General features: G+C 48.5%; 7 protein-coding genes across 12 annotated transcripts; 4 read left to right on the plus strand and 3 right to left on the minus strand.

Annotated features, from left to right (window-relative positions):
• Positions 1-17116: 17116 nt before the first annotated feature.
• Positions 17117-18817, plus strand: LOC122389161 (piggyBac transposable element-derived protein 3-like). Its single transcript, XM_043380900.1, has one exon. The coding sequence runs from the start codon at positions 17117-17119 to the stop codon at positions 18815-18817; it is 1701 nt and encodes a 566-aa protein (XP_043236835.1).
• Positions 18818-27389: 8572 nt separating this feature from the next.
• On the plus strand, positions 27390-34833 carry LOC122389174 (metaxin-1-like). 3 transcript variants are annotated; one of them, XM_043380934.1, is made up of 8 exons: positions 27390-27606; positions 30511-30609; positions 31722-31868; positions 32191-32294; positions 32824-32989; positions 33136-33373; positions 33691-33860; positions 34215-34833. In XM_043380934.1, the coding sequence occupies exons 2-8, from the start codon at positions 30541-30543 to the stop codon at positions 34266-34268; spliced, it is 948 nt and encodes a 315-aa protein (XP_043236869.1). In that variant the 5' UTR covers positions 27390-27606; positions 30511-30540; the 3' UTR covers positions 34269-34833. The 3 variants fall into 3 exon arrangements, with proteins under 3 accessions (XP_043236869.1, XP_043236870.1, XP_043236868.1); XM_043380935.1 differs by having other exon boundaries at positions 27390-27602; XM_043380933.1 differs by lacking the exon at positions 27390-27606 and adding an exon at positions 27724-27760.
• Positions 34834-37422: 2589 nt separating this feature from the next.
• On the minus strand, positions 37423-41577 carry LOC122389162 (translation initiation factor IF-2-like). Its single transcript, XM_043380901.1, has 3 exons — positions 41573-41577; positions 39717-40897; positions 37423-37562 (listed from the first exon to the last, which is right to left on the minus strand). Exons 1-3 carry the CDS (start codon positions 41575-41577, stop codon positions 37423-37425), a joined length of 1326 nt encoding a protein of 441 aa, XP_043236836.1.
• Positions 41578-49537: 7960 nt separating this feature from the next.
• LOC122389176 (2',3'-cyclic-nucleotide 3'-phosphodiesterase-like) lies at positions 49538-54643 on the minus strand. The gene is made up of 5 exons (XM_043380936.1): positions 54335-54643; positions 52479-53206; positions 51876-52133; positions 51294-51469; positions 49538-51100 (listed from the first exon to the last, which is right to left on the minus strand). Exons 2-5 carry the CDS (start codon positions 53075-53077, stop codon positions 50508-50510), a joined length of 1626 nt encoding a protein of 541 aa, XP_043236871.1. The 5' UTR covers positions 53078-53206; positions 54335-54643; the 3' UTR covers positions 49538-50507.
• A 9577-nt stretch (positions 54644-64220) lies between these two features.
• On the plus strand, positions 64221-84909 carry LOC122389177 (ribosomal RNA processing protein 36 homolog). 4 transcript variants are annotated; one of them, XM_043380938.1, is made up of 2 exons: positions 64221-64237; positions 83676-84909. In XM_043380938.1, the coding sequence occupies exon 2, from the start codon at positions 83684-83686 to the stop codon at positions 84434-84436; it is 753 nt and encodes a 250-aa protein (XP_043236873.1). In that variant the 5' UTR covers positions 64221-64237; positions 83676-83683; the 3' UTR covers positions 84437-84909. The 4 variants fall into 4 exon arrangements, with proteins under 4 accessions (XP_043236873.1, XP_043236876.1, XP_043236872.1 ...); XM_043380941.1 differs by having other exon boundaries at positions 64226-64277; XM_043380937.1 differs by lacking the exon at positions 64221-64237 and adding an exon at positions 64302-64319.
• LOC122389163 lies at positions 67653-69314 on the minus strand. Its single transcript, XM_043380903.1, has one exon. It carries the CDS (start codon positions 69312-69314, stop codon positions 67653-67655), a length of 1662 nt encoding a protein of 553 aa, XP_043236838.1.
• Positions 84910-93535: 8626 nt separating the features above from the next.
• LOC122389178 lies at positions 93536-100047 on the plus strand. The gene is made up of 4 exons (XM_043380942.1): positions 93536-93683; positions 98180-98303; positions 99451-99578; positions 99647-100047. The coding sequence occupies exons 1-3, from the start codon at positions 93584-93586 to the stop codon at positions 99575-99577; spliced, it is 351 nt and encodes a 116-aa protein (XP_043236877.1). The 5' UTR covers positions 93536-93583; the 3' UTR covers position 99578; positions 99647-100047.
• The last annotated feature ends 20176 nt before the right edge of the window (positions 100048-120223 follow it).

A 120223-nucleotide genomic window follows, 5' to 3' on the forward strand; every position in this document is an offset into this window, starting at 1 on the left:
GCCACCGAGTACCTAAAGCCGTGATATTCCCCCACAAAAACTTCTTTTAAATAACCGGGGATAGGTATATACAAGAGCAGAGTAAATGCTATTACGAACGCCTATCACAATGCTGAGCGAATAGGAAAATCCATAGATGGAGAATTGTGCCGCGTTACGGGTGCTCGGGCGCAGCCAATCCACCGTTACCCCAGCGGTGACCTTGACCCGCATCGTCTGTCTCGGCTCCAAAGCCAAACCGGCGTGGAATTGGGAGCGTTCGAGCACTCATGGTCCAGCGCAATTCTTCACCTAAATCCATTCCTGATACACATTTGCTTGCTCATAGTCATGTAACCCCGGTAAATTCACCCAACTTTCATATTGGTCGCTCCATAGACAGATGGCCACAGAGATCAACTTAAAAGGCCATTGTTGCATTCATTTAGTGGAGATCATTAAAGAGCCGTGACAGGCCACAAGTCGCGTGACATCATACGTGTAACGACCAATGACGTCGGCCTGCAAAACCCAATGGAAGCGGCTAGCAGCGTGCAATAAAACAGGGCGCTGCTTTCTAAATGTCTGTCGTGCGCCATAAATGAATATATTCTTTGTAGCCTGGCAACTCAGTATCTTTTTTTTAACTATTGTACTAGTATTTAATAATTTCATAATTTTATAATTGTGCTTACGCTTTATGTTGATATTAGTGATAATCCTTAGATAAAGTAAATCGATGTGATATTTAATAGAAAAATAGCAAACTAACGCACCATTCATTCGAAAGCTGGGGAACCTACTAAAAAGAACTACTAAAATTCCTGAGGAACTAAAGGATTAAATGGGGATTAAATAGATGCCTGCTATTCCGTCGTGAAAACGGCCAGTGTAGAGCAGAAAAACTAACTTGGGGGTGGCAACCCTCCCCCAGGTGCGGGCTAGGGTTAACCCTCACACTTTCTGGGGTCGGTTAGATTCCTTGCGCAATGCTGTGCCGTTAATTTTTTTTTATAATAAAGGCTTTTTGTTTTATTGTCGAAAGTGAAAAAGCCAGAAATTTTCGTCGATTTCGGTCGACGCGGGGGATATTTACATACAATGTCATCCTGCTGGCCTGGATCCATGAGTAAGGTCAGGTTACCTACCATTTCTTTATTAATATTAAAAAAAATCATGGCATCCGGGCTGTGACAAAAAATAAGTGGCCTAAATCCAATGAGAAAACTGGATTTCGGGGTACCCTAGGTTTGGCTTCTGAGCCTCTGGTCCCCAGTGAAAATTTCTTAGAGGAGGCCCTGACGTGGTTCGTAAATTACCGCTTCCGCAATTGGAGGCCCCTAATTACTTGGAGGCCCCCACTAAATGGAGGCCCCCTTGGACGTTTGGGACCCCAATGGTGATGTCAAAGTTTCACCCATGAGTCAGCTGGAGGTACCCCGTCGTAGTTTCACACGTGCAAGGCTCACCCTCTCGCTCGCTCCGTTAGTCGCCCCAAAAGGCGTTATACTGGTTGACTACAGTAAGATGTAGGTAAAAGTCGATAACCTGGCCATTTTTTGAAGACCTCACTCTGATGTCATTCCCGGCCCACCTATGGTAGCTGCGATTTTTTCCCCACATGAGGTGTAAACTGTAAAATGGATGTATCCATTCCGAAGGCAGGTACTGAAAGTTTCGTATTAAATATTAATGCATTTATCGGCTTGGAAGATATTGCGGAGAAAGGGGAGGAGGTTCTATAGAGCCACCCACCCCGTCATGCGCGGGCTAAGATTTACCATATATGATATATATTCACATTGCCTACACATCTGAATAAGAATAAGCTTCAAATAATATCCCTCGCCCGTAAACGGTGTTTTGCCACCTTCGCCCATGCAGGGGGGGGGGTTGGTGCGACCCCCCTGGCGTTTGAAAACGGAGCGTCGTAGAGCTTAGCGGAAAAGACCAACGGATTGCTCTCAACGAGATCTCGCGATTTGTGGTATATTTTTTGGTCCTAGGTCAACATGTGACCTACTTATGACCGGTCAAAAGTCAAATTTTCGGAAAAAAACTTTTTCAGATTTCTGCGCCGATTGCGGCAAAACGGTAAGAGATATCGACTTGAAACCTTCATTATCGTGATCCTTGATCAATTCTCTATCGTTTGGTGTGTATTTCGATGTCATAACTCTACAAATGATGCGTTGGGAGCATCGGGAGTCTGCAAGGTCATTTGTGCATTGGGTCACGTCAGACGTGTGACGTCACTGACCTGACCCTGACCTAAAATGAACTACAAGAAACAACCGACGATGCCTGGAATGGATAGCAAATTCGAATTCAGGGCATCAAAATACCCCGAAAAGGCATACAAGTGCAAGAAGTCATTACAGGTCAACCGAGGTCACTGACCTGACCTTGACCTTTAGTAACCTTGAAAAGGTCAACGGACATTGTGCCAATGTCAAATCAGCCAGTTATGATTCTAAAACAATCCATCAGTGTGTCAGGTCAGTCGGCATTTATACCAATGTGAGCAATCTCCAATTTAGCGTAAATCTGGCCGGAGGTTGTTCCCTTTATGACGTCATAACTCCGTGACCTGACATGACCTTGACAAAAAAATACCAAAAGTTGCGCAAAGGATGCCCCATAAGGTACTGAAAATTTGAGCATGGGCTATCTGAAACGGTTCGGCGTGTAGCTAAGAAAAACCTCAGGGGGGGGGGGGGGTTGCACCAACCCCTCCCCCCTACATGGGCGAGGGATATAGGCCGTACAATTGATATTTGTGACATCAGTCATGCGGGTTGTGTGTGTTCAGAGCATAACGTGAATATATGACATAACACTGAATGAAATTGTTAGTCATTAGAATAGTTCGATGAAGAACAAAAATTGACGAGACATGTTCAGAAAAAAACAATAAAAAATCAGAAACATTTTAGTCATTTATTACGCTGCGTCTATATTACATACAGCAGCATTATAGCCACATCACAAGGTAAAAAGTCAGTTGAAGAGTTTGGCTGACTGCGAATCTGGCTGCGCGGAGCGGAGGCAGATCGCTCGAGCGTCGGTAAATGTCAGCGGCGTCAGGTGACCAGATGACGACACCTCCGCACCGCTCACCGGGGGCCTCTGACAGGTCGGACGGGTGTCAGTGTCACGGCGCGGCGTCCGGGACTGGCCGCGGTCCGGCCGACACGGCGCCGGTCCGTCCCCCCCCCCCCCTAACCCCTTCACGTGTCCGTGTGCAGAGCTTGCCTGCCATTGGCGCCCACACGCACTCGTATGGGAGAAGGTCCTCTCAGGTCGATGAACGCTGCCCTGACGTTTTGCCTGCAAATAGACGGCATTGACCCTTTTTTATTCCAGTTTGTAGCAGATTGGCCTTTTCCGGTCGGCACTATTCTTACGAAATCGGAACGCAACGGGAGTAACTCACGTTTTACCGCTTGTTGGTGTTCATATTTCGAGGCAACGTAAAATAGCTCCAATGGACAATGGTGTGCATAAATTAGTCGCTCGCTGAACAGAAAGCATGACAGAAAGATGGTCTCTTTGTTCAGTGCTATTGATCCCTGTACCTAGTGTTTGGCAGTTTTAGCCCAACTTTGACACAACTATCCCTCTGCTTGGCAACAAAAATAAATACCTTGTTTGTTCAAATGGCGAAATAATCGTATGGGTAGGTAGGTATATTTGTTATTTTGTGCATGGGTAGCTCAAGGCGAGGTCTTTCGCGTGCCCGCCTGTCCATTATGTTTACTAGCCCAGTGCAGGTACTGCTTATACTGCTTTTTGAGCGCCAGATATTATAAGAAACACCAAGGGCTCTGCCACGTACTTTTGGTTGGGGGGACGGTGTGTTCTTCGCCCATCGGCCTAGTGTTTCCTTTAACCCGCGCCCCACGGGGGGGGGGGCTATTCATAGCCACCCAAATCGCTTGACGTATCGACGCCAAACTTTCAGTACCTTCGGCTGTATCAATTTGACACCTTGTGTCCTAATATGAACTTCGTAGCTCCAATAGGTCGGCCGGAAATGACGTCAGAGTGACGTTAAGTTTGGCCGATTTCGACGCAAAACATTGAACCACGGCAATCGCTCCCAAGAGCTCAGTTTTTAACCCGCGCACCGACGGGGGGGGCGGATATCCGCCCCCCCCTGAGGTTTTTCGCGAATAGCGGGAAAACCGCGGCGCGTAGCGCCGCGAAATTTGGTATGACTATTCCCTTATCAATTTTACACATGGTGTGTAAGTTTGAACCTCCTACCTTTCAAGGTCAGGTCACCAGGTCACTTTGAATGACCCAACCTCAAGTCACTTTTTTGCAACTTTGTCACCGTGCCAGAGCTACAGTAGATGTCGGAGGCCTTTGAAAGTCGCAGGATGTTATTAGGTCATTAGTAGCTACAATTTGTATATCTCGGAATTTTGATATCGGTGACCTAAGGTCAGGTCAATTTCGCGACCTCCCCATTATAAGTCAATGGGGGAAAAATCAACTCCCTGTTTTTACCACTAAAACGGGTCGGAATGGCCCCATATACCATACATGACTTCATATACGATCAACCTTCACTACCTTGAGGTCTGTTTTGCTGTTGGGCAGCTGTGAGGTCATGTGACGTCATCAAAGGTCACCAAAGGTTTTTGGCCAATAACTCCGTACAGGAACAAGATACAGACGCGTGGATGGTCTCATTGTGTTCAGCTCGTCAAGACGCATCGAATGATATACATGATGACCTCGAGGTCACGTGACCTGAGGTCGACCTTTGACCTTGACCTTTCGAGGTCAACATATATATCATTCGATGCGGATTGACGAGAGGATCACGATGATGCCCTTAGTTTGTTCCTATCTTGACTAATTCGAAAGTTATTCGAGAAAAACTCTCTCCATATTTAACGCCGCCATTTTGACTTTTTCGACCCCTGTGACGTCATCATTGACCTGACCTGAAAATGACCTTTGTAAAAATTGTAGATCTTGACCGTGCGTATCCGATGCCGTTTACCGCTTGTCGCTATCTTGCTTCGTTCTCGAGATCTCAGGGGGGGGGGGCGTATGGGCTAATTCAGGCAATCGATATTCGCTACTCTATTTCTAGCTCTGACCATTTCCCTATGACTGCTGAGCTCAGGATCCCCAGTGGGGTTTCAGTAACGCCAGATGACCTAGACAGAGAGAATTTCAAATGGGTTGTTGACTGGTCAACGGTCGATCGTGCACGTCTTGAACTGTACACTGCGGGTGTGAATGAAAGGCTAAACGAGATAAATGCTCCTCTTAATGTTCTAAATTGTAACGATACGCACTGTGTTGATCACTGTTCAGATATTGATAGATATTATAGTGAAATAATATCTTGCTTGCATGAATCATCTCGCCACAGTATAGCTAGAGAGGTGCGCGGCGGACATAAGCCGGTGCCGGGCTGGAGTGAGTTTGTACAGAAGGCTCACTCGACGCTTGGTGACATATATTGTCTGTGGGCTATTGTCGGAAAGCCCAAGACCGGCTACATCCATGATCAGCTGCGTTTAGCAAAGGCTCGTTTCAAATACTCCCTGCGATGTTGCGTTCGCAATGATAAGGATCTTCGGGCTAGGAACTTAGCTGATAAGCTCGCAAGGTACCCACGTGATCCCGCTTCCTTTTGGAAGGAGGTCAGAAATCTGAATAGCTCCCCTCCTCTTGCTACAACAGTGAATTCTGTGAGCGGGACGAAAGACATTGCACACATGTGGAAAGACCATTTTTCTGGTATACTTAATTCAGTTTGTGATGATACGTTAAAGGGATCTGTACTTCATCGAGTGAGAGAGAACATGGGTGTTGTGCATAACATTTCTGTGCAGGAAGTGTCTAACTCTTTGCGAGACCTGGCGTCAGGACGGAGCAGTGGTCATGATGGCTTAAGTGCAGAGCACTTTAAGCATGCTGGTCATATGTGTCTCACCCACTTGTCCTTGTGTTTCACCATGATGTTAAAACATGGCTACCTGCCCAAAAGTTTGACCAAAGTTGTGATTGTTCCCATAGTGAAGGACAAAACTGGGAATATTTCTGATAAGGATAATTACCGACCGATTGCCTTAGCGAGTGTCAGCTCCAAAGTGCTGGAGTCAATCGTTTTAAATCGTAGCCGTGACGTCTTTTGTACCAGTGACCATCAGTTTGGATTTAAGCCGTCACACTCTACTGACATGGCCATATATGCTGTAAAGGAATTATCTGAGTACTACTTGCGAAACAATAGCCCAGTGTTCTTGTGCTTTCTTGATGCTAAAAAGGCGTTTGATCGAGTGAATCATTGGAAATTGTTTGACAAGCTTTTGTTTAGGGGAATGGATGCTTGCCTTGTAAATCTTCTCGTGGAATGGTATGGTACACAATCATTTCATACGCAATGGGGACAGTACGTTACAAGTGGCTTCACTGTTTGCAATGGGGTCAGACAGGGGGGCATTCTTTCACCATTTTTGTTTAATCTGTATGTTGATTCTTTGTCTGTGAGCCTTGATAACACTGGTGTTGGCTGTCGCTACCTAGGTAGTATGAACCACATAGCATATGCTGATGATATGATTCTTTTGTCACCCACGCCGTTTGGCCTTCAGGTCCTACTAAACACATGTGAAAAATATGCGAATGAACATGACATTGTTTATAATACGAAAAAGACTGTGTGTATGTGCTTGCGCCCAAAAATGTTCAAGAATATGTGTTTGCCACAGCTTACACTTTGCGGTGAAACTCTGAAATATGTGAATAGCTATAAATATTTAGGTTTTAATATTTGTGAAGACTCAACTGACAATCTGGAAATCCAGCAGCAATATCGTTTACTGTGCTGTCGAACGAACTCGCTGATTCGGAAATTCTCGATGTGCTCGTATCAGGTAAAGAAGTGTCTGTATATGTCCTATTGTGCCACTGTATATTGCCTTCACCTTTGGCACGTGTTCAATGTGTCTGTTATCAACAAGTTTAAGGTTTGCCTGAATAATGCTGCTCGAATGTTTTTTGGCTACGAGAGATTCTGTAGTGCTTCTGCAATGCATGTTCGCGAAGGCATTGATAGCTTTGATGTTATGTTCAGAAAGTCATCATGGATATTTCTCCGAAGGCTCGGTTTGACCAAAAACACTGTTTTGAGCGCTCTTGTGATCAGTGATGTGAGCATACGCTCTAGATATAGGGCTGTGTGGAATCGGGCACTGTTGGCAGTGTAAAGTGGTTCTGTCTCATTTACAATTGGACCATGAGTCCGTAAATACAGTCTCTCTCTCTCTCTCTCTCTCTCTCTCTCTCTCTAAATGGACCATAAAAAATGTGTCACGTGACCGACGCATGATATATTTCCGTGACCTGTGATGGCCTGACCCTGACCTGAAAATCAAAGTACAAGTTTGGTACCCTCAGGGTAGGGGAGAGTGGGGAAAGATACCCAGGGGTTTGCAATGTCATAAATTATTCGAAAATGACAATCGAAAAGCAAAAACTTGAAGTTTCAACGGAACCCGACATCATTTTTCTCCACAAAATAACACACTTCTGTGCTTGAAATATGATAACTTTTTTGCTATTAAAGGGACTATCCCACCTTCAAAAAAGCACCGTTTGTGATTCGGAAATGTTACTCATGATGATATCGTGACGAATTCTGCAAGTTTTTACGCGTTTTCATCGTAGGTATCTTTTTGAGATATTGCGACTTTTATATTTCATCGTGACGTCATTTAGATTGAATCTGTGACGTAATGAAGGAATTACTTCATGTCAATGTGGGGGAAAATTTGGCAGCAAATATGTTTGCTCTCAAATATGACGCGGCTCATACAGCAACAAAAGTGTCTCTGATTGGCTTATTCGTAAATCAAGTGATACTTCACTTGAATGCGTGACAGGCGTTCAAAGGGCAAATGACGTCATCAGATTGCCGTTAATGGTTAAGAGATTGGGACTTGTACAGGGAACATTTTCAAATGAAGAGAACGATTTTTTTTCAACACCACGAGGCTGCGGGGGTTGAGACCAAGATAGTTAGTGGTTTCTGAACCTCGCCGCAAACTTGGCTATCTCAACTCAAACCTAATGTAGGTAAAGGTGGGATAGTCCCTTTAATCATTTTCCTGAAGAAGTGCAAGGGGGAATCTTACCCCAGAGAGTGGAAAAGACGCCCCCTGTGGTTGGGTAAGATGCCCCTCCGCACTATAAGTGACAAAAATGGGCATGTGAATTGCCTGAACGAATCAGTTACATTCGAGTCTGCCGTAGACAATTAAACGCCATCATAAGGGCAAAAAAAGTCGTCGCAAGGGTTTTCAGAGGTCATCGTGGGGGCCATCATAGTCCAGCACGGCCAAACAAGCCTCCGTGGTGACGTTCGGAGACCGTTGTGGGGCCCTTATATAGTTCTTCATGAGACTTGAAGGCCCTCAAGACCATCGTGGGGACCTCACATGCCAGCGCGGCCCGTGGGGCCAGCGCGGGAGCTCTAAAAGTGTCGTGAGGGGCCTCGGAGCCAATAATGGGGCCCACAGACTACAGAGGCCGTCGTGAGGGCTCTCAGAGTCAGATACCGCCCAAACAGTAGGTATATGGGCCAAGAGACCGACATGGCGAGAACTGACCGTATTGGACTCTCACAGTGGCGGATCCAGGGGCGGGGGCAAAATGGGCATTTGCCCCTCCCAAACGGCATGATTTTAACATTACGCCTATGGACGAGGCATGGAAAGAATCTATAAATTGTTATGTTTTGCCCCCCCCCCCCAAAAAAAAACTCTGAGCTGGATCCGCCGCTGGACTCTCAATAACTCCAAATCGACTTTTGTCTTTCTTCACAAGTATGTACTAAATGATTCGACGAGTTCCTTGAAGGGCAGCCCACGGATTTAGGGGGGCGTCTTTCCCTATCAGGTCAGGGGGCATCTTTCCCCAAGGTACCGAATTAACATTTAAGAAAAGTAAACGCATATAAATGTATCACGACAATAGTAAGGGACTTAACTCGCGACCGCTTGGGGGGGGGGGGGGTCGGATCCGAACCCCCTCATCCGTTTTTCTTGAATAACTCATGAACCGCTTACGCTATCAAATTGAAACTTGGCATACCTTCTCCCCCATCAATTTGACGTCTCCTGTGCAGTTTCTAAGATTTTTTAAACTTTTTCAGATATATCAATTTTAGTGATGTAACTATAGGGCGTTTTCAGTCAAGAACTGGTAAATGATTAAAAAATCGCCAAAAATCGAGATTTAAAGCAAATTGCAAATTAAGGACATTAACCCGCGCGGGGCTGGGGGGTAAATTTTACCCACCCTCGCGAATTTTTGCAATAACTCAAAAACGGCAGCGCGCAGCGCCGCCAAACTTTCAGTACCTTTTCTTACATCAATTTGACACGTTCCCTGAAAATTTGAGCGAAATCCGTCGGAAAAAATTGACGTTTTAGTTACGTCATGTTCGCCATTTTCGCCTCAAAAACGGCAAAATTTCAAACGCCGCTAACATCTTCATTTTTGAAGGAATCAAGACGTAACAAAAAAGGTTATGCGTAATTCTACTTTGTCTATCAAATGGTTATCTTGGTTTTCTGAAAATTGTGGATTTTGGCCGAAAATATTGCAAAAACTGACTTTTTGGGAAAATTATTATAAAATCCAAAATTTTGAGTGTATCGAAAAAACCGGAATACATGTCAGAGATGTGGTCTATGTGCACCTATATACCAAATTTCAGAAGAATCGATTCAAAAATGTGGGAGTTATTTAAAAATTTCATGACGTCACGACACACAAAATTTTTGAAAAATGAATTGTTTGGAAGTTCTAGACCTCGCACGAAAACAACAATAGCACCATTCGATTCGCCGTGAAAACCTGCATCAGATAGATACCCTTTTAGGCCTTAACAACCAACTTCAAAATTTGACCTCACTTGACCTGACCTTGACCTGACTTCGACCTGAAATTAATCCAGATGTGGTCCATATCACCTATTGAGTGTGCCTATTGAATTCTATGAATAAAATGACCCATAAAACATGTGTCGCACATGCCCTTTTCTATAGTTTATTTTTGGTGACCTGACCTGACCTGACCTGACCTTGACCGTGACCTTTGAATGATATTGTAAGCAGCGAAAGTTGTCTTGATAGCCTAAGAACACGTTTTGGGCAATCAGTCTCAGTCCATTCTTCGGCAACTACGGTGCAAGGCCGATACTGTAGAAACTTGCAATTTGTACCCTTGACCTGACCTTGACCTTGACCTCAAGGCTCAAACTTTAAATTAAGTACATATTTTTAGTTGTTCGTGATGAGATCTTTCGATTGGCGTTTGAATTTTCCAAATCGAACCATGTTCGGGAGATAAGAGGGGGGGGGGGGTAAAATTTACCCACCCCCAGCCCCGCGCGTTCGGCTGGAGACCCCAGCCCCGCGCGGATTAACCCGGCAGGCGGTGGGCCTACCAGCCACCTTCCGCGCGGTGGGGGGGGGGGGCACTTTTTTGCCCCCCCCCTATCTCCGAAACTACTGGACGGATCCAGAAAATTCAAACGGCGTTCGATAGCCCTGTCAAATTTGTCGAGGGAAACCAAATTTCATTGACCTCGGGGTCACCGATGACGTCACAGGTCAGGTCAAAGATAAAATGTTTCACCGTTCACGGGGCTTCTAGGGAAAGCGCTATAACACCGAGTAAAACGCATTTTGTCGAAAATCAGCGATGAGGCGTCAGTTGTCTAGTACATATGTTGCTATTAGAGGTCACTGGTCATACCAGGTCAGGTCACAGGTCAGGTCACCAAAGGTCACCAAGGGTCACCACATGAGCCCAACTTTACTAGGGTTATGCGATGCATGTTTTATGGCCAGTTTTTCATTTCCAACTCAATGGTGTTGGTTATAAGACCATCAGATACGGTTTAGGTCACTTTCTGGTGGAGGTCGGGTCAAGGTCAGGTCAAAAAAGGTCAAATTTCAAAGTTGATATTTTTGCATAAAATGGGTATCTATTCGATGCAGCTCGTCACGGGGAGTCTAATGGTGGTCTTTGTTTTGCGCTACGAGGTCTATACTTGCTAAAAATTGAGTTTGAAAATTTGACGTCATCAATTTTGAACAGTTTTTTCGCTATAACTTGGCCAAAAAAAGAGGTATCGATCTCAAATTTGGTATGTAGATAGAAGGCGGTAGGGGCTATCACATATATTCCGGTTTTTTCGAAATTCAAAAACCTTTTTGGATTTTTTGGCTATTACATTCAAAAAATCTATTTTTTATTTTTGTGGGTCAAAATCCAAAAAAATCGAAAAACCGAAATAGCAGTTTGGTAGCCCTTTTAACTCCACACCTTCTATGTCAGAAACATTTTTATGTATCTCTAAAGCTGTAGGCCTGACAGCTCTTCCCGCGAAACCTTTTTTTGGGTCGAAAACGACAAAAATGACGTCACTCTGACGTCATTAGCGGCGAACCTATCATAGCCTTTGGAAAAACTTTTGGTCACCATGTGCGCTAGCTGCTCCCGGGAGGGTACTGAAAGTTTGGTGGCGATCGGCGCAGCGGTTCTCGAGATATATCGAAAAAACTAAAGAGGGGCAAAAAAATCCCCCCCCCCCACCGCCTGGAAGGTTAATAGACGCAGCTTAACCAGTTCTTTAAAATGGCTACCTCAGATTTTCCATAAAATGCGTTTTTCACCCCTAAAAATTCAAAATACTATATTTTTTTTTTCAAAAAACGGAATATATGTTATAGAGCTTTATTTAGAACATCGGATATCCCAAATTTCAACTTTCTATCTTAATTCTTTACCCCCAAATTGTAAAAAATAGCTCCAACATGCATAGGGCATGGCGACGTCATAAGCATTTTCGTGAATTAGAGGCACTTCTGAACATCGCATGTAAAAATAAATGGCACCACTAGATTCCTGGGAGAAAGGTCGTCTAGAAAAGTGCATTTTTATGTCAAAAATAAAAAGTTGAAGTTGACTTTTTCTTAGCCCCCGTTTAGTTATGTACCTATGGTATAAACGATTTTTTATGCTTTCAATGCAGACTTATCACCAGCACAGTGACTTGGGGTCACATATAACCACTGTCGTACGCCCATGTAGCAGAAAGTGGAAACCGTGACCTTTCGTGACCTGAGCTGACCTTGACTCGTACTTAGTATGACCCCTATACGCACATGGTACCTTCACTGGGTCTTTGAGGTCATTTTTGGTGAGTTTTGAGCAGCAGCTATCGATTCCGTTGTCCGTAAGCCTAATCATGCAAAACCCCAGAATTTGACCTTTGACCTGACCTTGCCGCGAAAGTTGACCTCAATTTTAAAATCTTAAAATCTTAAGGGTGCTTTGGGAAGGTCTCGTAGAGACCTTTCGAACGCCGCCTCGCGGGGCTCGATACGACCATTGGTTCTCGAGATAACAGAGGGGGGGTCGGATCCGACCCCCCCCCCCCCAGGCTGTCGTGGGTACGGAACTAGACCAGGCGGTGCCGGGTTAACCCTCGCCGGCAAGGGGGGTTGGTACGACCCCCTCCCTCGCGTTTCGCCCCTGATCGAGCTTCGCGGAAACAAACGAGCGTGTTGCCGGTCACGAGACGAAGCCGATGATACCCAACTTTAAGGTCCTAGGTCATCGGTTGACCTTCCAGGTCAGGTCAATGACCCGAAAGTCGGGAAAATGGGGACCTATTAGAACGTCGTAAAGTGTGGCTGCCATGGGGTTGTTCGGGGTGCTGATCACAAATATCATATTAGTTTTGATCACAGATGATGTCGTTAAGCGTTTAGACCCGGTCGGGTCAGGTCAGGTCAGGTCAACCGGTAGGGGTCGTGACGGGTATTCGTAGTACCTGTCATCCGCCTCTGACAGCTTCGTAACATGTTACGAAGGCACCAAAACTACTTCGTAAATGTTCAAATGGTTGCTAAATTCGAATTCAGCTCCAAAAACTAGCCTAGAAACATGTAAAACTCGAAAAAGTGAACCGAGGTCACCAAAAGTCAATGACCTGACCTGACCTTCAGGTGACCTTCACACCCATCCAAAAGCATGGGACCAACATCAAATCACATGTTTGAACGTTTGAAACCACGAAAAGCTTGCAAATGCGCGGCTAATGCGAGCCGACATACGCCGAATCGCGATTCCGGCCAAACATGGTCCCGGAAAAGAGGTCACAGGTTAAAGGTCATTTGGGTCAGGGTCATGAAATTTTTATGGTAGGTGTAAAATTGATCAATGCGAGGGTTTTGAAAGTTTCGTCGCAATCGGCCGCTTTTTACGCGAGCTATTTGCGAAAAACCTTAGGGGGGTTGCATCAACCCCCCCCCCCCTGTGCCGGCGAGGGTTATTTTTTTTTTTACAATTCCTTTGATATTCACAATACTTTGACACTAAAACATCTTTTGAAAGCAGCACATATAAAACAATCAACCACCAGCCCACCGTTGCCTAACCGAGCTTGGCAAATTTTTGTGCAGTTAACAAGGAAGGTTTCCGCTTTACGCTAAGAACATTAACCCTCGCCCTGGCAGGGCATTTTTCATAACACGGCCTGGCAGGGGGGGGGGGGGGATCGATGCGAACCCCCCCCCTCGCGATTGGCTCCTATGGCACCTAGAAACACCAAATTTGGTAGGTAGGTGGGCCCCCTGGAGTTCTCGCCCCTGTGCAAATTTGGTTGCTCTAGGTCAATATTTAGGGGGGTTTTGGGGGGTATAAATGTAAAAATTTCGCTAAAACAGGTCAAAAGTTTTTCGCTTATAACTTTTGATCTAATTAAGATAGAGCAAAACGAAAAGCACCAGTGAACTCAGCACGTCAAGGCGCGTCGAATGATATACTGTTTAGCGTGCTTAAGTGTACTTAAAGTTTTTCTTAAATTTTAAGTAAACTTAAATTAATAAATTAAGTTCAAGTTAACCGAATTGCATCATATCGCTATCATTCGATTCGGCTGATCACCAGAAATACAATGATACCATTTTTTAAGCTCTAACGTCATTATGTGCCAAGTTATTGGCAAAAACGTCATTTGACCTCCGTTGACCTCATTTGACTTGACCCATGGATAAGTACACCAAACAAAGAAGCACCAAATGACCTGCTGTTATGTACTGTGGTTTCAAAGCACAAAAGTGATAGAACGAAGCGGATATCTCCAGTATTTTCCGAATTTAGTATTTTCCCATAGGCTTAGCATTACGACGTAATGACCTCTAACCAGGGATGCGGAGCCGTGGAAATTTCAGACGGCTCCGGCTCCGGCTCCGGCTCCGGAGAAAAAAATCGGCTCCGGCTCCGGCTCCGGCTCCGGGTGAAATGTTATGGCGGCTCCGGCTCCGGCTCCGGCTCCGAGTAAAATGGTCCGGCTCCGGCGGCTCCGGCTCCGGCGGCTCCGGCTCCGACTCAGTACATCCCCTACGCAATCAATTAAATACGGGTGGAAGAAAAATTGGATTGGTTATACGCGTTACTCTTTGCCATGACCGGCTCACCGCGTCCCCGCGCAAACGCACCTCGGAGAGAACTGGCAGAACAAAGGGCTAGGAAGCGATGGCATTGGAAACGCAGTCGCCGCGAATCGGAGTTCAGTGAACCATCGTAAGCTGACACCCGTCTCGGCTGCATTGGGGGGTGAGGGGTGGGGTGTGTGTGGGATGAGACGGTGCTGGGAGTCGCAGTCCACTGCACTGGTTTGAAAACAATGGCCGTCACCTGATGACTGGTCCTCATGTTCTGGGGATGCAGTAGACGTGGGGGGGGGGGGGGGGGAGAGCAAACAGGAAGTTGTTTGCGTACTGTGGGATACTGGGGATATTCGGATTTTTTCATTCACTTGATGGCCCATGACGTAAGTACCATATGTTTTGCCTTGTACTGTCAAACCGAACTAGGTCAATTATTTTTTTTTTCCTCTTCAAAAAATAAAAAGGAGCCGGAGTCGCCCCCTTTTTTGGCGGCTCCGGCTCCGGCTCCGGCTCCGGGCTATATTGTTTCACGGCTCCGGCTCCGGCTCCGGGCAAAATATGCTGGCTCCGGCGGCTCCGGCTCCGACTCCGGCTCCGGCTCCGCATCCCTGCCTCTAACTGACCTCAGGTCAGTGACCTCAAAAAACCCGAACTATATGTCATACAACTCGGTGAACTTAGCACATCCTGAAAGTTTGAAGGAAATCAGTCCAAAACTGTGAGTTGGACAGGTGCAAAAAGAAAATTGAAATTTAACCATGACCTTGTACCGGTTTTTCTGACCTGGTGACCTGACCCAAGGTCACCCGGACCTGAAATTTTCAGGTCATGTGTAAAAAGGTTGCCCCATAGGCTTTTACGCTATCTTCGAAAAACCTTAGGGGGGTCGCATCGCCCCTCCCTGCCAGGGCGAGGGTTAATTTCCAGGCTTGATTTTTTGTTTTGCCGGTAGAGGGGATGGGGCGTCTTTCCCAAGATTACTTGTCTTTCCCACCCTGGGCATATTACTTCACTCTCCCCTATCTAAAGCATTTGTTCACGAGTGTGTTAACCCGCGCCCAGATGGGGTCTGCCGAGCAACGCGGTCTGATGGGGGGGGGCCATTTTGCCCCCCCCCCCCCCTCAGATCTCGAGAACCACGCAACATAGCGACAAGCGGTAAACGGTGTTGGATAGTCCCAACGGGGAACTACCTTGTGACCCAATTTCATTGACCTCGGTCAAACCGATGACGTCACAGGTCAGGTCAAAGGTTGAATTTTCACCGTTTACAGGCATTTCAAGAAATCACTGGCGGTCGCAGCCGCTAGCAAAAGGGGGGGGGGGCCAAAGTCACACTCGCGGGACATAACATTTATCCGTCACCTGGAGGGGGGAGGGTGATCGGCTAATTTTTTAGGTCCACGAGGTGCCGCGCAGTTGGCATTACTTATGCTTCATCCATCTGATTCTTGCGTGAAATCTTTAACCCGCGCACCGACGGGGGTCTGCGCCAACTTAGTACCGACGGGGGGGGGCGGATGACCGCCCCCCCCCTGAGATCTCGAGAACGAAGCAAGATAGCGACAAGCGGCAAACGGCATCGGATACGCACGGTCAAGATCTACAATTTTTACTAAGGTCATTTTCAGGTCAGGTCAAAGATGACGTCACAGGGGTCGAAAAAGTCAAAATGGCGGCGCTAAATATGGAGAGAGTTTTTCTCGAATAACTTTCGAATTAGTCAAGATAGGAACAAACTAAGGGCATCATCGTGATCCTCTCGTCAATCCGCATCGAATGATATATGTTGACCTCGAAGGGTCAAGGTCAAAGGTTGACCTCAGGTCACGTGACCTCGAGGTCATCATGTATATCATTCGATGCGTCTTGACGAGCTGAACACAATGAGACCATCCACGCGTCTGTATCTTGTTCCTGTACGGAGTTATTGGCCAAAAACCTTTGGTGACCTTTGATGACGTCACATGACCTCACAGCTGCCCAACAGCAAAACAGACCTCAAGGTAGTGAAGGTTGATCGTATATGAAGTCATGTATGGTATATGGGGCCATTCCGACCCGTTTTAGTGGTAAAAACAGGGAGTTGATTTTTCCCCCATTGACTTATAACCCAGGAACGCCCAACTGGACATTTTTGTCCAACCGTGTCTCTCTGCAGTGCAGGGGACCCACAGCGTGCGACAGTGGAGCCATCTTTTAACAGCGGCCGGTACAAGTCGAGAAAGATCCAGCAAAACGTTTTAGAATGATTCCGAGCTTATCGGTCCAGTTTTGAGCGACACGTCGAGCATCCAAGTCGCTCGCTGGATTTAGACCCCAAATCGCGATGACGTCACATGACGAAAGGTAAGATGTCATGGCGCTGGAGTATTAGCCAGGTAAATTAACAGTGTATTCATGTTTGGGAGACTTTGTCCCATGTTTTGATGCGCTAGCTTGTTCTCCCAGTTGCGTTGCATGATCATTAGAAAAGAAATTGCAAAAAATGGACAAAATTGTCCACGTGGGCATTGCTGTGTACAAAATAGAGCTGGCTTGCACAAATGCTTATTTGGTATTATCTGTTACAGCACTTTCAATGGCTCCATTCCTGTTTCAGACACAAGACAAAGACACTGAATGATGTCCTTGACATGGTTGAAGAAGATGCCAGCGGAGATGAAGCGGACGTCATCCTCATCCCTCCAGAAGGTGACGTATCTGACGGCTACTCCGGACCGGAGGACGAAGGCGAGGGCGACCCCGACCATCTTTCTGCCCCCATCCTGAAGTCTGAAGCTGAACTTCAGCGTCGCAGGAGTTCAAGGACTGAGACCACTCACCAGCCTACCGCGCGACGTCATCAAGCTCATCACACTGTGACGTGGATGAAGCCAGCACCTTCATCGGGAAAGCCTACCAGGCTTTTCCCTGAGGCTAGCTTCAGGCAGTTCTCGGGGATGAGTCCAAACGAACTGGTAACACTCTTCCTTGGTGAGGAGATCTTCGACCTCACTATCAAGGAGAGCACCCTCTACGCTCTTCGAAACGGACGCCAAGATCCACAGCTGAGCAGGGAAGACATCGCCATCTTCATCGGCATCCTCGTCCTCACTAGCTACCTGACAGCAGTGAACACCAGGTTCTACTGGCAAGAGGCTGCGGACACTCACAATGAGCTCATATGTCAAGCCATGACGCGCAATCGCTTTGACACGATCAAGCGGAACCTCCACTTCTGCAGCGAGGAAGATCCTGCTGACCGCTACTGGAAGCTCCGTCCGCTCATCAAAATCCTGCAGGTCAAGTATATGGAGCATTTTGTTCCGCAGCAAGCTATCTCCCACGACGAGGCCATGATCGCCTACTTTGGGCGGCACGGTCTGAAACAGGCGATCCGGAACAAACCGATCCGTTTCGGATTCAAGGCCTGGGCACAGAACACGCCAGACGGATATCTCCTGGCGTTCGACTTCTATCAAGGAAGGGGAGTCGCGGAGCACACTGACGACAACGTTCAGCTTGTTGGAAAGAGCGGCGCCACCGTGCTCGATCTGCTGGAGCACATGAAGCAGGAGTTCCGCGAGCTGCCCTTCCAGTTCTTCGTGGACAACTATTTCATGTCCATCCCCCTGGTGCAGGAGATGACGAAGAGAGGATACGACGTGACAGGCACGATCCGGGAGAACCGCATCCCTGGCACGACTGGCCTCAGTGCGACGAAGGAGTTTAGGAAGAAGGAACGAGGCATGCACCAGGCTGTCACCAGTCGGGACGGGAACGTGATTCTCGTCAGGTGGCAAGACAATGCACCCGTCACTCTGGCCTCGACATGCTACGGCGATGTTCCCCCAGGCAAGGTGCGCCGTTACAGCCGTGTGCAGAAGCGACATGTGGAAGTTGACCGCCCTCATGTTGTCGGGAAGTACAACGAGATGATGGGCGGTACTGACAGGATGGATCAAAATGTCAACCACTGCAGGATCGCCGTCAAGGGCAAGAAGTGGTGGTGGCCGATCTTCACATGGCTTGTGGACACGGCAGTCCACAACGCCTGGCATCTTTACTGCCGCGCTGGCGGCACGATGACTTATGTCCAGTTCCGTCGCGAGTACGCCTGCACCATCCTGCGACGATGGGCCAGGGGGAGCAAGCCCATGATGAACCGCAACCTTGCGGCTCCAGGATCCGAAGCCATCCGCTTCGACGGGATGGGACACATCATCATCAAGGCCCCGTCACGGGGGACCTGCCGGAATGAAGGCTGCACGGCGAAGGTGGGAACCAAGTGCGTGAAGTGTGCTGTGTTCCTGTGCGTCAACTGCTTCGCCGGCTTCCATGGCGTCGCCCAGTGAAATGATGTTCAGGCTTCCACTGGTGGACGCCCGGCGATACCCCTGCCAAGCAGCGACAGTGCTGATGGCCCCAATTTGGGTTTTGTCTCAGTTTGCTGCTTGATCTTAAATTCGTTGATTGATAATCTGGAGTGACTGGATGTCACCGGTGTGTTGACAACATGAGCATGGAGAGCAAGTTGACAAGGAGAGCATGTTGACACTCTGGTTGATTTTTTAGAAATACACTTGCTTTTTAGCTGAATGGAGTTTTTTACAGAAAACTTAAGTGGTCTGGTGTGGTTTGATCTAATCTTCCGCAAAGCACCATTTTTGTACATGGTAATGCCCATCTGGACATTTATGTCCAGTGCTATACGTCGAAAACTACAAAAGGTACAGTGATAATTTCTTCGGCTGTTTACAACACAAGTATAGGGGGGCAAACATGTGAATTTTCATTGGAATCGGAAAACTTTTTTTCTCTGGGCACTGGGGGGATAATGGGGAGGTCGCGAAATTGACCTGACCTTAGGTCACCGATATCAAAATTCCGACATATACAAATTGTAGCTACTAATGACCTAATAACATCCTGCGACTTTCAAAGGCCTCCGACATCTACTGTAGCTCTGGCACGGTGACAAAGTTGCAAAAAAGTGACTTGAGGTTGGGTCATTCAAAGTGACCTGGTGACCTGACCTTGAAAGGTAGGAGGTTCAAACTTGCACACCATGTGTAAAATTGATAAGGGAATAGTCATACCAAATTTCGCGGCGCTACGCGCCGCGGTTTTCCCGCTATTCGCGAAAAACCTCAGGGGGGGGGCGGATATCCGCCCCCCCCCCGTCGGTGCGCGGGTTAAGCTCAATTTAAGGCAAAATCACCAGTTCCATTTCCCGTCCCACGGTGCTTCCACCGGTCGGCCCACTGCACCATGACGACGGATCGGTGTAGCATAGGTATACTGGAAGGTCAGGCACGCGGATTCATGACCTTACCACTATGTATAAAACAATTCGGAAAAGTACAGATACCTCTTGCTTTGAACAAGCATGTGAAACCCAGAGAGCATTTTCAGACTATGACATTTACCCATATAGGTAACATACCTAGTTGTGTGGTGTGGCGGGAGAGAGTAGGTACACCGACCTCTGGAGACCCCCCACAGGTTCCGAGCTTTCAAAATTGGCATCTGAGGGCCGCGCGCGACTCCTGCGGGGCTTCGCAACGGCTCTATTGGGGCTCACTCAACCTGCCTAGTCTTACTGCTAAAAAGACTGGCCCTGAGCCCTAAGGACTTCATCAGTCTCTGCCAGCCCCAGGACTCACACCGGCTCATGGGGTCCCGACGTCGAAATATGAGGGAATCTGCGCGGGACCATCAGGACGTAAAGTAATCTCGATCAGGACCAACGTAAGGCTGTGCCGGAGACTGCGTGAGCCCTCTGATCTTCAGAAACCCACCCATGTATGTTTTCACGTAGAGGCCAGTTTAGGGCCCTCAGATACCAGTACAGGGCCTGCAAACTATAAAGGCCAGTAGTCTGAGACAATCAGTGACCGAGTTGGGCTCTCAGAGGCTAATGTGGGTCATTACAGGCCAACATGGGCCCTCAGAGGTCAGCGTGGGGCCCTAAAAGACCGGCATGAGCCGTCGTTGGACCCCAGAGGCCAGCAGAGGGCCCTCAAAGGCTAAGATGGGCCCTCCTCAGAGGCCAATGCAGGCCCTTAAGAGGCCGGCATCGGGTCTTCAGCAGCCAGTGCGGGGCCCTCATTGGCACCTAAAGGTTCGTCTTGGGACACCACAGACAGAAATAAGGCCACCAGAGACCGGTGTGAGACCCTCAGACGCCGGTTGGGACCCCTGAGGCCGGTTAGGGGCCCTCATAGGCCAGATGTGGGGTCTCAGAGGTTGATGTAGGCTCTTAGCGGTCAACGTGGGCGCTTGACCGCCACTGAAGTTCCCTCAGAGGTCAGTGTAGGACACTCAAAGACCGGTGTGGGAGCTATATTAATAGCTGGGCGTGGGTTTTTTGAGCCTCGTGACGATCGAATAATTGCCAGGGCCCCATACACCTATATGGGGGCCCATTGGTTGTTTGAGGTGGGGGGGGGGGCAAATGATATGATGGCCCCCTTTATTGACCTTTGGGGGGGCATGGCCCTGATGCCCCCCCCCCCGCGACTGCCACTGTGTACACATTACAGACATGCCTCTGAGATTACATACTAGCTCATGCAAACTCTATGCAGGCCCCGGAGTTCCCAAGCTAATCCTTAAGAAACCAAGCCGGCATGCGGCGTCACCACCGGGTTTCTGATGTGCACAGCACCAACCCATGAGGTCTTACTTTAGTGTCTTAGAGCCAATCTCCTTTAGCAGGGCCCACCCACCACTGCCGAAGGGGGTCTCATGCCAGCCATTGCTGGGCCTACGAGAGCCTCAAGTAAACCCACGCTGATATTCCATATAAGATCCGGCCATACTCGTGAACCGGTGCCAGCGACGCTGACCGCCAAATTGACAGAATGCGAAACTGAGCCCACTCATGAGTGAAATTTACGTCCTTTGATGGCGCAAGAAAGAAAATGAATCATACGAAAAGCTATTCTAGGACTTTTGTTCGATCTGAAAGGTGGGGCCAAAAGATAGTATGGCCCCACCTTTCAGCACCAAAGGGGGGGCCATGGCCCCCGTGGCCCCCCCCCCTGGGACCGCCAGTGCAAGAAATGCGTTGTAAAATCGTGTAAAATGCATTTCATTGAAAATCATCGATGGGGAAATGTTCTTCAAACACATATTTTGCTATTTGAGGTCACTGATACCAGGTCAGGTCACAGAGGTCAGGTCACTGGGGGGTCACAATATGAAAGTGTCGTGTGATACATGTTTTATGGTCCATTTTACATGACAAATGCGATTATGTGGGTCAGACAGACTTAAGGGCCAGCTTAGGTCACGTTTTGGTCAAGGTCAGGTCAAGGTCAGGTCATGGTCAGGTCAAATTAGGTCAAATTTCAAAGTTGATATTTTTGCATAAAATGGGTATCGATTCGATGCAACTCGTCACGGGGAGTTCAATGGTGGTCTCCGTTTTGCGCTACGAGGTCTAGAATTGCTAAAAATTGAGTTCAAAAATTTGACGTCATCAATTTTTAACAGTTTTTTTCGCTATAACTTGGCCAAAAAAAGAGGTATCGATTTAAAATTTGGTATGTATATCGAAGAGCGCAGGGACTATCACATATATTCCGTTTTTTTTTTTCGAAATTCAAAAAAAAAATAGGAAATTTTTGAGTTTTTTCTAAAAAAATCAATTTTTTTGATTTTTGGGGGTCAAAATCCAAAAATTTCGAAAATCCGAGATAGCAGTTTTGTAGCGCCGTCTTTTCTCTACACAACCACATAAAGAACTTTAAAATTGCTTGTTAACTGTAGAATTGGTGAGCGTTTCAAGATGTCATGTTTTTTGCTCATTTTTACTCGAACATGACCTCAGTTTGACCTCAATAACTCCTGACCTGAGGTGACCTGTGACTTGAAATTTTTTGTGAAGGTGTCAAATTGATGTCCGGAAAGCTACCCAAAATTTGGCGGCGCTGCGCGCCGCCATTTTCTCGCTATTTAAGAAAAACCACAGGGGGGGCCAAAATGGCCCCCCCATCAGGGCGCGGGTTAACAAAAAATGAGCCTAATCTGACTAAGGACGGCGGTCAGAGCCAAAAATGTGAACAAGCCAAAATGCTAATAGTTTTTACTTCGACCTGACCTGTGACGTCATCGATGACCTCGAGGTCAATGAAATTAGGTTTCGCTCGACAGTTTTTCCGGGGCTATCAGACGCCGTTTGAATTTCGATCGAGAGACCGGAGCACCGGACTCGCGCATAAACACCGTTTCAGCGCCTCAAAAGACTCCCTGCACTGCTCGATGAATACATAGGGCACGTTCTTGCCGAGTCTGCCCCAGCTCGTAAACGGCGGGCAGCTGCATATCGTCATCGGTCGGGTTTTGAGCTGGACCCGGATGTAACCAGCCGAGTTCGTTTCAGCAATCATGCTGGGCACCTCCAGAATCGGCTCTGGTGACTGGGAAACAATCTCGGCCAATTTCTCGGACGAGTGCCGGCCTCCCGTATTCAGCTTTACGACGACCACATACGCGTGCCTGGAGGGCAAGGCCCTAATATCATGGAGAGCACCGTCACATCTATGGGGATGCACACCGCTCGCGGGCCTTTTTACTTGCTTTTTACTTACCGTAGGTAGCGATGTTACGTACGACGCGACTGTTCTCAAGGCAAACCAAATGTATTCGGAGAGCTGAGCAAGTTGCGCCATTATCGTGTCCCGGGTTCTTTGCGTGTCCCCAAATCTTGTCCCCAGTAAAGGGAGCTCCAAATACTTTAGGGACAGTCCCTAGTAATTTTTTAAGATTTCAAAACTTCTAGGGGGGGGCATTCCACGATAGATCGACCAAAGCCGTACACCCTCATATTTTATTTTTTGCTTAAAATTGGTCTAATGGGTTGTTATGGGCGGAGAAGCCAGCTGTGCCAGGGATTTTTTTCTTCGAACACCGGTTTCCGAGATATAGCCTCAGGCAATTCCTGGAGGTCACGCTGCAACCCTATGTTTGGCGGCTTATAACTCAGAAACTATTGGTTTTCAATGATAAAAACTTTATATGGTTGAACTTGCAATCAACCAGCGAACGTTTTGGCTATCTCGGATTTTCGATTTTTGAAAATTTCGATCACGTGACATCTTGATCTTTTTTCGAAGAGTGACCTTGATATTTTCCCAACTGAAAGTCGCAATTTTGTCTGATGACGATTAAAGCCTTATCAATTGTCATTCAGATGCGACAATAAAAAAGTGGCTTTCGGCCTGCATTGACCTGAGATCAGGTCATTTTTATGACCTGTCCATAATTACGAGCGGGAGCGACAGCGAGATCTCGAGACTAAAGCAAGATAGCGACAAGTGGTAAGCGATACAGGATTCACACGGATAAGGTCTACAATTTTTACTGAGGTCATTTTCAGGTCAGGTCAAAGATGACGTCACAGGGGTAAAAAGGAAGTCAAAATAGTTTTGGCTGTACCTTTTGATCTAATAAAGAAAGAGACGTAGAATAGGCACCAATCCGTTTGCTTTCGCCTAGCACCAGTTCGCTTTGAATTTCGATACCGATGACCTGAGTTCAGGTCAATTTCTTGACCACCCCATTATAAGTCAATTGGGGAAAAATCAGCTCCCTTATTTTTACACTAAAACGCATCGGAATTGCCTAATATACCATGAGTGACTCCATATGCGACTAACTTTGACTACCTTGAGACCTTTTTTGCTCTTGGTCAACTGTGACGTTGCTCTTGGGTCATGTGACGTCATTAAAGGTCACCAAATGTTTTTTGCTAATAACTCCTTACAGGTTTGAGATACAGCCGCGCGGATAGGCTCATTGTGTTCAGCTCGTCAAGGCCCATCGAATGATATATATGATGACCTTAAGGTCACGTGACCTAAGGTCAACTTTTGACCTTGACCTTTCGAGGTCAACATACACATGTTTCGATGCGGATCGACGAGAGGATCACAATGGTGCTATTAGTTTGTTCCTAGCTGGGATACTTCGAAAGTTATTCGAGAAAAACTTCATATATATGTAGTGCCGCCATTTAGACTTTCTTTTTACCCCTGTGACGTCATCTTTGACCTGACCTGAAAATGACCGAGTGAAAATTGTAGACCTTATCCATGTGTACCCTGTGCCGTTTACCGCTTGTCGCTATCTTGCTTTGTTCTCGAGATCTCGCTGTCGCTCCCGCTCGTAATAATGGGAAGGTCATAAAAATGGCCTGACCCGAGGTCAACGCAGGCCGAAAGCCACTTTTTTATTATCGCATATGAATGACAATTGATAAGGCTTTAATCGTCATCAGACAAAATTGCGACTTTCAGTTGGGAAAATATCAAGGTCACTCTTCGAAAAAAAAGATCAAGATGTCACGTGATCAAAATTTTCAAAATTCGAAAATCCGAGATAGCCAAAACGTTTGTTGGTTGATTGCGAGTTGAACCATATCAAGTTTTTACCATAGAAAATCAATAGTTTCTGAGTTATAAGCCGCCAAACATAGGGTTGCAGCGTGACCTCCAGGAACTGCCCGAGGCTATATCTCGGAAACCGTTGTTCGAAGAAAAAAAAAATCCTTGCCACAGCTGGGTTCCCCGCCCATCACAACCCCGCAGACCAATTTTAAGCAAAAAATAAAATATGCGGGTGTAAATTTTAAGTTTGTTTGGTCGATCTATCGTGGAATGCCCCAGGGACAATGGGCCTGTTCCAGCGCCTCCAGAAACCTCCAGAAACCTCCAGAAAGCTCTAGAATCCTCCAGAGAGCGTTCCAGCGCCTCCAGAAAGCTCCAGAAAGCTCTCCCCAAAGCTCCAGAAACCTCCAGTAGCCTCCAGAGAGTTGGGAGGTCCAAATTTCTCTGGAGGCTCTGGTCTACAATTATGGCACACATGTGACAATCACGAATGTAAACAAAGAACTTTTGACTGAGAGTTTTACAACTTGAATGTAAAGAAAATTACATTGCTATAATTTTGTTAATCTTTTTTAATAAAATTGAAAACAAATTTTGCGTATCAAGAGAGAACAATTGTCATTCTTTTGGTATCTATGACGCCAACCTCCAGAAATCTCCAGATTGCGTTCCAGCGCCTCCAGTAAAACCTCTGGTAGAGCCTCCAGTCAAGAATTTCTACTGGGCCCAGTTTCACCAAGTGGGGTAATTTCGGCATGGGGTAGATTTCCATTCTGCCCCATGGGGTAAAATCCAGTTTCACCAGCTCAAACTACCCCCATGGGGTAGTTTCGGCGTCTCTTGTGAATGTTTGCTAAGCAAGCAGCATCAGCAAAACAACGGAACGTTTTGATTGGTCGAGAATTTCATTTCACGACGGCGTGAAATGAAGAACACATTTCATTTGGCTTCTTGTATTTGTCTACCAATCACCTTGGTAACGATGGCACAATGGCACCTCAGTTTCCAAGATTCACAACTTTATTGAGAAAGGAATGCAAGCAATGCACAACCGCGAATCTTGATGGATAGGTTACAGAACAATGGCATGTTTTATTATCGAATAGTATCGAATGTTTTAAAATTAATTAGTGTTTTAGTAAATTTGATGTTTATATTAGATGTTTGAATTAGATGTTTTAGATTAGAATAGATGTTTAGTATTTTATAATTAGAATGTTTTAGTAAATTAGTGCATGTTTTACTAGTATCGAATACACCTTGCTTGGTATTTTTGACGACTTTTAACTACGAATCTTTTGCACCAGATGCTTTTATTTCTAATGTGCATTACAAAATACATACAGTACCTACAGATGCACGGCACATTTAACGCAACTTTATTGAGATATGCACAACAGCGACAAAAATAAAAAAATAGATATGGAAAGTATCGAATCCACTTGGCCCGGTATTTTTAACAACTGCTTATTACGAATTACTTGCACCATATGCTTTTTATTTCTAATGAGAATTACCTAGGTATGCACGACATTCTCTTGCTGATTTAGGTACGGCATTTTTATTATGATTTCAGTTGTTAGCGTCTTGACATTTGCTGGATATTTGCACATTGACCGTAAGGCATATAGATACCTCGAATGATAATTTGAATAGATCACACAAGTTGAAGTACTATGATCATTTCAACAAGACACATCGTCAGCATGTAACCACCGTGAAGAATGTGCATTTTTATTGTTTATATTTCAAGGCTTCCTCATCCGGTATTCAAGGTCACTGTCGAAGGAAAACCTTTAATAGTTAAAAAAGTAAAAATCTTGGCATTCAGCTATGGTCGACATCTATAATGCTTCTTTTGGGTGTTGCAATGCAGATCACAAGCATAGGTGGTGCAGGCTAGTGAGGCTATACATGCAGTAAAATATTTGGATGAAACTTGAAGTATATGCTATGAATAATGCATACTCAAACATGACAGGTGATTGGACTTCAATAAAATATGTTCTTATTACTATTTTACTGTCAATTCTTGCTCACAATTCGTTTCATATTCACCGATTACCCCACGAATGTCAGCCGTAATTTTTGTCGGATATTTGGGGTAGAATTGCCGGCAAACAGCTGATTGATTGGCTTGTTCAGATGCTCACGGATCGTGAGCATCTGTTTGCATGGCAAATTTGGGGTAAAATAAGAACTGCCCCATGGGGTAGTTTGGAAGTGGCCAATCAGAACCTACCCCATTTGGTGAAACTGGTTTGGGGTAGTTTCGCCGAAACTACCCCAAACAGAGCTTGGTGAAACTGGGCCCAGGAGGCGCTGGAACAGGCCCAATGTCCCTAGTGTCCTTAGTGCCTAGTGGTGGTGACGCCCATGAATAGTGGCTCTTCGAAAAGTGCTATCCCTTACTTTTATTATAGGGCACTGACACTTTAGATGGCCTTGGCATTGACTTATCATATGTTATGTCTGCTTTTTAAGTAAGCCTAAAGTGCGGCATCAACGGCGCTAGCGCTATGATCAAGATTCTGTTCGGAAATAAAAGTGCCAAGGGTTATTGGGCACAAGTAAATAGAAGGTCATTTTGATTGGCTGGATAGACATTTATCTGCTGCCAGCAGCTGAAAATCGCCTATGTCGATCACACTGAAGGACAAAGTTTTTGTGGTGGAGGGTGGCGTGAGTCGGAACTGTGGCGTTCCCCGGGTATTCCGTGATCATTTTATATTCATCTGTTCCGAGGGTAGGTAAGTCTTAAACCTAATCTAGGCTGTTTCACAAAGGGAAGCCTGACTGATAAGGGAAGGGACTTACCTAGATTTTATAATCCGACAGACATGGGCACGGAATACGGATCCCAGACGACCAAACACGAAAATCAACATGACAACTAGATGAGTGGTCTTTAAGCGTGGAATTATTGTGGAAAACAGGGCCAATAGATGTCTCTAAACGAACCAACTACTTTGAATTCCCTCACAGTTCACAGTTTTGAGAAAATCCCTCAAGAACCATTGGATCCATGATTCATGATCATGGATCCAGGATCTGAGATGGATCTTGAAGGATTTTCTCAAAACTGAAACTCTGAGGGAATGCAAAATTAATGGTTCATTGAGAGGCTTCTGTTAGCCATGTTTTGAACCATAATTTCATGTTTGAAGACTGTCAATTTAATGGCCATCTTGATTTCTGTGATTGGCTGTCTGGGATCCGTACCCATGTGACCATGTCGGCTGTTATAATTCTTATATTTTCTAAACCAAGCTATAGCTTGATGCTGCAAAGCGTGCCAAATGCAAATTTGAGATGTCAGTGTGAACTGTGAAAGCACTTTGTCAAAATGAGGTGCTGGGCAGATTTACTTGGTGGGTTGGGTATTTAGGGGGAGGTTGCCTGATGAGGGTGCGTTTTTGAAGATCGCAACACAAATATGGACTTTTATAATAGTATAATAGTGACACTTTTTCAATAATAGTGTTAACAATTCTTGTAGCTCATAATATTTTGGATGTTGTAGGCTATCATTTTCCCAATTTTTATTATTTATTTTTTGGCAATGCAGTGATGCTCGTTGCTGTGGTTGTGAATTACGTCTGGAGGACCCCCTCTCCCGAACTGCCAGGGGCGTCGCCACGGATTTTTGACTGGGGGGGACGGATTGGCTGACTAAAAACCCAAAAGTTAGTTAGTTTACCGTACAATTTCAGGCCTATGCACTACTTGTAACGCATACACAATACACATGTTCTCATGTTCTCGCGTGGAGGAGTTATTAGTCACACTCTTTTGTACCTGTGCATGAATTGGCGGCGCGAAGCGCCGCGAAAATTGGCAAAACTCTTGGCAAAGCAGTCCCAAAACGCATAAATTTTGCATCCCGCGTAATAAGTTTGATACCAGGACAGTTGGAGTCTGGTCACCAAGTCCAGCAGCCCTGCCTCTAAAAAATCGTGTGGTCCTCTGTAAACCGCTGTCAACCATAGGTACAGCTTTTTTGCCAACTTCTGTGCAGTGTAGCTGCAGGACTGCGGGGTCGGAGTCGACTTCGGTCGTAGTCGACGGTTTTGGTCGGATACGGAGTTGGAGTCACCAAAATCGTAACAGACTTCAACTCTGAAGTCAGAGTCAAGTGTCAACGTCATCCCCGAGGATGGGTCGAGTAAGAGCTGGAGATTCTGTTGGCTGTGGTGATTGTAGGGGTCATGGTAAGACCAATGTAGGGGCATACTGAGCATTACGTCCTCCTGGGCTCTCTCAGACCAGGACGAGGTCCTCTCACCCTCAAGCATCAAGCGTTCAAAGGCCATGGTGACCTTCTGACCTTCTGCTGTCGGATGGCCTCGAACGGGAAGAGGGCCGTTTGAGAGTGAGCTGAAGGTCTTGACTATTACGAATATCCTATGTAAAATGTGTGGTCTCTGCAAGCTGTAGTCCTACTGCACTCTGAGACTTTGGGACAGGTCTTCAGCACTTGTTGGATATGGTCGCCCCTACAACTGGAGCTTTGCGCTCCCTATCGAGGACCTGGGACGGACAGTCCAGAGCTGCACCTCGTAGGCAATGTTATCTTTTAATGTGCCAAGAAACGTTCAAAGAGACAAAAGCATTACATCACATGTTTTTCACTCCGATGCGGGCCGAGGGATGCCGTGGTCGGAGATGGAGTGGGGATTCCGAGCGTTTTTTTTTTTTTTAAGCCGGAGTCGGAGTTACCAAAATCATCTACTCCGCAGCCCTGTAAGCAAGGGTACAGTGTCAGCAATTCGCAGCTTCAATTTGTATACGAGTAGGTATCCGCAAATTCATCCCAAAACGACAATACACCAATGTCGTAGGTCACTTTTTAAATCATTCATGGGGATATTTTTGCGGGGGACGTCCCCCCCGGATTCCTCGACTGGGGGGGACGCGTCCCCCCGTCCCCCCCGGTTTCGACGCCCATGCGAACTGCCACCATTTACTGTGATATGGAGCAGTGAAGCCCCACCATCAGGCCTCAAATAACACTGTGCTGAATGACTGTGCTGCCACATTGTTGTTTAAGAAAATGATGAACAGGACACATCATTGGCATGACATTGGCATCAGGCACTGAATAATGAGCATTTCATTGCAATTGCAGTTTTTCATATCAAAAGCATAGATATCTAAAAGCTGGTAAAAGTTGTAAGTTTTGTTCTGTTTATGCTGGTGCAGATTTCCAGTCTGGATGTGGATGGTGTTTGCTGGTTAGGATTTGCCACCCTGCTATCTAGCTATCTTGTCATATATTGTGTTGCCCTGCTTTACAGTGGGCCAATAATTAGAACAATTATTCTGCATATTTTATTATGCTGATTGCTGATTCCACTTTGATGATGATTGATGTTGCAAGAATAAGATGATAAACTAAGACATGGAGTTAGGAGTGAAATGTAACTGAAGAGTAAGAGTAATGTATCTACCTGTGTTTTTCCAATTGAATTATATTTTTGATTGAAAATTGGAAATTCAGAAAAGGATGATTGGAAATGTGGAACTGTTTCCTTACAGGGACATCAGCATTTCATGTATAGGCAATTATTTTACAGCTAATATTAGCGCCATGTAGCAGGTGTGAAAACTGTTCAGTAATGCCTGCTACCTATGTGTTATGCTGCTGTTTTCAGAATCAAGACCTTGCATACCTAACACTAGCCATGAATTTGGAAATCTGGCCTGGAGATTGGGGTCTGCCATCAATTGATTCCAATTGCTTGGAAGTTCTGGTAAGTAGTGAGCTGGCACCTCCTTTCCCATCTTGTCATCAGTCAAGTCAAAAGCAGTCATCTTCATTCTGGTGGGAAGGGATTCCAGTTTGTGTGTGTAATTGTGTATGTTGGTAGTTAATGCCACAGCACTTAGCTTAGCTTGTGATGCATCAATTTTGCGACCCTCATCAGAGTTCTGGCCCCATGTCACCTAAGGGCAGGGCACCAGGACTAGGTACAATGTAAGTAAGGTATCAGGACCCATGCCTCTAAAATTGTCTGATTGTGCTACAGAGTACCTATTTCAAGAAAGTTTTTAATTGGGTGTTCACTATTCATCAGTTTTTTCTTGTTCATAAAAAATGTGGGCTTCAGTTATTGCTACAAATTAACCTGCACAGTGCACTGGAGCAGTGCTTGGTACTTATACCCGCACTGGGCTGGGGATGTGTTTATTTTAAAGGGACCCTCCCACCTTAACATTAGTTTTGAGTTGAGATAGCCAAGTTTGCGGCCAGGCTCAGAAACCACCATTTATCCTGGTCGCAACCCCCGCAGCTTTATGGTGTTCAAGAAATTTCTTCCCTTTACTTGCAGGGTGGGACCAGCGTGGTCCCTATCTCTTAACCATTACGGGAATCTGATGACGTCATCAGGCTTTCGAACGTCCGTTAAATGTTTGACTAAAACGTTTTGTAGCACGCGGTGGTATATGCTGCTTTGCGCGCAACAAATGCCGCACTTTCAAATAAAGTCGCTAGGAACAGCGGAGATCCCAAAAAGTAAACAAAAGTAAAAGTCTAATATCTTTAAAACCGGTGAATATTTTTCGATGAAATTTGGTAGTTATTCGTTTTTGCTCTTTCTGAACCGAGCGACATCACTTTCATGCCAATTCATTAACTTTTTTGAAGGTGGGAGGGTCCCTTTAAGCACCCCTCCTCCGATCTGACTCGGCTCCTGAGTCACGTAGCGACGCGTGGTAGGCGACGTTCGAAAGAGCGTGAAAATCATGAACGTAGTATTTCAGTCAATCTTGAAATGTCATAGGTCAATTCACTAGAGTCTAGACTAGAGGTCATAAAGGTTACATTTCGCTATCTGATTCCTGTTGTATCCCCTCTGTGTAGACCTATTTGAAGATGTGCGGCGCCGAAGCGGAGCTGACTGCCGCCAACAACCCTCTGCGCTCCCCGAGCGGACATTTTCCCGTGCTGCGCCACGAGCAGGCTGTGATCGGCTCGCTAAATGATATCATACTGCATCTGAAACGCCAGGTGAGGGGTCGGACCGCGGCCGGGGGCTCCGCCGTTGGCCGGTGTCGCTGGGTAGTGGGTGCTGACGGGTTAGGAAGTGTCTGCTGACGGGTAGTGTGTGCTGTCAGACTGGATAGCGTTCCCTGTCAGGATGGGTACCTAGCGTCTCCTAATTGACACAGGTAGTCGTTATTGTCTGCTGTTGGGCTGGGTACTGTGTAGACTGTTTCCTGTCAGGCTGTGTAGTGTTTCCTGTCAGGCTGGGTGGTGTCTGCTGGCTGCTGGCCGGAGTGCCCACACCCCCTGAGCCCACCAGTGGACGCCCTGTGTGTGTGATCTGCAGAACTACAACCCGGATTACGCGCTGTCGGCCCGCCAGTGTGCTGACTCGCTGGCCTTCACCAATCTGCTGCGGGACCGCCTGGAGCCGGCTCTGTGGCTCTGCTGGTACGTGCCGGCCGAAACACCGCGCCGCCGCGCTGTGGGGACGCTTCCTTATCATATGATTTCGTCAAATAATCGCATTGTGCTTATTAATTTGATCGAAACCCATTTGTCAATGTTACTCAATACACTGCATTATGCTTGATCATTTCACCAGATACTGAAATTTTATGAGAACACCTCTACTCTTCAACTGTCTTTATGTTGTCTCAGTTCTGTATTTTTATTTTATTTTTTTTTATTATTCAGGCCTTCCCTCCAACGGGCTCATATACTCCCATTTACAGGAGGGCTCCTCCTCCTCCCGGCCCTTTTTCCCCACCCACCCACCTAGGCTACGGCTGAAGTGGGAGCCTACCCCACACCTGGTGACACAGCCGGGGACGACGCCCGCGGAACGGGCGGAACCGGGAATCGAACCCGAACCCGGCACCGCCCGCACCGCGGGTCGACGCCTTAACCGACTGCGCCACCAGGGCCGCTGTATTTATCGTGTCAGACGCGCTGACTCGCTGGGCGGGGTCCGCCGCAGGTGGGTGGATGCCAAGAACAGCACCGAGCTGACGCGCAAGTGGTACGCGTCACACCTGCGATTCCCGCTCAACTTCTACTACCCCTCTGTGTGGGAGGAGGCGGCGCGGCGACGGCTGGCCGCCGTCTGCGACTTCGATGCCACGCCAGAGGCCGTCGAGGCGTATGTAAGTGGAACCAACACGCGCTGCTGTGCTAGTTTAAGGACCCTCGTCGCTGCATATCGGTGGTAATTAATGACGGTTGGGATCCGACTCGTATGCATTACAAGACAGACTTGGGCCGCAGATTGCTAACGGCTGCCGTCCGGCAGGTGTGTCGCCGCGCCGACGAGTGTTTCTCGTCGCTCTCGGAGCAGCTGGGCGACCGGCACTGGTTCCTGGGCGGCAGCGCGCCCACCTCACTGGACGCGCGGGTGTTCGGCCTGCTGGCGCCTCTGCTGCGCGCGCCACTGCCCAGCCACCGACTGCAGGGCCTGCTCAAGGGATACCCCAACCTGGTCACCTTCGTCGGTCGCGTGCAGCAAAAGTTCTTCGTCAAGGAGCGGGATGGTGAGCCAGCGCATCTTTAAGAGACAAAGTTTATGAAATACCGTTGAATGGTTCGTGATTGTTCTTATGCTTTATTTGGAAGGGTCCAGTTTTTTTGTGTACTTTTTGTAATCTCATTATTCATTAACACAAATTATTATACTTGCTCTCGAATTAGTGCAGTATTTTGGTATCAGTGCTGTGAAATCCCTGCGCCACTGCTGCTGTGTGTGACTCTCTGAGTGCGAAGTGCACCAGAAGGACAGGCGGTTGGGCGCTGAAATGTTTGACCCGTATTGCGTCTGTAACGCGTGTGTGCTGCTGTGTGTGACCCCCAGAGTACGAGGCGCAACAGAAGGACAGACGGTCGGGCGAAGGCGGTGGCTCCCGGGCTGATAACTCGGCAGATGACGCAGAGTTTCCGCACAAGCGGCGTAACCAGGTGCTGGCAGGCCTGGTGGCCGCTGTCGTCATGCTGACCTTCGCGCTCACCAACGGCATTGTCAAGGTGCGGGCTACACATGCTGACGCAGGGTGGGGAGGGAAGCCCCCGCTGGGGCGGTCAGATTGTAAGACATCGACACAGGAGGCGTCCTTACCTGCCTCCGCTGAGCTAAATCGGCTCCTGAGTCACGTAGCGACAAGCTGAAAGCGAGAATGAAACATAATAGCGAATGTCCTTTATTAAATTATAGTCAAAGTCACCAGACATCGCGCTGAAGTCAAATTTTACCGGTTTCGAACTTGAAGGAAAGTTCGCTCCAAGCATGCAAACTAATGAAGCTCTCAAAGCGAGTTGGAAATAGGCGAATCGTCTAAGCGGAACTGTTGTTGTGCTGACGCAATCGGGCTTCTGTTTCAGATCGAGACTCAGGACCAGTCTGAATACGACATGTCGGAAATGGATGCCGACTAGGCGCTCGGACCGGCGGCAGACCCTATAGTTTTGCTCCGTATAGTAGGCAGAGAGCCTGTGAGGCTGTTGTGTATGCTGTGTATAACGGATGCGTGTAGGCCCGGCGGGGTTATTTTGTGAGCTGAAATTGTCGAGTCGGTATCGCTGTGACCTATTTTGATGCTGCTACTGATTTGGTGCCAGGGTGTAGCGCGGATGGCACTGCGCTGGAACTGTGGATTTGCAGTGTCCTTGTTTTGTATGGATTAGCTGGGCCGATCGTGCCGGTCATACGACTCACTAAGTAAACACATGGCTGTGTATTTTGTTGCCAGTTTATGGTCATTGATCGGCAGTGGACAGTAGGCCCAGAGAAGGACTCAAAGAACGCCGTCATTTGCGTCTCCATTCGTTTATCCAGTGCAGTTTGTGTTTACTTAGCATTTGTTAGGGTCCCATTTGTAGGTATTTAAACCGGCCTGGTTTTCGACCGTAAGCGTGTTTATTTTTGGGTAAAGATGCATTTTGTGCCATGCAGCGTTGCAAAATAGGTTGGAGTATACAATAAACCCACTTTTTATCCAAATATGCACCCCTTGTTTGGTGACACATCAGACTGTCTACCCACGACTCACGAGTGACTGCTCTCTTAGATGTGGACATTACCTAAAATGCAACTCTTTGTAACTTGTAACGCAGAAACGCGCTATATAGTGGACTCCTTGTCACGTTCGGTGAGCGTCCGCTATCCGTACGGGAAATGGTACAGTGTCCCCAGCCGTCCACAACAGTAGAGTGTGCCACCCGGCACCCAGCACTCAGCAGTCGGCAGTTGCTGAGGTCGTCAGCAGCTCTCCACAGTTGATAACCCCAAGCACTCCCGTCAGCAGTCTCCAGCGGCAGAGATTGTCAGCAGTCGGCAGCTGGCTGCTGAGGTCGTCAGCAGCTCTCCACAGTTGGTAACCCCAAGCACCCCGGTCAGCAATCTCCAGCGGCAGAGATCGTCAGCAGTCGCCAGCTGGCAGCTGAGGTCGTCAGCAGCTCTCCAAAGTTGATAACCCCAAGCACCCGGCCCGGTCAGCAGTTGCCAGCGGCTGAGGCTGCCACGGAGCTTCTGGTGGAGCTGGGTCGGGAGCAGCGCTTGTACTCTGTAGGGGTAAGCATTCCCCTGCAACAGGTCACACACGTGAATGGGACTTATTAACCCGCGCCCTGCTGGGGGGGGTGTTTGAACACCCCCCCTTGTGGTTTTTCGCGAATATCTCAAAAACTGCGGCGCGGAGCGCCGCCGTTTTTGGTACACCTTATCACACATCAATTCTACACATGTTGTGAAAATTTCAGGCCAAGGTCATTCAAGGTCAGGTCACCAGGTCACTTGAAGTGACCTCACCTCATAAAAAGTTTCAATGTCTGTCATAGCTACACCGAGTGACCGATCGCTTTGAAACTTTCAGCGATTGCTAAGAGCAATAGCATGTACAAAATGTATATCTCAGAATTTTGATATCGATGACCTAAGGTCAGGTCAATTTTGCGGCCTCCCCATTATAAGTCAATGGGAGAAAATTGAAATGCGCCTCTTTTGGACGAAAGACATTATAAACACTCCCAAACACCGCATTACAAGTGGTTTAGACACACTGAACATGAAAATGGTGTCCGTGACCCTTGCTTATGCCCTGAGGTCATCTTAGGTCACGAATGGTATCTAACAGTTTTTCGCAAATAACTTTTGATAGAGGCATGCTAGAGCGATGAAAACGCCTTAGATGTGTTCAGCTCGACGATACGGATCGACTGATATGCAACATGACCCTTTCCGGTCAGGTCATGACCTTGACCTGAGGTCAAATTTTCAAGTTGACCTTTCAAGGTCAAGTTATAGTTCATTCGATGCGTCTTGACGAGAGGAACACGATGCCGGTAAAAGTAAGCTCGTACAGGGCTTGGGTCAAAAGTTATTGCAGAAAAACTGTTTCCGAAAAAATCGGCTATTTTTGCAGTTTTTGCCCCCTGCAGGCAAAACCGTTGACGTTAGGTCAAATCTGAGAGAATTACTCAGAAAGGGCGTTAATAGGGCTATCGAATGCGCTTTTCCGCAGCGCTGTAGCTCTATTGGTTCCCGAGTTATGCGTTGGCTTCTTGGAAATTTTCGCCATTCGTCCTGGAAATCGGCGAAATTTTGCCTTCAATGACCTCTGGTGACCTGACCTTTGACCTGACCAAAAAATTGACCGATGTGATTTCGTCATTATTTTTGGCGCTCTTTCGAACGCCGCCTTCCGCGTATCGCTACGTGGCCCAGGAGCCGAGTTACAAGGGGGGGGGGTGTTCAAACACCCCCCCCCCCCAGCAGGGCGTGGAAATCCAGGACCCCCAGCCGGGCGCGGGTTAATGCATGGCGAGAGCAAAAACGTCATTTATAGTAAGCAAATTAAACAATAATTGAGACGACCAGCTAAAAGCTCACTTCAAGTTTAATTTTGGAGGTCCCACTGGATTCGAGCCTGGGCGCTTAATCAATTCAATAGGTGTGATTTATCGAGGCTTAGTAAAACTAGCATTTCTAAGGCTCTGATACCTTTTGATGACGTCATATGACACTACGACCCCGTTGCTCCTCAGTTTCTGGTAGAGCTGCCAGCACTGGTGCTCGTGTGGCTCGCTGTGCTCGTCCGGCGCGTCCTCTGGTTCCGGTGAGCGCGGCCGCAGCGAACGGCGCAGCTCAGACGGCGCCAGTGTCTGGCAGGCTGGGACCGGGTCGCCAGGAGCGAGCGTCGAGAAGTGGGTGGAGTCCCCACCGCCGGCGGGACACCTGACGGTCGGACGGCCGGGAGGAGTCAGACAGTCTGCAGGGTGAGTACAAACACAAGATGGGAGGCGTGTATGGTATTTAGTATTCACCGTGAAGCACAGGCAGGGAGACATCAAAAACCATAGCGTTGCGTGGTATTAATGGCTGGTTGTGGTACCCTAGAATTTATCAGAGTCCTACCAATGACTTTTGGCAAGTGTCGCCCGTGTACTCGACATATCAGCACCACGGTCGTATGCCAGTACAAAGACGGGGTTGACGTTACATTTAATTTGCTGGTACCGAGGCGTTTAGCACTTGGGGAGCACTGATCGTGTTATCACCAGGCGCTGAGGCCAGTGGTCGGTGCTGATGGACTCACGTGCCGGTGGCTGCCGTCGCCGGGCAGACTGCCGTAGCCGACGGACGCTCCGAGTCAGACACCGGGGCGGGGGTGGAGCGGGGCCCCGGGACTCCAGAGACGTCCCCATTCGCCGGCACCGACGCCGTCCTCTCTGCTGAAACAGACGAAAGCGCAGCCGACAGGTGCTTAAACTGGTCAAAAATATTTCAAATCTAAGTAAATATTTCATTTCAAATCAAAGTAAATATATTTCAATATTTCAAGTAAATATGTTTCATATCAAAGTACTCTTTTTCACAGAGGTACACACTTGAATCTTAGGTATGTGTAGTTAGATAACGTGTGATAACGTCACTCCTAAACCCAGTTGCCACGTCTACAGGGTGTTTCACTAAAAGTGTCAAAAAGTAAATGCCTATTAAAGTTATATAAAGTATGCAAATCACGTGGTTGCGCACGTGGATTTGTTGCAAATTTTTGGACATTTATGCTTTGTCCATTTAATATATATTTTACACGCATACGGAGCGAGGGCAGGAGGCCAAAGTTACTAGTCGTTTTTTTTTCCTTATGCAGAACAAGAACAGGTTATTTACACCGCAACAGGAGGGGTGAATTACAGTTACCTTTGGTGCCATCAGAAACATTGAAACCGTATGCCGACTTTTCAGGAAACGTTTTATTCTCTCACCTCGCTACGCTCCAGATTATAAAAGATTCAAAGGGCTTCTTGATAGGTTTAAAAGGGTTCCTTCGATGCCGGTCGCAGTCCAAAAAAGACGGGGTCCCCCACCTCTCGGCGGAAACCGTTGAAAAGGTCAGGGTCTTTCTGAGGGTCTTTGAAGATAACAAGAAGTTAATTTCAACATCAGAAATAGCCAAGGCCTTACAAGTTATCAAAAACAGCCACTATAATGGCTGTAACCACCAGGAACTGGCTGGATTAGAAGTTCCTGCGACGAAAAATCAGCTGCCTCGCCGCCCGCCCCTGGCCAGCGCAAAGCCCCGATCTGTCACCGCTTTACTTCTGGTTTTGGTCAGTAGCTCTCGCAGAGCTGAGGAAGACTCAAGTCGCATCACTTCGGGAGCTGAAGAGCACCATTCAAGGCTTTGCCGACAGTCTGGACGCTGAAGATGAAAACGGGCTGTGATCGAGGCACCTCCGGACACGTGCCGAAACGGTGTATCAAAAGAAGGGTGGATATGAAGAATAGGTTTGAGTGACGGTGCTATCGTTTTTATATATTCAAATGTCCAACAATTGCGGATGAAATGGTATGCAAATTTCCGTAGAAAACATTGTTATTATGTGCATTATGACCTTTTACTTTTTGACACTTTTAGTGAAACACCCTGTATGTGTCTGCGCGGAACATACCAACGATTTTTTCATTTAAACATCAAAGTACATAACGCCGTGTAGTGGAATTCAAACTATCAAGATGCAACAATCAAGATGCAACAGCTTTATTTCATAACTTGGCATCCAGGAAGTTCCCCTGTTCAAATTTATAAGTTTTCTGAAGTATTTATTCTTCCATTCGAACGGTGATTGTGGGAGCGAGGAACGCTGCCGTGTCGGTACAAGGCCGCAGGTCAATACCAGATAACCAATGTGGCCCCGTTCGTGATGATGGGGATGGGGAGGGGGGTGGCAGTTTAATCGATGGACGCTATCTAAACACTCCACACCGCGGGCGGCCAACTGTCACGGACAGTCGGCACGATTGGAAACGCACGCAATGGCAGCAGAGTCGATCAAATAAAACGGACGAACGGGCAGCGGACATGCTGCTTCGGAGAGGGAAGCGAGAGAATCCGAGGTCAGTTATGGCTCAAGCCGAAGGCAGTCTTTTTACGTAGTAAGTTTCACATGTTGCACGTTTTTATGGCGCAATCTGAAAATGGTTCAAGCCCTGCTCACTGAATAAACATTATAAAGTCATGCGCCGATTTTCAAATAAATATCGAAACCGGGAAATTTTGAGTTCGATGATATGTAGTTATCTGACCTTCGACATGAAAACAATTATCAAAGAACATATCCATATTCGTTATGATTTTTTTACTACCATCCTAATGCCTCTTGCGAGATTCATGAGTCGGGCTTTGGAGGGCTGAAGATTACTCCTTCCAACCCATTACTAGGAGTTTTGCGAGGCCCTCGTCACGGTCAGGGCAAGTACAATTTTCTCTTTTTGTGACGATAAATTGTTTTTAGATGGATTTTTACTTCCGTCAGAAAAAAAACGTGAAACGTTAGTGGCGTAACTGAGCGTGAAAGCTGAACAAACACCTAAGATCTCACCATTCAAATTGCGGCCATTTGTCGCCTTCTTCTGATCGGTGCTGCCATCCGCCGCCGGCTGACCGGCAGTCCCTCCTTCCGCGGCGGTCTTCTGAGCTCCACTCTCCTTGAGAGGTCGTCCGCCAGTCTCTCCAGCCGCGGCCGACTTCAGTGCACCGATTGCCCGCTGAGCGAGCACGGGTCGCCGGAACGCTGAGCGTACCTGGCTGCGGCGCGGACTGACCCGGTTGGCAACCTCTGTGGCTGGCTCGGGGTCTGGGTCGTGGTCTAGGTCATGGTCCGGGTCATGTTCCACGTCACGGTCCGGCTCGGACCCGGCACGGCTCACCTGGGTCACTACATCGCTGGCTCGCCGTGCCGTGCGCCGCCGGCCGGGTTTTGCGGCGCCCAGTGTCACCTTCTTGGTGACGGGAGCAGCTCTTGCGGCCTGGATCGAAGTGGTGTGCGGCTGGGGACCAGCGCTGTCCTGATGACCGGTCGGCTGGTCGGGCCGGGGGGCAGTTTTAGATGCCGGCGCGATGGGTGTGCGGACCACCGAGTTGGGTTGTATCAGACGACACGCGCTGAGTACGGAGCGCTCATCGTCGCTGGCTGCGTCAGTCCGGAGGTCCGGCACGCCCAGGTAGATGTTGACGTTCTTCCGCCGTCCGGACATCAGCAGGCCCCAGCTACTGATCAGTTCGGCTGGACCCTCCGACCGGGCGGTCTCGGCGGCAGGATCAGCTGGAGCCGGTACCGGCGCTAGGGCCGGAGCCGGAGCAGGAGCAGGGGCCGGAGCCGGCGGAACGACAGCCGACTCGAGCGAGCGCCGCCGGCCCGCCTGGATGAGCTGCCGCAGGGCCTGTCGGATCAGCTGCGGGGTGACCTCGACTGCGGTATCTCGCGCGGGGCGCGCTGGTCTCCCCGGCCGGCCGCCGGTCAGAGTAATCTCAGTGTTCACCTGCTGGTCGCGCCGCGGTACCGGCCGGGGCCGCTCGAGGCCGTGCCCGGGCGGCGACCTCCGCACCAGTGTGAGTGTCACCTGTCCCCCGGAGCCGCGCCCGGAGCCGGTGCCGGAGCCGGAGCCGGAGCCGGAGCCGGAGTCGGCGGCATTCTCACCGGGCAGCGGAGGCAGACTGGGTAGCGCCACCTGCAGCCGCTCCATGGGGTCGATCGGACGCGCGCCGCCCGGCCGTCTCGCCCTGCTGGCATAGCGGGGGAGGAGTCAATGATGATATATCGGCATGATGCGATACAGATAGATTCAATAAATAGTCATACAAATAACCATTTATTTCACATGTCAAACAGTCACTAGTAAACAAACATGTCAGGTCATGTATCGTGAGCACTAATTAATTATTTTCACCTTTTGCACTCAATTGTGAAACAGCGTACTAATCGTACAGCAGGGAAGGCTAGTGCGCTCACTTCTGTTCCAATCATGCTTTCTTGTTCGTCCCCAGACCCTAATCATAAACAGGTGATAATCATAACCAGGCCACGTCAATGATTGAGGCGAACCGTGTTTGAAAATGGTAGTACGCATGAATTACGGCTTCTTGATTGTCCCGATAACTCAAAACATCCGAATTGGTTGATGAAGTTTAGAGTCTACATAGGGCTTTGGTCTCATCAATTGAATTAATTAATTCAATCATTTGACCTGATTTTGAAAAACTGAAATTATAACCTTATGTGTAATTGATCACTCTAAATAATAAATTATCACCGGACCGCTACCCTCGATCCCACAAAATACGTGTCAGGTCAAAGCTGGAAAATCACAAAGTCACTGTCCATGTTCGCGAATCGCGGCAGGATTGAATATTTGCATGTTAAATATTTGCAACGCACATTCAAAATAGCCTGGTTACCTCATTGTCCAGCTGTGCCGCCCACTCGTTCGATTGTTCATCTACCGAACACAGAACAGTTGTTTGGCGCGGTATCCTGTCCGCTGTGCTGGCCTCAGGAGTCTCGTGCTGTGCGCCGCTCTGGCCCCGCCACCGGAGAGTGACCCGTCCCAGACCGGTGGCCAGCCTAAAAGGCCCCGACGGCCCGTCGATCGGGCCGGATTTAATTTCCAATCGAAGTTGACTGATGGAAAGCGGCGCTACACGGCCAGGTAATCGGCCGTGCGGCTGGCACCGGTCGGCCCGCCGATGGCCCGGCCGGGTCGGTCCGCGGCAGCTGGACGGGGCCGAGCCAGGCGCTGGCCGCCGACCGATCTCCCCGGTCACCTATCCGGCTAACCAGCGTGCTAAGTGTGGCGTCAGTGTGATCAGCTTCGCCCTCCCCCTCCCATCCAAATCGGGTTTATTTATTAGAGTGACCTCCCTAGTACCAGATGTAATGTCCTGCTGGTTATTTTCAGTTATTAAAAGGCCCACTAACCCTTCAATCGCCCTATATTGGCGTCAGAAGTCGTCGTGTCATGCTGTTTTACGTTACTAACGTTAGTTTGCTGCGCTGGACTCGTGTAGCTGTTTGATCGGGCGACAGGCCTGCTTATGGTGGTGAAATGTAACAAGTTACTTGCACGGTTTTCTGCTGGTGAGCTTATGTTGCGTGGTCGACGGCCATGCTGCCAAATACAGTAGAGTTCATGTTTCTGATGTTCATATAGGGAGGCGGGCGGCAGTGTGGTAAAAGTGACGGTGGCGGTGGCCGGTGACGGTAATTTGTTGGGCTTATGGGGCGGGTTGAGAGCGGGATCACTATGCGCCGATGTAATGGCAAGTATTCTCGCTTATCGTCGCTACGCTCGTCACTCGCTACGTGTGATCCTTCGTCACATGTGACACTCATCGGTGACCACTGATATTCTCAGCTGCATTGCTCGCCTCTTCGCCAACCGTCGGCAATCGATTCTCGTCTTCCGTTACAAATTACACTCGAGTGCGAATTGCAGAAGTCATCTGACACTATGATGCTTCAGACACCGGATTGTCTCACCTTTCTCTGCTCCTGACGTTAGTGCTGAGTAGTGTCCGCTGAGCCGGGTCGGGTGGCCGGTCACACAGACCCGTCGGCTGGCGCGGTCGGTAGCGGTGGCATCACTGACTCGGAAACCTGATGAACTGTGGGACCAGGCCGGACGAGGCCGGACCAGTGTAGTGACACACCAAAGGGCCGGTGCCCACATCGGTGCCGGCCCCTCACTGTGCACAGGGGTGCCGAATTGATCAAACGGTGGCCGCTCCAGTGCGGCTTGTGTGCGGGGGTGGCTCGTCTCCGGCACCGCTCACCAGCTGCTGAGTCACACCATCGACTATCGAGTCACACCGCGAGTTACACTATCGAGTCACACCATCGCCAGTTACTCCGCCGAGTCACACTATCGAGTCACACAATCGCCAGCTACACCGGAAGTCACAACGGTGCGTCATAGCCAAGTCTACTGAATTTGGGAAACAATACGGGGTCACGAGACGTTCCCTGGCATCATCCAGCCGCAGTGGCAACAAGACGATATTCAGACGCACCGAGTTGGGCTGCCGCGGACCGGACCATATGGATACCTAATCGCCAATCGGTTATTTCATCGCCTCCAAGTGCCAGTAGGCTGGAGAACGGCATCCCGCTGTCTGAAGTTTATATATTACTTTTCGTTCATTCTGTGGGGAATTGGCAATGGAATGTTAGCCAGCATCATCAATCATGCTTCTTATCTTTACGAGTCGCGCGTTGCAATTATAGGTACCGTTTGATCTCGCATCAAAACACGAGCCATTGTCTAGTTCTACTGCTTATTTTAGATCGAAAACATCAATATAATGTCGCAACTGATGATAAAGCGTCTTTAAACCACAAATAGCATAAGTACGCGTCACTCGGCTCCATTACCCCACCTCCCGGCTACTTAGGGTAAGGGCGGGTAAGAGTACGCGGGCGATAAGAGTACGCATCAGCTGTTTCGGTTGCTTAGCAACGCGGGTTTGTCGAGTTCATGAAGTGACATGAAGCCGCCAGTGCGTGCTTGTCACCAACGGAACGTGGGCGTTGATCGGCGACGCTGTTGAGTTTAAGGCGATGAATATTATTTTCGAGCGTTATGATATTATTACGGTATGGTACAATAATTTTGATACTTGGCAGTTGAGATAAGGTACGTTTCCGTGATTGTTGTGGGAAACTTGTGAGGTTATCTGGGGAAATACTGTGCAGTGCAATAGGTATTCTGTTTGCGAAGTTTTGCACATGACGTTTCGGGGTTGTTTTGTGCGCGAATTGCGTGTACGGTAAGAGGACGCACTGTTCAGGAGGGTAAGAGTACGCAGAATTATACATTAAATCGTATATACAGAAATATAAAATTATTAATCTATCGCTCAATGACGTTTGTTTTGTAGGTATATCATCAATGGAGCACTGTGATGCAGATGCGTACCCGAAATTCTTCCAAATACGAGTTATTCTCCCTTTTGATTGTGCATTTTTTAAGAAACACACGACATGATTATTTCCTGATTTATAGACTTGAAAGATTTATTTTATGTTTTTCTTTTTGGATACTAGAATTAACTTAAATGCCTTCTGAGTTTGAAGTTAAGCATTTGGACAGTACAAGCTGCATAGGTGTGTGTTCATATGCTTGCGTACTCCACCCGCCTGGCGTGCGTACTCTTACACACCCCGTATGGTAAGAGTACGCAACTGCAGCGGTTCAGAAAATGTCAGTTTTTGACCACTTCCGTTTACGCTGAAGGATCGTTGCCCCATGGGTTGATGGCTAATTCAATTAACTTTAATATCCTCTTGGTTCTTTTTGTATACTGGGGTATACATCGTCTTAAGTCGATCTCTACGGAATTCACTAATGGCTAGGCTATTTCATGGCCATGCGTTGCATTCTTCATGCCATGGTCCGCCACCTGGTGGCTGAATTTATATCCTCAAGTTGAATTTGTTGACGCCTCAGCGCTTCAATCTTCCCGGTATCTCGGCGGTCGCAGCATAGAGGTACGTCTCCTAATTATTTTCCTGTTATTTCTTTTTAAGAGAATGACTCATCGAAAACTGTTGTTTTGCTAACATAACCATTCGTTGTTGATCATTGCTTGCAGGTTTTGTAAACAAAATTGTGTTTTTGGAACTTTTCCAGAAAGAATTAAAGTTCATGTATAGGTACTAAGGTATACAAATGTCCTTGGCCCGAAAAATTTTGAGACGTGCTTAAGAAGTAGCACTACAATTATTCGGAGGAATTGACCTCTGAAAAAATAAATGTACACCCGAGTGACCAACGGGATCCTGCACGACGGAGAAATGTAAACGTCAGTATACAACGGACTGTGCCTAGGACTAGTCATGTATACTGTAGTATACATGGTTGCTGGGTTAGTTAAAGCCATTTTTGTGGCTCACAAACAACATTATGCCTTCAAATGGCTCTGTGGTTGAGCGTTAACATTCTTCGAATCGTTGGCGACCTCAATGACCGTAGATCCTCACTCAAAGTTTGATAAATCGCCCGATGAATTAGAATCCGACCCCTAAGCACAATGACATAGGCAAGCACCTCTCTAAAACACACCATACGGCGAATTTTTTAGAGATGTCGCTTCAGATAATGCTGCAAGGTCTTCCTCTACTGTTTATCGATTCGCAACAGGTGCTACAAGTTCCATATCTTCAAAGGAAATGGCAACTTAAGACCTAAGAGCAGTGGGCAAGGGGCAGAAGAAGCGGAAGTTAAGGGCGAGTGGTGTTGATAATTAAACGTGTCAATACTATTAGCCATTTTACGTCCTAAACAAACGAAAAAATACGCTTTGGTGTTTGTATGGAAGTTTTCATGGATTGCATTTCAGTCAGATTTTATAGGCTTTGAGTATTTTTGTATATCCCAGTATACATGTCACTGCGCATGCGCGATGACCTTCACGGCTGAAATGTCACCAATCTGGTCATTATTGGCACCAAAGCTCTCAGCCAAAAAAGTTTCGTTGCTCTCCATTCATGGGCGAATTGGCGGGACTCAAGAGGATATTCCCTCTTTGCGATTTCTTTCTTTCAAATATTAAACAAATGAGAGCAAGAAATCCACTTAGTGCGTACTCTTATACGACTTCACCCTAAGCCGGAGAACCCGATTCCGTGTTATGCGGTGCAGCATACTTTCAGGCGTATACCACTAGCGCCACCTAGGGACTAGTGTATAAGCTGAACTAGCATCGTGGAAGGCAGAGGTCGCTCGCAACTTGCGTTGCTCCTATTTTATTCACGATCATAGCTGCTTATCACAAGAGCCACACATGATAGATTAACAACAGACATGGCCGTTAAATCACGTTTGTATTGTCACGTCCGCGGTTCAACACTCGTACACGGTACATAAATGTCAAGACAAAGCCACACACATGACTGATTTTATTTAGACTAGCGGCGAGTGGGGTGCAAGCAAATTGTGCTTGTCTGTGGTGGGACTGAGCAAGGGACTCGCAAGTCGCAAGTCAGGTCAAGGCACGCTATACCACAGGTCAAAGCGGCGTGCTCCCGTCTCCGTCGCCATCTCCTCTCCAGTCAGAGGTCAGGTCAGGGCAGTCCGAGACTGCCGTCCGCCGGCAACTGGTCCAGACACGCATGGTGGTGGTTGGGGCACGCCGGCCACACACCGGCCACGTACCGGCTGTACTCACCCACCAGTTCATCATTGGCGTACCGCCAGTGCACGGCGTGCTTCAGACAGTCGTAGCCGTAGCGGTTGCGGGCGTACCGGCCGGGGTTGGCGTGCCCGGGCAGCCAGACGCCGCCCAGCCGCACCAGGGTGGGTCGGCGGCGCAGCTCAGCTGGCAGCTGATCGGTGCTGAAGTGATGCTCGGGTCGCAGCGTGATCAACATTGCCGGGGTATGCACACGCAGCACGGTGGCCAGCCGTGCCTCGGAGTTTGTGGCGTTGGCCGGCACAGGCTCCGTCACCGGCTCCAACACGAGACCGTACCGCCGCAGACGAGACATCCGCGAGCTGACAAGCTCAAAGTCGTCCGCGTTGATGGCGATTTGCGTGTTGATGCCCCAGGGCAGAGGTTCGCCCAGTTTGATGGCAGCTAGTAGGGCGCCCGCCTCCAGTTCGTGTTTGACGCCCGACTCAGCCAGGGCGGCGGTCACCAGCCGGAGAGCACGCTCTAGCTGGTCCTGACAGCACGGCGGCTGGCTGTAGAACCGTGCCGTGCGCAGCGGGTTACACTGAATGGCCACGTCTCGACACCGGAACTTATGCTGCGTGCCGCCGGCCAGTGACAGGGAGCTCAGCTGCCACTTGGTGGCCAGCTGGCGCCAGGCGTCGACGGCGCGCTCCTCGGCGGTGGGCCGGCGCGCCGACTCGTACATGATATCGGGACAGAGCGCCGCCAGTCGCGCGCCGCGCCGCAGTCGCAGGAACCAGTCGTGCACGACCACAGCATCAGGCAACGTGGTGTCCAGCGGCAGATCGCGCAGCGTGGCCGTGCGCGTAGCGAACGACTCGTCCAGGTGGTCGCAGAGCATGCACTCGAGCGCCGAGTGCCGGTAGCCGGCGCTGTAGCTGAGACGGTGTCCGGACATCGTGGTCTGCAGGCAGCCGGCACGCCAGTGACCGGAGCGGTTGCGCGCCGCTCCGCCCACCGCGTCCACCATGGCCAGTCCGCCCAGCACGCGAACGTGCCGCTCCAGAAGCAGTTCGCCGGTAGCATGGCTGAGCTGACGCGCCACCAGCACGTACGGCGTGCTAGCTGCGGCCGCCGCTTTATTCAGCAGCGTTCCGAGCCGCGCGCTGCCGGACAACTCTGCCGGTACCAGTTTCACAGAGGGCTCTCCCCGCGGCAGAAGCGCCCGCAGAGCCCCCGTCTCGGCGGCGGCAGCGGCCACGATCACCGGCAGGCGCGGGTACAGCTGGAGCAGCTGGGTGACGACTCTGGCGGCGTCAGGGGCCGCACTGGAGTCTGTGACGGGCATCAGCACCGAGATGACTGTGTAGAGTGGCGGGGCTTCCTGAGAAGATACGGACACGGCCCAAAACGGTGTATTTATTTAGGATGCGCCGTCCACTGTCATAGAGATCTTTCACTGCAAGCAAAGTGTCACTTGGTGTCGCGTGTTTACCAGGCGAATATGATCGACAAAGTCCATTGTAAAAGTAAAGCCGGACACAATATCACGCTTTCATTGAAGTTTTGCCCACAATATTTTGTCAATGCGAAACGCACCTATCTGTTTGAGCAGCGTTTGAGCAAGCACACTACCCTTTCCGCAAGTACGAATCTCTGTGGCCTGTGTTATTACCTTACACTCCTCCGTAACAAATCCGTTGTTGTGCAGGGGCGCGTCGTCCGCTGCTCCGTGGTACAGTTCCGGACAGACCTCCGGCCGCGCCGACTCCGACTCCGACTCCGACTCCGACTCCGAGTCCTGGTCGAGGCCGAACGTCTTGTCGAGCTCGTCGGGGTCGAGCTGCGCCAGCGCCGCTCGGGCGTCCAGCCGCTGCGCCAGCTCTGTGAGCTGAGACAGCACCGCCGGGTCCGGCTGACGGTTCAGCTCTGCGGCACAGATAATGTGGCATTGATTCAGGGCATGCCAAGTCGACTATACAGTACACAACTATATGCAATGCGTTCATTGCATTGGTTAACGAACATTATCTGGCGGTGCAGCACTCAATTGCGACAAAATACATTTTTTGCCCCAGTATCTCAGCATAAGGTCTGTGATGAGCTGGAGCAGTTGCTCTGGAGTTACTCGGGAGCACTTATATCTCGACAATCACGCATAATGTCTGAGTGACTGACACGGCTCCTACCTGCAGCGGTGGCCAGCTCTGTCCGGATGCGGTCCAGCCGCGCTGCCATCGTCCGGCGCAGCTCCACACTGTCACCACAGAGCACGTGACGGTGCAGGCTGCTCTCGGAGAACAGAGCGGACCGCTCCGGCAGCAGGTCTGTAGGTCAGAGTGGAGACGACAGAGGTGACAACGGTAGCGATCCGCCGTATCTGTGCATCCAGTCAGGGTGGTATTCACCGTTTCCAGCACTCCGATTGGAAATGTATGACAACGTAGATACGGAAGAACTTATTCCAATCCTAACTCTAGATATCGGTACGCAGTACGCACACACTGTAAAACTCCGACTCTCCCTTATTTATTCCATTCTCTCCTACGCCAAACACAGATGCGGGCTTAACAGCACAACAAATAGGTAGGGTTCGATGATCAGTTTTGCAAAGTGGACCAGTTTCCAGATGTCCTCGCGCCGCGGAGTCGGACGGCACCGTCTTACCGTCACCTGAAGGACTGGTGAGCAGAAGGGTGGCCAGCGCACCCAGTACGGCGCTGGCGGCCAGCGGGGAGCCGAGCCGTACCAGCGCGCGCCAACGGGGCATCTCTGATGGCACCACCGACCCGTGTGTACTGCACGGTCGTACCCAGGCGGCGGGGTACAGCCGACATCGAACGGCCCGTGGGAGATTCCCGCGCGGCGGCAATCAATGGGACGACCTGCGCCGGTCCCACGCCCGCACACCGATACCGCTGATCGGGGCAGTAGCCACTGGAGGTGATTTACCATTAGTGTCGGCTGTACGGAACAAACGGGCGATTTACGATTAGTGTCGGCTGGACGGAACAACGGCCACGGAACATCACAATAGAATAGATACATTCACGATCACTACTTTGATCTTTGGAGATGGAGACGTTGCATTGAGGTGAATGTCACATAACGATATGGGGCCCAATAAGATACTTTGCCACGCTGTTGTAGCTGCATTGGACGTCATTCACTGCTGTCGGTACTCGGTTGTCTACCCAGAAACCGATTGGGGAGGGGGGAGGCGGTTATACAATACGTTACAACATATGCATATGTTTGTGCAATTTCATTTTATTCGTAGATAGCATAACAATTAAGCAAACATAACATTGTACGATCCAATGTGGTGAGGTGATTGGTGAATTCATTGAGTTTAAACGATGCGCGATGCATGTACCAACTATCGCGAAGTTTCGAACAATAATAACACAACGTGTTATGTGTGACGGAGAGGACACACATGCTGTCACTTCAGTACCTACTTCACCGAAACGTTTTGTGCAATGTAACAAAGAAGTTTCGTTGAGTAACGCAAAACAAAAGGAAATAGCATTAGTCAAACATCATTGAAATAAAAACCGCATTCAAGTACCAACAAAACAAAACAAATATATCGCGGGATGAAAACACGAACCCAACCGCGAGAGATCTGATAGTACTAATATGCGATAACTGCAAAATGATGATTATATACAATGAGCCAAGCACAACCACCTACACGAACCCACACACAAGTCGATTTCCTAGGGCTTTCGGCTTTGTGATGTATCGACCTCCACAGCCTCTACAGGTCAATGGTGTGATAGTTGGAGATAGTTAGAGTTGGAGATGAATGACAGTCATAAACAATGCATACAATACAATCAATGCGTGCGCATTGTAACAGTATTTGGTATCCGTAATGTTTCATGAGTACGATTATTCATGAGCACGAGGAGCAGCTACGTGATAGTACCGCACCCAACCCAATAAAACAGAATAGACAGGCCTGTGGCCTGTCCAATTTGCACTTAAAAAGTTACCCACGTAAAGCAAACAGGCCAACGGGCCACCCGATTGTACAGGTCAGTCCGTTCGTGTCGGCAGTCTGACAGACTGGCAGCAGTCCAGTCTGTCAGGACCAGTCACTGGTAAGGCAGACTGTCTGAACCAGCAGTCAGCGCTACAGGCAGACTGCCACTCTCCAGGTCAGTCTTCGTTCGCAGAGGGCAGGCCAGTCCGCCCATCCCGCCTCGCCGGACGCTCAGTAGCGGCCGCTGAACATCACATCCACCACCAGGTCCCTGTCCAGGTCCAGGTACCACAGCTGCTCGCCGAGATGGTGCAGCGCGGCGCGGCCCGCCGCTGCCGCCGGCGGCCGCCGCAGCAGTTCCGGACTGGCCTCCAGTCGGTCCAGCGCCGTCAGCAGGTCGCACCCGGCCGTCACCGGCGGCCAGCCGGGCCGGCAGCCCAGCGTCACGTGCGCGCGCCGGCCGCACTCGGTCCGTGCCGGCCGCTTCGAGCCGGAGACGGCCAGAGAGGGCTGGGCGGCGCCCACCTGCCAGCCGGCGGGTGGCGGTCGGGGCCGCTCGGGCCGCGCCGGCGGCGGCGGGCCCGCCTCCCGGTCCGGCTGGTGCCACAGCGCCAGCTGCTCGGCGTCCAGCGTCACCCGGCCGCAGACAGTGCGAGGTGTGATCAGGACGGCTGTCAGGCGCGCCGTGGAGAGGGCGCCCAGCGCGCGCCGCACCTCGGCCCGCTCGCCGTACTGGCGGCCGGCGGCGGCGCGCGCCCGGCCGCCGCAGAAGAACGCCGTGCAGTGGAGCAGCTCGGCAGGCGGCTGGTACAGCGAGCCCAGGTCTGGCGGTCACACAGTGGGACGGTTACCGGCACGGAACACACTACACCGTTTCACATCAGCGCCGATGACAGTGCACACTCAACAACATCACTTACTAATATTGGCCATGCTAGAGCAGGCTGCCAATGACAGGCAACTGGCAACGCATCGCAGTACGACTTTCTGTCGCCCAGCAGGCTACGGGAGGCTCACCCGAGATGCTGTCACTGCCAGTCATCAGGGTCAACTCCTCTCTGAACTGGTCGCTGGCACGGTGCATCGTCTGCAGGAGGCTCCAAACTCGGTCCAGCAGATCGCGACAATCGGCGGCGTTCAGAAACCAGCCATAATACTTTGGTACCGGCTCCTGTATCGACTTCAGCTTCTTCCTGAAACCATGAGAAAACAGGGGTGGTAAGGTCTCGCTTGATAATAACGGTCGAAACCGTGAATAGCATTCTATTCAGAACAGTTCGTCTATGGCTTTCTAGTTTCTAGTATGCACAAAAAGGATAATCTCCAGTGCGTGTAAACGCTTCTGTAATATAGGATGTCGAAACATTAATAGCGAATTATCCTTACCTATCTGCTAAATATCGCATCAGTAAGTCCTACATTTTCCATGACATGCTTTGCACATACCGATGTGTAATATGTTGGTACAAACTAGCGCACTGGTAAGTACGCTTCACCAACACACAGCTGCTTAGGTAGGGTGTGACCGTCTGCCCCGAGTAATTTACGCGGCCTGTCGGCGTACGTCCCCGCCCGTCGCCTCCGGCTGCTGAGCGGTACCTGATCTCCTGTTCGGTGACGCCGTGGCAGTTGGTGATGGCCAGCCGGTGCGGGTCGCGGCGCCAGGCCGTCGCCGGCTCCTGCACCAGCACCAGGTAGTGGTGACGCGCCGCCAGCTTGGCGTACTCGGACCACTCCCAGTAGCGCAGGTTGGTGTTGTCCACGACGATGTGACTGCGCTGCTCCAGACAGGCGTGTTCGGCGCGCTGCTTACACGACTCGTGCGCCGCCGACAGCTGCTCACGATCGAACTGGTAGCTGGCGACAGACAGATAAAACCCGAACACGGTGTATCAACTGACAGCTTATCAGACCTGGAGACACCAAGACGCATTCACAAAAACAGACTTGGAATATCGTGCCTTTACCTGTATCAGCATAGAACGTTCACCAAAACCAGGACCAATGTCATTACCAAAGAAACGTAAAAAAAAATCCGAGAAAGAAACATCGGTAACTAACGAGCACATAAACCACGCAAAGCAGCTGAGAAACAGCTTACCAATAATGCAACATGAAAATAATAACAGCTCTGTTCCCACACCTTTCATAGGTAGTAAATTAAGATGTACTTTACCAGTTTCCTGCCTAGTACCTACTCACCTGCCATCTTTCATGAAGAAGTGATCGGCCGAGCACAGGACGGCGCCCGGGTAGGTGGTCGCTATCTTGTCGGCCAGATAGGTTTTGCCGCAGCCGGGCAGACCGCGCAGTACGAACAACACCTTGGAGGTGCGCAGATAGTCCACCGTCTCTGGGTCGTCCAGGAACGAGTACTGACAGCGGATCAGGGTGCCCAGCTCGGCCGGCAGCCGCCGCTTGGACTCCGTCTGCTCGGAGGCCGGCGGCGGCGGCCGCTTGACCGGCAGCACTTGGCCAGCCGGCTCGGCGGGCTGCACCAGGAGCACACCATTGGGCTGGTGTTCGAGGAGCACAGCCTCGCTGTGGTGCTCCTGCCGCGTGCCGTTTTCGACCTTCTCTCGGATCACCATCTCCTCGTCATCGTGCAGCGCCACGCGGTGCAGGCCGCGAGCGGGCGCGTGCAGCCGGCCGCCGCACTCGTCCTGACCGCGGGCGTCGGCCGCTGCGGGGCCATCCGTCGCACCCCGCCAGTCCGGAGCTAGCCGCGCCAACACCTGACCCATGACCTGCTCCAAGCACCGCGACACCAGGTACAGAGCGACCGTGAGCGAGCCTAGCATTCGGCCGCAGACGACGCCCGACAGCGTCCACCAGACTGTACGGCAGTAGACAGCTCCGTGGCCCAGACTCTCAGATTGAGGGGCACTCTGCAATCTGCCAATGATTAGTCCCAAGGCCCAAGGGCCAAGCTGGAAACAGAAAAAAAAACAATCAGCATCTATAAAACCTATCAACAAGGAAAAACAAGGAATTACAAATGGTTCTGCCAAAATATTCATTTTTATAGCAAGCCAAAAACATAGGTAGGTAACTATGAAAGAAGAAAGCAAATTTACCAAAATATTTAAGACAACTGAAAGCCTTCCCCAAATGGGGCAGCTGGTGGTGTGGCACCACCAAGGGCACACTGAGGCTCAAGGCTTTCAGTGCTGAGGGGCAGGCATGGCCCACACAAGATTCCTTTACTACTCAGGTTGGAGCTCGTGAACGGGGGCTGGGCCCACGTGCCCAGTGCCCTTCCCCCTTTGGCTGCTAGCGTCCCACCACACTTCTTAAAAATTGACATTACATGATTACCAGAAATAAAGAATCAATAGTTATCAATAGGGGTCACACATTATTTGGAATTTGAATTGTTGTTCATCAATGGCCAAATTAGTGATGTGTTCTTAGTTCTTAAGAGGTACCTACCTATAAAAAAGGCTGTCATCTCTCAACTAAAAGGCCCCTCGTCGCTTGAGGAGCCCTTGGTAACCTATGAAACCCCTGCTACCCTGAGGGGTCTGGGGTCCCTAGGGGTGTTCACGGGCACCGCACACTGCTGCGTGCGGTGTGTGCGGTACGTCCAGCAGGCGTGGGGGTAGGGGATGGGTAGGCGACTCTGACGTCACGGCTGCGTGCGGTGGACGGTCCGCTGTGGCCAGTCCCGACCAGCCACAGCGATCGCTGTGTGCGGTGACGGAATGCTGACGTAGGGACGCAGTGGGCGGAGCTTGGAGGCTGTGTGCGGTCCGACCGCACACAGGGCCGTTGAACAGCCCTCCTGTTACCTTAGGGCAAGGCCCTATCCTTAGGGGAACCTACTGACTGCAGACTGCTCACCCTGGTTCCAAGGTCCAGTTATTTTCAAAAATAAATTTGAAATAATTTTTTTTTCATTTAGCTATAATGCAATCATCAAAATGACTTATTTCAGATCACTTTTTAATGACTGAAAAAAGCTTCTTCATTCAGATTCCATGAAAGGGAGGAATATCATCAACACGCAAAACGTCAAATACTTGCAAAAAAACACAATTTTTATTAATTTTACGTACCGTAACGGCCAGCAGACCTCAAGTAATGCACGATATAATGGTAAGCAATCTATAGGTATTTGTCCCATAAATTATGTTGAAATTATACTAAAACGCTGCAAAATTTAGACGGAAAGTTGTAAGTGATATGTTCCCTCTTAGTAGCCTTTACATGTTAGATAAGTAGTTTTTAGGTACCTAGGTTGTAAGGTCATTTATTTAAGCTCATGAGGTAGAATTAAGTCAGGTTATATTAGTTTTTGGTCCTAAAGAGGCATGAATTCAAGAGTTATATCTTTGCATAAAAGTTCACTGCGTTTTTGGTACTACAATTATGCCGCACTACATACGTTTCTGGCGCAAACATTGACCCCGCGTTCGATGTCTCTCGGACGACGAAGATTCTACGTCGTCCGGCCAATCCCGTCCAAGGTCAGCGGGGGCTCGGCTGCGGTTATAGAACGTGATTGGCCGGACGGCGTAGAATCTTCGCCGTCCGAGAGACATCGAACGCGGGGTAAAGCCGCGTGGGTTGTTGGGGTTGGATGTAACGGAAGTTAGCCCACATTCAGCCCACATTCGGCCCAGCCCAGATTGGGGCTGCCAAATCTAGGGAAAAATATAGAAATCTAGGGAAAAATCTAGAAATCTAGCGAAAAATCTAAAAACCGTTTTACGCCTAAACGGCTGGACGAAACTGAAAAATAAGACGACCATTTGAAAGATCTCTTCACCCCGGACCTAATGATATGGTTAAATACCGGATCAATTTAACCAAAAGCATGATTTAACCAGGATGAAAATTTTCGGTCAATGGGGCGGCCCCTACGATTTTCTTCAAAATCGGCATGGTGATACTACAGGCCCAGATGACCAATCTGGCTGAAGAAACCCCTATGGGCATTGAAATCTATGGGGTAAAAACGCCCTTGGAAAGTTTTACCTACGCATTTCTGGCAAGACTATCGCACGCATCCCCCTAATATGGGTATCATATGAAAGCTCATGAAAACCCAAACAAAATGGTGGGGTAAAATTTACCCATTACCCCATCCAGGGTAAAGTTTACCCAAGATGAAAATTTTCGGTCAATGGGGCGGCCCCTACGATTTTCTTCAAAATCGGCATGGTGATACTACAGGCCCAGATGACCAATCTGGCTGAAGAAACCCCTATGGGCATTGAAATCTATGGGGTAAAAACGCCCTTGGAAAGTTTTACCCACGCATTTCTGGCAAGACTATCGCACGCATCCCCCCAATATGGGTATCATATGAAAGCCCATAAAACCCAAACAAAATGGTGGGGTAAAATTTACCCATTACCCCATCCAGGGTAAAGTTTACCCAAGATGAAAATTTTCGGTCAATGGGGCGGCCCCTACGATTTTCTTCAAAATCGGCATGGTGATACTACAGGCCCAGATGACCAATCTGGCTGAAGAAACCCCTATGGGCATTAAAATCTATGGGGTAAAAACGCCCTTGGAAAGTTTTACCCACGCATTTCTGGCAAGACTATCGCACGCATCCCCCCAATATGGGTATCATATGAAAGCTCATGAAAACCCAAACAAAATGGTGGGGTAAAATTTACCCATTACCCCATCCAGGGTAAAGTTTACCCAAGATGAAAATTTTCGGTCAATGGGGCGGCCCCTACGATTTTCTTCAAAATCGGCATGGTGATACTACAGGCCCAGATGACCAATCTGGCTGAAGAAACCCCTATGGGCATTGAAATCTATGGGGTAAAAACGCCCTTGGAAAGTTTTACCCACGCATTTCTGGCAAGAATATCGCACGCATCCCCCTAATATGGGTATCATATGAAAGCTCATGAAAACCCAAACAAAATGGTGGGGTAAAATTTACCCATTACCCCATCCAGGGTAAAGTTTACCCAAGATGAAAATTTTCGGTCAATGGGGCGGCCCCTACGATTTTCTTCAAAATCGGCATGGTGGTACTACAGGCCCAGATGATCAATCTGGCTGAAGAAACCCCTATGGGCATTGAAATCTATGGGGTAAAAACGCCCTTGGAAAGTTTTACCCACGCATTTCTGGCAAGACTATCGCACGCATCCCCCCAATATGGGTATCATATGAAAGCTCATGAAAACCCAAACAAAATGGTGGGGTAAAATTTACCCATTACCCCATCCAGGGTAAAGTTTACCCAAGATGAAAATTTTCGGTCAATGGGGCGGCCCCTACGATTTTCTTCAAAATCGGCATGGTGATACTACAGGCCCAGATGACCAATCTGGCTGAAGAAACCCCTATGGGCATTGAAATCTATGGGGTAAAAACGCCCTTGGAAAGTTTTACCCACGCATTTCTGGCAAGACTATCGCACGCATCCCCCAAATATGGGTATCATATGAAAGCCCATAAAAACCCAAACAAAATGGTGGGGTAAAATTTACCCATTACCCCATCCAGGGTAAAGTTTACCCAAGATGAAAATTTTCGGTCAATGGGGCGGCCCCTACGATTTTCTTCAAAATCGGCATGGTGGTACTACAGGCCCAGATGATCAATCTGGCTGAAGAAACCCCTATGGGCATTGAAATCTATGGGGTAAAAACGCCCTTGGAAAGTTTTACCCACGCATTTCTGGCAAGACTATCGCACGCATCCCCCCAATATGGGTATCATATGAAAGCTCATGAAAACCCAAACAAAATGGTGGGGTAAAATTTACCCATTACCCCATCCAGGGTAAAGTTTACCCAAGATGAAAATTTTCGGTCAATGGGGCGGCCCCTACGATTTTCTTCAAAATCGGCATGGTGATACTACAGGCCCGGATGACCAATCTGGCTGAAGAAACCCCTATGGGCATTGAAATCTATGGGGTAAAAACGCCCTTGGAAAGTTTTACCCACGCATTTCTGGCAAGACTATCGCACGCATCCCCCCAATATGGGTATCATATGAAAGCCCATAAAAACCCAAACAAAATGGTGGGGTAAAATTTACCCATTACCCCATCCAGGGTAAAGTTTACCCAAGATGAAAATTTTCGGTCAATGGGGCGGCCCCTACGATTTTCTTCAAAATCGGCATGGTGATACTACAGGCCCAGATGACCAATCTGGCTGAAGAAACCCCTATGGGCATTGAAATCTATGGGGTAAAAACGCCCTTGGAAAGTTTTACCCACGCATTTCTGGCAAGACTATCGCACGCATCCCCCCAATATGGGTATCATATGAAAGCCCATAAAAACCCAAACAAAATGGTGGGGTAAAATTTACCCATTACCCCATCCAGGGTAAAGTTAACCCCATCATTTTGTTTGGGTTTTCATGAGCTTTCATATGATACCCATATTGGGGGGATGCGTGCGATAGTCTTGCCAGAAATGCGTGGGTAAAACTTTCCAAGGGCGTTTTTACCCCATAGATTTCAATGCCCATAGGGAATTCTTCAGCCAGATTGGTCATCTGGGCCTGTAGTATCACCATGCCGATTTTGAAGAAAATCGTATTGACCGAAAATTTTCATCTTGGGTAAACTTTACCCTGGATGGGGTAATGGGTAAATTTTACCCCACCATTTTTGTTTGGGTTTTCATGAGCTTTCATATGATACCCATATTAGGGGGATGCGTGCGATATTCTTGCCAGAAATGCGTGGGTAAAACTTTCCAAGGGCGTTTTTACCCCATAGATTTCAATGCCCATAGGGGTTTCTTCAGCCAGATTGGTCATCTGGGCCTGTAGTATCACCATGCCGATTTTGAAGAAAATCGTAGGGGCCGCCCCATTGACTAAAAATTTTCATCTTGGGTAAACTTTACCCTGGATGGGGTAATGGGTAAATTTTACCCCACCATTTTGTTTGGGTTTTCATGAGCTTTCATATGATACCCATATTGGGGGGATGCGTGCGATAGTCTTGCCAGAAATGCGTGGGTAAAACTTTCCAAGGGCGTTTTTACCCCATAGAATTCAATGCCCATAGGGGTTTCTTCAGCCAGATTGGTCATCTGGGCCTGTAGTATCACCATGCCGATTTTGAAGAAAATCGTAGGGGCCGCCCCATTGACCGAAAATTTTCATCTTGGGTAAACTTTAACCTGGATGGGGTAATGGGTAAATTTTACCCCACCATTTTGTTTGGGTTTTTATGGGCTTTCATATGATACCCATATTGGGGGATGCGTGCGATAGTCTTGCCAGAAATGCGTGGGTAAAACTTTCCAAGGGCGTTTTTACCCCATAGATTTCAATGCCCATAGGGGTTTCTTCAGCCAGATTGGTCATCTGGGCCTGTAGTATCACCATGCCGATTTTGAAGAAAATCGTAGGGGCCGCCCCATTGACCGAAAATTTTCATCTTGGGTAAACTTTACCCTGGATGGGGTAATGGGTAAATTTTACCCCACCATTTTGTTTGGGTTTTCATGAGCTTTCATATGATACCCATATTGGGGGGATGCGTGCGATAGTCTTGCCAGAAATGCGTGGGTAAAACTTTCCAAGGGCGTTTTTACCCCATAGATTTCAATGCCCATAGGGGTTTCTTCAGCCAGATTGGTCATCTGGGCCTGTAGTATCACCATGCCGATTTTGAAGAAAATCGTAGGGGCCGCCCCATTGACCGAAAATTTTCATCTTGGGTAAACTTTACCCTGGATGGGGTAATGGGTAAATTTTACCCCACCATTTTGTTTGGGTTTTCATGAGCTTTCATATGATACCCATATTAAGGGGATGCGTGCGATAGTCTTGCCAGAAATGCGTGGGTAAAACTTTCCAAGGGCGTTTTTACCCCATAGATTTCAATGCCCATAGGGGTTTCTTCAGCCAGATTGGTCATCTGGGCCTGTAGTATCACCATGCCGATTTTGAAGAAAATCGTAGGGGCCGCCCCATTGACCGAAAATTTTCATCTTGGGTAAACTTTACCCTGGATGGGGTAATGGGTAAATTTTTTTCATGAGCTTTCATATGATACCCATATTGGGGGGATGCGTGCTATAGTCTTGCCAGAAATGCGTGGGTAAAACTTTCCAAGGGCGTTTTTACCCCATAGATTTCAATGCCCATAGGGGTTTCTTCAGCCAGATTGGTCATCTGGGCCTGTAGTATCACCATGCCGATTTTGAAGAAAATCGTAGGGGCCGCCCCATTGACCGAAAAATTTCATCTTGGGTAAACTTTAACCTGGATGGGGTAATGGGTAAATTTTACCCCACCATTTTGTTTGGGTTTTTATGGGCTTTCATATGATACCCATATTGGGGGGATGCGTGCGATAGTCTTGCCAGAAATGCGTGGGTAAAACTTTCCAAGGGCGTTTTTACCCCATAGATTTCAATGCCCATAGGGGTTTCTTCAGCCAGATTGGTCATCTGGGCCTGTAGTATCACCATGCCGATTTTGAAGAAAATCGTAGGGGCCGCCCCATTGACCGAAAATTTTCATCTTGGGTAAACTTTACCCTGGATGGGGTAATGGGTAAATTTTACCCCACCATTTTGTTTGGGTTTTCATGAGCTTTCATATGATACCCATATTGGGGGGATGCGTGCGATAGTCTTGCCAGAAATGCGTGGGTAAAACTTTCCAAGGGCGTTTTTACCCCATAGATTTCAATGCCCATAGGGGTTTCTTCAGCCAGATTGGTCATCTGGGCCTGTAGTATCACCATGCCGATTTTGAAGAAAATCGTAGGGGCCGCCCCATTGACCGAAAATTTTCATCTTGGGTAAACTTTACCCTGGATGGGGTAATGGGTAAATTTTACCCCACCATTTTGTTTGGGTTTTCATGAGCTTTCATATGATACCCATATTAAGGGGATGCGTGCGATAGTCTTGCCAGAAATGCGTGGGTAAAACTTTCCAAGGGCGTTTTTACCCCATAGATTTCAATGCCCATAGGGGTTTCTTCAGCCAGATTGGTCATCTGGGCCTGTAGTATCACCATGCCGATTTTGAAGAAAATCGTAGGGGCCGCCCCATTGACCGAAAATTTTCATCTTGGGTAAACTTTACCCTGGATTGGTAAATTTTACCCCACCATTTTGTTTGGGTTTTATGGGCTTTCATATGATACCCATATTGGGGGGATGCGTGCTATAGTCTTGCCAGAAATGCGTGGGTAAAACTTTCCAAGGGCGTTTTTACCCCATAGATTTCAATGCCCATAGGGGTTTCTTCAGCCAGATTGGTCATTAGAGTGTATCGATAACCGAAATTTGCAAGGAAACTGGCATATTATTTGGCGCAAGGACATAAAAATAATATCTGTGCGCAACATTTTCCTCAAAACTCAAAATTGACTGACCCGGAACGGTTTTTGTAAACCCCATTCCAACTCCTGCGGACGTAGGATGAAGCTTTAGTTCTCCCCTTTTGACGCTAGATGGCAGTGATTCCAGACTGTCTCTAACTTAATTTCAGACATCTGTAAACGTAAAAAAAGCCATTCGGATTAAATTATGCACATTTTTTTACATCATTGGTGTTGGTATATTGCTGTTTTTTCCATTGCAAGTGTTTTTCCATTGCAAACGCATAGCTTTCCACACATTATCACACATAACACAATACACATTACCTATGCATTAGCGCCCTGAGCTCTTAAACACGAACAAGTAAATAGCAGATTAGGCAACTATTAGCAACTGAGCTCCTGCCGCATCGTACTTTAAGGACTACATATAGCCGGTACAATTGTGTTACCAGCGACCAAATGTCAAAGTGGACACTGGTCAGGTCACTCGGTAACTGGTGACTGGTGAGCCAGTTTGCTTTCTGTCGTATATTACGACTAATTCACCATCATCCTTGCTTGCACTTCTCCGTGTTCCGGATTAACGGTCCGCCTAGCAGACAACTGATGGAAGTCAGCTTCGGAGTGACCATTTCAACAAATGTATGCTCTAGTCTGTCCCGTTGTGACTTGCCGTCAAAACAGTATGTCCCGGCGCTGAAATGCCGTCCCAGCGGTACAGCGGACTAGTCGTCAGTGGTTGATTGAACCGATTGAGCCTTGGTTGATTGAACATTACATTGCCCTCTCCCTCTCGTGTTTTATCATCCCAGCATAGCCTGACTCAGAGCATTGCAGCCATTATGGTGTCTTTTGACTGAGACGCTGCGGCACACAGCCGGTGCCCGATGGTCGACTTTATTCTGATATTGCCCTCTCCCCGCTAATTCATTTATTCATCATACCACGGCCCTAAAATGTTCTCGAATAGACTAACCTATAGGCTCTAACCAAGCATAACGAACAAACCCACTTAGCAGTCTCCGAACGTCTGCTGTTAAAATTAGTAGCCAGTAGGTGAAACCGAAACCGACGAGTGGCCACGTCAAGCGGTCCCTCAGTGCCCCAAAGGTGGTCACTTTCGGGGTAGAACTTGTCACAACTCAGCCTATCCTACCGGACTGCCGTGGGCTCCTCTCTTACCGCGCGGCGAAGACGGTGAATATTGTGCGTTGGTAGTATTACATACAGCTCGCATCCCAAATAAATAGTTACTGCCGGCGAAGGCCCAACCATTCACCGTACTATGGTGCAGGTCCGGTGACTTTCCCGCCGCCCGTGTCACCGCGACCAACGGCGGCGACAGTGCCGTCACCGGTCCCCTCGAGACCCGGCGATGCCGTCTGTATTTGTTTGTCTGTTTGTTTTGTTGGGTTAGGCTCTTTCGGTCCGACAAGACCATTTCAGAGCCGGAAGGATGATAGGAATTAGGGGGTGACATTGGTCTGGGCAGGCACCCTAGTGAGTCGCCGGGGCTGAGCCCGTCCAGAGGACAGGCCACCCATCCCCAAAGTACTCACTGCACCCGGCTACGGGGTGCGCTCCCTCGGGAGCCGCGGTGCCGCTCCAAGGGAGCAGCCCGCATGAGATAAAGTTGCCTGTCCAGCCCGGAGGGGGTTTCGGCGTGGAGGAGAAGGATTTCAGTATCCTGAGGATGGAAGCACGGAACGGGTGCCGTCTGTACCGGAACAGCGCACTATCTGTACCCGAACAGGTGCGTCTATGTAGGTGGAATAGGCATACTACCAAACTGAACTGCCGCATGCGAGAGACGGCTACAGTCAACCAGGACTCGTGAGTCTGCGGTGTTTTAATACAGGATCACATGCAAGAGCCCGGTCACCGGCACAGATTGACTGTCAACCAGTCCGTGATATGACCCCTGCTGTAGCTAGCTCACGTTCGGGCCCTGCTCGGCGCACTTGCCGAGGCCAATGACGAGACCGACTTTTACGTCGGTCCTTCTCCGCCGCGCCAACCGAGTTAATAAAATACCTTTCACCATTGCTTTCATACATAATCCAGAATCCTATTATTTGACTCATGTGCCGAAGCAATGGCCATTTGTGACCCAGACAAACATACAGTGATCATAGAACAGGAGACATGAGAACAGCACGAAAACATAGCGTAGGAGAAAAGTGCATAGATGCGGTTTGATACTGTTAATGATAATGATACAGATATGGGCATTCAAAGTCCATTCAAGCCTTCCAACGCATGTAACGCTCTCCTATACACACCAAGGTATAAGATAGGTTTCGATCTGCCCCAGACAGAACAGGGCCTAGGCCGAGAGCCGAGAGCAAAACTAGGGCAAAATAGGCACATGTGTAGCTAAAACTCCACACTCCCTGTATGTTTTGTTATTTTATACTATGAAATATGTCAAAGGAACCTCTAACTGTCATTTGAAGTTGTTAAACTAGACGTCTGAAACAAATTATTATGGGCAATTAAGGAAAACAAACGCTATTAAGTGAGTAAGATCAGCATCAGACACCACAAACTGTGTTAAAACGCCATGCCGACGCTAGCGCCACCTACAATTCTAGATGTCGCTAGTAGGTTATCCCATAGGAGCCCGTGTTACGGCGAGATGGTCTTAAAGAAGTGGGCGCGGACCAGAGAATACTGACCGCAGGACACCGATTTTGTGTTTTTCTTACTTACAAATGTATAGCGCCACTTTATCTGACAGTTTCCTCTCAATCTGGAATAAAAACCCTCAAATCGATACACTCTATTGGTCATCTGGGCCTGTAGTATCACCATGCCGATTTTGAAGAAAATCGTAGGGGCCGCCCCATTGACCGAAAATTTTCATCTTGGGTAAACTTTACCCTGGATGGGGTAATGGGTAAATTTTACCCCACCATTTTGTTTGGGTTTTCATGAGCTTTCATATGATACCCATATTGGGGGGATGCGTGCTATAGTCTTGCCAGAAATGCGTGGGTAAAACTTTCCAAGGGCGTTTTTACCCCATAGATTTCAATGCCCATAGGGGTTTCTTCAGCCAGATTGGTCATCTGGGCCTGTAGTATCACCATGCCGATTTTGAAGAAAATCGTAGGGGCCGCCCCATTGACCGAAAATTTTCATCTTGGGTAAACTTTACCCTGGATGGGGTAATGGGTAAATTTTACCCCACCATTTTGTTTGGGTTTTTATGGGCTTTCATATGATACCCATATTGGGGGGATGCGTGCGATAGTCTTGCCAGAAATGCGTGGGTAAAACTTTCCAAGGGCGTTTTTACCCCATAGATTTCAATGCCCATAGGGGTTTCTTCAGCCAGATTGGTCATCTGGGCCTGTAGTATCACCATGCCGATTTTGAAGAAAATCGTAGGGGCCGCCCCATTGACCGAAAATTTTCATCCTGGTTAAATCATGCTTTTGGTTAAATTGATCCGGTATTTAACCATATCATTAGGTCCGGGGTGAAGAGATCTTTCAAATGGTGGTCTTATTTTTCAGTTTCGCTCAGCCGTTTAGGCGTAAAACGGTTTTTAGATTTTTCCCTAGATTTTTAGATTTTTCCCTAGATTTGGCAGCCCCAATCTGGGCTGGGCCGAATGTGGGCTGAATGTGGGCTAACTTCCGTTACATTGGGGTTGGTTGGGTTGGGGTTTGTGGTGTTGTCTATAGATGGCCTTGGGTGTTGTGGTGTCAGTATAGAACTCGCCATTATATCGAAAATAATAATCGATTTAAGCATTTTTATATCAATTTCCATGTAATTTGAAAGGGAGAAGTATATTCAGACCTTAGAAAATATTTATTTTGATTGTTAAAAAGTCATGTATTGTCACCTTGCCTGTTACCAGTGTAGGCTCTATCATGGTATAGGTAGGTAGGTAGTAGGTACGGGTACCTCATATTTTTTTAATAAATAGGAACAAATATTTTGTGTGCATGCAAAACAACAGCTTCCAAAATCAAGCGAGACATGTATTAGCCTCGTAAGCCGGAGAGCCTTTGTCCATGTAAAAGCTGCTTTGAGAAAATCGCAAAGTAAGCATGTCATTATGGGTATTGTGAGTTATGTATTCATTATTTTTTGTCTGGTGTAGGATAATTAAATTGTTTCTAGTTTAAGTTTCAGTGTTACAATACATAAATATATGCTACAAGCATAAGCGTAGGAACAATGGGTGCAAGGGTGCAGCTGCACCCACAATATATATCCAGTGGGTGCAGACAATGTATTCTGCACCCACAATAATCTGAACCAAAAACCCCTTTTTCATCAACACTACTTCCCATGCAGCATGGCAAATTCAGGATATGTTGCCTACTATTCATCTTTCGAAGCATTTGCTACTGTGATCAGTGATGGTCTTCAAAACTTACATTTGTGCTGAAAAAGGGAAATGGAGCATGTGATTGAACACATACCGAACCGATGACCCACTGTCAAAAATGTTAGCCCGATATCTTCGAAAATGGCTAAGTTGGCCGCTTTTACTTTTTGCGGTAGTCAATATTGACAATATTAGCCCTCGAATGTGTGCAGCGTTTTCCAGCTTCTAATGTGTAGGGGGAGGGGGAGGGGGTCGGTCGGACCCCCTGCCGTTCGGCTCCTGATCGAGCTAGAGCCCCGCGGAAAAAAAACGAGGGTGTTGCCCGTGACGAGAGGAAGCTGATGATACCCAATTTTAAGGTCTTACTTCATTGGTTGACCTTCCAGACCAGGTCAGGTCAATATTCCAAAAGTCGGGAAAATGGGGACCTGCTAGAACTGCGTAAAGTGAAGCTGTTATCGGTTTTTTTCGGGGTGCTGATCACAAATATCTGATGTTAGTTTTGATCACAGATCCAGATGATTTCTTCATTCATTTAGGCCAGATCGGGTCAGGTCAGGTCAGGTCAACCATTAGGCGTCCTACCGGCTATCCATAGTAGGTGTCAACTACCACTGACGGCGTCGTATATATACGACGTATATTCGTGACATGCTATAGCATGTCACGAAAGCACTAAAACTACTTCGTAAACGTTCAAATGGATGCTAAATTCGAAATCAGCCCTATAAACTACCCTAGAAACATGTAAAACTCGAAAAAGTGAACCGAGGTCATCAAAGGTCAATGACCTGACCTGACCTTCAGGTTATCTTCACACCCACCGTGATGCATGGGAAGAACATCATTTCACATGTTTGGACGTCTACAATCACAATAAGACTGGAAACGCGCGGATAATGTGAGCTGACATACGCCAAATCGCGATTCCGGCCGAACATGGTCTCGAGAATCAGGTCACAGGTCAAAGGTCCTTTGGGTCAGGGTCATGAAATTTCTAGAGTAGGTGTAAAACTGATCAACTCGAGGGTACTAAAAGTTTCTTCGCGATCGGCCGCTTTTTGCGCGAGTTATTTGCGAACAACCATGGGGGGGGGGGGGTTCATCCGACCTCCGTACACATGCGAGGGTCAATGCTTCCAAATGCACTTATCGGTTGGTACCTTTTCGACATGGTATTATTGCTTCCAAATTAAGCTTGATCCTCACTTCGCTCCAGTACTGCATGTAGTGAATACCCTACCGAAGACCGAGTTTTACCGAGATACCCGGCCGGCGAGCCGTGCGATAGACCAGAGGTTTGACATCCGGGGCCTTGTGTCATCCGGGAGTTTCAAACGCGCGGGTAGGGATGCGGACGTGACCTGTGGTCGGTCAGCGTTCTGCGATTTTGGCCTCGGGCGTCTCTGACGTCAGAGGCATGACCCGGCGCTCGGGCGCAGCGCCCGGCGAGAGACGGGCCGCGCGGTCGCAACCGGGTGCAGCTGGACGCGCGATCGGAACGGAATTCAGCCAGGACCCGCATCGTAGGTCAAAGGTCAAGGGCACATATGGCCGGCGGGCGAGACCAGCGGCCGAAACAGCAGTCGCTGTGAGGCGAGGGCAGTGATCCGACGCAGGCCCGGGCCTGCACGGTTTCTGATAATGTTTTTTGCTCTACTGCGGGGTGCTAAAACAATAATGTCAATATAATCTGAACATGTACCTATTATAAATATTTATCAGATAATTATTAACCCGCGCCAAGCAGGTGCTCGGTGCCAACCACCTCGCCCCCCCCCCCCCCTTCCCCTAACTCGGCTCCTGGGCCACGTATGCGACACGTGGTAAGCGGCATTCGAAAAGCTCGAAAATATAAAGAAAAGCTATTGTTTGCTTGCTTCGTGCAATTGGGAAAAATTATGTCTGAGAAAGCACTCTCCTCGGCCAGCGACGTCTAGGACATAAATTGATTCCCCGCTTCAAAAAATGTGAAAAGGTTTAGCATAAGTCCGTGTAGCACTTAAGTTGCCAAGCGTGCCAAATATTTTCTCATCCGTAACACGCCCATCCAGCGCTCCCCACCCGATCATCGGCCTGACCACTGCACTGTGGCGCTCTCATCATCCCTGATTGGATAGAATGTGACCCAGCTATGCGTCAAGCTCACGTGCCCGCCATTATCACAGGTCACACCCGTGTCCCTGCCCCAGGCGCGGATTGACAGTCACAAGGTCCACGCACTGCTTCAGTCTGACACGCACCTCATCGGGACAGCTACCCTGGCGATACGGGAGGGGTTCGGGAGGGTATTCAATGCAGTACTAGAGCCAGGCGCGAATCAAGCTTAATTTGGAAGCAATACACCTTTTTGCGTTGTTCGATGGCCTATCAGCAAAAACCATTCGTCCGATCAGCACATAGGTGGCGCCAGTGAGAGGCATTCCGGCAAAACCTTCAGCATATGGGCAAAACGGAATGCTGATCCCACTCCACAGTTCGTCAGTTGGTAAAACATTGGCTATTCGCCATAACTGATTGAATTCCGGCAAAACCTTTGACGATTTGGATAAATGCTTCGTCATTCAGTAACAACCCTTCGTCGTTCGCCAAAACATCACCATGCTAATTTCGGCATTCATCATAACATTTCGTCAAAACTAAAAACAGATCGCCCCTTTACAGAGAAGTATAAATATGACTTATACAGTGCAGTGCGAGGCATATGTAGGTTGTTGTTGTTGTTCGTCCTCTCGGCGTCTAGCGACGCGAAGCCTCGCGGCTTAGCATCCCTCTGCGCGCGGCCGCCATGGCCGCGATGTAACTTGTGCTCCTTGCAGTCTCTCTGGTTGGGGCGTGTATGCTTCCCGTCAGGCGGAACCGAAGCCCCATCTGCGCTGGGCACCGCAATAGAATGTGATCTGGGGTGTCGGCTTCCTCCTTACAGAGTGGGCAGAGGGCTCCGCCGCATGCTCGTTCATTGCAGGCGTCGCACTGCCGTGTGGGGCTCTTGCCGATGCGATGCAGGTACTGTTGCGACCCTGACCAGTGTCCGGCTCTCAGCTGGTGGACGTCGATAGCCGTCAGACGGTCCAGGCCAGACACTGTGGGTGGGCGCGTTGTCCCCATCAGGGTTCGGAACCAGCCTGGGGGTCGCTGCTCTCGTGTGCGAGCGTCCGCCGCTCGCGCCGCTGCTCTATGCACTGTGCGCGTGTCCACCGGTACCTGCTCTTGGGGGAGAGATGCCGCCTCCTTGGCTAGGCTGTCGGCCATCTCATTCCCAGGCAGCCCGCAGTGGGACGGGACCCATTGAAGGCGCACCTGCCGCTCTCCATTGTCGGACACCAGGGCCAGAGCGTCCCAGACAGCTCGGTTCAGCTGCGTCCTTTGCTCGGCCGGGCCACTCCGTAGGGCAGATAGAGCTGCTTGCGAGTCGGTACACAGTATGATGGGGTCCTCCTCATGATCAGTGTGGTTGCCGATGTAGTTTAGTGTCTCGCGGAGTGCCACCATCTCCGCTCGGTAACTCGAGCAGAGCTTGCCCGCTGGTGCGCGGAGCTCGTGGCTCTCCCCGTCGGGCCACTCGATATAGCCGCCCGCTCCACCGTCCAGCACTCCTCCCGTGGCGGATCCGTCCGTCCAGGCCCAGGTCGCGCACTGGGGGAGGGACGCCAGGTGCAGGGCGGCCGCCTGTCGGCGGGTCTCCGCGGACGCTCCGGAGGGGGGTGTGGCTCCTATCCCCAGGTCAAAGACCACCGGGGGGGCCTCCTCCCACGGGGCGACGCTGGGCGGCAGCACCGGCTCGATCGGGGCCACGACACCTGCCATGTGCCAGGCCTCCAGACCCACCGTGCGCCAGCCCGTCACCGCCTTCAACCGTGGGTTGACGGTCGCGTCCGCTACTCGGCGTAGTGGGTCCTCTTCTGGGAGGGCTCTTGCCTTCGCGAGAAATCGCGCCGCCAGGGTGGTTTTCCGGGCCGTCACCGGAGCCAGTCCTGCCTCCGCCATCAGGGCTTCGGTGGGGGTTGAGCGCGTGCAGCCCGTTATGACGCGGGCGGCCTCCCTCATCTCCCTCTCCAGTACTTCCACGTGGGAGGGGGACGCGGCCGGTAGCCACGCAGCGGCGGCGTGCTCCAGCGCGCCTCTGACGTAGCCGTTGGCCACGATGCGGAGTTGCCGCTCTTCCAGCCCCCAGTCCCTGCCCGTCAGTCTCCTGAGGTGTTGCAGTCTCGGTCGGGTTCTCTGTCGCATCCTCTTGCAGTGCGGGCCGAAGTGGAGGAGGCGATCCAGCGTTACTCCGAGCAGGTTGAGAGTCTCGCGGGCCTCAACTCTCGCTCCAGCCACCCTGATGGACAGGTCCACTGCGTCCTTCGGCCACTGCGAGAGCACCAGGACCTGGGTTTTCTCTCCCGAGACGACCATCTTCGATGTCCTGGCCCATCTTGTCAGCGTGTCAGCGGCTTGCTGGGCTCGGTGTCTGGCCGTCTCGATACTCGCACCCGCGCACAGGGTTGCAGTGTCGTCGGCGTACATATAGGGTGTGCATCCTTGGATCGCCTTGAGGGAGTGTGCGAGGGGTGCCGCCCACAACAAAAACAAGAGCGGGGACAGGACGCTACCTTGCGGTAGGCCCGCCCGAAACACCCGTTCGCCACTCTTCACTCCGTTCACCTCGACGGCGACTTGTCGGTCTCGGAGCCACTGCCACGTCCACTGCACCATGCAGCGCGGGAGTCCCAGCTCTAGCAGTCTCAGACGTAGGAGGCGATGGTCCACCACGTCATAGGCGCGCGCGAAGTCATACGCGACCAGGACGTACTTCTGGGCGGTGGTGCCTTCTGGTGGGTCTGCACGTCTGGACGTCAGGCATATGTAGGTGGCGAAACTTGTAGGTCATTTATCCACATAAGAATCGGTAGCTGTTCATGAGCGCCATAGGTACAATGCACATGGACGTAGCTGACACGATATCGACTGGTTGAACAATGAACAGGCAACAACAGAGCGTTTGATAAGTCCACCCCGCCTCAAACAAAGGTGTTGGGCGGTGGGCCGGCCGGGCCCGGCTCGCCATCTGTCAGCCGTTCCCCGCGAGTCCGGCCGGCGAGGCCGCCCGAGGCGTCGTCCCATGACATCGCTCGGACAGTGACGCGATAATGACGGCCGACTTCGTGGTTTGTATCCGAAGGTTGGGACTTTTCAATTAAGACAAATCACTATTCTTTAGAATTGTGATTTTCTATTGAAAATCCCAACCTGAGCTACCTCTCTAGGGGGGTGTTTAGCGTTTCTGCCGCGATTTGGGTCATCTTGATACCCTCGAAAACGGATAGTTAGATTTTCTTGCCATTTTCACCGTTTGGTCCCGTGTGGGGGAGCTACCTGCTGGCAAAGTTACAAAAAATATAATTGACACGTTTTGGGGTAATCGGCACGTGCATTTTCCCATAGGGTTAACATGGGGGAAAATTTAAAATGCGATTTGCGGAAAAACTCCACGTTAGAAATGAATTATATTTTTAGGGTCGAATCTCGGGCCGGGACCCCACTTCATGGTGGTAATTATTCAAAATATAAATGACAAAATTTCGGGTAATCGGGACGGACAGTTACCCCATGCTAAGCCTATGGCGATTTCGAAAAATTATTTTCAAATCGATTTTGCAAAAAATTTCCACGTTAGATTTTGAAAATGTTTCAATATGTTGTGCCCCGGGGTGTCGGCTACCACATGGTATGGGTCAGATATGGGGCGATTGAAAAGCACGTGCCACGTGCAAACGTGTTTGATGGGGGAACCTCCAGGAAAATCCGACATTGGCCAGCTTGGGGCCCTATGGCTCCGAAACCACTCCACCCAGCGACACCAAATCAGTGCAGCCGGTGAGCAGACGAGTCCAGCTTGTCGCACCAGTGATCACGTGGCGCACGTGCTATTGCACGTGCCGTGGCACGGGGTCAATTTTGGTGCTTAAATATACTAGCATTGTGAAATGCAAGGAATGGGGGAAATAGCCGTCAGGCCGTCAGTTTTTATGATAGGGTCGATCTGAAAACGGGTATAGACACAGAATGAAGGGGGCTAAAAAACTGCTATCTCGGATTTTGTGTAAAATGAAAAATTCAAAATTCTGGGGAAATTATATATTCGAAAGGTGAAATTTCACTAAATTTTCCCGTTTTTCTAGTTTAGCCGTCCACTGTTCAGGGACGGTGACACCGGCCGGGGTCATCTTTTATATGCTGATGGCCACGTCGATGGGTCATCACGTGGCGTGAACGGTGAAGCTATGAAAGGTCCGGCACGTGTCACGTGGCCACGTGTTTGTGTCGCGTACCTCCCAGATTATCGTGTTTTTGCCGATTTGTGGCCTTATAGCACGAAAACAGCACAAGTCAGGAACACTGAAATGGTGCAGTCAGTGAGGGGACAAGTCCTGCTTGCACCACCGGTGGTCACTTGGCACACGTGCAAATCTGGGCACCTCCGTTGCGGAGATATTTTATAGTGAAATATTCAAATGTACATAACTTTTTCAGTTTAAGTCCGATTGGGCTAGAATTTGGTGGGTGGATGAACTGTTAAGCGACATGAACGAATGCGCCATGTTTGTTGCAGTGCGCCACGTTTGTCTCAAAGCGCCATTTTTGCCGCAAAGCGCAGAATGTGCGCAACTTTGTCGAACATTGGACGATTAGGATGCGCTGTAATTAAGGGATGGCTGCTTACACGGCAGATATGAATGTACCACATATGCCGCAGGGCGCCATATTTGTCTTAATGCGTCAGTGTTAGCGTTTTGCCTACGGCGGGCGTTTTTTTTGCGGCGGTGTTTGCGTTTTTCGGGGTTTGCGTTTGACGGCGGGCGGCCGTTTTTGCGTTTTTGGCGGTGTTTGCGTTTGGCGGCGGGCGGCCGTTTTTTGCGGCGTTTTGCGGTTGGCGGCGGGCGTGCGTGCGTTGCGGGCGTTTTTTTTGCGGCGGTGTTTGCGTTTTTTGCGGTTTTTGTGTTTGGCGGCGGGCGGGCGGGCGATGCGGGTGTTTTTGCTGTTTGCGTTTGGCGGCGGGCGGCCGTTTTAGCGGCGGTTTGCGGCGGGCGGCCGTTTTTTGCGTCGTTTTGCGGTTTGCGGCGGGCGGCCGTTTTTTGCGGCGTTTTGTGGTTTGCGGCGGGTTGCCGTTTTCTACGGCGTTTTGCGGTTTCCGGCGGCCGGCCGTTATTTGCGGTTAGCGGCGGGCGGCGGGCGGTCGTTTTTTGCGGCGTTTAGCGGTTTGCGGCGGGCGGCCGTTTTTGCGGCGTTTTGCGGTTCGCGGCGTGCTGCCGTTTTTTGCGGCGTTTCGCGGTTGGCGGCGGGCGATGCGGGCGTTTTTTTTGCGGCGGCGGTGTTTGCGTTTTTGCGATGTTTGTGTTTTGCGGCGGACGCGCGTTTTTTTGCGGCATTTTGTGCGTTTTTTTCTGCGGTTTTCGGCGGGCGGGCGATTGTTTTTTTTTTGCGAAGTTTGCGTTTGCGTTTTGGGCGTGCGTTTTGCGGTGTTTGCGTTTGGCGGCGGGCGGGCGGTTTTTCACAATTAAAGTCCCAACCTTCGGATCCGCAGTGCTGTTCGACAAGCGCTGCCCGGGCCTATCCGAAGGTTGGGACTTTTCAATTAAGAACAATCACTATTCTTTAGAATTGTGATTTTCTATTGAAAATCCCAACCTGAGCTACCTCTCTAGGGGGGTGTTTAGCGTTTCTGCCGCGATTTTGGACATTTTGACAGGGAAGAAAACGGCACGGTAGAATTTCTTGCAATTTTCAGCGTTTGGTCCCGTGTGGGGGAGCTACCTTCTGGCAAAGTTGCAAAAAATATAATTGACACGTTTTGGGGTAATCGGCACGTGCATTTTCCCATAGGGTTAACATGGGGAAAAATTTAAAATTCGATTTGCGCAAAAACTCCACGTTAGAAATGAATTATATTTTTAGGGTCGAATCTCGGGCCGGGACCCCACCTCATGGTGGTAATTATTTAAAATATAAATGACAAAATTTCGGGTAATCGGGACGGATAGTTACCCCATGTTGAGCCTATGGCAATTTCGAAAAATTATATTCAAATCGATTTTGCAAAAAATTTCCACGTTAGATTTTGAAAATGTTCCAATATGTTGTGCCCCGGGGTGTCGGCTACCACATGATATGGGTCAGATATGGGGCGATTGAAAAGCACGTGCCACGTGCAAACGTGTTTGATGGGGGAACCTCCGGGAAAATCCGACATTGGCCAACTGGGGGTCCTATGGCGTGGAAACCACTCTACCTAGCGACACCAAATCAACGCAGCCGGTGAGCAGATGAGTCCAGCTTGTCGCACTAGTGGTCACGTGGCGCACGTGCTATTGCACGTGCCGTGGCACGGGGTCAATTTTGGTGCTTAAATATACTAGCATTGTAAAATGCAAGGAATGGGGGAAATAGCCGTCAGGCCGTCAGATTTTATGATAGGGTCGATCTGAAAACGGGTGTAGGCACAGAATGAAGGAGGCTAAAAAACTGCTATCTCGGATTTTTTGTAAAATGAAAAATTCAAAATTCTGGGGAAATTATATATTCGAAAGGTGAAATTTCCCTAAATTTTCCCGTTTTTCGACTTTAGCCGTTCACTGTTCAGGGACGGTGACACCGGCCGGGGTCATCTTTTATATGCTGATGGCCACGTCGATGGGTCATCACGTGGCGTGAACGGTGAAGCTATCAAAGGTCCGGCACGTGCCACGTGGCCACGTGTTTGAGTCGCGTACCTCCCAGATTATCGTGTGTTTGCCGACTTGTGGCATTATAGCACGAAAACAGCACCAGTCAGGAAGCCTGTAATGGAACAATCGGTGAGGGGACAAGTCCTGCTTGCACCACCGGTGGTCACGTGGCACATGTAAAAATCTGGGCACCTCCGTTGCGGAGATATTTTATAGTGAAATATTGAAATGTACATAACTTTGTAAGTATAAGTCCGATTGGGCTAGAATTTGGTGGGTGGATGAATTGTTAAGCGACGTGAACGAATGCGCCATGTTTGTTGCAGTGCGCCACGTTTGTCTCAAAGCGCCATTTTTGCCGAAAAGCGCAGAATGTGCGTAACTTTGTCGAACATTTGACGATTAGGATGCGCTGTAATTAAGAGATGGCTGCTTAAACGGCAGATATGAATGCACCACATTTGCCGCAGGGCGCCATATTTGTCTTAATGCGTCAGTGTTTGCGTTTTGCCTACGGCGGGCGTTTTTTGCGGCGGTGTTTGCGTTTTTTTTCGGTGTTTGCGTTTGACGGCGGGCGGCCGTTTTTGCGTTTTTGGCGGTGTTTGCGTTTGGCGGCGGGCGGCCGTTTTTTGCAGCGGTTTGCGGTTGGCGGCGGGCGTGCGTGCGTTGCGGGCGTTTTTTTGCGGCGGTGTTTGCGTTTTTTGCGGTTTTTGTGTTTGGCGGCGGGCGGGCGGGCGATGCGGATGTTTTTTATGTTTGCGTTTGGCGGCGTGCGGCCGTTTTGGCGGCGGTTTGCGGCGGGCGGCCGTTTTTTGCGGCGTTTTGCGGTTTGCGGCGGTTGGCCGTTTTTTTTGCGGCGTTTTGTGGTTTGCGGCGGGCGGCCGTTATTTGCGGTTAGCGGCGGGCGGCGGGCGGTCGTTTTTTGCGGCGTTTAGCGGTTTGCGGCGGGCGGCCGTTTTAGCGGCGGTTTGCAGCGGGCGGCCGTTTTTTGCGGCGTTTTTTTTGTGGTTTGCGGCGGGCGGCCGTTTTTTTGCGGCGTTTGCGGTTGACGGCGGCCGGGCGTTATTTGCGTTGTTGCGGTTTGCGGCGGGCGGGCGTTTTTTTTTGCGGCGTTTTTTGCGTTTTTTTCTGCGGTTTTCGGCGGGCGGGCGATTGTTTTTTTTTGCGAAGTTTGCGTTTGCGTTTTGGGCGTGCGTTTTGCGGTGTTTGCGTTTGGCGGCGGGCGGGCGGTTTTTCACAATTAAAGTCCCAACCTTCGGATCCGCAGAGCTGTTCGACAAGCGCTGCCCGGGCCTATCCGAAGGTTGGGACTTTTCAATTAAGAACAATCACTACGGGCGGGCGGTTTTTCACAATTAAAGTCCCAACCTTCGGATCCGCAGTGCTGTTCGACAAGCGCTGCCCGGGCCTATCCGAAGGTTGGGACTTTTCAATTAAGAACAATCACTATTCTTTAGAATTGTGATTTTCTATTGAAAATCCCAACCTGAGCTACCTCTCTAGGGGGGTGTTTAGCGTTTCTGCCGCGATTTTGGACATTTTGATTGGGGCAAAAACGGCTAGTTAGATTTTCTTGCCATTTTCAGCGTTTGGTCCCGTGTGGGGGAGCTACCTTGTGGCAAAGTTACAAAAAATATAATTGACACGTTTTGGGGTAATCGGCACGTGCATTTTCCCATAGGGTTAACATGGGGTAAAATTTAAAATTCGATTTGCGAAAAATTTCGTCAATTATATTTGCTGATATTTTTAGGATCGGATCTAGGGCTGGCACCTCAACTTTTGGTGTTAATTATTTAAAAATCATAGGATACAATTTCGGGTATTCTTGACGGACAGTTACCCCATGCTGAGCCTATGGCGATTTCGAAAAATTATTTTCAAATCAATTTTGCCAAAAATTTCCACGTTAGATTTTGAAAAAGTTCCAATATGTTGTGCACCGGGGTGTCGGCTACCACGTGGTATGGGTCAGATATGGGGCGATTGAAAAGCACGTGCCACGTGCAAACGTGTTTGATGGGGTAACCTCCGGGAAAATCCGACATTGGCCAACTGGGGGTCCTATGGCGTGGAAACCACTCCACCTAGCGACACCAAATCAACGCAGCCGGTGAGCAGATGAGTCCAGCTTGTCGCACTAGTGGTCACGTGTCGCACGTGCTATTGCATGTGCCGTGGCACGGGGTCAATTTTGGTGCTTAAATATACTAGCATTGTGAAATGCAAGGAATGGGGGAAATAGCCGTCAGGCCGTCAGTTTTTATGATAGGGTCGATCTGAAAACGGGTTTAGGCACAGATTGAAGGGGGCTAAAAAACTGCTATCTCGGATTTTTTGTAAAATGAAAAATTTAAAATTCTGGGGAAATTATATATTCGAAAGGTGAAATTTCCCTAAATTTTCCCGTTTTTCGAGTTTAGCCGTCCACTGTTCAGAGACGGTGACACCGGCCGGGGTCATCTTTTACATGCTGATGGCCACGTCGATGGGTCATCACGTGGCGTGAGCGGTGAAGCTATCAGAGGTCCGGCACGTGCCACGTGGCCACGTGTTTGAGTCGCGTACCTCCCAGATTATCGTGTGTTTGCCGATTTGTGGCCTTATAGCACGAAAACAGCACAAGCCAGGAACACTGAAATGGTGCAATCAGTGAGGAGACAAGTCCTGCTTACACCACCGGCGGTCACGTGGCACACGTGCAAATTTGGGCACCTCCTTTGCGGAGATATCTTATAGTAAAATATTCAAATGTGCATAACATTGTCAGTTTAAGTCCGATTCGGCTAGAATTTGGTGGGTGGATGAATTGTTAAGCAACAGAAACAAATGCGCCACGTTTGACTCAATGCGCCACGTTTGTCTCAAAGCGCCATTTTTGCCGCAAATCGCAGAATGTGCGTATCTTTGTCGAACATTGGACGATAAGGATGCGCTGTAATTAAGGGATGGCTGCTTAAACGGCAGATATGAATGCACCACATTTGCCGCAGAGCGCCATATTTGTCTTAATGCGTCAGTGTTTGCGTTTAACGGACGGCGGGCGTTTTTTGCGGCGGTGTTTGCGTTTTTTCCGGTGTTTGCGTTAGGCGGCGGGCGGCCGTTTTTGCGTTTTTTTGCGGTGTTTGTGTTTGGCGGCGGGCGGCCGTTTTTTTGCGGCGTTTTGCGGTTGGCGACGGGCGGGCGGGCGTTGCGGGCGTTTTTTGCGGCGGTGTTTGCGTTTTTTGCGGTTTTTGGGTTTGGCGGCGGGCGGGCGGGCGATGCGGGTGTTTTTGCGGTGTTTGCGTTTGGCGGCGGGCGGCCGTTTTTGCGGCGGTGTGTGGCGGGCGGCCGTTTCTTTTGCGGCCTTTTGCGGTTTGCGGCGGGCGGCTTTTTGCGGCGTTTTGCGGTCGCCGGCGGCCGGCCGTTATTTGCGGTGTTGCGGTTTGCGGCGGGCGGTCGTTTTTTGCGGCGTTTCGCGGTTGGCGGCGGGCGATGCGGGCTTTTTTTGCGGCGGCGGGGTTTGCGTTTTTTGCGGTGATCGCGTTTTGCGGCGGACGGGCGTTTTTTGGCGTTTGGCGTGCGTGCGATGCGGGCGGTTTTGATTTTTTGCTGCGTTTTTTTGAGTTTTTTGCGGTTTTCGCGGGCGATTTTTTTTGCGGCATTTGCGTTGGCGTTTTGGCGTCCGTTTTGCGCGTTTTGCGGTTTTGCGCGTTTTGCGGCGGGCGGGCGGTTTTTCACAATTAAAGTCCCAACCTTCGGATCCGCAGTGCTGTTCGACAAGCGCTGCCCGGGCCTATCCGAAGGTTGGGACTTTTCAATTAAGAACAATCACTATTCTTTAGAATTGTGATTTTCTATTGAAAATCCCAACCTGAGCTACCTCTCTAGGGGGGTGTTTAGCGTTTCGGCCGCGATTTAGGACATTTTGATTCCGAGAAAAACGGCACGGTAGAATTTCTTGCCATTTTCAGCGTTTGGTCCCGTATCGGGGAGCTACTGGCTGGCATCGGTCGCTTGAAATATAATTAACCCGTTTTGGGGTAATCGGCACGTGCATTTTCCCATAGGGTTAACATGGGGGAAAATTGGAAATTCGATTTGCGAAAAATTTCGTCAATTATATTTGCTGATATTTTTAGGATCGGATCTCGGCCTGGCACCTCACCTTTTGATGTTAATTATTTAAAAATCATAGGGTACAATTTCGGGTAATCGGGACGGATAGTTACCCCATGTTGAGCCTATGGCAATTTTGAAAAATTATTTTCAAATCGATTTTGCATAAAATTTCCACGTTAGATTTTGAAAAAGTTCCAATATGTTGTGCACCGTGGTGTTGGCTACCACGTGGTATGGGTCAGATATGGGGCGATTGAAAAGCACGTGCCACGTGCAAACGTGTTTGATGGGGTAACCTCCGGGAAAATCCGACATTGGCCTACTCGGGGTTCTATGGCGCGGAAACGACTTCATCTAGCGACACCAAATCAGTGTAGCCGGTGAGCAGATGAGTCCAGCTTGTCGCACTAGTGGTCACGTGGCGCACGTGCAATTGCACGTGCCGTGGCACGTGGTCAATTTTGGTGCTTAAATATACTAGCATTGTGAAATGCAAGGAATGGGGGAAATAGCCGTCAGGCCGTCAGTTTTTATGATAGGGTCGATCTGAAAACGGGTATAGGCACAGAATGAAGGAGGCTAAAAAACTGCTATCTCGGATTTTTTGTAAAATGAAAAATTTAAAATTCTGGGGAAATTATATATTCGAAAGGTGAAATTTCCCTAAATTTTCCCGTTTTTCGAGTTTAGCCGTCCACTGTTCAGAGACGGTGACACCGGCCGGGGTCATCTTTTACATGCTGGTGGCCACGTCGATGGGTCATCACGTGGCCTGAGCGGTGAAGCTATCAGAGGTCCGGCACGTGCCACGTGGCCACGTGTTTGAGTCGCGTACCTCCCAGATTATCGTGTGTTTGCCGATTTGTGGCGTTATAGCACGAAAACAGCACCAGTCAGGAAGCCTGAAATGGTGCAACCGGCGAGGGGACAAGTCCTGCTTACACCACCAGTGGTTACGTGGCACACGTGTGAAGATGGGCACCTTCGTGGCGGAGATATTTTATAGTGAAATATTCAAATGTGCATAACTTTGTAAGTTTAAGTCCGATTGGGCTAGAATTTGGTGGGTGGATGAATTGTTAAGCGACATGAACGAATGCGCCATGTCTGTTGCAGTGCGCCACGTTTGTCTCAAAGCGCCATTTTTGCCGCAAAGCGCAGAATGTGCTTAACTTTGTCGAACATTGGACGATTAGGATGCGCTGTAATTAAGGGATGGCTGCTTAAACGGCAGATATGAATGCACCACATTTGCCGCAGGGCGCCATATTTGTCTTAATGCGTCAGTGTTTGCGTTTTGCCTACGGCGGGCGTTTTTTTGCGGCGGCGTTTGCGTTTTTTTTCGGGGTTTGCGTTTGACGGCGGGCGGCCGTTTTTGCGTTTTTGGCGGTGTTTGCGTTTGGCGGCGGGCGGCCGTTTTTTGCGGTGTTTTGCGGTTGGCAGCGGGCGTGCGTGCGTTGCGGGCGTTTTTTTTTGCGGTGGTGTTTGCGGTTTTTGTGTTTGGCGGTGGGCGGACGGGCGATGCGGGTGTTTTTGCGGTGTTTGCGTTTGGCGGCGGGCGGCCGTTTTAGCGGCGGTTTGCGGTGGGTGGCCGTTTTTTGCGGCGTTTTGCGGTTTGCGGCGGCGGCCGTTTTTTGCGGCGGTTTGCGGCGGGCGGCCGTTTTTTGCGGCGTTTTGCGGTTTGCGGTGGGCGGCCGTTTTTTGCGGCGTTTTGCGGTTGCCGGCGGCCGGCCGTTATTTGCGAATTTGCGTTTTGCGGCGGGCGTCCGTTTTTTTGCGGCGTTGCGCGGTTGGCGGCGGGCGATGCGTTTTTTGCGGAGGCGGTGTTTGCGTTTTGCGGCGGACGGGCGTTTTTTGCGGCGTTTTTTTTCTGCGGTTTTTGGCGGGCGGGCGATTGTTTTTTTGCGAAGTTTGCGTTTGCGTTTTAGGCGTCGTTTTGCGGTTTTGCGTTTGGCGGCGGGCGGGCGGTTTTTCACAATTAAAGTCCCAACCTTCGGATCCGCAGTGCTGTTCGACAAGCGCTGCCCGGGTATCCGAAGGTTGGGACTTTTCAATTAAGAACAATCACTATTCTTTAGAATTGTGATTTTCTATTGAAAATCCCAACCTGAGCTACCTCTCTAGGGGGGTGTTTAGCGTTTCTGCCGCGATTTTGGACATTTTGATTGGGGCAAAAACGGCTAGTTAGATTTTCTTGCCATTTTCAGCGTTTGGTCCCGTGTGGGGGAGCTACCTTGTGGCAAAGTTACAAAAAATATAATTGACACGTTTTGGGGTAATCGGCACGTGCATTTTCCCATAGGGTTAACATGGGGTAAAATTTAAAATTCGATTTGCGAAAAATTTCGTCAATTATATTTGCTGATATTTTTAGGATCGGATCTAGGGCTGGCACCTCAACTTTTGGTGTTAATTATTTAAAAATCATAGGATACAATTTCGGGTATTCTTGACGGACAGTTACCCCATGCTGAGCCTATGGCGATTTCGAAAAATTATTTTCAAATCAATTTTGCCAAAAATTTCCACGTTAGATTTTGAAAAAGTTCCAATATGTTGTGCACCGGGGTGTCGGCTACCACGTGGTATGGGTCAGATATGGGGCGATTGAAAAGCACGTGCCACGTGCAAACGTGTTTGATGGGGTAACCTCCGGGAAAATCCGACATTGGCCAACTGGGGGTCCTATGGCGTGGAAACCACTCCACCTAGCGACACCAAATCAACGCAGCCGGTGAGCAGATGAGTCCAGCTTGTCGCACTAGTGGTCACGTGTCGCACGTGCTATTGCATGTGCCGTGGCACGGGGTCAATTTTGGTGCTTAAATATACTAGCATTGTGAAATGCAAGGAATGGGGGAAATAGCCGTCAGGCCGTCAGTTTTTATGATAGGGTCGATCTGAAAACGGGTTTAGGCACAGATTGAAGGGGGCTAAAAAACTGCTATCTCGGATTTTTTGTAAAATGAAAAATTTAAAATTCTGGGGAAATTATATATTCGAAAGGTGAAATTTCCCTAAATTTTCCCGTTTTTCGAGTTTAGCCGTCCACTGTTCAGAGACGGTGACACCGGCCGGGGTCATCTTTTACATGCTGATGGCCACGTCGATGGGTCATCACGTGGCGTGAGCGGTGAAGCTATCAGAGGTCCGGCACGTGCCACGTGGCCACGTGTTTGAGTCGCGTACCTCCCAGATTATCGTGTGTTTGCCGATTTGTGGCCTTATAGCACGAAAACAGCACAAGCCAGGAACACTGAAATGGTGCAATCAGTGAGGAGACAAGTCCTGCTTACACCACCGGCGGTCACGTGGCACACGTGCAAATTTGGGCACCTCCTTTGCGGAGATATCTTATAGTAAAATATTCAAATGTGCATAACATTGTCAGTTTAAGTCCGATTCGGCTAGAATTTGGTGGGTGGATGAATTGTTAAGCAACAGAAACAAATGCGCCACGTTTGACTCAATGCGCCACGTTTGTCTCAAAGCGCCATTTTTGCCGCAAATCGCAGAATGTGCGTATCTTTGTCGAACATTGGACGATAAGGATGCGCTGTAATTAAGGGATGGCTGCTTAAACGGCAGATATGAATGCACCACATTTGCCGCAGAGCGCCATATTTGTCTTAATGCGTCAGTGTTTGCGTTTAACGGACGGCGGGCGTTTTTTGCGGCGGTGTTTGCGTTTTTTCCGGTGTTTGCGTTAGGCGGCGGGCGGCCGTTTTTGCGTTTTTTTGCGGTGTTTGTGTTTGGCGGCGGGCGGCCGTTTTTTTTGCGGCGTTTTGCGGTTGGCGACGGGCGGGCGGGCGTTGCGGGCGTTTTTTGCGGCGGTGTTTGCGTTTTTTGCGGTTTTTGGGTTTGGCGGCGGGCGGGCGGGCGATGCGGGTGTTTTTGCGGTGTTTGCGTTTGGCGGCGGGCGGCCGTTTTTGCGGCGGTGTGTGGCGGGCGGCCGTTTCTTTTGCGGCCTTTTGCGGTTTGCGGCGGGCGGCTTTTTGCGGCGTTTTGCGGTCGCCGGCGGCCGGCCGTTATTTGCGGTGTTGCGGTTTGCGGCGGGCGGTCGTTTTTTGCGGCGTTTCGCGGTTGGCGGCGGGCGATGCGGGCTTTTTTTTGCGGCGGCGGGGTTTGCGTTTTTTGCGGTGATCGCGTTTTGCGGCGGACGGGCGTTTTTTGGCGTTTGGCGTGCGTGCGATGCGGGCGGTTTTGATTTTTTGCTGCGTTTTTTTGAGTTTTTTGCGGTTTTCGCGGGCGATTTTTTTTGCGGCATTTGCGTTGGCGTTTTGGCGTCCGTTTTGCGCGTTTTGCGGTTTTGCGCGTTTTGCGGCGGGCGGGCGGTTTTTCACAATTAAAGTCCCAACCTTCGGATCCGCAGTGCTGTTCGACAAGCGCTGCCCGGGCCTACCGAAACGCTTAGGAGTCTGACGTTCGACCGTCTAAATTCTACTCGATATTGCACCGGCAGTCTCCTCGTAGCTATCGTATACTGCCTTTTTCGGAATCTAATGGTTGATTAGTTAATTGGTCAGAGGCCAATTAATGCAAATTGCGCTGGAACATGTCGCAAGCCTCATCCATGAATGTGTGATAAACGTTCAACATCTAATATGGCTAGATAAGCACTACCTCATTGACATTTTGATCATTGACGAAAGTTTTACATCAACAGTCATTGTTTACGCACAGTACCGATGAATTTTGCACATCGACTAACCATTTTGTGAAATGTTGAAGCATTATCACAATCTGACAAAGTGTTTCGCCCGTGACGAACATTCCGCCCAAGGACAATGAGTTATGCAGAATAGTTAAATGGAGTCCAGCCTGTTTTGCCGACCGTCAAACAGTGATGCACATCGCCGATGGGTTATGCTGAATGACGCTTGTCCAAACTGATGCCGAAGTGGTTATGACGATTGGCCATCGAACAACGCAAAAAGGTGTAGTACACCCTCAAAGCTCGTAACGAGCCTTCGCTCGGGTGTCGCCCCCCCCCCCCCCCCCGCTTCACCGGCCATGGCTGGATTTCTGCATCCATGCACCCACAATGTTCCAGCCGTTCCTACGCCCATGGCTACAAGGTTACAACCTTGTCTTATAATACAAGGTTCTTACCCATTGCTTCTGTTTTTTATTGACATTTTTAAATTGTGAAGTGTGAGGAGGTCGTTTAGGAGAGGTGGCCACGGGGCATGCACAGTGGCGTTTCCAGGATCTTGAAAAGGGGGAGGCCAAACCTGCTCAAGGGGCCCCACCCTTACCTTAGGGGCCCCAGTAGTGGCGTACTTAACCCACGCCCAGGTGTGGTTCTTTGCCACTTTCACCCATGTGAGGGAGCCTTTTTAGGCACACTCAGCAATCTAAAAAAGAAAAGAAAAATATGAAAAAGCCATTGATATCGATAGCTCTGTATGTATAGTGCACAATTTAGAAGAGTCAGACATTTTGTTTTTCTCACTGACAATGACAATATTACATTGTTTTTGTATTGTCATTACCTGTGAAAAAGCGGTGCACAATTTATTTCAGCAGTAGGCATAGTTATAGTTTTTTTGCTTTGGTCGTTGCCGTGGCCACAAAAAATGATCAAAAGCAAAATGTTTTGTCATTTTTTACGATTGTAACATTTTTCAAAGGGCAGATGTCAATCTCTTAGTGTCTTGCGCTGGTTGAGGGCTGATACCCTTAACTTTACTAACTTTAGATTTATCACTCGCTCGTTTGTCGCCCGAAAAGTCGTTTTGCAGATAATCCTAATGCTGAAAAAAAATGGCGCGATCTGCCGCTGTTTACGCGGGCTATACGTGGGGGGAAAAAACAAGAGGGGGCCCATCCGACCGCTACAAATGCATGGGTCAAAAACTGACTGTTTTAGGACACTGATGCTAATTGTGCTAATTGTACCTGTGTTTGTAATTCAACATACCGGTATAACTGTTTTCTCTTTATACAGGCAGAACAATGGCTGTAAACCTGAATCATGAAGAGGAAATTGGTGAAAATTCAGCAAACAGTGAGGAGGATACGAGAACAGAAATCCGCAAAGAGCTCGCTAATATGTCTTTCGAGGAGATTCAGAAGTTGAAAGAGAAGCTGGGTGCTAAGGTTTTTAATGAGGCTTACCACGGAAGACCCTTACGAGCTCGAACTGGGAGCAAGGCCCTGCTGAAATCGGGTCGTGTGCATGGTCAGCCGTATGGCAAGAGAGGCAAACACGCCCCGCGGGAAGAATCGTCCAAGATGCGCGTTCCATCTGTAAGAGATGTGATCGCTGTGCCAAAAGTAGTCCGGAGGGATCCTCGATTTGATGGTGTGTCTGGAACTTACGACGAAAAAGCGTGGAAGAAAAATTACAAATTTGTCGGCGACATCAAGACCTCAGAGAAAACGCAGTTGAAAGAACAACTTCGAAAGGAAAGTGACCCAAGCGAGAAGAAAAAGCTCAAAGTACTTCTGCAAAGGTTACAAAATCAAGAGAAGGCAGAGAAGGAAAAAGAAAAGAAAGAAGCTGAGGCGAAGATGGAACGCGAGGAAAATATCGCTCGTTTGAAGCAGGGCAAGAAACCCATCTATAAAGCAAAATCGGTCAAGAAAAAGGAGGAACTTGCCGAAAAGTTCATCGAGTTGAAGGAAAGTGGAAGGCTAGATAAGTACTTGCAAAAGAAGAGGAAGAAGATGGCTGGCAAGTCGAAAAAGCAGTTGATGTCATCGTGAGTAACGACGCCTGTCAAATGATGTGTTTTGTAGCGCTCGATTGCAATTGTAACTGATTGATCCCCCGGTCTCCAGCGAACGTATCGTCTGCCATTTCCACTGCTGCATCTGTTTGTGTTTGATACTGCAGAGCGATGCTTCCGAGCATAGCATTTCTGAACACTTTTGTTGTCATTTAAGTACTTCCGGCTCTTTCAACCAGTCACCGAAATTAACTAGTTTTCACTTCTAATGTAATGTCGCAAATGTATATACGCTGGATGATTCGCCTTCGCTGATGGTTGCTGATTGGATCAATCGTTGTCATAAGTGATCCGCCCTCTGCAGCCACCTGCGGCTCAGGCTGCCGGCCTCATGTGGTAGGTACCTAAACATTATAGTTGTTATGGTGCATTTCGGTACCGTTTATGAGAATCGAAGCGGTACTGTTTTCTTCTGCCGTAAAACAGGCAAATAAATGAATTTGAAATGTACCTACTATCTACTGCCTGCGGGTATTATATGTACCTACAGTATGTAGTAAAGATAGCGTCATTAGATGAGATAGCTACATGAGGACATTGCACGGCCTTTGAGCTCAATATACTCAAAGATGACCCCCGCCTGATGCGGGGATGCGATGGTGGATGCCATTCATCTGATTGTTTAGGTATGTAGGTCCTAAATGAGCCAATTAGCTCGTCAAATATTTGCAGCCTCAGGCCATTCTTGCCGCATCTTTAAAAAAAAATGACTTCAAGTCCGGTTAGGTTAACGACCTACTCGTATATATCAAAGGATGAGGGCAAAATATTCGGTATTTTCCCAATGCCCGCTAAAACCCGTATATAATGGTACCTGTACTTCGTAATGCTACGAAGCTGGTAGATAGGTAAATAGTTGTTATTTAGGGTAAGAGGCATCCATGGGGGGCATGAAGTGATATTTACCGGGCATCGCCTGCAATGCATGATAAACACTTGGTAACGTATAATAAAAACTCTGATTTGAATCACGCAGCACCGCATGGGCGGCGAGACCAGCATTGTTAATCTGTATATGTTTTAACCCTCGCCCGTAAACGGTGTTTTGCCACCTTCGCCCATGCAGGGGGGGTTGGTGTGACCCCCCCCCCCCTGGCGTTTGAAAATGGAGCGTCGTAGAGCTTAGCGGAAAAGACGAACGGATTGCTCTCAACGAGATCTCGCGATTGGTGGTATAATTTTTGGTCCTAGGTCAACATTTGACCTACGTATGACCGTTCAAAGGTCAAATTTTCTAAAAAAAACTAACTTTTCTTATTTCCGCGCCGATTGCGGCAAAACGGTAAGAGATATCGACTTGAAACCTTCACTATCGTGATCCTTGATCAATTCTCCATCGTTTGGTGTGTGTTTCGATGTCATAACTCTAAAAATGATGCGTTGGGAGCATCGGAAGTCTGCAAGGTCATTTGTGCATTGGGTCACGTCAGGCGTGTGACGTCACTGACCTGACCCTGACCCAAAATGAACCACAAGAAACAACCGAAGATGCCTGAAATGGATAGCAAATTCGAATTCAGGGCATCAAAATACCCCGAAAAGGCATACAAGTGCAAGAAGTCATTACAGGTCAACCGAGGTCACTGACCTTACCTTGACCTTTAGTAACCTTCAAAGGGTCAACGGACATTGTGCCAATGTCAAATCAGCCATTTGTGATTCTAAAACAATCCATCAGTGTGTCAGGTCAGTCGGCATTTATACCAATGTGAAGCAATCTCCAATTTAGCGTAAATCTGGCCGGAGGTTGTTCCCTTTATGACGTCATAACTCCGTGACCTGACATAACCTTGACAAAAAAAAATACCAAAAGTTGCGCAAAGGATGCCCCAAAGGGTACTGAAAATTTGAGCAGGCTATCTGAAACGGTTCGGCGTGTTGCTAAGAAAAACCTCAGGGGGGTTGCATCAAACCCCCCCCCCCCCTACATGGGCGAGGGTTAAAGTATGCCCCCTCCGCAGTAGCTATATAAGCAGCAGCTGCCGGCAATGGTGGCCCGGGTGCTCGAGACCAAAGCCGATGCTCTGTTTCCCAGTGGGCCTCCACCATCCCCACCAATCGAAAACGGTCATGCATGCAGAATGGCTGCTGGGGCTGCTGCCTAATAAAGGTTTCCGTCTTTTCCACGATTTTCGGTAATAATAACCGTTTCCAAGAAGAAAGCGGCCATCTGCTTCGGTTCTTGTTAAAAGAGGCTTATTGCTTTTGTTACAGTAGAATTGTTTATGGACACAGCACCCAACTCAGAAACTTATTTCAATCACACTATGACTACACGCAATGGAAACTTGAAAATTGGAAGGCGGCTCAGATAGTCTTCGGTGAACAGGTAATATGCAAAACATGACGACTCGTGGAAAGCATCGATATGCAGGGGAACTACGTCAATTAGCACTGCATAGAAGGTTGATTGGAGGCAATAAAAACAGCGCGGGCGGCGGCACTGGGCCAGGCCCTGACAACCATGCAGCATGGGCGTCAGAACGAACCATGGCCACTGGCGGATCCAGAAAGGCAGTCTTGGACGCTGCGGAGGGCATATCCTCCAAAAAAGCTTCTCCAAATTAAAAAAAAACCTCATCGGATTTCGAATCCTTACGCACTGTTGTGCCGTTGAAAATTCACTTTTCCCAATAGAAGTTGGTAAGTTTGCGTTGTTTATCGCAAAACCGCAAATTTTCGTCGATTTCGGGCGCTGCGGGGGGCATTTGACCCAAATCCGCTATGGATCCCCCAGTGACCATTGTTGGGAAGGTACATCCATGCATCATACTTACGTTTAGGTCTTTTTAAAGTTCCCGTGTACGTATGGGGCTGTCATGTGGTGTCCGGGACTGGATGGCGCTGTGTGTGGTGGCCCCATTTCCTCCCCATGCCGAGAATCGTTCTGGCAGTAATGTGGATATATCAGCGAAACACCGTCGATGGTTTGTACAGTTGTGTAAATTGTATAGGTCCAGTCTCTACTTTGTGTCATGTGTGGCCCGGTGAGCGAGGTTTGGTGCGACCCTCGCCGTGTCTATTTGAGCTAGAACTTGGCGGAAAAATGAACGTATATGCGCCGTTACTAAACGGAGCGAGTCAGCGACTGGTAGGTACATGATTGTAAGATCTTGAGTAAGCAGGTGACATCCAAGATCAGGTCAAGTACTCCAAGGCACGCAACCTTTTCCGCTCAGGTCATCACCTTGACCTTCGGACAACTTTCTAAAATGATTTTCAGGTATAGGTCAAATTATTGATCTTTCGACACGTCTCGACGAGAGGAACACTAAGCACTCAAACATTGGGCACCAGGTGAAAATGGCACATTGAATCAGAAAATTGCACTCGTGAGTCGTGACCTTTCTTTATGCCCCTGAGGTCATATCGGTTCGTGAAAGGTCTCTGTCAGTTTTTCACAACGTCTAACTTTTGCTAAAGACATGTTGGAGCGATGAAAATACCTTGGATGTGTTCAGCTCAACAATACGGATTGGATCCACTGATACACAATTTCACGACGAGCTATCTGGCGAATACACATAGGTACCTAATTTGAACAAATCTTCACCAAATCTCTTTTACAACAAACATCTTCATCCAGTGAACATTTTTCGGTGAAATTTGGTAGATGTTCATTTTCTTATCTTTCTGAACCACGGTACATCACTTTTATGCCAATTCAAATTCATTAAGATTTTTGAAGGTGGGAGGGTCCCTTTAACCCTCGCCGGCACAGGCCATTTTGCGTCCTTCGACGGCACAAGGGTACGACCCCCCTCGCGTTTGGCCCCTAATCGAGCTAGAGATTCGCGGAAAAACGAGCGTGTTGCCCGTCACGAGAGGAAGCCGATGATACCCAATTTTAAGGTCCTAGGTCATCGTGTCAGGTCAATGACCCGAAAATCGGGAAAATCGGGACCTGTTAGAAAGTCGTAAAGTGTGGCTGCTATAGGGTTTTCCGGGGTGCTGTTCACGAATATCGTGTTAGTTTTGATCAGAGATGATGTCTTTAAGCATTTAGACCAGGTCGGGTCAGGTCAGGTCAACCGGTAGGGGTCGTGACGGGTATTCGTAATACGTGTCAACCGCCTCTGACAGCTTCGTAACATGTTTTGAAGGCACCAAAACTACTTCGTAAATGTTCAAATGGTTGCTAAATTTCGAATTCAGCTAAAAAGAAAACTAGCCTAGAAGCATGTAAAACTCGAAAAAGTGAACCGAGGTCACCAAAGGTCAATGACCTGACCTGACCTTCAGGTGACCTTGACACCCACCCTAATGTATGGGAGCTACATCAAATCACATGTTTGAACGTTTGAAACCACAAAAAGCTTGCAAACGCGCGGCTAATGCGAGCCGACATACGCCGAATCGCGATTCCGGCCAAGCATGGTCTCGGAAAAGATTTGAAAGGGTCATGGTCATGGTTTTCAAAAAGGGTCATGAAATTTTTAGGGTAGGTGTAACATTAACCTTCGCCCCAGTGGGGGGGGGGGCATATGTTACCACCCTGTCGCGTTTTTCGCGTGTGAATAAAAAACCGCGGCGCGTAGCGCCGCGCCGCTTGGGGTAGCTTTTGGTACATCAATTTTGGACAATGTGTGAAATTTTTTACCTCAGGTCATGTCAGGTCAGGTCACCAGGTCAAGTTAACTGACCAACCCTTAAACAAAGTTTGCAATCATGTCCAGCCTGCAGTGTTTGTCAGAAAGGTTTTAAACTTGGTGGATTGCATGCTGTTATGGGAGCCTACAATTTGTATATCTCGGATTTTTTTATATCCGTGACCTAAGGTCAGGTCAGTGGCATGACCTTTCCATTACAAGTCAATGGAGAAAAATGAAAATGCCTCTAGATCCGTGTGTACGCATAGGAACGGTCCAAATATTTCAGAATCACAATGATTTAGTCCACTCGTGATGACCAAGGTGTCATTTTTGCTGATAGCCTCTAGAAAGGTCATCCGAGGTCATTTGAGGCTACAAACAGTTTTTGCCAATAACTCGCGATTGGAAAGAGATAGAACGCTGGGGATGGTCTCATTGTGTTTGTCTTGTTGAGACGCATCGACTGATATGCAACATGACCTTTTCCGGTCAGGTCATGACCTTGACCTGAGGTCAAATTTTTAAGTTGACCTTTCAAGGTCAAATTATAGTTCATTCGACGCGTCTCGGTGAGGGGAACACGATTCTGGCAATAGAAATGTCGTGGCTTTTTGTAGTCGAAAGTTATTGTCGAAAAACACTTTTCGTAAAAATAGCTATTTTTGGAGTTTTTGCCCTCTGGAGGCTAAACCGTTGACCTGAGGACAATATTGATAATGACCTTTTCAAAAGAAGAGTTCAAAAACTATCGATTGCTTTTCCATGCATTTTTCTAGCTACCATAGTTCCTGAGATAGCTGCATGTTTTCTGAAAAATATAATGACAATTGGCAAATTTTGACCTTTGATGACCTCTGGTGACCCCAATATTGCTCTAAGGTGAAAAATGACTGAAATACTTTCAAACGTACGTATTGAGAGCTATCGACTGCTTTTTACCGCGTCTTTCTAGCCCTCTTAGTTTTTGAGTTAGAGGTGGGTGGTAACATATGCCCCCCCTCACTAGGGCGAAGTTGGCCGAGACCGCCACTGGGGCGCGGGTTAATCAATGCGAGGGTATTAAAAGTTTCGTCGCGATCGGCCGCTTTTTACGCGAGTTATTCGCGAAAAGCTAACCCCCCCCCCCCCCTGTGCCGGCGAGGGTTAAAGCACTTGTAGAATTAAATAACTTCTGTGATAATTTGCTCGAGACATTTCTTTTTTTTTTTGCTGAGTGACTGAGTCTGTGCTTAAAGGAACTATCCCACCTTCTAAAATGTTGTTAAAACCAGTTAAATTGTGCCCGACTTTATAGATTGGATGACCAGGAACACGGTTCTGGCATTTATTTTTCATTAAACATCTTAGGCTTCCCATATTCCAAACACAAACTTTCAAATATGTGACGTCAGGCAGCCCAAAATTACCTGCTTCCCCAGGCCACATTACTGTCATAAAGCTGATTCTTTTTACTCTGTAGGCACCACAACAAAGTTCAGACCAAGTTTTAAGCGATTTTTCAACGAACAAACCCATTTAAATCAGAATGACTAAACGAGGTGACATCACACTAACGGTCGCTCCATGTTGAAGATAGGGCCTTGCGCAAGGCCCATTTTCAAATGAAGGGAACGAATTTCTTCAACACCAAGAGGCCGCGGGGGCTGCAACCTAGATAGATAGTGGTTTCTGAACCTCGCCGCAAACTTGGCTATCTCAACTCAAACCCCATGTTAAAGGTGGGATAGTCCCTTTAAGGCAGAGAAACGTGTTGCACACATTTTCCCGTGTGAGTTTTTGCTGATCCCTCTACATAGGAACAGTGTGTAGGGTTGATTAGTTTTAGACGGGGACGGGGGGAAGGCAATCGAAAGCTCTCAACAAGGCGGATCTTAACCCGCGCGGGGCTGGGGGGGTAAATTTTACCCCCCCCCCCTCGCGAATTTTTGCGATATCTCAAAAACGGCGGCGCGCAGCGCCGCCAAACTTTCAGTACCTTTTCTTACATCAATTTGACACGTTCCCTGAAAATTTGAGCGAAATCCGTCGCAAAATTTTGGAGAAATTTACGTTTTAGTGACGTCATGTTCGCCATTTTCGCCTGAAAAACGGCAGAAGTTCAAACGCCGCTAACATCTTCATTTTTAAAGGAATCAAGACGTAACAAAAAAGGTTATACGTAATTTTAGTTTGTCTATCAAATGGCTATCTCGGTTTTTTGAAACTTTTGGATTTTGGCCTAAATTTTTTTCAAAAAACTGATTTTTTTGGGAAAATGATTATAAAATCCAAAATTTTGAGTCTATCGAAAAAACCGGAATATATGTCAGAGAAGTGGTCTATGTGCGCCTACATACCAAATTTTAGAAGAATCGGTTCAAAAATGTGGGAGTTATTCAAAATTTTATGACGTCACGACACACAAAATTTTTGAAAAATGACTTTTTTGGAAGTTCTAGACCTCGTACGGAAACCAAAATAGCACCATTCGATTCGCCGTGAAAAACTGCATCGGATAGACACCTTTTAGGACTTATCAACCAACTTCAAAATTTGACCTCACTTGACCTGACCTTGACCTGACCTCGACCTGAAATTCATCCAGAGGTGGTCCATATCACTTATTGAGTGTGCCTATTGAATTCTATGAGTAAAATGACCCATAAAACATGTGTCGCACGTGCCCTTTTCTATATTTGGTTTTTTGGTGACCTGACCTGACCTAACCTGACCATGACCTTGACCTCTGAATGATATTGTATGCAACGAATATTGTCTTGGTAGCCTAAGAACACGTTTTGGGCGATCAGTCTCAGTCCATGACTCCATTCTTCGGCAACTACGGTGCAAGGCCGATACTGTAGAAACTTGCAATTTGTACCCTTGACCTGACCTTGACCTTGACCTCAAACTTTAAATTAAGCACATGTTTTTAGTTGTTCGTGATGAGAGCTTTCGACTGGCGTTTGAATTTTCCAAATCGAATCATTAGTTCGGGAGATAACAGGGGGGGGGGGTAAAATTTACACCCCCCCCCCCCAGCCCCGCGCGTTCGGCTGGAGACCCCAGCCCCGCGCGGGTTAAGAGCTCATTTTTTTGCTTAAGTAGGTCAGAGGTCAGGTCAAGGTGAGGTCAAGGGTACAAAATGCAAGTTTCTACATTATCGGCCTTGCACCGTAGTTGCCGAAGAATGGACTGAGACTGATTGCCCAAAACGTGTTCTTAGGCTACCAGGACAATATTCGTTGCATACAACATCATTCAAAGGTCAAGGTCAGGTCAGGTCAGGTCACCAAAAACAAAATATAGAAAAGGGCATGTGCGACACATGTTCTATGGGCCATTTTATTGATGAAATCAATAGGCACACTCAATTAGTGATATTGACCACCTCTGGATGAATTTCAGGTCGAGGTCGGGTCAAGGTCAGGTCAAGTGAGGTCAAATATTGAAGTTGGTTGTTAAGGCCTAAAAAGGTGTCTATCTGAAGTAGTTTTTCACGGCGAATCGAATGGTGCTATTTTTGTTTCCGTACGAGGTCTAGAATTTCTAAAAAAAAAATCATTTTTGAAAAATTGTGTGTGTCGTGACGTCATAAATTTTTAATAACTCCCACATTTTTGAACCGATTCTTCTGAAAATTGGTATGTAGGTGCACATAGACCACTTCTCTGACATATATTTCGTTTTTTTCTATACACTAAAAATTTTGGATTTTATAATTATTTTCCCAAAAAAGTCAGTTTTTTATTTAAAAAAAGGGCCAAAACCCAAAATTTTCAAAAAAAAACGAGATACCCATTTCATAGACAACGTAGAATTACGTATAACTTTTTTGTTACGTCTTGATTCCTTTAAAAATGAAGATGTTAGCGGCGTTTGAAATTTTGCTGTTTTTGAGTCGAAAATGGTGAACATGACGTCACTTAAACGTCATTTTCTCAAAACTCTTCCGACGGATTTCGCTCAAATTTTCAGGGAACGTGTCAAATTGATGTATGATAAGGTACTGAAAGTTTGTTGTCGCTGGCCTAACACGTTTAGAAGTTATTGGCGAAAAAAGGAGGGGGGCAGATTCTGCCCCCCCGCAGCGGGGCGCGGGTTAACACTAACTGTCCGTATTCTAACAAAACTAACACGTGGATCCTTATCCGACCAATCCCGTTTGACAGTGCCATAAATTATAAATTGTTCAATGTGTGATCCCAAATTATATTCTAAACAGAATATAATTTCTATACGGAACAATAAACGGAACGGAACGGAAAAAAATTGAGCTACCGATCACATTCCTCGCCTTCCTTGTGTTGTGACTTGTGACAGTAGACCGAAGGCCTTTCCGAATTCGTGCCCGGACACATTATTCGCCGCTATTACGAGTCTGATCGATGAGAAGCCGCCCGGCTGCGGACGGGAGCCGGTTTTTCTGCGGAACACAGACCGCATCGTGACGTCAGGGACGTGCTTAGGATAAAGGAGCTGCGAGCGGGGGCCGTGGGCATTGGTGCCTCGTTCGTCCTTCTGCCCGTCCGTCCGTCTGCCTGCAGTTACAGATGACCTCCGCCGCTACACTCCGCGTGCTGGCCGCACTGTTAGCCTGTGTGGCCCTCAGCTCGGCAGCCACCCACCTGGAGCGGGTGGATATTGTGCCCGGTAAGTGGACACGGGATAAACACGACGTCGTTGTAAGCGGTTAGTGGACACGGACAGCCGTCATTCTGACGTCGTTTGTGACCAACCTATCGTAGCGTCAGGAAAAAATGGCAACAATGTGTAAAATTAATGACCGAAGGGGTCCTGAAAGTTTGGTGGCGATATCTGCGGTACTTTAGGAAATATCGACGGAAAAGGAGATGTGGCGTTTCGCCCCCCCCCCCCCTACGGGGCGCGGGTTAAGAAACCAACCCAATTTCTGAAACAGTTTGCAAGTCTCACCGCTGCCAGAGTTGCGAACAGATCAAACTGAAGATTTCAGGATTTCATTTAATGACTTTTATCTGCACTTAGCATATAATATTTGCCCCGGAGGTCATCGCAAGCCATGAAAAGTTTTCGGCAGTTTTTGGACAATATACCTAAGTTTTGATAGACATGCTAGACTAATGACTAGGTACACCTTGGATGTTGATAAGTGAAGAACTAAGCCTTAAATGTGTTCAGCTCAATAATACGAAACGTCTGACATACAGCATGATCTTTTCGGTCAGGTCATGGGCTTGACCTTATGTCAGTTTTCAAGGTGACCTTTTTGGTTTAATCTACGCGTCGCGACAAGAGGAGCGTGCTGTCGGCCGCCGGGAACATCAATGTCGTGCGAGTTTTGAGCATAAAAAAGAATAAGATAAAGACGCTCTCCGCGAAACCGTCGATTGGGAAAGTTTTCTCCTCTGGACTGGAGGCAGCAACCTCTTGAACTAAGGTCAAATCTGAAAACAACATTCGGAAAGAGTGTTTGCAGAGCTATCACTTTTCCGCAGTGCTATAACCCGCGAGTTGCTGGGGGGGGGGAGCGTTAAACGCCCCCGGCCCCCACTTTTTTCGCCGGGCCATAGCATAAAAACGGTGCGCCGCAGGCGCGCCAAATTTTGGGTACCTGTAGGGAATTGATTGAAGTGTATTGTGACAAAGTTTCAAAAAATATCGGTCGGAAAATTTTTGAGATATCGAGGTTTTAGTGACGTCATGATTTCTGAGTTTTCGGCCAAAAACGGCATATGTTCAAAAAATCATATAAAATCACAGAATAGACATACAGACATGCCGTAATCGCCATTAGACTGCCAATACCATGAACAATCAAATGGCTATCTTCGATTATTGATTATCTTTTCGCATTTTCCAAAATCTTGAACTGAATCTTGGCAATTTCTCGTGACTACTTCACGACCATGATACATGCATTTCTTAAATTGAACTTTTTAAGCCAAACACGTACACATATGATAAAATGAATGTCACCATCGTGTTCTACGCTCCAAATTACGCATAAAACATGTGTCACAGGCTGCGAATATCAGTTTTGATTTTCGGGGATATGTGCCTACCCGGTTGACCTGACCTTGACCCTGACCTATGCTTTACTGACCCCTACATGGAGCTGACACTCTTGTAGGCCTTATATGGGGCGTTCCACGACAAATCGACAAGTGCCCTGCACCCTCATATTTTATTTTTTGCTTAAAATTGGTCTAATGGGTTGTGATGGGCGGGGAAGCCAGCTGTGGCAAGGATTTTTTTCTTCGAACAACGGTTTCCGAGATATAGCCTCGGGCAATTCCTGGAGTTCGCGCTGCAGCCCTATGTTTGGCGGCCTATAACTCAGAAACTATTGGTTTTTTACGGTAAAAACTTTATATGGTTCAACTCACAGTCAACCAACAAACATTTTGGCTATCTCGGATTTTCAATTTTTGAAAATTTTGATCACGTGAGCTTTTGTCCTATTTTTCGAAGAGTGACCTTGATATTTTCCCCACTTAAAGTTGCAATTTTGTCTGATGACGATTAAAGCCTTATCGAATTTCATTCATATGCGATAATAAAAAAAAAGTGGTTATCGCCCTGCGTTGACCTCAGGTCAGGTCATTTTTATGATCTGTCCATTATTACGAGCGGGAGCGACAGCGAGATCTCGAGAATAAAGCAAGATAGCGACAAGCGGTAAACGGTAAAGGGTACACACGGATAAGGTCTATAATTTTTACTGAGGTCATTTTCAGGTCAGGTCAAAGATGACGTCACAGGAGCTAAAAGGAAGTCAAAATAGCGGCGCTATACATATATATGAAGTTTTTCTCGAATAACTTTCAAGGTATCCCAGCTAGGAACAAACTAATAGCACCATCGTGATCCGCTCGTCGATCCGCATCGAAACATATGTATGTTGACCTCGAAAGGTCGAAAGGTCAAAAGTTGACCTTAGATCACGTGACCTAAGGTCAACTTTTGACCTTTCGACCTTTCGAGGTCAACATACATATGTTTCGATGCGGATCGACGAGCGGATCACGATGGTGCTATTAGTTTGTTCCTAGCTGGGATACCTTGAAAGTTATTCGAGAAAAACTTCATATATATGTATACCTAGTGCCGCTATTTTGACTTCCTTTTAGCTCCTGTGACGTCATCTTTGAACTGACCTGAAAATGACCTCAGTAAAAATTATAGACCTTATCCGTGTGTACCCTTTACCGTTTACCGCTTGTCGCTATCTTGCTTTATTCTCGAGATCTCGCTGTCGCTCCCGCTCGTAATAATGGACAGGTCATAAAAATGACCTGACCTGAGGTCAACGCAGGGCGATAACCACTTTTTTATTATCGCATATGAATGACAATCGATAAGGCTTTAATCGTCATCAGACAAAATTGCAACTTTCAGTGGGGAAAATATCAAGGTCATTCTTCGAAAAATAGGACAAAAGCTCACGTGATCAAAATTTTCAAAAATTGAAAATCCGAGATAGCCAAAATGTTCGTTGGTTGATTGTGAGTTGAACCATATAAAGTTTTTATCGTAAAACACCAATAGTTTCTGAGTTATAGGCCGCCAAGCATAGGGCTGCAGCGCGAACTCCAGGAATTGCCCGAGGCTATATCTCGGAAACCGTTGTTCGAAGAAAAAAATCCTTGCCACAGCTGGCTTCCCCGCCCATCACAACCCATTAGACCAATTTTAAGCAAAAAATAAAATATGAGGGTGCAAATTTAATTTTTTATTTGTCGATTTGTCGTGGAACGCCCCATATGATGGATTGTGCACCGTTTTGACAGAGTTTATGACGAGAGGCGCCCATTGCGAAGTCCTGAAGTCCATGCTACTGAAAGCCCGATTTTAGGTGTTTGACCTGACCTTGACCCGACCTGTGACCTCAAAATTCAACTTTAAAAGTACTCATCTGAAGCGTCTCGTCGCGTTCTTTCGTTTACCGCCTCGTGCGTTTCGCTGCGCCTATTGGTTCTCGAGTTATCGGCTGGGGGCGTTTAACGGCCCCCCCCCCTCCCCCAGCAAACGGTGGGTGGCGAAATACCCCAGCAACTGCCGGGATAACACTGTCGGATCCCAAGTTGTGCGCCGTTTTGTCAAAGTTGTTGAAATTGGCAAGACGACCTTTTATGACCTCCGGTGACCTGACCTTTGGGATGATGTAGAACATCACTGCAGTGCTTTGCTCATTATTTTGACGCTCTTTCGAAAACTGCATGTTGGCTATCTATATGACCCGTATTGTGCTCTTAGTTCAGAAATCTTACGCAGCGGAAATTAGTATTATTTATTTGCTTCACCTATCTTGTATCAGATTTCACTCCGCTGTATTTGGTCTAAACATACCTATTTGTAAGTCAGGGCTGCGTACCTATACCTTGGCGGTCATCTAATGGAACGAGGCGCCGCAAATTCAGAGGTCGGGATTGGCGGACGGGCTGCCCTGCTGACTGCTGCACGCGACGGTCCGGCCGGCCCCCCGTTGTGGCCGGTTCCAGGTACCGATGGCACTACACGCCGTCAAATACGATTTCCTCACGAAATGACCGTATATAATGACTAAGCCGGTGAGGTTCTGCGTGATTTGCATAATTCCGCCGACCAGCCGCGAAATGTCAGTGTTGTTAGAGGCGGCCTCACACACAAACAGACGTTAGATGAGTGTGTGCCTGCGCTATGTAGTGAGTTGCAGCACTTATGTACACAGCAACACGATGCTTTTGTTTGCAGGTGGCTGATTGTTACGTCTCCAGGGCATAACCGATACGTCTCCTCGTGTGTATGCTGGTGCAATAATAATAAATTTTGCATCTCTCCCAGGCGCAACCCTGACCAAATAGTCTACAGCAGCAGTCAGCACTGACACTGAGTGCTGGGCCTACGCCAGTCAGATGCCCTCACTCTGTTCTTGATGCACTCCGTCGCTGGCTTGTCTCATCAGGCATCAGTGCCAGAGATGGTTACCCGACTAGCTCGTCCGACTCCTCGGGGCTGCTCAGCTGATCCCCCCTCATCGACGAACCATTTCGTACAATTTTGATCGCGTTTTAGGATTTCCTCCTTCCGAACTTACTTTCTATACGTTCAAAAAACACTCTAGCACTGATGCTCAGGCATGAGATAAACATTTTTTTACCAACTTGAATGATCGCTTCTCTTGGCAGGCCACGAGAACCAGTGTTATGTGAAGGATCAGGATAAATTCTACGACTCCGGCTCAACATGGACCGAGCCCGGCTGCATCAGGGGAATCTGCTCCGGAAAAGGAACGATGATTGAGCGCCAGAGGTATGCATTTTTTGTCACATTTATCCATTTCTTGTAATAGATAGGGGTCGATAAATGTTTGGGAAGTTTTCAATAAACTTATCCTAACGTTCTGAGTTGAATTAAACCTTATCTAGAGAGAGTAAACAATGAATTTTAACTCATTACTTTTCATTATTTGCCATATACATATATCATGCACAAGTGGCATGATAAAAGTTTTCGTTTATGACTCTTTTTCAAGACGGCACTCTGTGCATCTATTTGTTCGATTTTGGAAAAGCGAGGCAATCGACATATCATTCGAAAGCTAGAAGCCCAAACTAAGAAGAAAAACAACTAAATTATATCGGGTACGAAACGGTTTCAACGGATCAAATAGGTGGCCAATGTTCCGTGGTCAAAAGGACACGGATGTGTTGTCCAGTTTAGCCTTATCAGCAATGCACCTGTCAGTATTTGCAATTGTTGAACATTTGGTGTAAATGGTGTATGTTGGCAGCTGTGGACGCGGCTGTGAACGATTTACTGCAGTTGTACTGTTACTTATTCTAGCGCTCTTCAGTGGACTGTTTTCGGTGTTTTGGTTCAGTACCTACAGCAAGCTGCGTTTTGGTGCCCTAGGTATGTAGGATATGTAGTCTCCTAAAGCAGTTTTCGCGACGGACTATCCGGCGAATGCACTTCGTTTGAATAAATTTGCACCAAATCTCTAAATTACAATAAATATCTTCGTATCATTAATTTATTTCAGTGTTTTAATCGAAAATAATGTCTGATAGGTAAGTTAAAAATGAGGCATGTACCTAGGTATAGGCATCTGTGCAGCCCAAACTCATAACTGTTAAGAAACACACTGAACCTAATTTGACCAAATCTGCACCAAATCTGCGCCTAAGCTGCACCAAACGTGTACCAGATGGCCGTCGTGAAAACGGCTTCTGTTTACCTAATACCTAATCAACACTATGACGTTGCGTGTTACGCGTTATATAAACACAACGTTGTGCGCCCTTTTCGCTCGTAAGCTTTCGTCTGATAAATGCCAAATACCAACATGGCAGAAGCATGCGCCGCTCAGACATTAATGACGATCCCCTACTTTAGAAATTTATATAATAGAGGAGCTGGCCGGTTGGACTGATCGTGGTGCGTTGTCCTGTTACAGCTGCGGCAAGGTCAGCTGCGGCCCGAACCTGAGGCTGGTGGAAGGTGACTCGGACGCACCGTACCCCGACTGCTGCCCCTCCGGCTGTGTGCCCGTCACTCCGCCGGCCGCCGCCGCCGGCCTGTGAGGGCTGTGACCCTCGCCGCCGCGGGCCTGTGAGGGCTGAGACCTCCGGCCGCCGCCGCCGGCCTGTGAGGGCTGTGAGTCTGTGACCCTCAGCCCGCCGCCGCCGGCCTGTGAGGGCCACCGACTGCGCTGACCCCCGGCCGCCGCCGTGCCGGCCCAGTGACCGACTGCTGTGACCCCGCCGTGCGCTGCTCCCCACTTCCGTCTCGGTGCGATACCGAACAATGTGCGTGTCATGTGTCGCATTTGCGAAACGTCTGTCACTTAGAGGGCATTTTGCTTGAGGGCATCGTGACCCGGACTGTCCTTGCAGTCTAAGCAATGCCAGTGTTTGCGTTGTTACGTCTCGTCTATCGTCACTTCCATACATCTTCGTGCTTTTCTAGTTAAAAAGGTATATTTATGGTGGCTGTGAGATTGAATTATGCTTTCTGTTACCGTTTCTGCTTATAAAGATACACTGACCTTGCAATGAATAAATTGACTTAACTGCTCTTGAAGTGCGTCTTTTATTTGATATAATTATTTGATTGACCTTCGTCTTGAATAAATAGGTGCTACCTATTACCTATCTTTGCTACCTAATAGTTAAAATTGTTGTTTAGAAGTTTTATTTTTTCCTTTTGTTACATGTCCGTCTGCCGCAGTTCTTTTACAGGCCAGATTACATATCTGTCAGTGCACCACAAGGAGATGACTCTTGCACATTGGTCATTGCCTGTTTTCAGCCAAAGCCCTGTGGATGCCTGTGGGTCTCCTAGGAGACCCACAGGATCTCCTAGGTCTCCTAGTAGATCCTAGGTCTCCTAGTAGATCCTAGGTCTCCTAGGATCTACTTCGCTGCGCCATAGCCACGGTCGAGCTCGTCCGTGGCTATGGCGCAGCGAAGTAGATGGACCTGCTACTAACAGTGCATAGACCCGCCGCTAGACGTCGCTACCAGTTACCTTTTGTCTGTTTGGTGGGTCCAATACGACAATTGTGGTTTGTGGACACGAAGTTCTGTCAAAGCCTCGTGTTAGATAACTGGTCGAGGCAATACGAAAATTTTCAGTTTCGCGATGTTATGACCTCCGGACTGCCCGTTTGAGGAGCTCGGTGACCTGCCGCCTCGGGAGCCGGAACACGTCCTACCTAGGTAGGTATACCTAATGACATCCCAGCGAAATGGCCATAGCCCTAAGAGGCTTTGTGCAGACAACTCTGCTGATTTCCGACTTCTCTCAATTTATGGTCCTGAAATAATCATCAACCTTCGCCCAAGTGGGGGGGGGGGGCATATGTTACCACCCTGTCGCGTTTTACGCGTGCGAATAAAAAACCGCGGCGCGTAGCGCCGCGCCGCTTGGAGTAGCTTTCTGTACATCAATTTTGGACAATGTGTGTTTTTTTTTTGCCCCAGGTCATGTCAGGTCAGGTCACCAGGTCAAGTTAACTGACCAAGCCTAAGAAAAAGTTTGCAATCATGTCCAGCCTGCAGTGTTTGTCAGAGAGGTTTTAAACTCGGTGGATTTCCTACATGATGTTATGGGCACCGATAATTTATATACGTCGCAGGCATCAGGTGAAATCCGGCATTTCTTGAAATGTCCAGGCTTTACGTGGAAAGCCTAGGCTTTTCATGAAATGTCGGATTTCATCCCATGTTTGGGTTGCATTATTTGGCGCTGGCTCAGCACCAAACCTAAACAACAACACCTAACCCGACCTTACCTAATGTAATCTAACCTTATCTAACCAATTTACTTTTCACATAACACGTAAGGCTAGGTCTAATGGTTTGATATGCTATGTAGGTGCAAGCAGGTTCAAGGTTAGGCATTTCATGAAATGCCGGATTTCAGCCGATGCCTACGACATATTATCTCGAATTTTTTATATTCGTGACCTAAGGTCAGGCCAGTGGCGTGACTTTTCCATTCTAAGTCAATGGAGAAAAATGAAATGCCTCTAGATCCGTGTGTAGGTACGCATAGGAACAGTCCAAATATTTCAGAATCACAATGATTTGGACCACTCGTGACGACCAAGGTGTCTGTTTTGCTGATAGTCTCTAGAAAGGTCATCCGAGGTCATTTGAGGCTACAAACAGATTTTTGCCAATAACTCTCAATTGGGAAGAGAAGAACGCTGGGGATGGCTTCGTTGTGTTTGTCTTGTTGAGATGCATCGACTGATATGCAGCATGACCTTTTCCGGTCAGGTCATGACCTTGACCTGAGGTCAAATTTGTAAGTTGACCTTTCAAGGTCAAGTTATAGTTCATTCGACGCGTCTCGGCGAGAGGAACACGATTCTGGCAATAGAAATGTGGCTTTTTAGTAGAAATTTATTGTCAAATACCGCTTTCCGTAAAAGCAGCTATTTTTTGAGTTTTTGCCCTCTGGAGGCTAAACCGTTGACCTGAGGTCAATTCTGATGCATTTCATGTTGCATTTCATGTGTCAAGGTCAACCAAAGGTCATTCGAGGTCACATGAGGTCAACATAAAACTTGACCTTTTCCAAACAAAACATATATCATTCGACGCGGCTTGAGAAGGCGAATGTGATGGTACCACTGCCGTAGCTCTAGGACCATTTTTGTCGAAGTTATTTGCGAAAAACTAAAACCACATTTCGGGGTTGTTGACCTGACCTCTGACCTCAGGTCACCAAAACTATTTTTCTATTTTTCTCTAGGTCAAACGCTACACAACCGTCTCGTAATGTGTCTTTATCTCTAAAACTCTATTTTTAGCAGGTATTTGAAGTTCGCGTCTGTGACGCCGAAGTTTGCCGTGCAGGGGTCTTGAAAAATCGACCCTGTGACGTCATCAAGGGGGCTAGGTCCAAATGTTTTGCTACAGAAGATGACTAATTGATGGGAAAAAATGTACTGAAAGTTTCGCTTTCCTATCCCTAAGCGTTCGAGAGCTATCGCAAATATTCGCCAGGGGGGGGGGCGAAAAACGCCCCCGGGCCCGCGAGGGTTAACCCTATTCCTGGCGGGGGGGGGGGCCTCAGGAGCCCCCCCCCCCTGAGGTTTTTTGGTTATTTCTCCCAAACGCGTTGAGCTAGGAAGCTCAAATTTTCTGACTTTTCCTAAAAGGCTTCTACGCAACATGTCTGAAAATTTTGAGTTGATCTGACCTCAGGTCAGGTCACCAGAGGCGGTTTGGTGACCCTACCTCAAAAAAGTTTGCAATCACGCCAGAGCTAGAGTTTTTGACCGATCGATTTCTTCTCTTCAGGCTTTAGTTAGGATACCAGTATGTGCAATTTGTATATCTCGGAATTTTGATATCGGTGACCTAAGGTCAGGTCAGTTTCGCGACCTCCCCATTATAAGTCAATGGGGGAAAAATCAACTCCCTGTTTTTACCACTAAAACGGGTCGGAATGGTCCCATATACCATACATGACTTCATTTACGATCAACCTTCACTACCTTGAGGTCTGTTTTGCTGTTGGGCAGCTGTGAGGTCATGTGACGTCATCAAAGGTCACCAAAAGTTTTTGGCCAATAACTCCGTACAGGAACAACATACAGACGCGTGGATGGTCTCATTGTGTTCAGCTCGTCAAGACGCATCGAATGATATACATGATGACCTTGAGGTCACGTGACCTGAGGTCAACCTTTGACCTTGGCCTTGCGAGGTCAACATATATATCATTCGATGCGGATTGACGTGAGGATCACGATGATGCCCTTAGTTTGTTCCTATCTTGACTAATTCGAAAGTTATTCGAGAAAAACTCTCTCCATATCTAGCGCCGCCATTTTGACTTTTTCGACCCCTGTGACGTCATCTTTGACCTGACCTGAAAATGACCTTAGTAAAAATTGTAGATCTTGACCGTGCGTATCCGATGCCGTTTACCGTTTGTCGCTACCTTGCTTCGTTCTCGAGATCTCAGGGGGGGGGCCGAATCGGCCCCCCCCCGCCAGTTTCTTGTCCCGGCGGAGCCCGCCAGGAATAGGGTTAAACTGTTTTACGGTTTAACTTTCGCACCTAGCCTGACCCTTTTTCATTAGGTACATACGTAGCAGGCTAGGATCAAAAGGGGTTGATCGTCCTAAGACCGCTACCAAATGGCGATTGATATGCTTACTCATATCAAATTACGGGTAATATCACTGAGGCACACTGCACGGATGCCAAAATCAACAATAGCCTTGGCAGATCTTTTCGTAATGCCTCACTAGTTTTGAACCCATGTTTGACTTTCCTGATATCTAATTATTAGCTTCGCTTCATCTCCCTTTCTGTTCATTTCCGTTTCGTTTCATTTCGCTCAATTCGTTCCGTTCCGTTTGAAATTAATCCCGTTTCTGTTAATTCGTGTCAGTTCCATTTTGGCTCCATTATGAAAATGCGCAATGAAAAGACCCTATCATTCTATCATCTTTACAAAACTGGTATTGTTTCAACTCGCTAAAAATGAACCCTCAGAAAAAAAAACTCATTTTGATAGGATCTCGTCAGAACATCAAAGAGACTGAGGGCTTTCATTTACCTACTTATCGACGATGTCCGAGTGACACCACCATAGGCGTCGCCAGAGATTTTCGGTTGGGGGGGGGGGGCAAAATCAACATTTGTGCTAAAACTTGCCTTTCCCCAGTCTTTACTCACTCGTTTTACATATCATTCGACGTGCAATGGTGAGAGGAATCCGATGGTGACAAAGGTTTCCTTCTAGCTATGACATGTAATTTTTTTACAGAAAAATTCGAAATTTTGAAATTTCATGACAAAAACGACTGGTAGAATTATAGTATATAGTGGCTGCGATTGCCGACGCACTGCAGAGGGCCCCTGTGCAGACGCTCGACGCTCATGATCATTGCCCAGAAAAAGGTGAAAAACGCTCCATTTAATCGGATCACCCTGCTAAAACCTCCATTCACGCATGCATGCAGAGGTTTTACGTGAAATGCATAGGACTTATCCCAGCCGCCGATCGTAGCTAAGTTGGGCATTCGGCGGAGAGTGAATGTCGGAAGTATGAATCGGAAGTAATTCATCTTTGCTCCAGTGAGAGGAAGTGTTTTGTTCACTCGAGTGTGAACAAAAGTTTCTCGTTTTTCGTGTGAAGGGAAGCGCTGCAAACGCGAACAAAAACTGTTCAACGGAACCAAAAGCTACGCAGTACGCACGGCATAGCGGCAAGGGATCCCTTAGAGATACATTTGGGACTTCCAGGCTATTTTAGGCCACTCAGGGTCGGTGCTGACTCTCAGAAGCATGCTTAGGATTCCGGAGATCGGCGTGGGTCACCTCAAATATTTACGTGTACGTGGTGCTTTAGGGCTTTCCGAGCCCAAGGTGGGGCCCTCAGAAGCCAGTGTGGGCGGCGGGCGCTAAGAGACCAGGCCCAGGGTGAGCCGGGAGCCCTCAGATAGCGGTGTGAACCCTGGAGGTCTGTGTCGAATCCCTATGGACCCTACGTAGGGACATAATTAACATGTGTTGCGGACCTCAGAGGGACACGTGAGCTGTGACCCCTCAGATGCCGGCTTGGGGTTAGCAAAGTCTGTCGCCTCAAAAGTTTGGCTGAACTATCAGAGGCCAGGTTCTCAGAAATGTTCGAAGGCTCAAATATCCCTGTATGGGCCCTCAGAGAACATGGACACCAGTGGGACTTTAAGAGGCCGGTTTGGGCCCTCTGAAGGCTTCTTTAGGGCTCAGTGGAGCTCCTTAGGAGCCCTTGAGGTTAAAGCAAGCTCATGAGCCCTGCAACACTTGTACTGTACTTGAGCCTGTCGCAGACATTTGACGAGAGTTGAGAAAGGCCCCGAAGATTTCGTTTCACGCTTTGAACGAAAATTGTATCAGCACTCCAAAACTTATGAAAAAAACTTATGTAAAATGTAATAAAGAACGAACTAGGAACATGGAATGAATCACAGCATTGACATTTCCGAGTCTGGAATCGGAGTCTTCAAGACTTTGGCGACTCCGAGTCAGACTCTGGTTTGAACTGCTTGCTGCAACCGAGTCTGACCTCACAGGCATTCTCAGAAAGGTACCCCCCATTTTTTCCCGACTCCAAAATCTCATCGGATCTGTATCGATCTCAGGGGGTGCCCGGTCCGAGGTTGGGGGGGCAAGCTGCCCCGCTTGCCCCCCGTGGCGACGCTAATGGACACCACTCAGCTCCATTTGAGTTTTGGGTCTCGTGCTCGATCCCACACTGTCCCGGGAGGATCACATCGGCAATGTGGTCCAGAAATGCAACTCACTCCCATAGGCGGCGGAACGGGGAGGGCACCGGGGCACCGTGCCCCCCTTTGATTTTGACATTTCAACATTAGCCCTATGGGCGTTGCATGGAAAGAATGGGACCAAAAGTCGGCAGTGCCCCCTCTTAACTGAAGGTGTTCCGCCGCTACTGCTCACTCCTCATCTCTCTTTTTCCTTTTTGGGCATCATTTTCCCCAGGACATTTTACGAAGTCTGATAGGAAAACATTCATGCTCCACTCGCTCCACAGACACAGGCCTGCTCGAGCTGCCGCCGCGCAGACTGACATCTACCCAGCCACAGACTTCTCTCTATACTTAGAGAAGTCTATGGGACCCAGCGTATGTGTTCAGAATAGATATCGTGCAGCTGTCACCTGGAATTATCTGCCGGCTGGGGTCACTCAAATGCGATCCATCCGGGATTATTAGCGCGCTATTCTTTAGTTTCTGCTCCGAACAGTTCACCTTCCTTATCTTGTATCATTTTTTATCGTTTTATCACTTTTATCTTTTATCAATTTTTATACTGTGTTTGATGCCTCGTGTAATGTTGTACTACTGGTAAGGACGCAAGTCCCGAAAAGCCACTCAGTGGACGGATTTTAGACCAATACATACACCACCAGGTCATGCTGGTTCTAGCCCGTTTGCATTTCTTTCCATTTCCGTTCTACTCCGTCAGTACCTATCCCATTCTGTTTTAGTCAGTTTACCTTTTTTGCTTCATTTAGTCAATGTTCCATTCCGTTACCTATCGTCATTTTACGTTACTGTTTCATTCCATTTTCGCTCCATTCCGTTGTCATTCTCTTCCATTTTGGTCAATTCCGTTTTCATTTCATATTTCTGATCTATTCCGTATTCGTCCCATTTCGTTTTGTTCCATTCCATTTACTTTCCGTTCCACTCAGTTTCCGTTCTATTTCACTTTCGTTCCATTCCGTTCCCGTTTCATTCCGTTTCTGTTCAATTCCGTTTCCGTTGAATTCCGTTTCCGATCCAGTCCGTGTCCGTGCCATTCCGTTACCGCTCCGTTTCCGTTCGCGTGGCGCTCGGTGGTCTGGCACTGTCGCGTCTCCTCCGCCGCGGCGGCGGGGGTGGAATGGGGTTGGTTGGGGGCGGGAGGACGATGGCGGAGGAGGTCGGGGGTGGAGCAGCGGGGGGGGGGGGGTGATGGCGGGGGGGGGCGGTGGAGCGGCGGAGGAGGCTGGCCTCTGTATGGATCGTCCGGCAGGCCGGCGCGGCGGCGACCTGCGCCCGCCCGCCGCCGGCTAATGATGATCCATCGGCGGCCGGCCACAATCAGGCTGCCGCCGGGCCCGCCGCCGCCGATTGTGGTGATCTCATTTCTGCCGGCGGCAGCGCCACTTCCGCTTCCTGGCGCACCGCCGCCATTAACGAAAACCCTTTCTTCATTTATATGCCGGATAGAGGCGGACAAAACGACGCAATCAGTGGTGTGTGGCGCCATCGGCGATGGGAGAAGAATGAGAGAATCATTAGCCGTTCTTGTCACTTTCTGTGTGGCGTGTATGCCGCATCCCTCTTAGCCTCCCTTTTAGTGTTATTCATTCACCATCATCCATCGAAAACTAAGGGGCCACGCCCACATGGGTGGTGCTGGATCCCCATATGGATAAAAATCCAATAAGATAACCTACCTGACAGTAAAAAAGACGCATTCTAAAACCTAAAAAAGTGTAAATGAAACATTGCTTGCTCTTCTCCGATGTCATTGAAAATAGCCAAATAAAAAAAGATTGGTATGTACGAGACTACTAGGTAATTTCTTAATACTAGGTAAGGTCTTGTCCAGTACGCCGATGACTGTCAGGTGGCAGTGTTTGGACGACCCAGTGACAGTGCCGCCCTTGTCCGGTCGATGGAGCTCAACTTAGACTCGCTTTCGAAATGGTTCTGCAAAAATGGCATGAAAATTAACGCAGACAAAACTCAACTCATTGTATTTGGCTCACGACAAATTCTGAAACAACTACCCACCATCTCCGTTCATTTCATGGGATCCACCGTCACCGGCTGCCCCAGTTTGAAGAACCTGGGAGTGGTTTTCGACCAGCAAATGACGTTCGCTTCACATGTTGACGATGTCGTTCGGCGCTGTACCGGCATGCTCGTCGGATTGAGTCACTGTCGCCATAGCCTGCCGCGGCAGGCGCTTGTAACGATCGTGGAGGCGCTGGTTGTATCGGTGATCCGGTATTGTATTAGTGTCTATGGTTCCTGCGACCAGACACGGATGGCTCGCATCCAGAGGCTGATGAATTTTGGCGCGAGGGTTGTGTCGGGTCGAAGGAAGCATGAGCATATCAGTGACGTCATTAGGGACTTGGGGTGGTTGTCTGCGCACAACCTGTACCGGTATCACTCCCTTATGCTCCTGAAGCGGATCATGCTGACAGGCTATCCAGACACATTGTATGGGCTGACAGTGACGCGTGGTTGCACTCGCGGCAGACGAGGCAAGTACAGCAGCTTCACACCCCGGCCATTCGCACTGAGTCGGGACGGCGGCGTTTCATGTATTCTGTCGTGAAGGAATTCAATGAACTGCCCCATGATATACGTGAGCTAGGCCTGCCCCGCTTCAAGTCGGAGCTGCGCCGGTACCTGCTGAGCGCTCAGGTCACATAGTGCATCGTGTAGTGAACGGAGCATGGTTTGTCACCGAATGTGGTATGTGTGCTACTCCCTGTGTAACCTTGTGTACTGCTGACGTACTACCCGGAATAGCCACGGTGTCCGTGGATGGGTAGCGAACTGTGAAATAAATAAATAAATAAATAAATTTTCACATTATCTTACCTTATTTACTGTATTGGTAACTGCGTGTAGGATTTTATATGTATGGGGTGCAGGTGCATGCCAATTCACCCTTTAAGTGAACCCTCACTCAGAAAAATGCACCTCCACCCATGGACGACCCAGTCGCGCACTGCAGTCGCCGTCCTATACCGTAGAGCTCCCAATCAGAACGCAAGGGCGTTTTTACCTATTGCATTTAAACATATAACATTTTATCACTTCTCTTCACTTGTGGCCTGACCTTCGATTACCCTCGTAAATAAACAAAAGCATTTTTAGCAGTTATACCATATCACCTACTGCTTTTTTCATTGCCGCTTATCTCGTTCATGGGCTTCAGCTAAAAGGGGTATAGGATCGGAAACATTTCCCTCTCTTGGATGTGCTCAACTTTATTTGAACTAAAGGCTTTATTAAACTTTATTTGAAAATAAGGTTTGGGAAATGACGCCTATAGCCCCTGTGGGGCGTTCCACGACAAATCGACAAATACAAAATTAAATTTGCACCCTCATATTTTATTCTTCGTTGAAAACTGGTGTAAGGGGTTGTGATGGGCGGGGAAGCCAGCTGTGGAGTGCGTCTAGCGGCTGGTAGGGACAATTATGAGACAGTGGTTGCGCGCTTTATACAAACTGAATTATCGCAAGGCTACTAAATCAAATTGTATTTGCGCGTTGGTACCTTCGGTCTTTGTTATTGTTTTGGCTGGCTGGCTACCGACAGGTGTGCGTTTGTTATTTATTTTTGTTTTCGGCAGGAAGAGACATCTCATAATTTTGAAGAGATAACTTTTTGCTATTGACACGCTCAGAAGATTGATTGAAAATGTGACGAGATGAAATTATTCAAAGATCACTGAAGTGATCTGAAGAATCTGAGATACTGAAGTGAAAGTAGCAAGAGGTTGTTGTCCCAAGTATAAATTGAAATAGATAGTTATGGAAGTGCATCTATATAAATCATATCACCAATGAATGAATACCAACTGAGTTTATTGGTGGTTTATTGGTTTCCCAAATCCCAGATGGATCATTGTAGACCGTGTTTGATTTGAATCAGAATGCTAACTTCCTGCTGGATTTACCATGTTCTGTTATGTTCACATAATAATGCAGTATGTGTAACTGGTTAATCTTCAGTATAAAATGTTATTAATATTTGCAGCCATGTGTGCAGCCATGTGTTTTGTCAGATTAATCGGAAATTAAAGTTTGACTTGCATGCTGAGTGACGTGCTTTGGGCACCAAGTTTGATGTTGTGCCCATACTCATAATGATAACTTATTTCTATATTTAGTTATTAAAATGTCATCTAAAATGGAAGTGTAATATTATTATTCAATATCAATATTTAATGTCAATATTCTATGATTATAGCAAAAACATAGTGACCTAGATGTTTGTGAGATGTACCTAATTGAATATCAATATGAAGGCGCTAGCTTGTATTTCCTGGTCTAATGTGTGCCGTCGAAGGTCCTGCTTCAATCAATGATAGTGCCTGCATGCTTACCTGTCATGCATTGAAAATGGTGCAGTTTTTCAATACATCTGTGAGAGCTGAAAGTTGTCTGTGAGAATGTGTCAGGGTGGATCAGAGTTTGTGCATTGCAACCAGAATTGGAATTGAGACTCTAGAAGACCATTATCAGCACTAGTGAATTCTAACACTGAACACTCCTTCCAGGCTCCAAAACTTGATTGTCATAATCTTTGTTATTTTTATGCCAAAACCAATGAATGAATTTCAGTTTTACATGTGGTGTGTGCAGCTTCCAGCCAGCAGGAAATGCATTTCAAAATGAGCTATGGTTTGACTTCATTCAGACCCCCTAACACTTCCATAACATATCATGAGTCAGAAGAGAAAGCAACATTATTCATTATTACGAAATATGAATGCTTTTATTCGTCTTGCCAGGGCCCAAGCATGCACATATTTACCATCAATGCACATGACAGAACAGATAACATCAGCTGGTCAAACACATGATACCACACGTATCAGTAGTCTACTGTTCTTTGAAAATAAGCCTATCCATGAACACCTTGATAAACTGCTTCGCAAACCCAATAAGTACTTGTGGTTATGAGTTGACAAAGGTGCTTGCAGAATCATAACCAAACTTACTTTAACAATAAAAATCACTGTTTTCTCTAGCTTTTTTTCCATGTCAACTCGGATCTTCGGTTACAATCATCTCTGGAATACCTGTTTATCACACATTTCAATCCATCTTCTGATGAAAACAAAAAATGAAATAACCAACGCTCATTCACTCGGCACTCCTCATCTCAATCTTTTAATATCTCAATCTCATCACATTTTCCACCAATCTTCTGAGTGTCAATATCAAAAAGGTAATCTCTTCGCAATTGTGAGTTGTCTCTTCCTATCGAAAACAAAAATAGATAACAAACGCACACCTGTCGGCAGCCAGCCAGCCCAAACAATAACAAAGACCGAAGACACCAATGCCCAAATACAATTTGATTTAGTAGCCTTGCGATAATTCAGTTTGTATATAGCGCGCAACCACTGTCTCAAAATTGTCCCTACCAGCCGCTAGACGCAGCCCAGCTGTGGCAAGGATTTTTTCTTCGAACAACGGTTTCCGAGATATAGCCTCGGGCAATTCCTGGAGTTCGCGCTGCAGCCCTATGTTTGGCGGCCTATAACTCAGCAACTATTGGTTTTTTACGATAAAAACTTTATATGGTTCAACTCACAATCAACCAACAAACATTTTGGTTATCTCGGATTTTCAATTTTTGAAAATTTTGATCACGTGACCTTTTGTCCTTTTTTTCGAAGGTCACGTGACCTAAGGTTAACTTTTGACCTTTCGACCTTTCGAGGTCAACATACATATGTTTCGATGCGGATCGACGAGAGGATCACGATGGTTCTATTAGTTTGTTCCTAGCTGGGATACCTTGAAAGTTATTCGAGAAAAACTTCGTATATATGTATAGTGCCGCTATTTTGACTTCCTTTTAGCTCCTGTGACGTCATCTTTGACCTGACCTGAAAATGACCTCAGTAAAAATTATAGACCTTATCCGTGTGTACCCTTTACCGTTTACCGCTTGTCGCTATCTTGCTTTATTCTCGAGATCTCGCTGTCGCTCCCGCTCGTAAAAATGGACAGGTCATAAAAATGACCTGACCTGAGGTCAACGCAGGGCGATAACCACTTTTTTATTATCGCATATGAATGGCAATTGATAAGGCTTTAATCGTCATCAGACAAAATTGCAACTTTCAGTGGGGAAAATATCAAGGTCACTCTTCGAAAATAGGACAAAAGGTCACGTGATCAAAATTTTCAAAAATTTAAAATCCTAGATAGCCAAAATGTTTGTTGGTTGATTGTGAGTTGAACCATATGAAGTTTTTATCGTAGAAAAACAATAGTTTCTGAGTTATAGGCCGCCAAACATAGGGCTGCAGCGCGAACTCCAAGAATTGCGCGAGGCTATATCTCGGAAACCGTTGTTGGAAGAAAAAAATCCTTGCCACAGCTGGCTTCCCCGCCCATCACAACCCATTAGACCAATTTTAACCCATTTACGCCCTTCGTTGCGTTTTCGCAACACAAGCAAGCGTCGACGTGATCAAATCTTGAGAAGTGTACCGGGTGGCCCAGAAAAAACGTTCCGAACTTTGGAGGCCTATATATCAAATACGAGTACAAATAACGAGCAGAAATTTTCATCACGTTTGCGTCATTTCTTTGCGCATTGGTATGCTAAATTATAACACTATACCATCATTTTCAAGCTGGCAATCTTGAGTTGAATTAAGCAAGACGTTTTTGCTTTTTTTGCCGATGTCAAACGATAATGATGATTGGGTTAGACGTCCCATGTTATAAAAAACAAGAATAAAAAATAGAGCACGTGAATGAAACTAACACGTATGTTCTTATTTTAAATATTTTTGTCTCACTTATGTGCCAAATATTCAAATACTGAGCCAAAATGGTGCTCATGAATGCCATTCGTTTCAACACCAAATCATGTTTCGAGCAGGAGTGGCACGGTGCATGGATTACTGCTGATTACCCTCCTTTCAGTAGATCAAACAGTAAATCGACCGGATTTGAGGAAAACAAACTAAAGCAGACTGGTTCCTGTGCCAGAAGACCACAGAATAGCTTATGAAAAACAACATTGCCAGCAGATGACAAAAAAAAAACTGGTTGAAAAGCTACCTTTTCCCAGGAATGTCAGCCAGGAAAGCATTTGAGCCACACGATGGTTAGAAAACTGGAAACTTATTCCGATGCCGCTGGCACAGAGCCATCGTGGTTGCCTGAGGGAATGTGTCATCCTGAGACCCGAACCATCAATGAGACTAGCTGTCAGTAGAAGTCATGGCTCTAGGCCGCGGTGCCGCGGGGTGAAAGTGACCCGTTCACTCACTTTTTTTAGTAAACATCGGAGCAAAAAAGCAATTTTTACATGGCATGCTTGAAACACGAACCGTTTAAAAAGTAATTTACCGAACACCATGAAAATCACGCCATTTACTGAAAATGTGTGCTGCATTGACTATTCGAAGTTTCAATGTCGTATCTTTATCACTTTCTGAGAAATATTGATTTAAAGTTGGGAACGTTTTTTCTGGGCCACCCGGTATAATGGCGTCTCACCGATGAGACAAGTTTCAGCGCGTTTAGCATGGTTGCGCGCATGATGCTACGCAGTTACAAGTCTGTGCGGCCGGTAACTTACCGTCCAGAGCTCCCAGAGGGAAGTCGTAGGTCCCGTCAGTGATGACGTCACGAAAACCAAAATAAGTAGATTAAGTGATTAATTATATCGTAATGAATAATGTGTGAACATATTCTGCAGAGTCCCTACAATAGCTAGAATATGCATTTTACTAACAAATTCTGCTGCAAATAGGGTTTGTGACTATTTTCAAATATGACTACAGTCGTGTTGCGGTAACGCAACGTTGGGCACATCGGAAAGACAGGGGTGTTGCGAAAACGCAACGAGGGGCAAATTGGCAGGGCAGCGGAAGTATAGGAACATCAAATAGACTTCACTTGTGATACGTTGTGTGTTCTTTCCTTCTCTCCCCAATCTTCTTCCCTCTCTTCCACGCTCCCCCAACTCTCTCTCCTTCCCTCCCTCCCTCTCTCTCTCTCTCTCTCTCTCTCTCTCTCTCTCTCTCTCTCTCTCTCTCTCTCTCTCTCTCTCTCTCTCTCTCTCTCTCTCTCTCTCTCTCTCTCTCTCTCTCCCTCTCGTTTTGTAGTCGTGAGGGATGTGTAGGTATGTAAAGTGCAAGGTGCATTTGCACGTGAATGTTGCGACACGTTTCACATTAACTCACTTAAACAGCTATCAAACACTCATTTCTTTTTCTCTCGCAGATTATCGGGCTGTTCACTAAGCAATGGGTTTTCGAGCATCTGAAAATCGCATGGTAAGAAAAGGACCTGCATCAAACGGTCGGCGATGCTAACGGAGCTGAGAGATAGCGAGGTACTTTGAAAATTGGATCTACTTTACTAAATAATGGGGACGTAGTCTGGTATCAGACGACAGATAGGCAAGGCATTGTCATTCTTTGGATACAATCCGCTGGCCCTTACGTTAGAAAAGATAACTCCCAGAGTCGGCAAATGTGGGATATGCCCCCTCGGGGCGGGGGGGGGGGCGACAGACCCCTTCGGCAGGGGTGATGAGGGCGTCTGGAAAATAATAGTTTATTTTTAGAATTCATGGTTTGCACGGATTGATAAGGTGGTTGATGTGAAGCATTGCTTGTTTGTTTACTGAGGGTAGGCCTTTTGTCTAATTAGACCATTTTAGAGCTGGAAGCATTATTGGAATTACGGAAAACATTGGTCTGAGCGGGCATGGTGAATCGTCGAGGCTGAGCCCATCCATCCAGGCACCCGTGACCTGTGCTCCTATGTGAGCTGCTCGATTGCGATATAGTTGCCCGTCCAGCTCGAAACAGGGGTTGAGGCATGAAGGAGAAGGATTCTACTATCCTGAAGATGGATAGGACGGATTGACGGAACACTTGGAACTGTGAACTGCGTCGAATCACCAGTCTGCCCTAACATTGTCTCGAGAAAGAGGTTACAAGTGTGAAGGTCGCTGAGAGTGGGACAATGAAAATTTTGGATTAGGTGTAAAAGTGATAAATGGGTCCTGGGAGACACTTCAAGCCGAGTTGTTATGACGCGCTACGCCTTACGCGGGTAATTTGTGAAAGCCGGATAGGTTCATGTTTTTGCTAAGAGTGGGCACGACTACCCTGCATTTGAATTTGTCTTTACTCCTAGGAGGGTGGTTAACAATGGTATTGCGGATAGGCGCTTAGGCGAGGCACTGGTTTACTCCCAATCCTCCACTGAGAAAACAGTGTCCCGATTTTCGGGCTCAGAGACCAGTTTTCGGGCTAATGTACCATATTCAAAACAGACAGCACATTTCGAGAATACTTTCTGAGCTAGCGCCACATGGGCTCATACGATCCCTTAAATCGGCATCATTGATCGCAGAAACAGAGCTCAGTCAGTACCCATTATCGGTGTCAAGCTCTAAAACTAGTCTCACTATGATACCAGTTTTCAGCCTGATCCCCATTTTCGAGCTCACCTGATTCCAGTTTGAGGGCTCAAATTGTGTGGTGAAGCCAATATTAGGGCTCACGTCATCGCTTTTCGGGGCTTTGGTAAAAGCTGGATTGCGTCAGCTGGCTGGCCAGCTGGCGACGCACGAAAGGTATTTAATTTTAGATATACCTAAGCGCGGTAGTAGGATGGACATAAATATTTCAAATGGCTTTAAATGAAAAATTGATTGGTAAATATTCATTCTTTTATATCTAGCATTGATATGTAAGAAGCTCTGCTAGCCAGGGGTGGATTTTTATATTAAGTTGGGGTTGCACGTGCAACCCCAACTTTGAATTGTGCAACCCCAACATCGGTTTGTGCAACCCCATCTTTACAGCTGAAAGAAATCGGCGGGCGACTCGAATGGTGCCGCCCCCATAACCCTGAGCCATCCCAAAACTCTATGCCACCCGTCGACTTGGCACCATCTTTCAAAAGAGCCCTACCCATCATGTAGGCAATAGTCACCCCTCAACTATGTAGTAATGTTGCCGCCTCCTCAGACCTCAAATGTAGGTGCCGCTCCCTCGAATGTAGGTGCCGCCCCCTCGAATGTAAGTGCCGCCCCTCGAATGTAGGTGCCGCCCCCTCGAATGTAGGTGCCGCCCCCTCAAATGTAAGTGCCGCCCCCTCGAATGTAGGCGCCGCCCATTAAATGTAGGCGCCATCCCCTCGAATGGAGGTGCCACCCCCTCGAATGTTGGTGCCGCCCCTCAAATGTACCTAAATGCCGCCCCTCGAATGTAGGTGCCGCCCCCTCGAATGTAAGTGCCGCCCCCTCAAATGTTAGTGCCGCCCCCTCCCTCGAATGTAGATGCCGGCCCTCCTCGAATGTAAGTGCTGCCCCTCGAATGTAGGTACCGCCCCCTCGAATGTTGGTGTCGCCCCCTCGAATGAAGGTGCCGCCCCCTCAAATGTAAATGTCGCCCCTCCAATGTAGGCGCTGTCTCCTCGAATGTAGGTGCCGCCCCCTCAAATGTTAGTGCCGCCCCCTCGAATGTAGGTGCCGGCCCTCCTCGAATGCAGGTGCCGCCCCCTCAAATGTTAGTGCCGCCCCCTCGAATGTAGATGCCGGTCCTCCTCGAATGTTGGTGCCGCCCCTCAAATGTACTGTAATGCCGCCCCTCGAATGTAGGTGCCGCCCCCTCGAATGTAAGTGCCGCCCCTCAAATGTTAGTGCCGCCCCCTCGAATGTAGATGCCGACCCTCCTCGAATGTAGGTGCCGCCCCCTCAAATGTTAGTGCCGCCCCTTCGAATGTAGGTGCCGGCCCTCCTCGAATGCAGGTGCCGCCCCCTCAAATGTTAGTGCCGTACCCTCGAATGTAGATGCCGGCCCTCCTCGAATGTTGGTGCCGCCCCCTCAAATGTACCTAAATGCCGCCCCTCGAATGTAGGTGCCGCCCCTTCAAATGTTAGTGCCGCCCCTCGAATGTAGATGCCGGCCCTCCTCGAATGTAGGTGCCGCCCTCTCAAATGTTAGTGCCGCCCCCTCGAATGTAGATGCCGGCCCTCCTCGAATGTAGGTGCCGCCCCCTCAAATGTTAGTGCCGCCCCTCGAATGTAGGTGCTGGCCCTCCTCGAATGCAGGTGCCGCCCCCTCAAATGTTAGTGCCGCCCCCTCGAATGTAGGTGCCGGCCCTCCTCGAATGCAGGTGCCGCCCCCTCAAATGTACCTAAATGCCGCCCCTCGAATGCAGGTGCCTCCCCCTCGAATGAAGGTGCCGCGCCGCCCCCTCAAATGTTGGCCCCGGCCACTTATGCATAGGTGTCATCGGTCATCCCATAAAATGTTGGTGCTGTCCTTTCTAATGTAGATGGCACCTCCTAGGGTGTAGTTGCCGCCCCCTAAGGCCTAGTTGCAGTGCAGCCCCCTCAAATGTAGGTGCCACCCCCTAAGTGTAGGTGCCACCCCTTGAAATGAAGGTGCCTTTCCCTCACGATAGATGCCGCCGCCCCCATGCGTGGGTGCCGCCCCTCAAGTTAGGGTGCTGCCCATTAAATGTAGGTGCCGCCCCCTCTAAGTGTAGGCGCTGCCGCCTCTAGTGCAAATGCCATCGCCGCCCCCTCTAAGGTAGGTACTACCCTCCTCTCAAGAGCTTGAGCTGTCACAAGGCCGTATAGAGCTGTCGGACATGCAAAAATGACCAGTTAAAAAAAAAATGTGGATTTCGATTCCTGGTGCGCCGCTCACGGCTCAGTGGGGGGTGGGGGTGGTGCCCAGTGGAGGTCGCAGGGGGGCATCAGGGCCATGCCCCCCAAAGACAAATCAGGGGCCATCATATAATTTGCCCCCTTTAACAACCGATGGGCCCCGATGGGCGTAGGGGCCCTGGCTCTTACCCGATTGTCACGAGGCTCAAGAAACCAACGCCAGGTATTATGTAACAGCCCCCATACCGGTCTTTGAGTATCCTGACTTCTGAGGGCGCTTCAGTGGCCTTCAAGGGCCCACCTTGACCGATGAGGGCCCACATCGACCGATGAGGGTTCACTTCACATCGACCTCTCAGGGCCCTCCACTGGCCCTTGAGGGCCCTAAAGCGGCATCAGGAGTCCCCCAACCGGCCTTTGAGGGCCCCACACTGATCTCTTGATGGCCTCATTTCTGTCTCTGGGGTTCAGGACTGACCTTTGGGTGCCGGTCACTAAGAGCCCGCATCGACCTCTGAGGGCCTCAAACTGGCCTTTGAGGGCCCTGTACTGGTCTCGAGGGCTCCCAAACTGGTCTCTGGGGGTCCACGCCTCTAATGGCCTCATTTCGGGCCCGTACTGACTTCTGAAGGCCCGATGCCGGTCTCTAAGGGTCCACATCGGCCTCTGAGGGCCCTATGCTGACCTCTGGGGTCCAACACCGACCCATGCTGGTCTTTTAGGGCCCCACACTGACCTCTGAGGGCTCCACGCTGGCCTGTAAGATACCTGTAAGATAGGTAAGATACTTTGTACTGGTCTCTGAGGGCCTCACACTGCCGGTACGGACCCACGCTGGTCTTTTGAGGGTCCAAACTGGTCTCTGACGGCCCAAACTGGCCTCCTAGGGTCCAACACCGTGGCTCGGATGGCCCAATTTCTGTCTCTGGCGGACAACGACTAACCCTTGGGCACTTCTGAGGGCCCGTACTGGCTTCTGGAGGCCCGATGTCGGTCTCTTAGGACCAACATTGGCCTCTGATGGCCCATCCTGGCTTTTGAGGACACTCTGTCCGGTCTTTTAGGGCCCCATACTGACCTCTGAGGGCTCCACGTTGGCCTGTAGAAATCACACTGGCCCCTGAGGACCCACGTCGGCCTCTGATGGTTCCAAACTGACCTTTGAAGGCCCTGTACTGGTCTCAGAGCCCAGAGGGCCCTAAACTGGCTTCTAAGGGTCCCAATCTGGCCTCTGAGGGCTCCAAACCGGCCTCTAAACGTCTCACACCGGTTGCTGATAACCCCATTTCTGTCACTGACACCCAAGGCTGGCCCTTGTCCCTTGGGTGGCTCTGAGGGCCCTATGCCGGTTCTGAGGACCCATGACAGTCTTTAGGGGCCCTGTGGTAGTGTGCTCCTCGATTGTCTCCCTAGAGCCGCCTCTGCGATGACTTGCCCGCCGGCGCACGGGCCGACGGCTGGGGTCAGCGGGCGCGGTTGGAATGTGGACCAGTCTTGTTCGAGACACAATGAAAGCGGGAGCCCTACTGTCGCTTATAACAGGCCCCACACTGGACTCTGAGGGCCCCAAACTGGCCTCAATGGGCCGCAGCCGGTCTATGGGGTCTCTACACCGCCACTGATGGCCCTATTATGGTCTCTGGGGTGCCAGGTTAGTCTGGTCCCTGAGGGCCCACATCGGCCTCTGAGCCTGGGGGCCCCATACAGGCCTTTGGGGGCCAATACTGGCCTTTGAGGGCCCTACACCGACCTCTGAGGGCCCCGAATCGGGCTCCTCTGAGGGACCCACACTAGCCTCTGATGAACCCACTCCGGTCGCTGGGGGCTCAAGATTGAACTTTGGGTGCCTCGCACTGGGCTCTGAGGGCCCACATTGACCTCCGAGAGCTCCACACTGGCCTGTAAGGGATCATATTGGGCTGGCCTCTGATGACCAACTGGTTTTGGAGGGCCAGTACTGGCCAGTGGCCACTCAGGGTCCCAAACCGGCTTTTGAGGGCCATAACCGGCATCTGATGGACCGAACCGGACCCTGGTGGCCCAAAACAGGCCTCAGAGGGCCCCGCACCAGACTCTGAGAGTCCCATCTTTAGTCGTCTCTGGGGTCCAAGGAAGAACTTTTGGCGTTTCATGCCGTCCTCCAAGGTTCCCTGTCAGTCTCTGTTGGTCCCCATGTCGGAATTTCGGAATTTGAGGGCCGTTATCTCGTCGCAGCGGGCCGGCATTAAGGTCTAATACCATATCGGGGTCACATCGGTTTCTGAGGGCCCATGTCTGTTGCAAAGGGTCCCTGGTCTCTGATAGTTCCATTTAGGTCTTTGAGAGCCCGGGCCTGCCCATCATAGGCGCCTCATGCTATCTTCTTATTCTCTGCCGATCTCGGAGGGCCCCTGTCGATCTGTTTGGCTCGTGCAGGTTTTTAAGGGCCGCTGCTAGTCTCTGAGAGCCCCATGTCGTTAGTTGTGTCTATTTTGGGTCGCATTGGCACCACACATGTCTCTTAGGGTCCATACCAGTCAAGGGGTCCCACATTGACCTCTCAAGGACCAACGCTGGCCTCAAGGGCTCACACCACCTCAGAGGTTCCGAACTGGCCTTTGACGACCCCGCACTGGCCTTTGATGACCCCGGGCCCGCACTGGCCTCTGATGGCTCGGCAGGTCTCGTACGACCCACGTTGGAGTTCAAAGACCCATACCTACTGCTGTGCGAGGTCTCACCCGGTTTATGAGGGTCAGTCTCAATACTGGCGTTAAATGATCTTACGCCGGGCTTATATAAGAGTCTC

Source organism: Amphibalanus amphitrite, unplaced genomic scaffold (assembly GCF_019059575.1).
Source record: "Amphibalanus amphitrite isolate SeventyFive unplaced genomic scaffold, NRLGWU_Aamphi_draft 000346F_arrow, whole genome shotgun sequence".
Classification (NCBI taxonomy): Eukaryota; Metazoa; Arthropoda; class Thecostraca; order Balanomorpha; family Balanidae; genus Amphibalanus; species Amphibalanus amphitrite.

What these genes read in the sequence shown, in the direction of transcription:
- LOC122389161 (XM_043380900.1), top strand. Translation starts at nt 17,117, where the DNA reads ATGGTTGAAGAAGATGCCAGCGGAGATGAAGCGGACGTCATCCTCATC.
- LOC122389177 (XM_043380938.1), top strand. Translation starts at nt 83,684, where the DNA reads ATGGCTGTAAACCTGAATCATGAAGAGGAAATTGGTGAAAATTCAGCA.
- LOC122389178 (XM_043380942.1), top strand. Translation starts at nt 93,584, where the DNA reads ATGACCTCCGCCGCTACACTCCGCGTGCTGGCCGCACTGTTAGCCTGT. An exon ending in GCGGGTGGATATTGTGCCCG is followed by an intron (nt 93,684 to 98,179) that starts GTAAGTGGACAC and finishes TTCTCTTGGCAG; the next exon opens with GCCACGAGAACCAGTGTTAT. An exon ending in ACGATGATTGAGCGCCAGAG is followed by an intron (nt 98,304 to 99,450) that starts GTATGCATTTTT and finishes GTCCTGTTACAG; the next exon opens with CTGCGGCAAGGTCAGCTGCG.
- LOC122389162 (XM_043380901.1), bottom strand. An exon ending in AAATGGCCGCAATTTGAATG is followed by an intron (nt 37,563 to 39,716) that starts GTGAGATCTTAG and finishes CGTCTGTTTCAG; the next exon opens with CAGAGAGGACGGCGTCGGTG.
- LOC122389174 (XM_043380934.1), top strand. Translation starts at nt 30,541, where the DNA reads ATGAATTTGGAAATCTGGCCTGGAGATTGGGGTCTGCCATCAATTGAT. An exon ending in CCAATTGCTTGGAAGTTCTG is followed by an intron (nt 30,610 to 31,721) that starts GTAAGTAGTGAG and finishes CCCTCTGTGTAG; the next exon opens with ACCTATTTGAAGATGTGCGG. An exon ending in CTTCGTCAAGGAGCGGGATG is followed by an intron (nt 33,374 to 33,690) that starts GTGAGCCAGCGC and finishes TGTGACCCCCAG; the next exon opens with AGTACGAGGCGCAACAGAAG.
- LOC122389163 (XM_043380903.1), bottom strand. Translation starts at nt 69,314, where the DNA reads ATGGTCGTCTCGGGAGAGAAAACCCAGGTCCTGGTGCTCTCGCAGTGG.
- LOC122389176 (XM_043380936.1), bottom strand. Translation starts at nt 53,077, where the DNA reads ATGCTAGGCTCGCTCACGGTCGCTCTGTACCTGGTGTCGCGGTGCTTG. An exon ending in TTCTTCATGAAAGATGGCAG is followed by an intron (nt 52,134 to 52,478) that starts GTGAGTAGGTAC and finishes GTCTGTCGCCAG; the next exon opens with CTACCAGTTCGATCGTGAGC. An exon ending in GTCACCGAACAGGAGATCAG is followed by an intron (nt 51,470 to 51,875) that starts GTACCGCTCAGC and finishes TCATGGTTTCAG; the next exon opens with GAAGAAGCTGAAGTCGATAC.